Source organism: Cherax quadricarinatus, unplaced genomic scaffold, assembly GCF_038502225.1.
Source record: "Cherax quadricarinatus isolate ZL_2023a unplaced genomic scaffold, ASM3850222v1 Contig378, whole genome shotgun sequence".
NCBI classification, from domain to species: Eukaryota; Metazoa; Arthropoda; class Malacostraca; order Decapoda; family Parastacidae; genus Cherax; species Cherax quadricarinatus.
In genome coordinates this window covers 26,885-171,063 of record NW_027195404.1, presented here as the reverse complement: position 1 = coordinate 171,063, position 144,179 = coordinate 26,885, and the positions used below count along the sequence as shown (strand labels likewise).

At 40.5% G+C, this 144,179-nt stretch overlaps 1 protein-coding gene and 1 long non-coding RNA gene across 2 annotated transcripts in view; one reads left to right on the top strand and one right to left on the bottom strand.

Moving 5' to 3' along the window:
• LOC138851345 (uncharacterized) overlaps window positions 1-14,273 on the top strand; it is a 22,943-nt gene extending 8,670 nt beyond the window's left edge. Inside the window, exons 3-4 of the long non-coding RNA XR_011391167.1 lie at window positions 11,321-12,084; window positions 12,914-14,273. This is a non-coding gene — a long non-coding RNA (uncharacterized lncRNA). The remainder of the gene's footprint in view (window positions 1-11,320; window positions 12,085-12,913) is intronic.
• Window positions 14,274-41,941: 27,668 nt separating this feature from the next.
• On the bottom strand, window positions 41,942-128,889 carry LOC138851344 (uncharacterized). The gene is made up of 3 exons (XM_070080383.1): window positions 128,672-128,889; window positions 89,039-89,163; window positions 41,942-42,230 (listed from the first exon to the last, which is right to left on the bottom strand). Exons 1-3 carry the CDS (start codon window positions 128,744-128,746, stop codon window positions 42,170-42,172), a joined length of 261 nt encoding a protein of 86 aa, XP_069936484.1. The 5' UTR covers window positions 128,747-128,889; the 3' UTR covers window positions 41,942-42,169.
• Between the last annotated feature and the right edge of the window lie 15,290 nt (window positions 128,890-144,179).

The following is a 144,179-nucleotide window of genomic DNA, read 5'->3' as shown; positions in this document are numbered from 1 at the left end:
CTAATATGAACAACATCGTTGTGAACAACACTAACATGAACAACACTAACATGAACAACACCGTTGTGAACAACACTAACATGAACAACATTGTTGTGAATAACACTGACATGAACAACACCGTTGTGAACAACACTAATATGAACAACATCGTTGTGAACAACACTAACATGAACAACATTGTTGTGAACAGCACTAACATGAACAACATTGTTGTGAACAGCACTGACATGAACAACATTGTTGTGAACAACACTAACATGAACAACACCGTTGTGAACAACACTAACATGGACAACACCGTTGTGAACAACACTAATATGAACAACATCGTTGTGAACAACACTAACATGAACAACACCGTTGTGAACAACACTAACATGAACAACACCGTTGTGAACAACACTAACATGAACAACACCGTTGTGAACAACACTAACATGAACAACATTGTTGTGAACAGCACTAACATGAACAACATTGTTGTGAATAACACTGACATGAACAATGCTGTCGTGAACCAGGTACTAAGGGTGCAGTAGGGTACCCGTCGTTATATAAGTACCTTGGTTCATTGACCAGTCACAGGCCAACTTGCTAAAACTAAAGCAACTTAGTTCACTTGTGGTACACATCTTTTGTCACCGTGTAATACACTTACTATTCAACCTCTGTAAATAGTATACATAAGTGTATATATCTTGTAATATCTAGCAAATATCTGGTGAAAGAAATACAAGTTGTTACGCTCCAAGTTTTATTTCAAGCCAGAAAGTTAACTTCTGGTTATGGCATAACAATTATGGTCAGAGTTTGGGGAGTAAATAATACGGTTCAATAAATCTTATTTTTATAGGTAGAAGGTTGGTAGATATTACAACCCAGGATTCCAAATGGCCTGTTACCCCGGGTGTAATGGGAGCAAATAAACACAGTAGAAAAAGTTTAGACTTATATTATCCTTCACCAATTTAGAACAGCAATATGTACACTATGTACAGTGATAAGTATAGTGCACTCCACGGTAAGCAAAGCAGAAATAGAAGCCACAAGATAGCAGACCGTGCTTCAACCAGCTCTAGAATGGGAATGACAAGGGCAGACAGGAGAGCGGTACCCACATAACCTCTGCGATTGCCAAAACCATCTTCTTATTGGCTAGAACCTGGTCACTAGTTGAACGACGGGGCCCCATCATCAACTCTTAGCAACCTGGTTCGCTGGTTGGGGGAGATAGCCTGTAAATGAGGGTGTGTACATGCGCCGAATAAAGGTTACGTACTCTTTGCATGCCACACCCCCACCCCGAGAAGGCTCAGGATTAGGCTGCCACCTCCCAGTGGTAACCGTGCCGCCATGGCACAAAATAATGGGACCGCCTTTCCTCTCCACCATCCAACTCTTAGATAGAGCTCAGCTTTTCTTGTGACCAAAAGCTAAACCCTAAACTTAGAGTGAGACAGCAGTCTGACAGGCTAGCATAGGTCCAAGATACAGGCGGACGGTAGCCCGCATCCCCTCACTAAAAAAAAACCCCCACACCAGGGGATAAAAAAAAGAGCATGAAAAGGGGTTACCACAAATAACATCCTAACCTAAATAAAATATTATACTCTAGATAAAGAGTCTGCCAACATATTTTCTTTGCCAGCAATATATTTAATGGACAGATTATAGGGTTGCAGCCTTAGCGTCCAGCGCATAAGCCTTGTGTTGTGGTTCTTCATGGCTTGGAGATATACTAGAGGATTGTGATCACTGTAGACTGTGACCACCTGCGATGTCTGGCTCACATAAACATCGAAATGCTCCAAAGCCAGTACCAGCGCGAGGGCTTCTTTTTCAATGGTAGAGTAAGCCCTCTGATGTGGCTGGAACTTGGCTGAAAAGTATGATACAGGCTGCAACTCGTTGTTCCCGATTTGTAATAGTACTGCCCCAACCCCAGACTCACAAGCATCAACCTGTAATGAAAAAGGTTTGGAGAAGTCTGGAGACAAGAGAATGGGTGCAGTGCACAATAGTCTTTTTGCTTTATTAAAAGCAGTGTTACAGTCTGAGGTCCAATTAAAGGGAACTTTTTGACTGGTAAGAGAGGTAAGAGGGGCTACAATATCTGAGAAATTCTTACAGAATCTTCTGTAAAATCCTATCATGCCTAGGAAACGTTGAAGAGATTTCCTATCATGAGGAACTGGATAATCTTTAATAGAAAGAACTTTAGCAAGTTTAGGTGCAACTTTACCACTACCTACTTCATGGCCTAGAAAAGTGACAGTGGCCTGGCCAAAGGAAGATTTAGATAAATTAACTGTTAAATGGGAACTCTTAAAGGTCTCAAACAGAGCCTTAAGTCTAAGTAGGTGTTGATCCCAAGTATCAGACACCACAACAATATCATCTAGGTACGCTGCCGTGCCTTCAAGTCCTTTAATAGCCTGATGGATAAGTTTCTGGAATGAAGAGGGGGAATTTTTCATTCCGAAGGGTGTAACTGTGTATTGATAATGTCCTCCTGGAATTACGAAGGCAGAGATTTCCTTCGCCTTATCTGTCAAAGGTACCTGATAGTAGCCTTTAAGGAGATCTAATTTGGACACAAAAGTCGCCTTACCCACAAAGTCAATTACGTCATCCAGACGAGGAAGAGGGTAAGCATCTGTAATTGTGACCTCATTCACCTTACGGTAGTCTGTACACATACGAAACCCTCCATCAGCCTTCACAAGGATGCACGGTGAAGCCCATGGACTAGACGACTCCTCCACTAAACCATGCTTTAACAAAAAATCTACTTCCTGCTGAAGTAGCCTTTGCTTTTCAGGATTAGCTCTGTAGGGGGAGAGTTTAATTGGTTTAGAGTTACCCACATCTACATCATGGTAACCTAACGTACATTTTTTCGGCACATCCCAAACAATATTAGGATATGACTGTAGAAGCTCAGTTAAATTTGTTGCTTGCGTTTCAGATAATCTCTCCATTAAAGGGCTAGGATCCTTGAGGAGGACAGAATTTGAAAGTTTAATATTAATTTCAGAGATAGAGTGCAAAGAGTCAGAGTCGTCCTCAGAGGTAGAGGACAGAGTCATTACTGGGACTTTATCTGGTGTATGGAAATACTTTAACTGATTAATGTGGTAAGTTTTAGATTTTGAGGTCTTATCAATGGGAGCTACCACATAATTTACATCAGATAATCTACTTACAATCTGCATAGGTCCCGTAAATCTAGCTTTCAAGGTGTGGCCAGGTATAGGTTCCTGCACCAACACCTTGTCTCCTGGATGGAAGGAGCGGAATTGTGCACTTCTGTCATACCTCTGTTTCATCTTGCTTTGAGCTGTCTTTAGGTTAGCCTTGGCTAACTGACGTGCCACCTGCAACCTTGAAGACGGATTGTAGAGTGTTGAACTAACGTCTTCTCCCATCCATCCTTCTTTGAGCACCCGAAGAGGACCTCGTACATTGTGCCCAAAGATCAGCTCAAAAGGACTATACCCTGTAGACTCTTGCACCGTTTCTCGTACTGAGAACAGCAACAAAGGTAGTGATTCATCCCAGTCTGTAGGGAAGTGCATGCAAAAACTTCTCATCATTGTTTTTAATGTCTGGTGGAATCTTTCCAAGGCGCCTTGGGACTGAGGATGATAGGCAGTGGATAAGTTGTGGATTATCCCTAACCTAGTTCATACTTCCCTAAATGCTTTGGCAGTGAAGTTAGTACCTTGATCACCTTGAATAGTTTTAGGAATGCCAAAACAAGAAATGAATTTTGTTAAAGCTTTGAGAATAGCTTTAGTATTAATACTACGCATGGGAATTGCTTCAGGGTATCTGGTTACTTTATCCATAATCGTAAATAAATACTGATTTCCAGATTTTGACCTAGGTAGTGGACCTACACAATCTATAATTAAATCTGCGAAAGGTTCTCCATTAGCAGGTATAGGTTGGAGAGGTGCAGGTTTAATGGAATGTCCAGGTTTTCCAACTTGCTGACATTCTCGGCAACACCTAATATGATTCTTCACATCTTTCTTTAATTTTGGCCAATAAAATTCTTTTGTGATTCTATACAAGGTTTTTGTAATTCCTAAGTGACCTCCTAATGACGTATTATGAGCTATATTTAATATTTGAGGTCTATACTTTGTTGGAACCACTAACCTATTAAACAATTGCCGGCCCTCTATCTCCTTACCAGTCTCAGTGCAGATCAAATAATTGTTTTTAACTTCATACTTGACCGGATGACCCAAAGAGGATTTACCCATGGCTGCCTCAAAAGCGAATTTTAAAGAAGGGTCCTTTCGTTGTTCCTCCCGGAAGGACAGTCCCTCGGGCATGGAAACAGAGACATCTGGCAATCCTGCAACCTGGGAATAGGAAGGCTTGATCGGGGTCTGTTCACTTGATTTACGAGGCTCCGGCCGGTGTGCCTCGTAAAACAACGTGGCTATTCCGAGATCGGAGTCGTCCAAGGATAGGTCAACGTTCTCTCCAGACAACCCTTGGGATGTTGCCCGAGTTATGGCCAACACCGGAGAAGAATTAATCATTATAGGTTCAGAACACGAACTAACAGTAGTAATGTTATTACCCAGTAATAACACTGCATCTTTCATGGGGAATCCTTTTGAGACACCTACAGTCAAGTACCCAGTGTAATATTTGCACTGTACATAAATTTTATGCAAAGGAACAGAATATATAGCTCCTCCAAATGCTTCCAATAAAACAGAGGAATTCAAAGAAGTATTCTCTGAAAGGGGTAATATTCCCTCTCTTACAAGTGAGCAATATGCTCCAGTATCTCTAAAGGTCTTTACCTTAGTTGTTTCTGAGTTTTCCTGAAGGGAAATAAGACTTTTGCAATAATAAGGGGCCATACCTTTTTCTACTTCTCTAGGGGACATGTTACTAGGGATATTAGAGATTTTCCCAATGGGTTGGGGTTTATGGGGGCAGTTGGAACTGATGTGACCTACTTTATTGCACCTGAAGCAGACGACAGGCTTGCCCTTTACTCCCTGTTGACGTTGCAAATGGCGTCGTTCTGGCTGGTGTCTCTCTGGATACTGTTGTCGAGATGCACCATGAGTAGTTTGCCTCTCCGCAGGTGGACCATATGTTGAGAAGCGTGGCTCACCAGGTGACTTGGTTGGCTGACGTAGACGTTCTCCCTCCGGCTGGCACTTCATTCTCCAAGGTTGACGATCTCTGCTGATGCCAGGCTGTTGAAAAGAGAGACGGGACCGCTCGGACAAGGAGCGGTTAGTTTCGAAGGTATCAGCCAACCTGGCTGCCTCCAATGCAGTGGTTAAGTCACGATCCTGCAGAAAGACTCGAACCCCTGGTCCCACAGACTCCAGCAGGTTATCAATCAGAATAAGCTGCACCAGCTCCTCAAAGGTAGAGACACCACTTGCTTTATACCAGCTGGTAAAAGCTTTGGTTTGCTGTCTCACAAAGTCGACTAGGGATTGACCAAGCTGTCGTCTGCCCAATTTGAAACTCTTGCGGTATTTTGCTGGGATACACGTATATGCTCCCAACACTGTGGTCTTCACTACTCGATAATCAGAAAATTCAACGTCATTTAATACTGACGTGAATTCTTGTGCCTTACCCAATAATGCTGTATGAACCAACGATGCCCAATGCTGTTCCGGCCACCTCAAGGCTCGAGCCTGATTTTCGAAGCTTTCGAAAAATTGCTCTGGTTCGGCCTCATTGAAGCGGGGAACAAACTGTACTGCTTTCCGTAAACTAAAATTATTTACAGAATGCGAAAACTGCCTCCTTTCTCTTTCCCTATAAAATTCTTCCCTTGCGAATGCTCTCTGTTCCCTAGTTTGCTCAAGATTGATTTTTGCCAGCTCAAGTGCCAACGACGCTGATTCACCCTGAGACAACCCAGCTGCACTATACTGACCATTTTGCTCCGTAGGTGTATCATCTTCCTCCTGCGAGAACATAGCTTTTGCCCTAGCTCCCGTAGAGGGAGGAGTCTGATGTGCCATCTCTTCTTCTATAAGTTTGTCAGCAATCAGTGAACGCAGTTGCGCAGCTGTGAGAGTGCGTTTGTATGTAATGCCAATGGAACGAGCAATTTGCCAACGCTGTAGGGACAATTTAGGTAGGTTATGCAAAGTATATGCCGACACCAGACGTCTGACTCGTCTAGGTGGCATAAGTTATTCGCTATGCACAGTACGATTGCAGAATACCCCAACGTAACACGTTAATTTGCAGAACACGCTTAGCTATGCACAGTACGATTGCAGAATACGCATACAAGCAAAGCTGACTGCAAAATTCTCCACACCGAACAGGCTAGTAACAACTGACACGCAAAATTTGTAAAGCAATGCCAGACAGCAAGCTGCACAATGTTCCTGCTACGAGCTTCACCCTAAGCTCAACCGTTTCTCTAAGTCCAGCTCAACTCTCGGACAGGCTACCCATATTACAACCCAGGATTCCAAATGGCCTGTTACCCAGGGTGTAATGGGAGCAAATAAACACAGTAGAAAAAGTTTAGAGTTATATTATCCTTCACCAATTTATAACAGCAATATGTACACTATGTACAGTGATAAGTATAGTGCACTCCACGGTAAGCAAAGCAGAAATAGAAGCCACAAGATAGCAGACCGTGCTTCAACCAGCTCTAGAATGGGAATGACAAGGGCAGACAGGAGAGCGGTACCCACATAACCTCTGCGATTGCCAAAACCATCTTCTTATTGGCTAGAACCTGGTCACTAGTTGAACGACGGGGCCCCATCATCAACTCTTAGCAACCTGGTTCGCTGGTTGGGGGAGATAGCCTGTAAATGAGGGTGTGTACATGCGCTGAATAAAGGTTACGTACTCTTTGCATGCCACAGTAGACAGCAACCACCCAGGGAGGTACTACCGTCCTGTGGTAGTAGGTTGGTAGACAGCAACCACCCAGGGAGGTACTACCGTCCTGTGGTAGTAGGTTGGTAGACAGCAACCACCCAGGGAGGTACTACCGTCCTGTGGTAGTAGGTTGGTAGACAGCAACCACCCAGGGAGGTACTACCGTCCTGTGGTAGTAGGTTGGTAGACAGCAACCACCCAGGGAGGTACTACCGTCCTGTGGTAGTAGGTTGGTAGACAGCAACCACCCAGGGAGGTACTACCGTCCTGTGGTAGTAGGTTGGTAGACAGCAACCACCCAGGGAGGTACTACCGTCCTGTGGTAGTAGGTTGGTAGACAGCAACCACCCAGGGAGGTACTACCGTCCTGTGGCAGTAGGTTGGTAGACAGCAACCACCCAGGGAGGTACTACCGTCCTGTGGCAGTAGGTTGGTAGACAGCAACCACCCAGGGAGGTACTACCGTCCTGTGGTAGTAGGTTGGTAGACAGCAACCACCCAGGGAGGTACCACCGTCCTGTGGTAGTAAGTTGGTAGACAACAACCACCCAGGGAGGAACTACCGTCCTGTGGTAGTAGGTTGGTAGACAGCAACCACCCAGGGAGGTACTACCGTCCTGTGGTAATAGGTTGGTAGACAGCAACCGCCCAGGGAGGTACTACCGTCCTGTGGTAGTAGGTTGGTAGACAGCAACCGCCCAGGGAGGTACTACCGTCCTGTGGTAGTAGGTTGGAGACAGCAACCGCCCAGGGAGGTACTACCGTCCTGTGGTAGTAGGTTGGGAGACAGCAACCACCCAGGGAGGTACTACCGTCCTGTGGTAGTAGGTTGGTAGACAGCAACCACCCAGGGAGGTACTACCGTCCTGTGGTAGTAGGTTGGTAGACAGCAACCACCCAGGGAGGTACTACCGTCCTGTGGTAGTAGGTTGGTAGACAGCAACCACCCAGGGAGGTACTACCGTCCTGTGGTAGTAGGTTGGTAGACAGCAACCGCCCAGGGAGGTACTACCGTCCTGTGGTAGTAGGTTGGTAGACAGCAACCACCCAGGGAGGTACTACCGTCCTGTGGTAGTAGGTTGGTAGACAGAAACCGCCCAGGGAGGTACTACCGTCCTGTGGTAGTAGGTTGGTAGACAGCAACCACCCAGGGAGGTACTACCGTCCTGTGGTAGTAGGTTGGTAGACAGCAACCACCCAGGGAGGTACTACCGTCCTGTGGTAGTAGGTTGGTAGACAGCAACCACCCAGGGAGGTACTACCGTCCTGTGGTAGTAGGTTGGCATACAGCAACCACCCAGGGAGGTACTACCGTCCTGTGGTAGTAGGTTGGTAGACAGCAACCGCCCAGGGAGGTACTACCGTCCTGTGGTAGTAGGTTGGTAGACAGCAACCACCCAGGGAGGTACTACCGTCCTGTGGTAGTAGGTTGGTAGACAGCAACCGCCCAGGGAGGTACTACCGTCCTGTGGTAGTAGGTTCGTAGACAGCAACCACCCAGGGAGGTACTACCGTCCTGTGGTAGTAGGTTGGTAGACAGCAACCACCCAGGGAGGTACTACCGTCCTGTGGTAGTAGGTTGGTAGACAGCAACCACCCAGGGAGGTACTACCGTCCTGTGGCAGTAGGTTGGTAGACAGCAACCACCCAGGGAGGTACTACCGTCCTGTGGCAGTAGGGTGGTAGACAGCAACCGCCCAGGGAGGTACTACCGTCCTGTGGTAGTAGGTTGGTAGACAGCAACCACCCAGGGAGGTACTACCGTCCTGTGGTAGTAGGTTGGTAGACAGCAACCACCCAGGGAGGTACTACCGTCCTGTGGTAGTAGGATGGTAGACAGCAACCACCCAGGGAGGTACTACCGTCCTGTGGTAGTAGGTTGGTAGACAGCAACCACCCAGGGAGGTACTACCGTCCTGTGGTAGTAGGTTGGTAGACAGCAACCACCCAGGGAGGTACTACCGTCCTGTGGCAGTAGGTTGGTAGACAGCAACCACCCAGGGAGGTACTACCGTCCTGTGGTAGTAGATTGGTAGACAGCAACCACCCAGGGAGGTACTACCGTCCTGTGGTAGTAGGTTGGTAGACAGTAACCGCCCAGGGAGGTACTATCGTTCTGTTGTAGTAGGTTGGTAGACAGCAACCACCCAGGGAGGTACTACCGTCCTGCCAAGTGAGTGTAAAACGAAAGCCTGTAATTGTTTTACATGATGGTAGGATTGCTGGTGTCTTTTTTCTGTCTCATAAACATGCAAGATTTCAGGTACATCTTGCTGCTACTTCTTACACTTAGGTCACACTACACATACACGTACAATCATATATATACACACCCCTCTGGGTTTTCTTCTCTTTTCTTTCTAGTAACCCCTTCTGTTCAAATTACTAAATTTAAAAAGAAAAATTTTCGTTTTTCTTTTTGGGCCACCCTGCCTTGGTGGGATACGGCCGGTTTGTTGAAAAAAAATCTTATTTTAATGAAGTATCTATATATATCATACAACTTAAGGCAAATATACGAATATGTCGCATATTACCTAAGATCACTTATGTTTGTTCTATATTATCAGAGTAATATATAAGCCTTAAAATACATAGTTAGGAAGAGACCATGGATATAACATATGTACAGAGATTACGTCAGAGTATAATATATAATTTCCAATTTGGGATCAGTCAGATGCCCTACCAGAAGAGACATAGTCAAGAAACAATTCCATCAACAAAAACCCAACCCACAAACAACCTCATATACCACCATCACCAAGCTTCAGGCAGACTCCACCAAGATCCTACAAGCCACGCAAGCAGCCTCCAACACTCCTCTGCCAGCTCCTGCTGGTGATTCCACCAAAATCCTTTACTGCATCATGTATGCCCATGTACAGAATGCAGGTGAGCCTGGCTCCTTTAATACCACATCAACGAACTCTTCAAGCTCAACAACATGCCAAGTTTCACATTTCCCACGTCACCACCTTCCACCGAGATTCTCCAATCCACGGCAAATGCCACCAACATTGTTGTCCCACCACTACCAGACACCGAGTCGGCCCAATCAGAGATCTGTGAGACCTCAGAAGAACCCACTAACAAGAATCAACCAGAAACCTGAAACCTCAGAAGGACCCACCCACGAGAACTCAACACCACCTGCCTCTACTCCAACTGCTACAGACCCACCAGAAACCCCGACTCATCCAGCCCGCACTCCAACCACCACGTTCTACACCACGAAACAATACAGCAATGCTATGCCCAGCTCAGAACTTAGACAACGACTCCTAGACAACACCGCAAAGTACACCTGCCTCGGAAACCCACCTCTAACCCTACAAGACATCGTCAACGCCCTCAATGACGAAAGGTACATCCACCTCAAAGTGAAGGTACAACACCTCTCAAGAACAAAATTCAACGCAGTCATCAACGGCTCCCACTGCAGCACAGTATAAATCATCACCTACCAAAGTCCCCCAGCACTTTGCTATTTAGCTAAAGCTGGGGTGTGGCTCCAAAACAACCCTGTTTTCCTGGACACCACCAGCCATCTCCTGCCGGGCTCCTGAGCACCAGCCCTACTCTGTCACTGCTGCCACCAGCACATCTCGCTCCAACACAACCTCCTGCAGTACCTCTGCACATCACGCCCCAGAGTGGACGGGCCACTCACCTCTGCAACCCCACCTCCTACTCCACCCTCCCAACCTCTTCCATTTTTCCAGCCCTCCCCTCCCTCTTCCTTCCCATCCTCACCAACCCTCAGGTCAGAGAACTTCAGTTTATTTTAACATAAACCAAGACAAGATAACCGACCACTGTCAGTTTACCAGAGAGGAGCAGCTGTGTTGATTCCTTGGCTGATAGTTTCTCACTGCTCCTCCCTCAACCTTGAGCGTACAGATCAGGTGGGTCACGTGACGTGACTTACCAACACTTAGTACAGCATTTGAACAAAATGAGAAAGGGGGAGGGGGAGCGAGAGGGGGAGGGGGAGCGAGAGGGGGAGGGGGAGCGAGTATAACCATCGAACACCACACATTAACCTTACACCGGTACACAGACTGATTGGTACTTGACTATACCTTTAACTTAACTTATCGTGGCCACACAACATAGATAATAATAAGCCTTAATAATACAAGGACATTCATTTCCAATTTAGCTATTAAAGGGAACGACCACAATGTAATATTAAAGAAAAGGTAACAATAGTAGAGGCGTAACACAAGTCATATACTATTGTCGAGTTTGTTTGCTCCATTTTGAAACCCATTACCACCAGGTCACAGGCCACACTATATCTGTGTTTGTAAAAGAAAGTCACATAGCAAGGTCACAGCAGTCACACAGCAAACAGGTCACATAGCAAGCAGGTCACACAAGGTTCTTTCCCATTCTCTTTCAGTGTGTTCAACACCTGATAACAAAACACTGACCTACAATAAACATCAGTGGCAGCTATGTGGGGACTTAAAGTTGCTGCTATATTGCTTGGACTGCAGCGAGGCTACACTAAGTATGTATTGCTGTTTTCTGTGTGAATGGGATATCCGGAGGAGAACTTCTCATTACATCAAGAAGGACTGGCCACTCTGACACTCACTGGAACCTGGAACAAAAAATGTTCGGTGTTCTCCACTTGAATACTCAAGCAGGATATTGTTACCACCATTACATGTTAAGGCTATGGACAAAACGTGACAGTATTTAAGAACTTTGGTGGTAACTCCTGGAGGCTAAAGGACAGAAAATTCTATGGGGGCGAATTTGTTGGTTCACAGATTAGCGAGCTTCTTAGAGACGAGGAGTTGGACTATCGTAGTCGGTGAGAAGAAAAATGTGTGGAATACCTTATGGTTAGCAGCAACCAATTTTCTCGGATATAAAAAAAATTGACAACTACAGAGAGCAATGTGTGTTTAAAGCTGCACTTTTTTCCATTCTCACCTAGGATTTTTATACGGTTAACTGCAGAGCAGTCAGTGATGAACATGAACGTTTCCAGCAGGACATCTCAGTCATAGAAGAACGCTACCAAGGGAAAATGGATTCCATCAGTTTTGTCAATAATAGGAAATACTCCAGAAGATGTGTTCACTATAACAGCTGACGTGCTTATTGTGTTCCCTAGAATAGATGACATGGATGCAGTTGTCCTCCGTGGAGCAGGTGATTTACAATATATTCTGCTTACTATAGCAGGTAACCTACATCTTGTTTTTACTATAGCAGGTAACATGCATCTTGTTATTTTAGCAGGTAACATGCATCTTGTTATTATAGCAGGTAACATGCATCTTGTTATTATAGCAGGTAACATGCATCTTGTTATTATAGCAGGTAACATGCATCTTGTTATTATAGCAGGTAACATGCATCTTGTTATTATAGCAGGTAACATGCATCTTGTTATTATAGCAGGTAACATGCATCTTGTTATTATAGCAGGTAACATGCATCTTGTTATTATAGCAGGTAACATGCATCTTGTTATTATAGCAGGTAACATGCATAGTTTTAATTATAGCAGGTAACATGCATCTTGTTATTATAGCAGGTAACATGCATCTTGTTATTATAGCAGGTAACATGCATAGTTTTTATTATAGCAGGTAACATGCATCTTGTTATTATAGCAGGTAACATGCATAGTTTTTATTATAGCAGGTAACATGCATCTTGTTATTATAGCAGGTAACATGCATCTTGTTATTATAGCAGGTAACATGCATCTTGTTATTATAGCAGGTAACATGCATAGTTTTTATTATAGCAGGTAACATGCATCTTGTTATTATAGCAGGTAACATGCATAGTTTTTATTATAGCAGGTAACATGCATCTTGTTATTATAGCAGGTAACATGCATCTTGTTATTATAGCAGGTAACATACATCTTGTTATTATAGCAGGTAACATGCATCTTGTTATTATAGCAGGTAACATGCCTTTTGTGTTCACTATGGCGAGTGAAATACTGTTATATTCACTTCAACAGGGGATGTAATGTGTTCATCTGGACAACTGAAGTGCAGGTGGTCTAGATTAAGGCGCTGCCTTGATGACTGATGAAACAATATTGGAAAAAGCTGTTAGAGAAAAGTGGGCTCAAAATAATAACTGGTAAACAAATTGAATTTCTGTCTACAACATCCTGTAATTATCTGTCAGGTTATTATAAGAGATTCTTGAATAAAGAAATAGATAAAGATAGATCATTTACCAAGACTATCAGAAAACCTTTGCTAGTGCTATCAGAGATATAAAGAACACTGGGTTATATGCAGTAATACCAGAGATATATATGTTAGGCCTATACATAGTAACACTAGACATGTAAACATCACAATATTATGATACTTAGTAAAATTAGAAAAGCAAATATATGGTAATATCAAGGATACAAAGATAACGCTGTTATGTATAGCAATATCAAAGTTACTAATGTTATTCTTAAACATAATAACACCGGGGATATTACGAATACAATGTTTGACATAACATCTGAAACATGCAAAAATAAGTAAGTTACACATAGAAACATACGAAGATCACAATTTTATATGAATGAAAATGCAGAATAAATCAAATAAGAACATAAAAAAGTAGGACATTTAAATAGACAAATTAAAAAACAACTGGCTTCACCATGGTGGTCCAGGTAGAGGAGTTCTTCTCTTCTGGCTGGACTATGTTTCTAGTCTTCCCGGGCGGATGTATTTACTGGGCGCAGATTTCTGTGTGTCCTTCCCGGTAATTACATCCATTTGTATATACTGATATTTAAACACTTGTGTTGTAATATCATATATGGTCAGTGCTTCATGGTGTTGCTACATTTGAAGAGTTAAGTTCCTCTCTGAGGTAATGTTGTGTTTGGGGTTCACACCTCTCAACGTCCACCTCAAATGATGGAGTTTAATTCCATTTCTTCCCCTTTTATTGCATAATATTTTGATAAATTACTGGTAGTATAGAACATATTGTCAAGTAGTTCAAACAATGACTGATCGAACCTTTGTGACATTTAAACTTTATTCTTTAGTAAATTATGCTTTGCATTGCCATTTTTCATAATCATAGCTGTTTGACCCTTGTAGGTTTAGCGCTTTTTTTTATTATAATAATTTCATACTCATAATGAGAGAGCACAGTATTATTGAGGCCTGATGTGTTGTAATTCGTTATTCAACATTCACTTTTCTGAATCACTTAAGAACACTTATACATGTCCATTTATAAGTAATTGATCTCAGTAACTAACTTGTTTTTCTCAGAGTTTATTAAAGTCTGTTATTTACACAAACTTTCTTGTCTCCACTTACATGTGCCAGACAACATTCACCTTAAATATCAACGAATAAAAGACTCGAAATAGATTTAGTGTCTTAGTAAGTTTAATCCATGTATGATCTATTGTTACCTCCACTCCTGTTCGATTCATTCATTGTATCATGAATGATGTATTATTCCCTGCACTCTTGTTACTACAATACCTGTATACTACCTTCTCTCACTTCCTGTCATAATAAACTGAAATATCGTAATTAGTGATTACCGGAAAGTTGAAGATAACGCAATGTTACATGGGTTCCCCGACATTTGACCGAACGGACAAACATCACGGCATTCATCACAATGTTTAAAATAACAAACAAAATTAAAAAGGCCATAAAACAAACGTAATTCAACCTAACCTACCCTGACCTACTCTAACCGAACCTAATTATCCTTTCGGCCAATTGTCCTCTTAAATGTCTGTGAGCCAAGTGTCCATCGGACATCTTCCCAGCCAGAGTTACATCTTACCTGGACAACAGTGACTGGCAGGACAACACCACCTGTGTCACCGTGTCACCAATATCTTATCCGAATGATAATGACAGGGAGTACAATTGTCATCTGAATGATAGTGACAGACTACAGTGTCACCTGTGTGATAGTGACAGGGAGAGCAGTGTCGCCTAAATGATAGTGACAGGGAGTACAATGTGACCTGAATGACAGTGACAGAGTACAGTGTCACCTGAATAACAAAATATAGCACTCCATGAATTACTGAAGACAAGGTAAGTTGTAAGTAAAGACATATTTATATGTACGTTTCACTATACATTGATCCCAATGTTGAATAAAAATATTGGACAAATTAAGAAGTTCGGTGCAGTATTGTACTTGATAATAGACAGGGGTACAATGGTGTCCTTTTTCTTTCACTTCTGGTAAGTGACCCGCTACAACCTGATAATACCGAGGCAACAAGTCTAAGGTGACGTTCCAGGTACCTGTCTTCTACCAGGTAAACAACCACAGCTGGTGTACAGTGACCTACATCCTGCGTCTTAGCTTGTCTATTATTTTCCTCAAACCGAATAAGAGGAAACTGAATAAGATAAGATAAGATTTCGTTCGGATTTTTAACCCCGGAGGGTTATTTTTAACCCCGGAGTGACTGAGAGAGAGGCAAACAACATCATTAAACCTAATTTTGAGTAGTACTAAAGCCTTCAAAATTACCCGTATCCGTAGGTCAGTACCTTAAGAAGCTTAGGAGCTGTAGCTCAACACTCTTAACAGTCTCTAGTGCTTAAGCCCAATTAATTACGTTTACTCTACGTATATAATATGAAAACAAAGATTCAAATTATTAAAAACCAGTGTTTAGATCAAATTAAATTTTATATAATAATCACTGTTAGTTAAGTCATATTACATTAGAAATAATATATATTGTCCTCTTCGCTTCCGGGCTGAGTGGACGTGCTGCGCAGGCGCTCCCGATTCAGTTGATTTTCTGCGCAGTTTACCTGTTTTGAGCAATCAAAATGGCGGACAGACATGGACGCATGGTGAATACTGTCTGTGTGGAATTAGTACGTGGGGCCCTAAGCAGTTCTACCATGCAGGTGCTACTCCGTACGATTATTCGTGATGTGTATGGGATACCCAATGAAGAGCTTTATGGTGTGGCTGTTAACGGAGTTACGAGGATTTTCATCAAATTTATAAATGCTGGGTATTACTCAAGCATAGTTGACAAGTACCACGAGAAGAGGATAGCCGTGAATGCAGCAGTGGAGGTATGTCTACATGATGTATCCAGCTATGTGACATACGTAAAGGTCAGGAATGTGCCCTTTGAAGCTACAGAGTATGATGTGGTTGCGGTCTTCCGTCGTTATGGCAAGATTCATGCGGCGGAATTGGGAGTGTGGAAGGAAGGGGCTTATGTGGGACTGCCCGAGGGATCCTTCAATCTGAAGATGACATTACGGCAATCAGTTCCCTCGTATGTTTTACTGGAAGAGTTCCGAACGCAGGTCTACGTATACTATGCAGGACAGAGGCGGACTTGTAGGCTGTGCGGATCATTTGACCATATGACAGCCCAATGCCATAGGAAACCAGGACGGAGGGAACAGATGCCAACACCGGTGGATCAGCAGTTGGGTCCTGTGGTGCAGGAGACAGATGCGGCCGAAAGGCAGGCATCGTGCAGTTGGAGTGAGGAAGTGGATAAAGCAGAGGCGGAGACGGACTCATGTGCTATGTTACCTGTGGGGACGGGGCCTGAGCAGACGACGACGACGAACGATGACGGTGAGCCTGTAATGCAACAGGATGGAATGTTGGATGAGGTTTTGAATACCTTCCTGAGTGAGGTGGAGGGGAGTCTGGATGATGAGCAGCGTGGACGCTCATTGGAGGAGACTACAGTCTCATCGGGACGTGGGAAGACCGTGTGCAATGAGGGGAAGAAGCACACGGTAGTGGCTGAGGTGCACAGAGCGTGCATGGAAGAGGAGGTTACATGTGGAGACGGAGGTTCACGCAAGAGAACAGCTGGGACGTCTGATATGGATGACGTCTTAACGCCAGGGCAGAGACCTGGGAAGACGTCTTGGAAGCCCAGGTTGGATCTCCAGGAGAGTGGGTGTAGCGGTACTTAAGTACTGAAAGGTTCAAAGGATAAGGGGGGGTTGGGGGACTGGACAGACAAGGTGACAAACGGGAATCTAGTCAGCAGCCAGGTCACGCGGGTGCCATTCCAAGGCGGCGGGGCAAGCCGCCTTTACTGTCATAATTCAAGGTTGTAACGATCAATGTTAATGGCCTGAGAGCCGAGGTTAAAAGAGTATGGGTGGAATGGTTTTTAAAGAGATTTAATGTAGATATATGTTTCATTCAGGAGCACAATTATAAGTTTGGTTGTGAGTTGTCTTTGAAAGGATATAAGTTGTATGTGAGTGGCTCTTTGAGGTTAAAAGGTGGGGTTGCTGTGGCTGTAAAGGAAACCAGTCCATTGCATATTTTGGGGTGGGAGGAGGGGGGGAGGGTCGTGAGGGTGGAGGGGGAGTGGGGTGCAACGAGGGTTTGTTTTATAGGAGTGTATATGCCGGCAGATGGCAACGCACGAGTCAAGGAGAACTTTGTGAGGGAATTTTTGATGTACTATTTAAGGGGTTTACCTTTAGTCACTGTAATAGGGGGAGATTGGAATTGTGTTATTAGGGGAGGGATGTGGAACCGAGGGGGGCGGGGTGTATGTTGGGCTTGTTACGTAATGTGTTTGGAGACGTGGGGGTTTTGGATGTTGTGGGGAGGGGGGGTTGGCAGGTTGAGTATACGTTTGTCAGACGGGATTATGCTGCAAGATTAGATAGGATCTATGCAACGGAAGCTGTACGTGTGTTGGGAGTCAGGACTTTTGATGTGGGGTTTTCTGATCATAGGGCAGTTATAGCAGATCTTGATTGGGAAGGTATGGTTAGGATACAATCAGGTTTTTGGAAATTAAATGCAAGACTCGTGAGGAGTGAGGAGGTGAGTATGGCTTTTGGGGAATGGTGGAAAACTTTTTCGGATTCTAGAGAGGTAGAGTCGTGTGTCTTAGAATGGTGGGAAAGGCATGCTAAGCCGGATATAGCAGGTTTCTATAAGAGGAAGGGAAGGGAAGAGGCAGGGTGGAGGTATGGGTTGCAAAATTATTTTGAATATCAGCTAAATGGGTGTTATGAGGAAGGGGGGGGAGCGCGGCAGTATGGAAACATGGTGCAACTCAAGGACAGGTTGGCTGAGTTACATAATGGTAGATTTGATGCAGTACGTGTAAGGGCGGGAATGGAGGCTGTGCTGTGGGGTGATAAACCTTCGGGAAGTGTTTTGCGAGGTTTTAGGGTAAGGCAGAAGGATTCGACTATTTTAAACTTGGAGGTAAGTGAGGATATGGGTGGTTATCACAAGGGACAGGTACTGAATACTACAGAAGGCATGAGCAATTATGCTGATTTCTGGTTCCAAAAGAAGTGGGGGAAGGGGGAGGAGGGCGATGCTATTGAGGAGGTGTGGGGGGGAGAGGTTTAGGGTCATGTGGAGAGGAGGGCATGGGGATGGGAGGTGAGATTAGCATGGGGGAAGTTGAGGAGGCTGTGTTCAACATGAGTACTGGCAAGGCGCCGGGTATAGATGGGATATCAAATGATTTTTATAGAATTCAATGGGAGCACATTAAGCACTGTCTGGTGAGGGTCATGAATTGTATGCGACGGGAGGGACAGTTAGGACAGACTCAGCGAACGGGTGTAGTCGTATTAGTACGCAAAAAGCAAGAGGGAAGAGTATTGAGTGAGTACAGAGCTATTTCGCTAATGTGTGCCGACTACAAGATTTTCGCGAAGATACTGGGCAATAGGATGAAGAAGGTGTTAGGTGGGGTTATTCATAAGGGGCAGATGGGTATTCCGGGTAGAAGCATGAGAGATGGGCATGGCCGCATTAGGGATTTTTTGGAGGGTTGCAGCGGGGGAGGGCTTTTGGGCATTGATTGGGAAAATGCATATGACTGTGTGAATAGAAACTTTCTGAGGGCTAGTTTGTTGCATCTCGGTTTTGGCATGGGAGTGGTGAGGTGGGTTGATACAATGTATTCATCTGCAATGGTGAGAGTACAAATTAATGGCAGGTTGGGAAGGCCTGTAAGGATGGAGAGGGGTTTGAGACAGGGGTGTCCCCTGTCTCAAATATTGTTTGCGTGTATGCAGCATCCTTTTTATGGGCTCGTTGAGTGGAGGGGGATTTTAAATGGGGAGAAGGATGGGTGTATAGATGTGGTGGGGTATGTGGATGATACCACTGTTCTGATGGCAGGAGTGGAGGGATTGCGTACGGTGGAAAGTGTGTTGGAGCTTTTCGGGAGGGCGTCTGGCATGCGGGTGAACAGAGCAAAATCAAGTTTGCTGGAGGTGGGTGCCTGGGTGGGGAGGGGGCTTGGGGTTGGAGTTTGGGTGGGAAGTAGTGGCTAGGCTAAAAATTTGTGGAGTTATATACATGACAGATGCGCGAGAGGCTAGGCAGGTGAATTCGGAGGTGGTGGTGGAGAAGGCAGTAAAAAGGTTAAGGAGTTTACGGGCGGGGGATGTCACCTTACAACAGCAGGCGATAATTGTAAATTCATTAGTTTATAGTAAAGTATGGAGTATGGCTGTGGTGTATCCACTGCGGACTACAGACGTACATGAGATTCAGAGGAGGGCATTACGTTATGTTTGGGGTTTCGGGAGGGCATGGCTAAGTAAGGAGGTGGTGATGTCGAATATACGCAGTGGAGGAGTAGGCCTTTTAGCGTTAGGGCCGAGAGTAAAGGCTTTATATGTGAAACAGAGGTTCGTTAGGGAGGGGGGGGGAAAGAGGGGTTAGAGTGGGGAAAGTGATGAAGGATGTGAGGAGATTGTGGAGCGGAAAAGAATTAATTGAAGGTATTGAGGGTATTGTTATTGATTAGGGAGGTGGAAAAACTTAGGGTGGGGCGTTTGGTGACGATGAGCAGAAGGCCGGAAATCATACAGGGGGTATCGGTTTATCCCTTGTATGATTGGGGTATGATATGGAATGACTTTCGAAAGCTTAAGTTAATGCCGAGAGTACGGGAGTTTGTATATAGGTTTATAATGGGGATATTAGCATCGAAAGCTGTTTTGTGTTCAATGGGATTGGTGAGGGAACAGACCTGCGATCACTGTGGAGAACAGGAAACAGCTTTTCATGCGGTTTATTTCTGTGAAGAGTTGAGGGAGGTAAGGGTGTGGTTAGCGAAGGTTTTTCGGTTGATGGGTGGGGGTAATGTAGGGACCCTGCGAGCCTTAACATTAGAAGTACGCGGGGTCTCCAGAGAAGTGAAAAGGGCGATTATGTATGTAGTGGTGGATTTTCTGTATATTTCCTGGGGGATGAGGGACACGGGAGGAGAAAGAATTAGGATTAGGGAAATTGCGGCGGGCATATATAGAACGGTTTGCAGAAACAAACTTATTTACGGGGGACAGTGGAGGACACGTTTTCCGGAGACCTACTGCAAACTTACGGTCAATGGCCTCACTCAGTTGGCGAGCTAGTTATAAGTAACGGACTGGTTTCCTTTATAAGCGGGTTGACATTAGTTTTTTTGGAGGGAGAGTGTATGAGGTACAGGACTTGAGAAGGAATGTGAGGGTCGGGAAGGTATGTACTGAGTGGTGCTGTGTTGACATGTAAGTTTTGTGTGCAAGATTTTGATTAGCCCAAGATTTGTATAAAACAGGTCCTTGAGATTAAAAGAGAGTTATAGAAGTCACTGTCCATGTTAGTCTACCAGTTGTTGCAAAGATAACTTTTCTGGTATGTATTTTCGCAGTTTTTTATTGTAATTTTGAAGGGAATTTCTTTCCTCTTAGATGGGATTGATATTTGTTTTTACATAATTTGTTTTCCATAACTTTTGTAATGTTATTAAGTTTCGTTGCTGATGCAACGTATGCTGTAAACATCTTGCAGTTGTTGATGCTTTATATGCTTATGTAATTTTGTGTAATGCTTATTTTTGTTATAGAGAAACGTTTTCGGATAATTATCAGACTTTGTTCTTAAGTTAAATCTCATAATCAGTTGCATGTATATATAAAGTTACAAAAATTTATGTTTGATCACTGCTGTGATCAATACGTGTATGAATGATGTGGGTGTATTTATAGATGAGTTTTCATGGGGGGTCCCCCCCCCTTCCAACAGTTTTGTGTGTATGTGTCAGATATATTATCATTTTGTATAATGTGTGTCAGAGCATGGTGTGCATGTATTTTGCGTGTTTCATAATTATTTCTCTTGCACTTGTGATATAATTCTTCGTAATCTCGTCCAGATCCTGTATTATTGTGGTATTTAATATTTTATACTACCTTGTAATTTATGATGTTATATAGTCCAAGTATAAGGATACATGTTATGTAGTCCAAGTATAAGGATACATGTTATGTAGTCCAAGTATAAGGATACATGTTATATAGTCCAAGTATAAGGATACATGTTATGTAGTCCAAGTATAAGGATACATGTTATGTAGTCCAAGTATAAGGATACATGTTATGTAGTCCAAGTATAAGGATACATGTTACGTAGTCCAAGTATAAGGATACATGTCATGTAGTCCAAGTATAAGGATACATGTTATGTAGTGCAAGTATAAGGATACATGTTATGTAGTCCAAGTATAAGGATACATGTTACGTAGTCCAAGTATAAGGATACATGTTATGTAGTGCAAGTATAAGGATACATGTTATGTAGTCCAAGTATAAGGATACATGTTATGTAGTCCAAGTATAAGGATACATGTTACGTAGTCCAAGTATAAGGATACATGTTATGTAGTCCAAGTATAAGGATACATGTTACGTAGTCCAAGTATAAGGATACATGTTACGTAGTCCAAGTATAAGGATACATGTTACGTAGTCCAAGTATAAGGATACATGTTATGTAGTCCAAGTATAAGGATACATGTTACGTAGTCCAAGTATAAGGATACATGTTATGTAGTCCAAGTATAAGGATACATGTTACGTAGTCCAAGTATAAGGATACATGTTACGTAGTCCAAGTATAAGGATACATGTTACGTAGTGCAAGTATAAGGATACATGTTATGTAGTCCAAGTATAAGGATACATGTTACGTAGTGCAAGTATAAGGATACATGTTACGTAGTCCAAGTATAAGGATACATGTTACGTAGTCCAAGTATAAGGATACATGTTACGTAGTGCAAGTATAAGGATACATGTTATGTAGTGCAAGTATAAGGATACATGTTATGTAGTCCAAGTATAAGGATACATGTTACGTAGTGCAAGTATAAGGATACATGTTACGTAGTGCAAGTATAAGGATACATGTTATGTAGTCCAAGTATAAGGATACATGTTATGTAGTCCAAGTATAAGGATACATGTTACGTAGTCCAAGTATAAGGATACATGTTACGTAGTCCAAGTATAAGGATACATGTTACGTAGTCCAAGTATAAGGATACATGTTATGTAGTCCAAGTATAAGGATACATGTTACGTAGTGCAAGTATAAGGATACATGTTATGTAGTGCAAGTATAAGGATACATGTTATGTAGTCCAAGTATAAGGATACATGTTACGTAGTGCAAGTATAAGGATACATGTTACGTAGTCCAAGTATAAGGATACATGTTATGTAGTCCAAGTATAAGGATACATGTTACGTAGTCCAAGTATAAGGATACATGTTACGTAGTCCAAGTATAAGGATACATGTTACGTAGTCCAAGTATAAGGATACATGTTACGTAGTCCAAGTATAAGGATACATGTTACGTAGTCCAAGTATAAGGATACATGTTATGTAGTCCAAGTATAAGGATACATGTTATGTAGTCCAAGTATAAGGATACATGTTACGTAGTCCAAGTATAAGGATACATGTTACGTAGTCCAAGTATAAGGATACATGTTACGTAGTCCAAGTATAAGGATACATGTTACGTAGTCCAAGTATAAGGATACATGTTACGTAGTCCAAGTATAAGGATACATGTTACGTAGTCCAAGTATAAGGATACATGTTTGATGATATTTCATTTCTTTATGTATTAATGTTTAAGGCTTTAATTTTTGTTATAATGTTATACGTATTGTTGTATGCTTTTATGTATTTCATCATGTATGGTTTAGGGAAATACTAGTTGGCTTAGGTGTAAATATCGGATATGTGCTGCAGCGTACTTTATAAGGTGTATTAACATGACTTAAGAAATCGTAATGACACGATTGCAGATAAACCATACCCCCGGCCGGGATTGAGCCACGCTAGCTGGAGATTCGTCTGTAAAAACTTGCATTTGTGGTCACAGAGGTGCCTGTGCTAACCTTCCTATGGTGTAGAAATATACCTAGTTGGATGAATCTTGTGGCTAGCTGGTCTAGTGGCTAGCGCGACGGGCTGGAGTTTTGAGACTCTCTGACCGCGGGTTCAATCCCGGCCGGGGGTATGGTTTAAGGTGTATTATGTTCATGTATTATGTTTTGTATACCTGTTTAAAGAAGGATGGATTTTTATATATTTAATATGTTGTTATATGACGTTTTAAATAAAATATAAAAAAAAAAACTTCAGATATATCCAGCTGTCTCTCTCACACCACGCTCAGATGGAGTCATTGACATAGGCAGATGGTGGCAGCTGGTGTTAGTATGCACATGAATGGTATGAGATACCGACAAGATGAAGAATTTGAATAAATGGCTAACAAAACCGAAACGTTTATAAATGAGACATTCTTGCAACATTTCGGTATCTGTATTCTGGAAAGGTTTTGCCTTTAAAGTGGCTTCTTCAGTCCAATGCAGAAACAGGTAGAATAAGTTTAGGAGTTTGAGGTAATCAGTCCCTCAACCTTGAGTTGTCTTCAGTCCATCAGTTTTGTCAAGATTTACCCTGGGTTACTGAAGGTGGTATATATCTCTTCAGGTGAAAGTTAAGACACTTGTGCAACATCTGGATATCATTATTGTAGACGTTTCGCCATCCAGTAGCTTTATCAATACAGATTCTAGGACATAATTAGAAGATAGTAGAACTATATACAAAAGATGAGGTAATCAGTCCCTCAGCCTTGGAGTTAGTGTTCACAGCATCGTGGTGGTGGAGAATCTGGAGCAAAGGCAAGAAGACTGGCGGTTATGTAGGCGTCTGTGGATAAGGACGTGTAGCAGACGAGGGCATAGTTACTGCTACACGTCCCTACCCACTGACGTCTATATAACCGCCAGTCTTCTTGTCTTTGCTCCATATTCTCCACCACCACGATGCTGTGAACACTAACTCCAAGGCTGAGGGACTGATTACCTCATCTTTTGTATATAGTTCTACTGTCTTCTAATTATGTCCTAGAATCTGTATTGATAAAGTCACTGTATGGCGAAACGTCTACAATAATGATATCCAGGTGTTGCACAAGTGTCTTAACTTTCATATTGTCGGTATTTTATACCTTTCTTTTGTAGATGAATGGTTCGTAGATGAATGGTTCGTAGATGAATGGTTCGTAGATGAATGGTTCGTAATGAATGGTTCGTAGATGAATGGTTTCTTTGACATGTCTTCACGTAATATCTCTCTCACTCACTTGCTTGAACTGTAATCACGAACAAAAACATTAACAAAAACAAGAGGTAAATACAAGGCGTATAGAGTTGCATTGAATGAAGTTTTCTGTTATATACATCACAAGGCCCAGGAGCTGTAACTCAACACAGTAATAGGAGTGAATATTAAAATGATACACATCCTTCTCGACACATTCATAAGAACCAGGAGTTGTATTTTAAAACACTGGAGAGAACAAAATAATGCGGACCAACATCTTTAATACGAAGATTGAGAAACTTATGCAACATATAGGAATCTTTATTGAAGAAACGTTTCGCCACACAGTGACTTCTACAAGATTGATGGACTGAACACATCGACTCCAGATTGAGGGACTGATTACCTCAGAATCCTCCTCTCCCTACACCCTTCTGATTTATACTGGACTGATGAAGCCACTGTGTGGCGAAACGTTTCTTCAATAAAGATTCCCATATGTTGCATAAGTATCTCAATCTTTAACTTGTCAGTTTTAAACCATTTATCACGTCTTTAATACGCTTCTAAAGATTGTTGTCTTTCGTGAAAATTCTCAGTTATGGGCTGATGCGCAATGCAAACTCAGGAGCCATAGTTCATTACCCTCAAAATGCTTATGAATTATAATTTAGCACCAGTATGAGCCATAGGAGCTGGAGATCAAAGTGAAAAAAAAAACACTTAAAATTTGAGAGCTATCCAATAAACCATTGTGGTGGCATCTAGTTTCAGAAAGGACGTAGGTAAGTACTGGTTTTATAGATTTAGAAAGAACGTAGATAAGCTCTAGTTTTATAGATTTAGAAAGAACGTAGGTAAGTATTGGTTTTATAGATTTAAAAATGACGAAGGTAAGTACTGGTTTTATAGATTTAGAAATAAGGAAGGTAAGTACTGGTTTTATAGATTTAGAAATAAGGAAGGTAAGTACTGGTTTTATAGATTTAGAAATAAGGAAGGTAAGTACTGGTTTTATAGATTTAGAAATAAGGAAGGTAAGTACTGGTTTTATAGATTTAGAAAGGAGGAAGGTAAGTACTGGTTTTCAAGGAGAGGTGTCGATGCGTGAAACAATCTGCCGAGTAGGATAATAGAGATTAAAACCTCTGAAGTAACTTTAAAATGAGATTAAACACCTATGAGCGAAGATGCTGGGTTTGATTAGTACCTGAGGTACTGAAATAAACTCTTGGATAGTTTTGGAAAAGGATGGAGAAATACACTTCTGGTTACCAACCTCAACAGAACACTTGACCATAACACAAGGCACAGATCACTCTTTGATATTCCTCGTGTGCATCTCACATTATGTAAAAACTTAATTCACATAAAAGGCCCAAAAATCTGGATTCATTACCTGTGAATATAAAAGAAATACTGTCTGTTTATCAGTTCAAAACTCTTCTTAAAAACCACTTACTCAACCACAACACCCCTCAAGGAAGGTTCCTTGATGTTGGTGAGGGGCTCTTGATTTAGGGAATTGAATCTGTGCTCCAGTTCCCCGAATTAAGCCTGAATGCCTTCCACATCCCCCCCCCCTCCAGGCGCTGTATAATCCACCGGGTTTAGCGCTTCTCCCTTGATTATAATAATAATAATAATCAACCACAACTAAAATACTGAATAACTGTTTCTCATAAATTATAACCTGTGACCCTATCAAACTATGTTTTTTTTTAAATACGTTACCTAATATAATACTCCATTCTCTTGAGTGCTCAGTAACTACACCATTCTCTTGAGTGCTCAGTAACTACACCATTCTCTCGAGTGCTCAGTAACTACACCATTCTCTTGAGTGCTCAGTAACTACACCATTCTCTTGAGTGCTCAGTAACTACACCATTCTCTCGAGTGCTCACTAACTCATCTAATGACCAAGTGACCTGTTTCTCTACTACAAATCATTGATTTTACTCGATCTGATTCGATTATATTATACATTGTTGTGTTACAAATTATATTATACATTGTTGTGTTACAAATTATATTATACATTGTTGTGTTACAAATTATATTATACATTGTTGTGTTACAAATTATATTATACATTGTTGTGTTACAAATTATATTATACATTGTTGTGTTACAAATTGGTATAACTTTAATGCTTCTTATTTGAAATACTCTTTTGTACTTCATGTAATTTGTTTACTGAAATTTTTACCACTGAATATATCATTGCTTAGTTTATCTTAAGTTAATTTTAAGCTGCCCATAATGCCCTGCATACAAGGGGCTTTGGCATGTACACCCAGTCATTATATTTCTTTGTACAAGTATGTATCATGTCCAAATAAAAGATAAAATAAAATAAATAAGGAGCTGCCTTGTATGGGCCTGTAGGCCTACTGCAGTGTTCCTCCAGTCTTATATTCTTATAGCTAAGAAGTCCAGAAACTAAAACTCAATAATTTCAACAAACAAGTGAGTGGCGACACATCCTCCTCAAGCATATTCTGTAATATGAGATAGACTTCATGAAGTATATTAAATATATATATGGCGTTATATTTCACCATATTAAAACTAATAAAAGTCAACACTTTGAACAGTCATGTTGAAAATGGTATAAAATACCAACAAGTTAATGATTAAAACACATGTCCAACAGATAAATCAGACACATGTACAACACTTGGTTATCTTTATCTTCCTCAATAAAGATACTCAAGTGTTGTACATGTGTCTTAATCAACTGTCAACAAACACAGAGCTGGAGGTTCATCCACTCGATAATAATTTTTGAGAGTATTAGCAGACCTTGATGCTGGAGTTGAGACTCTTTAAACACGTTATTACTGGGCCATAAAACTAACTCTTCTCTCTTAAGACTTTCAAAGGCTTAACATAGTAATTCATTAAAGACATAACTTTTTACAAGAGGCTGACTCAAGAAATCGTAATGACACGATTGCAAACAAACCATACCCCCGGCCGGGATTGAACCCGCGGTCATAGAGTTTTGATACTCTATGACCGCGGGTTCAATCCCAGCCGGGGGTATGGTTTACAATAGGATGCTGGCACAACCTGGCCAAGTACCAAGATACCAGATAAACAGAAGACTATAAGAAATAAAGGTTTTCAAGGGGTATTACAGTTGCTGTCGTGTAGCACAAACCAGTAAACTGTTTCTTTAACAACACAAATGTACAATACCGTGGCAGGAACAATACGAAAATAACCCGCATATACGAGAAAGAAACTTTATAACGACTCGGGCCAGTGTTACGACTTTGTTATCGTAACTTAAAATGTTCCTGGCTCCTAAAGGCTGCTCACACTGCTGTCTCGGGGTTATAAAATTACACTGAAATACAGAGCAAACCTTGGGCCAGCATGTACTCATATATTAATATTAATTATTATTAGGAAGGAATGACAAGAACTCGCCTATACAAAAATATATCTATATTAATAGTAACTTATATACAACTTATAACTACTACAAAAAACCACCACACTACAGTTCACATCGCTGTATAGCCCTTGTGGCTTAGCGCTTCTTTTTGATTATAATAATAATAATACAGTTCACATTATCTCACTGACACACTGCTACTAATGAGTTAATAAAAATGAACATTTATGAACAGGGACCCCTCAAGGAAGGTTCCTTGATGTTGGTGAGGGGCTCTTGATTTAGGGAATTGGATCTGTGCTCCAGTTCCCCGAATTAAGCCTGAATGCCTTCCACATCCCCCCCCCAGGCGCTGTATAATCCTCCGGGTTTAGCGCTTCCCCCTTGATTATAATAATAATATGAACAGGGAGGCTCCATCACATACCCCGGTCTTCACTTCTGCCTGGTAGACTAATTACCAGCAGGCAAATTACCATACAGTACTCTCGCACAAACAGGCCTCTGCATACTAGGGCCTTACAAATAAACATTGGAGCACTTAAACACAAACACCTATGGTATACACTAAAAAAATTACCAAAATTACCTACTCAAACTACAGCCCGAACATGATGACTTCACCCCCGTCACCACCCGACTCGTACTGAACTAAACACACCTCTCATCTGCTCCTGTCATGGCCACTGACAGGACTGACTCACAGGAATAAAATGCGTTCACTTTCAGGGAGTAATACACGTCTTTTTTCAGTATACTAAACAGTAAATGACATATATGGAGCGTTATTTTATATAAATATTTTCTTACAGTACTTTGTAAGAGTCAGTATGACTAGTTCTTGGTCCAAGTTGGTCCGAAACGTCGTCATGAAGTTTCTCTCTCGTATGTGCGGCTTATTTGTGTACTGTTCGTTGTAGGTTAGTTCATCGAACTTAGTCTTAAATAAATAATATATGTCGTGCCGAATAGGTAAAACTTTCGATTTTGGCATAAATAGCCACGCTCTTCTTGCCGAATAAGGCAAACGAAAATTTGTGTGTGCAGTAATTTCGCAAAAATCATTTTGAACCTAACGAAAAAATATATTCCATTTTGCTTGTTTATCATTAAATTGCTGTTAACTTATCTAAAATATATTTAGTTGGATTAGGCGGTTGTTATAATAAGGTTAGGTAAGTTTCCTAAGGTTCTTTTGGTACAAAATTATTAATTTTTACATTAACATAAAATGAAAAAAATAGTCTTTAAACGTATAAAAGAAATTTTAGGAAGGACTTAATTTTAAATGAATTCTTGCTAATTGACCAGTTTTACCAATTCGGTACGACATTATACATTATATATATATATATATATATATATATATATATATATATATATATATATATATATATATATATATATATATATATATATATATATATATATATATATATATATATATATATATATATACACAACATGGAGACAAGAAGTCGGAAGCTTAATTGTTCTGTATATTTCTATTTTGGTGTTCCGTGAAGCTTACTGATGTGGAAGGTGATGTAACAACACAATCAACACACTGATGTGGAAGGTGATGTAACAACACAATCAACACACTGATGTGGAAGGTGATGTAACAACACAATCAACACACTGATGTGGAAGGTGTTGTAACAACACAATCAACACACTGATGTGGAAGGTGATGTAACAACACAATCAACACACTGATGTGGAAGGTGTTGTAACAACACACGCAACAAAACACTCTCCTGAACTGGGAAAAATAACTGTTAGCCATTATCCCTAACGTCGTGGTAACTTTCTCTTGTGTGTGAGTTATTTATGTATTGTTTCAGTCACCGTATTGTGCCTTCATGTTCTTTCTTGACAGGGAACTTTGATACTTAATTTTCACTAAACTGGTGAATTTTTCTTTATACAATACATAAATGTTTACAAAAATCTGTAACAAACAGTTGGTCACAGTCTGAGCACTGTCCTGGTCACAGTCTGAGCACTGTCCTGGTCACAGTCTGAGCACTGTCCTGGTCACAGTCTGAGCACTGTCCTGGTCACAGTCTGAGCACTGTCCTGGTCACAGTCTGAGCACTGTCCTGGTCACAGTCTGAGCACTGTCCTGGTCACAGTCTGAGCACTGTCCTGGTCACAGTCTGAGCACTGTCCTGGTCACAGTCTGAGCACTGTCCTGGTCACAGTCTGAGCACTGTCCTGGTCACAGTCTGAGCACTGTCCACCAAACCAAACAACCAGATTTTACCAAACTCGCCACATTTTTCTTTCTGATGAGAGATGTACTTTATGACGTCATCACGTAACGACGACATCACGTAAACTGTGACACTGATTTATTAACAAATCTGTAAAAGGAAGATTCCTTGCTTGTATGGGCTGGACCTGTCAAGAGTAAGACCACCACCAGTCGATCCCACAATCTGGCTACGGATCTTCCTCGTATATTTATATGTTAATTATTAAAAAGCCTTCCAAGTTCTGAGGTTAAATTTATAAGGAAAAATATAAAATATTTCTGCAATTAAATTTCATTTGTTTAACAAGCTCCCCTCAAGGAAGGTTCCTTGATGTTGGTGAGGGGCTCTTGATTTAGGGAATTGGATCTGTGCTCCAGTTCCCCGAATTAAGCCTGAATGCCTTCCACATCCCCCCCCCCAGGCGCTGTATAATCCTCCGGGTTTAGCGCTTCCCCCTTCATTATAATAATAATAATAATGTTTAACAAGCTCTGTATCACCTTGAACCTTTGTGTGTGAGCCTTTAAACAGTCGTTCTTTCTATTACTATTTGGGAATTATTATAAAGACATCACAGGATATATGCAGGTTATCATGCTGGGAAGGGATACCTACATTCTAGCTACCTCTGCAACTGTTTGGAGTTGTGATTTTCAAAATGGACGGTACCTTCCCCTGGGGGAGGTGGAAAGATCGAAGGGGTGTTGAGGAAAAACAGGGCGGTTGGGGGGCGGCAGGGTGGCATCAGAACCAAGGGAGCGTTTGATTTACAAAATCTGTGTGACTAAATCTATGTTACGAACACTTAAGTGGCTTCATCAGTTTCTTGAAAATAGATGTACTTGGTGTGTTTAGTAGAGTGAGACTTCGTGGATCTAAGACTGTTTCAAGTCTGATGTTGAGAAGGTGATGTTGAGAAGGTGATGTTGAGAAGGTGATGTTCCTGCACCAAGTACATCCATCTCATTAAAACTGTGAAGACAATGTAGTTACAGATGAGATGTAAATTTACCTTTTCATTATTGCTAATTAAATTGGTTTACTATGTCCATTTTTAATTATGGAATAAATACATTTGTTTACAGTGTTAGATCCCCTCAAGGAAGGTTCCTTGATGTTGGTGAGGGGCTCTTGATTTAGGGAATTGGATCTGTGCTCGTTCCCCGAATTAAGCCTGAATGCCTTCCACATCCCCCCCCCCCCAGGCGCTGTGTAATCTTCCGGGTTTAGCGCTTCCCCCTTGATTATAATAATACAGTGTTAGATTAGTTATTGTTTTGAATTCGCAATAAAACTAATACCAAGAAAGAGGTGTGTTCTTATGAAACCATACCACGGGTGGGGATTGAACCCGCAGTCAGAGAGTCTCAAAACTCCAGACCGTCGCATTAGCCACTGGACCAGCTAGCCACAATAAGATTCGTCCAACTAGGTATATTTCTACACCATAGGAAGGTTAGCATATGCTTTGAGGGGACTTGATCTAGAGTTCGTCACGGTCACGCTAGCTGGAGATCCGTCTGTAAAAACTTGCATTTGTGGTCACAGTGGTGCCTATGCTAACCTTCCTATGGTGTAGAAATATACCTAGTTGGACGAATCTTATTGTGGCTAGCTGGTCCAGTGGCTAACGCTACGGTCTAGAGTTTTGAGACTCTCTGATCGCGGGTTCTATCCCCGCCCGTGGTATGGTTTCATAAGAACACACCTCTTTCTTGGTATTAGTTTTATTGCGAATTCAAAACAATAACTAATCTAACACTGTAAACAAATGTATTTATTCCATAATTAAAAATGGAGTTTCGAGACTCTCTGACCGCGGGTTCTATACCCGCCCGTGGTATGGTTTGTTTGCAATCGTGTCATTACGATTTCGTGAGTCAATGTGTTCTTATGTTTTGGGGAGGAGGCTAGGGATGTGGCCTGGGAAGCAAGGGGTCAGCAACCTGAGTAAGTTTGGGGGACCACTCTTCTAGAGAGATGAAAGAAAGTTAGAATTCGGGAAAGGTCTCTTCCCACCCTACACATCTTACTGTCACATTAACAAGGATGCCACACACACAAAGATGATATATAGAAAGATATCTCCACATATTCCAAACATTCCAGCAATGTAATCGACTTGAAAAATTTAATATTTTTATTCATTTACTCATTTGTACTGACAAACATTCATGAATATTTAATACGAAGAGCTGATTACTGATTACTAACACTATTGCTGTTATCATTATTACTAATAACCATCATTACTACTATCATTACTACTAGTACTACCATTATCATTACTATAACTAACATTATGACTACTATTATCATTACTATTATTATTACTATTATCACTATTATCATTACAAAAGTTATCATTATTACTAGTACAGTTATCATTACTACTACTATTATCATTACTACTACCATTATTATCATTACTACTACCATTATTATCATTACTACTACCATTATTATCATTACTACTACCATTATTATCATTACTACTACTACTATCATCGCTATTATTATCATTACTGCTACTACTATTATTACTACTACAACTATTATCATTACTACTTCAATTACTATTATCGATACTACTACCATTAACATTACTACTATTATTATCAATACTACTATTATCATTACTATTACTATTATCATTGCTACTAATATTATTACTATTATCATTATTATTAACTACTACTATCATTACTATTATTAACTGCTACTACTATTATTATTACTATTATTAAGTTTGACTACCGCCCACAGGATGGGTATGGGGTGCATAATAAACATATTAAACTATAACTACTATTATTAACTACTACTATTATTATTATTACTAATATTATTACTATTACTATCATTAGAACATAGTAATTATATAATATTGACTGACACTGACACATCACAGTACATAACAACATAACACAGTATCTCAGTAAGACAGACATACTGACCAGTGTTAGGTAAGACACATATGCAACAGTTAGGTATCTTTATTTCGAAACGTTTCGCCTACACAGTAGGCTTCTTCAGTCGAGTACAGAAAAGTTGATAGAAGCAGAAGATACTTGAAGACGATGTAATCAGTCCATCACCCTTAAAGTTTTGAGGTGGTCAGTCCCTCAGTCTGGAGAAGAGCATTGTTCCGTTGTCTGAAACAATATGAAGTTGAAGTGACAGGATGGAGCTTTATATAGTGCCAGGAGGTGAGACGTAGGTTGCTTTGGGAGGGCAGGTCCCTCTCAAACCCAGCCGTTCTCACAAGTAGAGGTTGTCGAAGTTGATGGTCTGTACCAAGATACCCTTGTGTTGCAGTGTCTGACAGAATGAACATTAAAATGGTATAAAATACCGACAGATTGTTAGGTAAGGGTGATGGACTGATTACATCGTCTTCAAGTATCTTCTGCTTCTATCAACTTTTCTGTACTCGACTGAAGAAGCCTACTGTGTAGGCGAAACGTTTCGAAATAAAGATACCTAACTGTTGCATATGTGTCTTACCTAACAATCTGTCGGTATTTTATACCATTTTAATGTTCATTCTGTCAGACACTGCAACACAAGGGTATCTTGGTACAGACCATCAACTTCGACAACCTCTACTTGTGAGAACGGCTGGGTTTGAGAGGGACCTGCCCTCCCAAAGCAACCTACGTCTCACCTCCTGGCACTATATAAAGCTCCATCCTGTCACTTCAACTTCATATTGTTTCAGACAACAGAACAATGCTCTTCTCCAGACTGAGGGACTGACCACCTCAAAACTTTAAGGGTGATGGACTGATTACATCGTCTTCAAGTATCTTCTGCTTCTATCAACTTTTCTGTACTCGACTGAAGAAGCCTACTGTGTAGGCGAAACGTTTCGAAATAAAGATACCTAACTGTTGCATATGTGTCTTACCTAACAATCTGTCGGTATTTTATACCATTTTAATGTTCATACTGACCAGTGTGCTGGAACAACAATAATTATTTTTAAGAAGGTATTGAATATCCCCAGCTGCTAGTTTTATTTTCATCCATTAACGTTTATGTTTGTGTGTGTGTGTGTGTGTGTGTGTGTGTGTGTGTGTGTGTGTGTGTGTGTGTGTGTGTGTGTGTGTGTGTGTGTGTGTGTATTTGTGATTACGTAATGTAAATGGCGATGGGTATCTTTTATACGTCGGAGTGTGTGTGTGAGAGGGTGAATACGCATGCTGCGTTGGCGGAAATGCGTAAATGAGTGTAAAAATAAGTTTGCGTGAAAGTAAGTAAATTTACTTAGGTACAGGAACACGTAATTACAGTTTAACAAATTATCTAAGATTATAAAATGTGTAAATTACCCAGGATAACCCAAAAAACGTCACACAAAGTGATTTATTTCCACTGAACGCTCGCGCTTGTAACCTACTGAGAGTCTAGCAAATTCATAAGACAAATAACTAATTAATAGATAAAGTTCAACAATTATTACAGTTCTAGTGGAGATCTGTAATAATCCAAACGCAATAGAACATTCACAAGCACTTCAACTGCTAATTGAGTTCTAAAAAAATATATATTTAATGTAAAGGAATTGTATAACATAAATAGAACTTCCAAAATTTCACTGAGTGGCCAGGCCTTGGTGGCCGAACTGGACGGTAGCTTGGCTGCGTCTGGCTGACTTACGGTCTAGACTGTCTTGGTCGATGTAATTACAGGGAGCAGATTTCTGTGTGTCCCCTCCTGTAATTCCACCCACCTGGACAGTCTCTACCGTAGACCAGCTAGACAACGCCTCGTTCTCATCTGGCTAGATCACTGAGGGTGGCTGAGCTGACTTCGGGATACATAACCTGGGGAAGGCTGAGACTGGAAGATATCCTAAGGGAAGTGAGGAAGGGGAGACATCCGGGGGCCCACGGATGGATTCCTGGACACATGGACCTGGGAAAGGCGAGGATACCTTGGGGAAGTGGGGAAGGGAGAATATCTGAGGCGGACAGATGGACTCCTGGACACATGGACCTGGGAAAAAGGAGGATACTGGTTGTTGAGGTAGACCTTGGGGAAGTGGGGAAGGGAGAATATCTGAGGCGGGGACAGATGGACTCCTGGACACATGGACCTGGGAAAAAGGAGGATACTGGTTGTTGAGGTAGACCTTGGGGAAGTGGGGAAGGGCAGTGGAAAACGTTCAAGCAGTGAAGGAACAGTGCGCTGTGAAGAAAGGAGTTGCGCAGATGGAGTAGAGGAGAGAGAAGGAGCGGAGGGTGGATCAGTGTCCATTGATGGTTTGGTCTCTGCAATATATTCAGAGATTGCTTCAAGTGTTTCAGAATTCAGAGACGTCGTATGGGAGACAATATTGGAAATGGTTGGGGGGAGGATGAGTAAAGATTGGAACTGTAATGGACTGTACCAAGGTAGGGGGGGGGGCGAAAGGGTGGAGGGAACTGGAGACGCATGGAAGGGGACAGAAGAGGCAGAAACCTGGGAGGTGGCAGAAGAGGAAGAAACTTGGGAGGGAACAGGGGAGGAAGGTACAGTACGAGGAGGAGGGTGAACCTCTACACTTGTAACAGAGCCAGTGAGAGGGGGAGAACCAGGTACAGAGACAGGGAAGGGAAAATGAGGAGGTGGAAGATGGGTAGGAGGTGTTAACGGACCTTTTTTTGACTTTTGAGAAGTAGAGGGACGATTGGGAGGAGGTGTCATATGAGATCTCGTCGCTACTGAGGCTTGTGAGAGAGAACACGAAGAAGCAAGATCAGACTGAGACGTTGAAGTAGGGACGTCTGAGCCGAGGACAGCAAAAGAATTAGCTACAGGAGTGACTATGGGAGAGGTAACCACAGAGGTGGGTGCAGAAGATGGGATACCAGAAGTGGGGGGATGTTTTGAAGCACGGGAATAAGAAACACGAGGTAGTCTCCCTTGGAGGCGGAGATGAGAAACTGCCATGGCATAAGGGAGACCTTCTGTCTCTTTGAGGTAATGGATTTCCCGCTCGTTTAAGTAGACTTGACAACGGCGAGAGTACGAAGGGTGAACCTCATGACAATTAAGGCAAGAGGGAGGTCGATTGCAAGACGTATTAGAATGGTCATCGGCACCACAGACTGGGCATTCGGCGATAGATCTGCAATATTTCGCTGGATGGCCAAATCGCCAGCAATTTCTACACTGTTGTGGTGTAGGGATCACCTTTTGAACTTGTAACCGATGTCCTGCTACATAAACTGAGGATGGGAGTTCACGGCTGTCAAAAGTTAAACGAGCCACATTGCTAGGGTATAGTCTCCGCCCACGGGCAGGAAGAACGTAAGTGTCTACCTTGAGGAGTGGGAGATCTTGGAGTTCCAGCTGTTCAAGAATGTCAGTGCCACATGTCTGGAAATTTTGTTGAACTATGGTATGGGGCAGAATGACGGTACCACTACAAAAATTGAGGGAATGATGCTTTTCAATAGTTACAGGAACAGTATCGATATGGGAAAGACGAGAAAGCTCATGAGCCTGGGTAGCATTCTGTACGGTGACGATGCACATACCACTCTTAAGAGCATGAAAAGAAATATCTTTACCAACATGGCGTAGGAGTGCCTTGCCAATACTGTGGTCAGAAAGATAGGCAGTAGAGGAAGTCGGTCGTAAAGTGAAGAATTTAGTCCATTGTGCAGTCTGAAACTGAGCGTGGAAAGTAGTGAAGGACGTGTCGATCTTTTCTGAGAAGAACGAGAAGGTGGAGAAGTATCATCAGCAGGTAATTGTCGTTGTCGTTTAGGCGTGGGACCAGAGTTGGTCTGACGTGGAATGGGCCGGCGATTCGAAAATTGCCGCATCGTAGAGGGAGAGGCCGGAAGCATAGTCAGAGGAGAGTGAAGGTCAGATAAATCGAAGGAGTCAGTCGAGGCCTCAGTACCTGAAGCGGGTGAGGAAACAGCACCGGCAAGAGGTACAGAGGCATGAGGAGTGTCCGAAGAGTGGTCCAAAGATGAGGCAGGGTCAGAAAGGGGTGCGGTATCAAGAAGGGGCCCGGGGGTAGCAGATTCATGGACTAGGGCTGCCATGGTTAGGTTACTTCTTTCTTTTTGTTTTTAAGAAAAAAAAGAAAGAAGAAAAGAAAATAAAAATAAAAAAGAATAAAAAAAGGGGGGACTGGGGAGGGATAGTTCCTAGGAGGAATGAAAGGGCCAGAAATCTCCCTCCGCGCCCAAGAGGACCTCAGCACCGCAAGTAACGCAGATGCAGCATGGAACCCGTGCCATACCCTACCCATCATGCCAGTAAACCGGCAATCCGGGATAGCAACCTCACATCTGCCGAGCTACCTCGGTGGACAAAAGAGAGGGCAGCCAGAAATCCGCCACAAAGCATACCTCCTTCGGCCACCACCCCCGGAATCCGAAAGGTGGCTTCCAGAGATACACCCATCGCCCGAGAGACACCCAAAGCCACCCTCTGGGATACCGGAGAGGGATCAGGACATCCCCAGGCAATCCAGATTCCACGGCAAACTACGCCACTGCCAAGAACCTCAACGGAATGGGATGGACCCCGGTACCCTTTCCCCTACCTAGGAACTAGCGTGCCTGTGGGGGAAAAAAAAAAACAAAGGTCAAAAAGGAAGGGCAAAAGGGAGGGGTGGGGAGGAGGAGGAGGAAAGGAAAAAGGGGAGGATGGGGAGGATGGGATAGGGAATGGGGGATTGGGGGGTAATTAGGTTCGGTCTGAGGAAGTAGACCGACAGGTCTAATTCCTCAGACCAAGAGCCTCTTCACCACACCAAGGAGCCCCCCTTGAAGAGGAGTTTTAACGTAGCTAATGTTTTCACCCTGCAAATAGATGGGTGAGGGATGTCGTTTGCTTGTTAATATCTTTGTTTTAGAGGAAGATATTATGAGGCCTAGTCGATTACAAATTGCTTGAACTTCAGTAAGAATGGAGCTCATCTTCTTATGCCCTGTTGTATGTATTATGATGTCATCAGCATAGCTTATAGCTATATGTTTAGGTGAGGCAGGTAGAGCATTTAGGAGAGCATTAATAAGAATATTAAATAGCATGGGTGTGGAAAATTAAATTTATCTGGATGTAACTCATAAGATACATACCAGTAAATGGTAACAAAGATAATTATTCTTTATCAAGGTTACAGAGACAAGTAGGAATTTTAGGACACCTAGGTCACAAAAAATGTCCTCCTTCGATACCTACGATAATCTATCTCTCGACAAGTCACTCTGGACCTATATTAATTTCAAATGAAATATACATCACCGGGAATTCTGGTAAAAACATTAATATAAATATGTGGACTGTATCTTAAATTTAAAATTAAAGGAGAATTTATAATAATAAGACTCGCCAATTAGTCTCGAGATTACGGTGTGTCATATGAACCTCCTGCCTAAATTTGTGAAGAAAATACTGGCCAGAATTTCAACACAAAATAGACACGACTTAGCTGGGGTTCTGAAGCTGCCCTGTCCATCTGCTTAATGCTCACATTATGCAGGACTGCAAATCCAACAATTTCGGTTTCTATTTGAGAGGTTTTAAGCCCAATATAACTCCTAGAGTGAGGAAAATTTATGCACATTTCACTAATGTGCCTGTGCCACATTCAAAACAATGGCATCTCTCCCCTGCTCGTCAGCGCAGGAGCAGAGCTTCCCTGTCGGTTCTCTTCTTTAAAATACACTTTAGAGAAATAGTAATGTATTAATCAGGTATATTTACATTATAAAAAATATACAGCATAATTTTGGGAAATTATTTTCCACACTGCGGCCGGGCGGAGGTTGTTGCTAAACGAAACAAATTACTCCTTCCTTTAGGAGACGATTCCAGCCAGTTCTGGCTTGAGTGGCTGTTCTCCTAGTAGGTCTTACTACAATTTCATCTTCCTGCATCACTTGGTCAGTGTTACCTTCAATATCACTCATGTCACTTTCCCTTAGATTTTCATTTATGTTTGATTGAATACCATTTAATTCCAAGGGAATCAATTTATTAATTGTGCGTAAACTTTCCTGGCCATGACACAACACCTTGACATTCCGGGCAACACCTTGTGCATCTGGGTACAATGTCAATACTTTGCCCAGAGGCCACAATGTTCGATGTTGTTCAGTATCAATTAACACAATGCCACCTGGTTGAATGTTCTGTCGATTTACTGCCTCTGTCACACCATGAAAGTGTTCACGTATTGTGTAAGAAGATATTCCTTATGCCACACATTAGACCAATGATCAATTACTTTATTTAACATTTTACATTTATCACACAACACTGCTGCATCATTGTAATCTTCTTCACTTTCTTCAGGATTATTTCTGTAGACAGGGGCAGCTTGGAATTTCCTTCCACATATTAGGTAAGGTGTTAATACGTCATTATCAGGTGTATCACTCATGTACAAGAGAGGCCTGTTATTTATCCGATTCTCCGCCTCCACCAACACCGCACAAAATTCCTCCAAATTAATTCTCTTCTGGTGTAGCACTTTATGGAGACACCTCTTCACTGTGCCTATCAGTCTTTCATACAGCCTCCCCTGCCAAGGGGCTCTAGGAGTAATAAATTTCCAGGTACACCCTCGTTGGGTTAACAGAGATTGAACATCGTTACTATTATTTAATTCTATCAAGTGTTGAGCACCAACTACAAAATTATTGGCATTCAAAATCATCAATCTCGGACAGGATCTGCTAGCTGCAAATTTTTGAAACAGCTGTATAAACTGTTCTGCAGACAAGTCCTGAGCCACTTCTAAAGGAACTGCCCTAGTAGCAGTACAAGTGAACAAGCATACATACACTTTCAGTGGAACACCATCTGAAGTACCTGTTAAAATGATTGGACCACTATAGTCTACACCTGTTACATCAAATGATTTCACTAATTGTACATGCTCCTTTGGCAGTGGTGGAGGACCTGGGTACATATAGGATCTGGCATCCACAAGGCGACATCTTACACAAAATTTAATCACCCTTTTTACACTTTGCCGTCCTTGTGGAATCCAGAAAGTTTCCCTAATACAATTTAAGGTATCTTGTACCCCACCATGTATCACATTTTTATGGGCATTTAAAACAATTAAATTTGTTACATGATGAGTTTTGGGCAGTAAGATAGGGTGTTTAGCATAATCACCCAATTCAGCATTTTGTAACCTACCTCTGCACCTAATTACATTGTTCTCTAAATACAGCCCCAATTTCTGTATTGTGGAACCTTTCACAATTTTTCTTTCCATCATCAATTTAATCTCATTTCCATAGATTTCTTCTTGTATCCTCTGTATCCAATATTCAAGATGTGAAAACTTATATGAGATATTCATCTTGTTTAGAAATTTAAACACCAACTTAGTTACATTGACTAGTTTGGGTAAAGAATACCTATTTAAATCAATTGCTAAGGAAGGACAAACTATTGGAGCGGTGGTCACAGTAATTTCAACAGGAGCAATATACGCCTTTTGTACAGGCCAATTAGCTATATTTACCAACCAGCTCGGTCCTTCAAACCATGATACAGCATTTACAAATTTAACACAAGGTAAATCTCAAGACAAGAAATCAGCTGGATTCTCTCCACCAGGTATATGATTAAATGTTAACATATGCTGACCCAAACTATTATACTTCTCTTGCATCTGATTAATTTCAATGACTCTGGTTAGTACGTACACAATTTTACTGTTTCCATTACAAATCCATTGTAAGGATACCTCATTATCAGACCAAATTACAGTGTCGCTAATATTTATCTCCTGCAACTTATTTCTTATATAATTAGCTAATTTGACACCTACATAAATGGCTGTTAATTCCAACTGAGGTAAGGTACGTGATTTAATTGGGGACACTTTAGCCTTAGACATAACAAGAGAAATAACACTATTACATTAAAGGTAAGCAACTGCTCCATATGCCAATTTTGAAGCATCACAAAAAATGTGGAGTATATTTTTCCCATCTGGATTGGCCACCTGGCGTGGGAACTCCAACATTGGATTTTTTTCATAATCACCAATTAATGCATCCCACCTGTTAATGAATTCCTCAGCTAGAGTTTCATCCCAAGCACATTTAAGCTTCCATCCTTCTTGTATTAATAATTTCCCTCTTATAGTAAGGGGTGACACTAAGCCTAGTGGGTCAAAACATTTGGAAACTTCAGCAAGCAAAACTCTCTTGGGTGGGCCACCATAAGCGTGTCAGCGTGCCTCGTTGTGCTCCGGGTTTTCTCGTGTTTTCACGGTCGCTCTTACGTGCTAGAACTTTAATTTGTGTCATCAATCCTATACGATACATCCCTCTAGCGCCTGGAACCAATCTTGGGCGGAAAACATTATATACTGAGCCAAAAAGGAGAATTAGTGTGCACTACCTAGCAGAGTTTACTGCCAGAGGGGAATCAGGCCTGTGTCCCGTGTGAAAAAAATAATAATAATTGAACTTTTCGTGTCAGAGGAAAGAAAGTCTCCCTGATAACATTGAGTATACATAGTGTATAGTGTATACTACAGTGGCTCCCTAGTACATTGATGATAAAGGCTAAAGTGTAATTTGAAAACAGGTGAATTTGTAAATGAAGTGATAAGCCTATAGAGGCAGGTGCCAGAAGTCGCCAGAAACTTACCACAGGTCAGCTGTTTTTAATAATCTTCCTGACTTGCTAGTGTACTCGCATATAATCTAGTGATACCAGTGAATAGCAGAATACAGTGTTGTAGTAGCAACTAACCAGTATTATAATGGTACTTAGTGGAGTGGAGTGACTTTCATTAGTTTCTTTTTCTTGAAATACCAGACGTATACTGTGAATTTCATATAACCTGTAGTTACCAGCTGTCAGTGGAACGCCTTCCAACTGAACAAAAGAAATTAATGGAAAAATAAATAAAGAAATAACTTAGGAAAAAATGAGAAAAATGATTTTTGAGAATTTTACTTAAAATTTAAATAAATAAAAGAAAATGGCCTTCAGTTCTTTTAGTTGGGCAGGAGTAGGTATGGCCCTGGATAGTTCCTCTGATGTTATTTATGTAGGTTATCCTGGGCAGATGGTAATCCGATGTTCTGGAATCTCCTACCACTTGGATGGAGCACAAGTAGAATAGGTAAGGGCCGGTAGTAGTAGAATAATGTTAATAAGTATTATTAACATACGTCTTGCCCCTTTATCTGGCGTCTATCCTGGAAGACCACGCCAGGAACAGAGCTGGTAAATAAGAGAAAATAAAACTGGTTACCCATAGTCATGATAATATAACATTTAAGAAAGAAAAAGAATGATAAATGCCAAAATCATTACTGGTAACCAGCAAACACTAGAAAAAGAACAAATAGTAATACTCCTGGTAGATCACCCTACCTGATTAGGAGAAGAGTGGAGGTGAAGTGACTCTCCAAACTTCAATCCACATCAGGTAAGGTAAATATTACCAGGAGTAGAAACTTTAACAAATCGGACACCAGGAACTAGTTTTGCCCCAGCCCACCAGAGAGGGGGGGGGGGTGTGCGCGCGCAACGTAACTCGCTAATGGTTCCTGGTTGCCCGAACAACCTTAACCCCACTTACACCTTTTCCCTCACACCAGCGGTCACAATATACAAAACGAGAAGCAATTATTACTACAGAAAAAGCGTCCTTCCTCCAAAATTTCCACCAGTCAACTATAGTGATAATATAGCATTTATTGTGGTGGAGACAAAAAAAAACTAGAAAAGCTAGATACAGCGATTGATAAACAAGGGTTGAGGTCGACCGTTCGTCATTGTAGGAGTTGCCAGCAGTCACCGGTTTCTTCAACACGCAAGTTATACTTTTGTATCAATCAAATCACATATTACTCGGGTAGATAATTTCCAGTAGATCCTTCATGTGTTAGCTCAAATCACCGACCAGTATGTTTTAAATAAGTGACCCATTGATCAGATCAGATCGACTGGTCCGAACCCTTGACTGGTCCGAACCCTTGACTGGTTTCAAACGGTTTCGTTGGACAATAAAGCAGACTGTAAACGGATGGGGTTGTAGGCGCCCTTATAAACACAAACATTAAATATAAATCAGGAACGTGCACGGTAAGCTGTCCAATATACAAAAACAGTTAGAAACAGAAATACAAATAGCTAGAGCTTCATTTAAGGAGGTTATTAATAGAATATTCAAGAGGTTGCTAGTAGAATTGCAGTAAATCAACCATTCAAATCATTATGAAGCTGTGTGTAGTCTGTGGTCAGTCAAACAAACGGGCTTCCACATAGATAAATTGTCATTTTTGTGGAAATTGGTGTCATGCCCCTTGTGCAGATATCCAAGAACTAGCTACAAGCAGTGTTAAAACAGGGAAGTGTTTTTGAGTATGCCCAAATGAGATAAATCTGTGGACTAAAATCACAAGGGAATTAAAAGAGGACAACATCAAAGCTGCTTTCATAGAAAACCTGGAAGCTTTCTACAACAGATGGGAACATAAAAAGTCTGGGCTGAATGGTACTGCCCTTGATACTGGCCATGTAGTCAGAAACTGTAAGGCTGGAGGCGATGTCCTGGTAGTCAGTAAATGTGGGGCTGATACTGCTGTCCTGGGAGACAGTAATGGTGAAGCTGGAGGTGCTGTCCTGGGAGACAGTAATGGTGAAGCTGGAGGTGCTGTCCTGGGAGACAGTAATGGTGAATCTGGAGGTGCTGTCCTGGGAGACAGTAATGGTGAAGCTGGAGATGCTGTCCTGGGAGACAGTAATGGTGAAGCTGGAGATTTTGTCCAGGTAGTCGGGAATTATACGCAGGAAGGAATACATATAAATGACCTCATAGGGGACAGGAGCCATAGTAGGGAAACAAGTGTAGTCAAAGATAAGATAAAACCAATATTGCAAACTAGAAATACCGCAGGAAATAGCAAACAAGAGGACTCCACTAGCAATAGTGAGGATATATTACCAAAAACAACTGGTGGGAGCTCCATTGTTGGTGCTAGGGAGGATAGAAGTAAGACAGGGAAACATGCACCAACAGGGAATACAGTCACAGAAACCCAAGGCAAACGGAAACCAAGCCTGTGCACATACTATGCACTTGGTATCTGCTGGCATGGGAAATCTGGAAAAACAGATGGGACGTGCAACTATGACCACCCTAGAAAATGCCATGCCCATATGACAACAGGAAAATGCAAACTCCCTTCCTGTAAGCTTTTTCACCCTGAACTGTGTACCTCTTCAGTACAGGAAAGACTGTGCTATAACTTAAATTGCCAGGCATACCATCTAAAGGGGACAAAAAGATACAAAACATCCAGGCCATGGGAAAACCTGGGTAGCCACAGCCACTCAAGAGGGAGAGGTTTTTTAGTGCCAGGAAGGAAAAAAAACTGGCAGGAAATGGCAGAAATCGTACACCAAATCCAGTCATTCCTGGAGTGGAACCACAGTCGATGGCCTCCACTCCAAACCAACAAATACAGATACTAATGCTGGAAAAAAAATCCCCCCCCCCCAGTACCAACAATACCACCAGTCCGATAACATTCTTCTTTGCAAATATACAGGGTCTAAAGCCAACAACAAACAACAAAATACCTTTCATCCGTGGACTGCTTGCAGAGGCAAAGGCAATGTTCGCGGCTTTCACTGAGACCCACATAAAGGATCACTTGGACAACGAAATATGGATCCCAGGTTACAACCTATACAGATGTGACAGAGTGAACAGGCAAAAGGAGGGGGTTGGCCTGTACATTGCAGAGTCACTTGTTTGCACAGAACTGCTTAATGCCTCAAATGATGTAGTGGAAGTTTTAGCAGTAAAGGTCGAGAACCAAAACCTAGTCATTATGGTAGTCTACAAGCCTCCGGATGCAACATCCCAGCAATTCCAGGAACAGCTGTTAAAAATTGACCAGTCTGGAAAATCTTCCAGCTCCTGCACCCAACATCTTGCTCCTGGGGGATTTAACTTAAGGCACTTAAAATGGAGGAATATAGCAAATAATATTGTTGCAGTAATAACACCAGGAGGCAGCTCTGATGAAAACTCACACTCACACGAGCTTTTAAATCTCTGCACAAAATTCAATTTAAACCAGCACATAATAGAGCCTACTAGACTGGAGAATACACTAGATTTCATCTTCACTAACAATGATGATCTGATAAGAAATGTCACCATATCAAAAACAATATACTCAGATCACAACATAATTGAGGTTCAGACATGTATGCAAGGAGCCCCAGACCGACATAATGAGACTAGTCACGAGGGAGCATTCACCAAATTCAACTTCAATAACAAAAACATAAAGTGGGACCAAGTAAACCAAGTCCTAACCGATATAAGCTGGGAAGATATACTAAGCAACACAGACCCCAACTTATGCCTAGAACAGATTAACTCGGTGGCACTCGATGTATGCACAAGGCTTATTCCTCTAAGAAAAAGGAGGAGTAGATGTAAAATAGAAAGAGACAGGCGCTCCCTTTACAGGCGACGGAAAAGAATAACAGAGCGGCTAAAAGAGGTCAATATATCTGAAATGCGTAGGGAGACACTGGTCAGAGAAATAGCAAGCATCGAACTTAAGCTAAAAGAATCCTTTAGGAGTCAGGAATCGCGGGAAGAACTAAAAGCCATAAATGAAATTGAAAGAAACCCAAAGTATTTCTTCTCCTATGCCAAATCAAAATCGAGAACAACGTCCAGTATTGGGCCCCTACTTAAACAAGATGGGTCCTACACAGATGACAGCGATGACAGCAAGGAAATGAGTGAGCTACTCAAGTCCCAATATGACTCAGTTTTTAGCAAGCCGCTAACCAGACTGAGAGTCGAAGATCAAAATGAATTTTTTTATGAGAGAGCCACAAAATTTGATTAACACAAGCCTATCCGATGTTACCCTGACGCCAAATGACTTCGAACAGGCGATAAATGACATGCCCATGCACTCTGCCCCAGGGCCAGACTCGTGGAACTCTGTGTTCATCAAGAACTGCAAGAAGCCCCTATCACGAGCCTTTTCTATCCTATGGAGAGGGAGCATGGACACGGGGGTCGTCCCACAGTTACTAAAAACAACAGACATAGCCCCACTCCACAAAGGGGGCTGTAAAGTAACAGCAAAGAACTACAGACCAATAGCACTAACATCCCATATCATAAAAATCTTTGAAAGGGTCCTAAGAAGCAAGATCACCACCCATCTAGAAACCCATCAGTTACACAACCCAGGGCAACATGGGTTTAGAACAGGTCGCTCCTGTCTGTCTCAACTATTGGATCACTACGACAAGGTCCTAAATGCACTAGAAGACAAAAAGAATGCAGATGTAATATATACAGACTTTGCAAAAGCCTTCGACAAGTGTGACCATGGTGTAATAGCGCACAAAATGCGTGCTAAAGGAATAACAGGAAAAGTCGGTCGACGGATCTATAATTTCCTCACTAACAGAACACAGAGAGTAGTCGCCAACAGAGTAAAGTCCGAGGCAGCTACGGAGAAAAGCTCTGTTCCACAAGGCACAGTACTCGCTCCCATCTTGTTCCTCATCCTCATATCCGACATAGACAAGGATGTCAGCCACAGCACCGTGTCTTCCTTTGCAGATGACACCCGAATCTGCATGACAGTGTCTTCCATTGCAGACACTGCAAGGCTCCAGGCAGACATCAACCAAATCTTTCAGTGGGCTGCAGAAAACAATATGAAGTTCAACGATGAGAAATTTCAATTACTCAGATATGGTAAACATGAGGAAATTAAATCTTCATCAGAGTACAAAACAAATTCTGGCCACAAAATAGAGCGAAACACCAACGTCGAAGACCTGGGAGTGATTATGTCAGAGGATCTCACCTTCAAGGACCATAACATTGTATCAATTGCATCTGCTAGAAAAATGACAGGATGGATAATGAGAACCTTCAAAACTAGGGAGGCCAAGCCCATGATGACACTCTTCAGGTCACTTGTTCTATCTAGGCTGGAATATTGCTGCACACTAACGGCACCTTTCAAGGCAGGTGAAGTTGCCGACCTAGAAAATGTACAGAGAACTTTCACGGCGCGCATAACGGAGATAAAACACCTCAATTACTGGGAGCGCTTGAGGTTCCTAAACCTGTATTCCCTGGAATGCAGGAGGGAGAGATACATGATTATATACACCTGGAAAATCCTAGAGGGACTAGTACCGAACTTGCACACGAAAATCACTCACTACGAAAGCAAAAGACTTGGCAGACGATGCACCATCCCCCCAATGAAAAGCAGGGGTGTCACTAGCATGTTAAGAGACCATACAATAAGTGTCAGGGGCCCGAGACTGTTCAACTGCCTCCCAGCACACATAAGGGGGATTACCAACAGACCCCTGGCAGTCTTCAAGCTGGCACTGGACAAGCACCTAAAGTCAGTTCCTGATCAGCCGGGCTGTGGCTCGTAAGTTGGTTTGCGTGCAGCCAGCAGCAACAGCCTGGTTGATCAGGCTCTGATCCACCAGGAGGCCTGGTCACAGACCGGGCCGCGGGGGCGTTGACCCCTGGAACTCTCTCCAGGTAACCTCCAGGTTAATTTATTGGGCATACTGTAATTATTAGGTTTTAACATTGACAAATCTCTCTCAGTATCCCAAGTTAATCCCAATACATTACTACATTCTGGTACTTCATCTCCAGGGTAATCTTTACTTATTTTGTCCTTTAATTTGGACGAATTACTATTCCATTCCCTCAGAGGCATATTTGCATTTTGCATTATTTTATTAGCATCTCCATAAGTCATTAACGGTTCCTCTTCAGTTGATGTCACACCCAGGAAATTGTCCACATAAAATTGTTTGCTCATTACTTTACTCAATTTACTACCCGTACGTTTAAGGTGTGCATTTATCATTGCTTGAAGTAGGAACGGACTGGATGTAGCACCAAATAATATGCTCCTAAAGCAAAAGGTTTTCGGAAGGCTAAGTGGGTCACTAGGATTCTCAGGCCATAAGAAGCGGGTACAATCCCGGTCAGCCTCTTGTAAACCCACTCTTAGGAAAGCTTTACTTATGTCAGCCATAAAGGCATAATTCTTCACCCTGAAATTTAATGAGATATCTCCTAATTTTTATGTCAACAACAGACCTGTCATCAAACAGTCATTTAAACTAGGTACATTTTTGTTACTCCTGGCACTACAATCAAACACAATCCTCAGAAGAGTGGTCTTAGAATCCTTCTTCACTCCGTGATGTGGCAAATAGTGAACACAAATTTTGGCTTGCTCAGGAGGTACCTCTTCTATAAATTTATTAATTAATTGTTCATAAATTATATCATTATAGGCAGTCAACAATTCTGGTGTCTTACTCAGTTTGCAGAGCTGAGCCTTTAATTGTTCATATGCCATTCTGTAATTAGTGGGCAATTCTAGATGGTTCAGTCTCCATGGAAGTCGTACCCAGTATTGTCCAGATTCAAATTTTACATCTCTCAGGTAAAAGAATCGTCTGGACTTTCTTCATTTACATTTATTCCAATGCTGTCTAATTACCACAATTTATGTACTGGCTCAACACCATCCTTTATGGAAGAATTATACTGGGGTACGATTTCATGAGTAAGACACACAGTTATAGTATTTATAGTTTCCTCTAGTCATGTATTATTATTACGAGGAATCCTACCATACATTACATGGCCTCCTGCAGTCTTTAAAAGGGTGGTACCACATTTCTTTACCATACCCTTTACAAAGGAGGCATAATAGTCACTACCTATCAAAATATTAATTGGGCCTACAGAATCATCATTTACACCAGAAGGTGCTAAATTTACATTATGTGAAAGTCTTTCTGTAGCTTTACTAAGCCCTACTGTAGATGTTTTCTCTGGGAGTCTATCTACAATTACTGCATTAACACGTTTTTTCTCATAGCCCAAACTGACAGTTACATAAACAGTGTCATTCAAATAAGCCCTTTTATCTGAGAGAAAACCAGATAATTTTAGAGTTGTAGGATCTCCCATCTGTACTTTCATCCCATTAACACATTTACATTTTATGAAAGTACGCTGTGATCCCTGATCAAATAATGCAGTTACATTTTTTTATTTATGGCTTTTATCATCAATTTTTACCTGTAGCACAGGTATGGCTTCTTCAGCAAAACCATCATTATTAACATTAGCAGCAATTTTTTACATTAGCCACTGTTGTGTCAGGATTGTCAACTTTATCATTATCAACATTATCATATAGACCCTTACACATGACTATATGGTGTCTTCCTTTGTGGCACTGATAACAGTTATTTAATTTGGCATGACAATCCTTTACATTGTGATTACCTAGACATCTGATACATCTGTCAAGTTCTTCCAATCTTTCAACTTTATCATTCCATGAATTGTATGCATTGCAATTATTAGAAAAATGAGTGCCCTTGCAGAAAAGACAATCTCTCTTTTCTTTGATTGGTTTCTTATTAACTGGGCTACTCTTAGGAGGGTACTTATTCTTTTTACCTTGTGGAGAATCATTATTTCTGATTCCTACTACTTGATATGTACCTATGCAACTCTTTTTAGGAAATGAATTTTGATTATTAACATTGGGATAATTTTTCCCCTTGTAAAACTTGACTGATACCTCAGAGTTATTATGTGTTACATCTTTAAAATGAGTTGGTAGGCTGGTCTGCAACTGAACAATTAATTCTTGCAGACCTAGTCTTATTTCCTCCAGACCAAAATAACCTTTGTGATACTTAGTAAGTAGGTAAGTAAGTAAGTTTATTCAGGTATACACAAATACAGTTACATAGAATTATCATACATAGCAGCATATGTGTAGAGAACCTAGGATAACCCAAAAAAGTCAGACAGAGTGACTTATTTCCATTGGGGTCCTTTTACCTTATTATTATAATATAAAGGTTATAATATTTTCTTATTATTCTATAATGAAGATAACATCTTATTATCATACTAAAAAGACTATCTACTACACGAGGGTCATTAAGACTATCTACAATACGAGGGTCATTACTAGGAATAAGGTAAAATTTACACGTATGTTAGATAAAAAATAGAAAATCATTCCCCTCCCTTTCTGTAGCTACATTCATCAGACACCTTTTGGCACTCTTCTTGAACTGGTTCATGCTATGACTAGCTTTGACATGTGCGGGTAGTCTGTTCCATTCCTTTATTGCTGTACAATAAAAGGTGTTTGACGCCTGGCCAATGACTGTGGGTACTACAAAGTTGTGCTCTCTCCCCCTAGTACTATGATTGCTTTGGTTCCCAACCTTGACAAAATTGACAGCAAGATATTCTGGACACTGTTTGTGAGCAATTTTATAAACATGATTTAGCTTCAGTTGTTTTACTCTGTCTTCAACATTCAGCATATCCAACTGCTGTAATTCATCCTGGCCTACATGTTCTCTTGGTCCCAGCCCCAGGATGAATCTTACGATTTTGTTCTGGGTGATTTGCAGTCTATCTTTCAGTTTTCTTGTCAAGGCAGAGTACCAAGAAAAGCAAGCATAATCCATATGGCATTGTATAAGGGCTAGACATAGGGTCCTGCGAGCCTCAGTAGGTAGACACTGTGCTTGTCTATACAGGAACTTCAGTCTGGCATTCGCTTTCTTTACTACACTGTTCCCTATCAATTCTCCTGACATGCATGGGTCAAAGGGGATTCCCAAATATTTTACTGATGAAACCAAAGTGATGGGCTCCCCATTACATTGAACATTAAAGTTATTTACCCTTCTCAGTTTATGTTTCGTGCCAAAGAGAATGGCTTCAGTTTTCCCTAGGTGTAATGATAGTTTGTTGTCTACTAACCATTTGCTGCAGGACTCCAGTTCCAGTGTTAAAACATTAGCAATATCTTGTGGGTCTTTACCTGACACTAACAGAGCACTGTCATCTGCATACAGTAGGAGTTTGCACTTGACACTGATAGGCATATCATTGACATAACATAAGAATAATAAGGGACCCAGAATACTACGTTGGGGAACTCCACATGTTATCGGCAGGGGTTCTGATTCTGTTTTGACTATTTGTCTCCTGTTGCTAAGGTAGGACTTAAACCAGTCTACAGAACCTATACCGATAGCTTGAAGTTTATTACATAATATATTGTGGTTGACAGTATCGAAGGCCTTTTGCAGGCCTAAGGTTACCATACCTATGAGGTTCCCCTTTGACATTTCAGTTCTCAGGTAATCCATCAGATTAATAAGGGAGGTGTCGGTTGAGTAGGATCTTCTAAAGCCCGATTGATAGCTATGGAGAATGTTGTTGTCATTAAGGTACTTAACTACTTGAGAATACACCACCCTCTCTAGAATTTTAGATATTATACTGAGTATATTAACAGGCCTATAGTTGCTTACATCAGACCTACTATTTTTCTTGAAGATAGGAGTAACTCTGGCCTCCTTGAACCCCTCCGGTACGGTATTAGTGGTGATTGATAGATTTATTATGTGAGCAATAGGGATTGACAGTTCAGAAGCACCATCTTTTAGGAACTTAGACGGGATGTTATCAGGGCCTGTGCTCTTAGTTGGGTTTAACCTGCTTAGTTCTTTTTGAATAAAGTCATGAGATACACTTACTAGTTGACAACTGTTTGGGGTTACCCCTTTATTGGTATAGTATGTTTGAAACTTATCAGAGTCTGTGTTAAAGGTATTTGATGCAGCTGGTAGTTTACTTACTAGTGTTGATGCAACAGATGTGTAGTATGAATTAAAGCAATTTGCCACCTTAGATGTTTCATGGCATACCTCATTATCGATAGTGAGTACTATGTTAGACCTATCTACTGGCTTATGGCTATACCCCAATGTTTTAGTTGTTGCCAGAGCTTTCTGGGGTTATGCTTATACTCTTCAATTTTTGAGCAGTAGTGCTTTGCCTTTGCTCCTTTTATAAGTCTCTGTGCTCTGCTCCTCACCCTTTGGAATTCATTTTAGTGCCAGGAATGTCTGCATTGTTTATTCTGGACCTTATTTTGAAACTGGCATCTGTTGAAATTTGTGTGAAATCGGCCAAATCGCCAATTTCTGACCACTTTATTGGGTAGTTGAAATAAGTGAATGGGCAGTTTCTTGTACTCAGTTGACAGACTAGAAGTAAATAAGTTTATTCAGGTATACACAAATACAGTTACATAGATTATCATACATAGCAGTGTATGTATAGAGAACCTGGGATAACCCAGAAAAGTCAGACAAAGTGACTTATTTCCAGTACCTGGCATGGGCTTGCCATATATGATTTTTGGTAAATATTTTTTTTTCTCGGTTGTTTGTTGGGCTATCTCATTGAAACTTGGGCAATGTATGATGGAAAGATGCTTCTTAATGTACAACAAAAAATAAAAAATTTGGATGATAAATAAGGGAGTTCACTTCTCAGCCATTAGCAGCCTCTTTGCAGTATATTTTCGTATGGTTTTTATGGTTGTATTCTCATTTGATAGAATGGAAGATATATTACAGAAATAGACATGATTTTGATTGCTTTCATGACGAAAATTATTATTATAATCAAAAAGAAGCGCTAAGCCACAAGGACTATACAGCGCTGCAGGGCAGGAAGGAAGTGAGGGCATCAGGTGGCAAAAGGGAGATGGATGAGCAACAGGTTACGGATAACAGCGGGGCAGTGGATGGTGAAAGGGTAAAGGGCAGCAAGAGACTGAACCAGAAAGGGCTGAGGGGAGTGCGAAAAGTATCATCAGAGTTTGTGGAGTAAATCGGTCGTTGTCAAGAAGTCAATGAGAGAGTCAGGATTAAAGGAGGGTCCATCAGCAAGAAGGGAAGGTAAAGAGAGAGTAGTAGAACGAAGACGACGTTGGAGGTAAATTCTGCGTGCTCGTTGATAGAGAGGGCAGTCTAACAGAATGTGGCTAATCGATACTGGAACTTGACACTGCTCACAGAGAGGAACAGGGTGCCTCTCCATGAGATACCCATGAGTAAGACGAGTGTGGCCAATGCGAAGGCGGGAGAGAGTGGTCTCCCAACTTCGGCACTGATGACAAGAAGACGGCCAGTAACCTATGCTCGGTTTAACAGAATGAAGTTTGTTACCGAGCAGAGTTGACCAACGTTGTTGCCAACGGGTGCGAAGGTGGGTAGCTATTGCAGCAAAATAGTCCAGAAATGGAACACCTCGATAGGAAATTGGTAGGTCATATACTGCTGACCGCGCAGCAGTGTCTGCCTGTTCATTGCCCTGTACGTCGACATGACCAGGGACCCAACAAAAAACAATATCTTTATGTTTGGTAGAGATACGGCGTAGCCAAAGTTGGATACGGAGAACTAGGGGATGAGATGTATCAAATTTTCGTATAGCCTGTAGAGCACTAAGGGAGTCTGAGACTACTACAAATGATGACACAGGCATAGATGCAATACGAATAAGTGCTGCAAGAATGGCATACAGTTCAGCAGTAAAAATGCTAGCTGAAGATAGTAAATGCCCTCGTACGACGCTGTCCGGAAACACTGCTGCGAATCCGACGCCGTCTGAAGACTTAGAGCCATCTGTGTACACAGCGGTGGCATGAGAATGGGAGTGGAAGTGATCAAGAAAAAGAGAGCGGGAAGCCACCGTAGGCAGTTGAGCTTTCGAGCAAGGGAGTGAGAAAGAACAGACCCGAACAGCTGGAACTTCCCAGGGGGGCAGGGAAAAGTGAGATGCTACATGAACATATAAAGGTGGTAACTGAAGGGAAGACAAGAGTGAATGTAGGCGAAGAGAAAAGGGACGGAGCAAACAGGGGCGGCGAACGAATAAAGAATGTCTACTAATATCGGTGACCATTCTATAAATGGAAGGATTGTGTAGATCGTGAGAGCGTACATAGTAACGAAGGCAATGGGCATCACGGCGATCAGACAAGGATGGAACATTTGCTTCTGTATAGAGGCTCTCAACAGGGGAAGAGCGAAAAGCACCAAGGCACAAACGTAAGCCTTGGTGATGGATAGAGTTAAGGCTAGAGAGAGTAGCAGGAGAGGCCGCGGAATAAATCTGGTCACCATAATCGAGTTTCGATAAAACGAGGGCTGAATGTAGGCGAAGCAGAGTTCGACGATCAGCTCCCCAGGAAAGATGAGCAAGGGTTTTAAGAAGGTTTAGCCGGCTGTGACAAGTTGCCTTCAGAGAGGTAATGTGAGGTTTCCAGGTTAACCGACGGTCAAAGAGAAGGCCTAGAAACCTGACTGTATCACGTTCGGGGATACGGGAGCCATAGAGATACAAAGGATGATCGGAGATAACAGAGCGTCTAGTGAAAGTAATTTGGTGAGTTTTGGTACTTGAAAATTTAAACCCATGTGTGGTGGCCCAAGTGGAAACACGGTCGACCGCATGCTGGAGAGAAACTGCAATAAGGTGACAGTCAGCGCCTGCACAAGCAATAGCGAAGTCATCAACATAGAGTGATGACCAAATATTGGGTGGAAGAACAGAGGCCAAATCATTTATAGCAAGGAGAAAAAGTGTTGTGCTTAGAACACATCCCTGAGGGACACCTTCAGCTTGGACGAAGTCCGGGGAAAGAACATTATTGACTCGAACACGGAAATGTCTGTCAGTTAAAAAGTTCTTAAGGAAGGATGGTAGATTGCCTCGGAGGCCTAAGGAATGGGCCTGGGCCAAAATATTATACCTCCAAGTTGTGTCATATGCCTTCTCAAGGTCAAAAAATATGGCAATAACTGAGTGATTATTCGCAAAGGCATTACGAACATACGTATCCAAGCGTAGTAAGGGGTCTATGGTAGAACGACCCTTACGAAAGCCATATTGACTAGCGGAGAGACTGTTGTGAGTCTCTAAATACCACATTAAACGTCGATTTACGAGGCGTTCCATCACTTTGCAAACTGCACTTGTAAGAGCGATGGGGCGATAGTGGGAGGCATCATGTCCTGTAGTACCCGGTTTGCGGAAAGGGAGAACAATGGCAGATTTCCACAGCTGGGGAAGAACTCCTTGTGCCCAAATAAGATTGAAGAGGTGTAAGAGGACTACAAGGGCTGACCGATGTAAATGTTGTAACATACGAATATGAATGTCATCAGGCCCAGCTGCCGATGATCGGCAAGCTGAGAGCGTTGCCTCCAGTTCTTGAAGTGTAAAAGGCACATTATACTGTTCTTCTCCGAGAGAAGAAAAGTCCAAGGGTACTAACTCTCTGGCAGACTTTGAGGAAAGAAACGAGGGGCATAGATGGAGCCCTCGGGAAATACGGACCAGATGTGTGCCAAGTTCAATGGCAACGTCGAGAGGGTTTGCTATATCAACACCAGTGACCCGTAGAACAGGAGCCGGGTCAGGAGAGTATTTACCACTCAATTTCCTCACTTTTTTCCACACTGCACTCATAGAAGAAGCAGAGGTGATGGTGGAAACATAGTCTCGCCAACAAGTGCGTTTAGCTTCACGGATGACACGGGGAGCGATCGCACGCTTCTGCTTAAAATCAACAAGTCTCTCAGCGGTTCTATTGTACCGGTACCTGCCCCATGCAGCACGTTTCAAACGTACTGCACGAGCACAAGCAGGAGACCACCAAGGCACGCACTTCTGAGAATGCCTGCCTGAGGTTTGGGGTATAGAATGAGAAGCTGCGGTATAAACTGATGTCGAGAAGATGTGTAGGAGCTCATCAATGGAGGATGAAGAAGGAACCTCACTAAAAGCAGTGAGGTGTGAGTAAAGATCCCAATTTGCCCGATCAAATTGCCAGCGAGGGCTACGGGAAGGTGGTGAATAGGAAGGAGAAGTAAGAATGATCGGAAAATGATCGCTGTCATGTAAGTCTGGTAGAACAGACCAGGTGAAGTCTAGTGCAGTGGAGGAAGAGCAGACTGATAGATCGATGCAAGAGAGAGTATGAGTACGAGGATCAAAATGGGTGGGAGTACCCGTATTTAAAACATGGAGGGGGTGAGAGGCAAGAAAAGCCTCCAACTGAATGCCACGTGAGTCACAATGAGACCCCCCCAGAGGAAATGGTGGGCATTAAAATCACCAAGTAACAGAAGTGGTGGTGGTAAGGATGAAACAAGAAAGGCAAAGTCTGGGATAGAAAATGCTCGAGAAGGAGAGAGATATAAAGAACATATTGTAAACCACTTATTCAAGTGGATACGGGCTGCAGTGTAATGCAGCGAGGTATGGACAAATAGTTGACAGTACGGAATATCATTGCGTAGAAGAAGGGCACTTTCATTAAAGGTCCCATCTGAGAAAGGATCCGAAGAATACAATAAATTATAGCCTGAGATAGGTTGGAAAACAGCCGAGTGTAATTTTGGTTCTTGTAAGCAAGCACCAACAGGGGAAAACCTGGAAAGCAACATCTGAAGCTCACCCCGATTACCCCTGAGGCCGCGGATATTCCACTGTAAATAGGCCATGATTGGCGATGAAGAAAATATCAGGAATCTGTAGGTAAAGGCACCTACGGACTAGAGGGGTTAGAAAAGTCAACGTGTGGTGGCATTGGAAGATGTTCAAGTAGCGAAGGAACGGAGCGTTGCGAAGAATGGGGTTGTGAAGATGGAGGAGAGGGAAGAGAAGGAACAGGAAGTGAATCAGTGTCCATTGAAGGTTTAGTCTCTGCAATATATTCTGAAATGGCTTCAAGTGTTTCTGAATTCAAAGATGTATGGGAAACCATATTGGAGATAGGAGGAGGAGGGTGAGTAAAGATTGGGACAGTAATGGACTGTACCAAAGTAGAGGGGGAGGGAAAAGTGTAAGGGACTGGAGATGAAGTGTGGGGGGGGACAGAAGAGGTAGAAACCTGGGAGGTGACAGAAGAGGGAGAAACTTGGGAGGGGACGGGGGTGGAAGGCATAGTACGAGGAGGAGGGTGAATCTCCACACTTGTAATAGAGCCAGAGAGAGGGGAAGAACTAGGTACAGAGACTGGAAAGGTAACGTGTGGAGGTGGAAGAAGGGAAGGAAGGGGGAAAGAAGATTTGAGCAATGTGGATTTTTTGGACTTCTGAGTAGAGGGGCGATTGGTATTAGGTGTCGTACGAGGTCTTGTCGATACTGGGGCTTGTGAGGAAGGACGCGAAGATGTGAGAACAGACTGAGTTGTAGTCGGGACGTCAGAGCCAAGGACAGCAAAAGGATTAGATGCCGTAGTGGCTATGGGAGGGGTAACAACAGAGGAGGCTGCAGAAGATGGGACCCCAGAAGTGGGGGGACGTTTGGAAACACGAGAATAAGAAACACGGGGTAGTCTCCCTTGGAGGCGGAGATGAGTAACTGCCATAGCATAAGGGAGACCTTCTGCCTCTTTGAGGCAACGGATTTCACGTTCATTTAAGTAGACCTGGCAACGGCGGGAGTACGAAGGGTGAGCTTCATTACAATTAAGGCAAGATGGAGGTTGACTGCAAGATGTATTAGAATGGTTGTCGGCACCACAGACTGGGCATTCGGCCATAGATCTGCAATATTTCGCTGGGTGACCAAAACGCCAGCAATTTCTACATTGTTGCGGTGTAGGTATCACCTTTCGAACTTGTAACCGATGTCCCGCGACATATACAGAGGACGGGAGTTCTCGGCTGTCAAAAGTTAAACGAGCCACATTGCAAGGGTAACGTCTCCGCCCCCGGGCAGGAAGGACATAAGTGTCTACTTTGAGGATTGGGAGATCCTGGAGTTCCAGCTGTTCAAAAATATCATTGCCACATGACTGGAAATTCTGTTGGACTATGGTATGGGGCAGAATGACAGTACCACTACAAGAATTGAGAGAAAGATGTTTTTCAATAGTGATAGGAGTAGTATCGATATTCGAAAGGAGAGAAAGATCATGAGCTTGGGTAGCATTCTGGACAGTGACGATGCGTGTACCGCTCTTGAGAGCGTGAAATGAAATATCTCTGCCAACATGACGCAGGAGCGCTTTGGCAATACTATGGTCAGAAAGGTAGGCAGAAGAAGAAGTTGGTCTTAAAGTAAAGAATTTAGTCCATTGTGTGGTCCGAAACTGAGCGTGGAGAGGGAGTGCTTGACGTGTCGGTCGTTTCCGAGTAGAATGGGAAGGTAACGACGGAGCATCATCAGGAGATTGACGTTGGCGTTTAGGAGTAGGACCGGAGTTGGTCCGGCAGGAAATGGGTGGGCGATTCGAAAATTGCCGTACCGTAGAGGGAGAAGCCGGAAGCATAGTCAAAGGAGAGCGGAGTTCAGACAAATCGAAGGAGTCAGTCGAAGCCCCGGTACCTGAAGCGGGTGAGGAAACAGCACCAGCAAGAGGTACAGGGGCATCAGGAGTGTCCGAAGAGTGGTCTAAACACAAGGCAGGGTCAGAATGGGGTGCGGTATCAAGAAGGGGCCCGGGGGTAGTGGTTTCATGGACTAGGGCTGCCATGGTTAGGTTACTCCTTTGCTTTTTGTTTTTAAGAAAAAAAAAGAAAGAAGAAAAGAAAATAAAAATAAAAAAAAGAATAAAAAAAGGGGGGAGCGGGGAGGAATAGTTCCCAGGAGGAATGAAAGGGCCGGAAATCCCCCTCCGCGCCCAAGAGGACTCGACACCGCTAGTAGCGCAGATGCAGCATGGAACCCGTGCCATACCCTACCCTTCATGCCAGTAAACCAGCAATCTGGGATAGCAACCTCACATCTGCCGAGCTACCTCGGTGGACAAAAGAGAGGGCGGCCGGATATCCGCCACAAAGCATACCTCCTTCAGCCACCACCCCCGGAATCCGAAAGGTGGCTTCCAGAGATACACCCGTCGCCCAAAAGACACCCAAAGCCACTCCGGGATACCGGAGAGGGATCGGGACATCCCTAGGCAATCCAGATTCCACGGCAAACTACGCCACCGCCAAGAAACCTCAACGGAATGGGATGGACCCCGGTGTCCTTTCCCCTACCTAGGAACTAGCGCGCCTGTGGGAGAAATCACGAAGGCTAAAAAGAGGAAGGGCAAAAGGGAGGGGTGAGGAGGAGGAGGAGGAATGGAAAAAGGGGAGGATGGGGAGGATGGGATAGGGGAGGGGAGAATGGGGGGTAATTAGGTTCGGTCTGAGGAAGAAGACCGACAGGGCTAATTCCTCAGACCAAGAGCCTCTTCACCACGCCAAGGAGCCCCCCTTGAAGAGGTCATGACGAAAAGCACCTTGAAATTGAGCTCAAAGTAGCGGAAATGTTCGATTTTTGCCGATGTTCAATGAACTGTGTAAGTCAAGTTGGTTAATTTTATTAAGTGTATTCTAACCTAACCACTCTGTAATTAGGCAAACTCAGTAATCCGGCACACTACAGGTCCCAATGATGCCGAATTTCTGATGGAGCACCTGTACCACAATGACAAGGTTTAGGTTCTCGATCTTTACTGCCAAAACTTCAACTACATCATTTGAGATGTTTAGTAGTTCTGTGCAAATGAGCAACTCTAACATATAGGCCAACCCCTCCGCCCCCCCTTGTTGCCTGTTTAGTCTGTCGCATCGGAACAGGTTGTAACCTGGGATCCATATTTCGTTGTCATAATGATCCTTTATGTGGTCTCTGTGAATGCTGCAAACATTGCATATGACTCCATGAGCAGTCCCTTGATGTGAGGAATTTTGTTGTTTTTTGACAGCTTTAGACCCTGTATGTTTGCAAAGACAAATGTCATATTGGTGGAATTTAGGGGGGTTTCATTTACTGGCTCTAATATCTGTTGTTCTGGGGTAGAGGCCAATGTCCGTGCCTCTGCTCCAGAAGTATTTTCAGGTGGTGTAGGACTATTGTCATTTCTTGCCAGTCTTTTTTCCTTTCTAGCCCTAAAAAACCTCTGTCCCTGGAGAGGTTGAGGTTCCTCTCTTTTGTTTCCCATAGTTTGGCTGGTCTGTGTCTTCTAGTCCCCTTGAGATGATATGCCTGGCAGTGTGCATTGTAGCATTTTCTTTCATGGATTGATGAGTGACACATTTCTGGGTGAAATAAGTTGCAAGAAAGGAAGTTGCACTCTCTTGTTGTCATGTGGGTGCAGCATTTTTTGGGATGGTCAAAGGTGCATGTCCCACCTGTTTTACCAGATATACCGTGCGTGCAGATACCCAAGGCATAGTATTTACATAGATTGTACTTCTGTTTGCTAGGATTTATTGTAGCTGCATTCACTGCTGGAGCATTTACTTTTCCTGTTTCCTCAATATCTTTTACCCCTGTATGGACATCAGTGCTTCCACCAGGTTTTGCTGGTAGTGTGTCGACACTATTACCTGAGGCCTCATCCCATTTTGATCCATCTCCAGAAGTATCTCTATTTTGAACCTCTGTGGACTGAATAAGGTTGTCTTCAGTGTCCTCCAGGACACCACTAGTACTCTCACGAGCTCTATCTTCTAATACTTCACTAGGACCCTCTGGAGCACTTTCCTCCAGGACAACACTAGCACCCTCAGCACTGTCTTCCAGGACAGCACTAGCACCCTCAGGAGCAGGGCCGGATTAAGAAGTCTCCGGGCCCTAGGCTAGGATACTCAGATTGGCGGGGCCCCTTTGAGTTACGGGTAAGCGAAGCGACCCCTTCCAGCTTGGGGGGGGGGGGTCGGTGTGAGCCTGTTGAAGGTCTAATTAAATACATTCTGGCTATTTAGATTAAATTTAATAGGGAAAGTACATCAAGACAACCAAAACCATTTACCAACAGCCATTATAACTATCTTGTTAAATCATGCATTTTAAAGAGAATAAACTCAAGACAGCATAGTATTACTAGATTAGGCTATTAAAGTAGTGACATCATGTACCTATTATATTCAGCATAACCACTACAGCACTATTATTCCCTTTATAAATCACTGACCATTATTGTTATCATTGCATCATGCATAAGACTATCAAATCATATAAACTACAGAAAATTGGAGAGGATTCTCCCATACTCACCCATTAGCGGGAAAACACAGCTGTTCTGATGTAAACAAAGGCGTGTTGAGTGTTGCCATCTATGGTTAGGTTTATTTATTTTTATTTTATTTTATTTCATTATTTATTTTTGTTTTGATTAATTTTTAAAAATCAATTTTACTCTCCAAACACTTGAACTTTTTAGGTAGGGACACCTTTGCACTTGCACCATGTGCGCAGTCTTGGATGAGCCCCTGAACCCCTTGGACCGCGGGGCCCCCAAATGCGCGGGGCCCTAGGCAAATGCCTAGTTTGCCTATGCGGTAATCCGGCCCTGCTCAGGAGCACTTTCCTCCAGGACAACACTAGCACCCTCAGCACTGTCCTCCAGGACAGCACTAGCCTCCTCAGGAGCACTCTCCAAGACAGCCCTGTCCCCACCATCCATCTTTTTTACCCAGCTGTCATACCATGCTGACATGTCTTTCAAGAAGGACGTTTTATTGGTGTTCTTGTCTTTTAATATAGATGTCATTTCCTCATACAGGTGTATCTCGTTTGGGCAAACCCAAAAACATCTCTGTGAGTTTATGTCAAGTGTGGTCACTAGTTTAAAATCCCTGCATATACTGTGGGACCACTGACCACACAGATGGCAAGCAATCCAGGCCTGTCGTCATCCTTTGCCCTTTCTGCAGACTACACAGATCTTCATGGTAGTGGTCCTCTTACAATACTGGACAACTCTCTTAGCTAGATAGTATATAATTCCCCAATGCCCCTTTAATTTTTTTTAACATTTCTTCTGATTTGGCTTTAATTCCAATGAAACCGTCTAAGTCCACCCAAATCCGGTTTTATTTCTACAAAAAGCGTTTGAATTCTCCTGAATCCACGAACTGGAAGAATCCAGTCACTGTATATCTTTTTTTCTAATAATTACCTTAACAGTAGATCTGTCTATCTGTATTGTAACTATTTGTTGTATTTAAATTTTTGTACAGTTCTTCCAGTTTGGCTTTATTTCCAACAGAACCGTTTTAATCCGCCTGAATCCAGCGAATCCGGAAGAATCTGGCTAGTGGATCACTGTATATCTTTTTCCTAATAAGCATCTTAACAGTAGACCTGTCTATATGTATTGTAACTATTTGTTGCAGTTTGTGTTTGAGTGTTTGATAGGGTGCGTAGAGCCCCGTCAGTTAGTGAAACCAGTCAGAGGATACATTGGTATCAACGAATCTGTTTGAATCCGGTCGTTGGATGAATCCGGGCAGATTCGGATTAGGCTCACTGGGTGATATTTGACTAGCTCGTGAAAAGGATTACTGGAATAAAATTAAACAGAGTGATATATGTTCAGTTTGATAACAATGGCACACTGACTGTAAATGGTGTGTTGGGCCGCTCAGACGCGTTCGGGACGAATGACTATTACCGTGCTAAATGGCGATCACTGAGCTAATATTTTGATGAAAAAAGTTACAATTTCTGAATGTTACGAAATCCGATGACTACAAAATCTGGTGGTCCACTGTACTGGTCAGAGAGCCCGTCATATGTCCAGGTCGTTGGTAAACGAGTATGTCGCTAAGTGAGGAGATGCTGTATATACAATGTTTAGAGTCTGATTCCCGTATTATTTATTTGTTCAACTGGATATTGAAACTGGGTCTTCATCTTTAATTTGTGTTGCTATTTATTTTTTTTCTTCCTCTGGGGAGATATTTTGAAAAGCAGAGGCTTTCAGCTTCATAAAAAATTGATGATTCTCTACCAGATCTTGTCGGCCAATTTTTTTCATTCTGAAAAGATAAATGATGTTCATGTGTCAGTTAAAAAATGATAATTGGTACCATATTCAGCTTACACAGTGAGTGTCCATAGTTCAGTCTCCAGTATGGGTGGAAACACTGGAGGCATGTTTCTGTAAGACACCTGCTGTCCCTGTTCACCTAGCAGTATCTACCTGGGTGTTAGTTGACTGGTGTGGGTCACATCCTAGGCACAAAATTAACCTAAACTGCCCGAAATGCTCTGCATAACCAGGGGCTTTCTATATAGTATGCCACTAATGTCAGCTAGGACTGTAGAGTTGTATCATGTACTTGTAGAAACAAAGATTATTATTATTATTTTTAATGAGGCAGCTGGTGTAGGAAGATTATAACAAAAAATAAGTGCTAAACCCACAAGGGTCATACAGCGCTGAGGTGTCGGTGTAATGTTTACAAACATGGAATAACTGAAGTATTGTCAACGGTATGGGTAAACTCCAGGTATCCGTACTGACCAGGGCTCTTTCCCAATTGTATAATACTTACAATACGATTATCCTGGTCAGCTCTAATATCCTCATCACCTAGGATTACAAGGAAAACTGTCCAGAACATCAAAGACTTTATCCACTTTCTACAACTCATTGAAGGATCTTGCAAGATACCACCAAGTCATTCACTGTTTGCTTTAGTCACTATAATTTCTTTTTCTTTTTCAATTTTGATTCAGTTAGCTTAACTAAACTTCATACTTTCCTATTTATTTAAATAAACTTACCTTTTTGTCACGTATATCCTTTTCTGATTATTAACTGTATTTACATATTTTTCTAGATTTTTTCATAAAGCAGGGAACTCATATATCAACAACATTCTGGGTTCCATTCTTCACATGGCACTTGGAATATAATAGTTGGGTGTACATGTTCACTTTATGCATGTATAAACTAACCCCCCCTTCCCCTGACATTTCTTTGGTAGAGATTGGTTGGGGTGAGGAAGGCACCTAGCTGCTCATGCATACGTGGAGGTTACCTGTAGCTGCTTCCAGGGGTCACTGCCACTTCAGTCTGGTCCCAGACCAGACCTCCTGGTTGCTGGCCTGACTGATCAAGCTGTTGGTGCCAGCCACCCACGGTCCAATGCATGCACCACAACCCAGTTGATCAGGAACTATTTTGAGGAATCTGTGTGGGACCTCAACCAACACATTCCCTCATACACTCACCACTACACTACATACTCACCCTTTCCTACACCCTACTTACCACCCCTACATATATGTATTGTACTGTACTGTACTGTAGCTCACTTCAGTTTAATTAACCCTTTCAGGGTTCGTCCCATATATGTACAGCTTGAGAGCCAGTGATGGTCCCGTATTTATACGCCAAAATTCTAGCACCTTCAAATCTGGTGGAAGAAAGCTGGTAGGCCTACAATCATTGCAACCAATCATTGCCAATCATTGCAACACTTTAACAAATCCATCGAATCCTCTACCTTCCCTACAGTTCTCAAAATAGCGAGGGTCACCCCGATACATAAAGAAGTAGATCAAACAGACTTGAATAACTATAGGCCAATATCCAACTACACCCTCTCTCTAAAATCTTCGAAAAATTAATTCATCGGCAAATCTATTCCTACCTCATCTCCCACAACATACTCAACCCCCTGTCAGTTTGCGTTCAGGCCTAATAAAAATAGGAATGAAGCTATTATACACATGCTAGAACAAATATACACTGCACTCGAGAAAAAAGAAGTCCCATTGGGATCGTCATTGATTTATGTAAAGCTTTTGATACAGTTGACCATGATTTGCTGCACATAAAATTATCATACTATGGTATAAGAGGGCACTCCCTCAACTACCTAAAGTCATACCTCAGCAACAGAAGCCAATATGTGTACACAAATGGAGCAAACTCTTCCACACAGCCAATTACAGTTGGTGTCCCACAGGGAAGTGTCCTTGGCCCTCTTCTCTTTCTCATTTACATAAATGACCTACCAAATGCATCACAACTACTCAAACCCACACTATTTGCAGATGACACTACATATGCCTTCTCTCACCCAGCCCAGTCATGCTAGCCAATACTGTAAATACCGAATTACAGAAAATACAGTGGACCCTCGACCAACGTCTAACGCTAAATCCAACTAGTGATACATTTTAACGCAAAAATTTTGCCTCGACTAGCGCTAAAAAACTCGACCAACACGGTTCATTCCGCTGAGACGCGTCTACTTGTGGCCAGTGTTTACAAGTCAGCCAGCCACTGCGGTCCCATCCAAACATACAATCAGAACATTTCATATTATCACAGCGTTTTTAGTGATTGCATCTGCAAAATAAGTCATCATGAGCCCCAAGAAAGCTTCTAGTGCCAACCCTACAGCAAAAAGGGTGAGAATTACTATGGATATGAAGAAAGGGATCATTGCTGATATGAAAGTGGAGTGCGTGTCTCCGAGCTGGCCAGGTTGTACACAAAACCCCAATCAACCATCGCTACTATTGTAGCCAAGAAAACTGCAATCAAGGAAGCTGTTCTTGCCAAAGGTGCAACTATGTTTTCAAAACTGAGATCACAAGTGATAGAAGATGTTGAGAGACTGTTATTGGTGTGGATAAATGAAAAACAGATAGCAGGAGATAGCATCTCTCAAGCGATCATATGTGAAAAGGCTAGGAAGTTGCATGAGGATTTAATTAGAAAAATGCCAGCAACTAGTGGTGATGTGAGTGAATTTAAGGCCAGCAAAGGTTGGTTTGAGAGATTTAAGAATCGTAGTGTCATACATAGTGTGATAAGGCATGGTGAGGCTGCCAGTTTGAACCAAAAAAGCAGCTGAAAAATATGTGCAGGAATTCAAGGAGTACATAGACACTGAATAATTGAAACCTGAACAAGTGTTTAATTGTGACACTGACAATGTTGTGAAACACTTTAGGAAAGTCATAAAGAAACGGGAGGTACAGGCCTCTATGGACAGATATGTTGTGCGACAGAGGTCCAGTGACTCTCAAGCTGGTCCTAGTGGCATTAAAAGAAGAAGGGAAGTAACCCCGGAAAAGGACTTGACACCTCAAGTCCTAATGGAAGGGGAGTCCCCTTCTAAACACTAACACCATCCACAGTCTCCCCTCCTCCCATCCCATCAATCACCACCAGATCTTCAATAAAGGTAAGTGTCATGTAATTGTACATGTCTTCTTCAGTTTGTGTGTATTAAAATTAATATTTCATGTGGTAAAATTGTTTTTTTTTCAATACTTTTGGGTGTCTTGCACGGATTAATTTGATTTCCATTATTTCTTATGGGGAAAATTAACTTGACTAACGATAATTTCAATTAACGATGAGCTCTCAGGAACGGATTAATATCGTTGGTCGAGGGTCCACTGTATCTACCTGGATGGTGATTAACATACTTACTCTCAATATTGACAAAACCTACTTCATTCAGTTTGGAAACAAAACTACAGAGATTCCTCTTGCCTGGAGTTTACCTGGAGAGAGTTCCGGGGGTTAATGCCCCTGCGGCCACCAGGCCTCATGGTGGATCAGAGCCTGATAGACCAGACTGTTACTGCTGGATGCACACAATCCAACGTACGAGCCACAGCCCGGCTGGTCTGATACTGACTTTAGGTGCTTGTCCAGTGCCTGCTTGAAAACAGCCAGGGGTCTATTGGTAATCCCCCTTATGTATGCTGGGAGGCAGTTGAACAGTCTCGGGCCCTTGACACTTATTGTATTGTCTCTTAACGTGCTAGTGACATCCCTGCTTTTCATTGGGGGGATGTTACATCGTCTGCAGAGTCTTTTGCTTTTGTTGTGAGTGATTTTCGTGTGCAAGTTCGGTACTAGTCCCTCTAGGATTTTCCAGGTGTATTTTTTATTTTTATTAGCACACTGGCCGATTCCCACCAAGACAGGGTGGCCCGAAAAAGAAAAACTTTCACCATCGTTCACTCCATCATTGTCTTGCCAGAAGGGTGCTTTACACTACAGTTTTTAAACTAACATTAACCCTTTCAGGGTCCAAGGCCAAAATCTGAAGTGGTGCCCCAGTGTCCAAGAATTTTCAAAAAAAAAATTTTTTTATTTTTTTCTTATGAAATGGTAGAGAATCTTTTTGTGAATGTAATAAAACAAAAAGTACGAAATTTGATGGGAAATTGACGAAATTATGCTCTCGTGAATTTTGATGTGTCAGCGATATTTACGAATCGGCGATTTTGCCGACTTTGACTCCCATTTTAGGCCAATTACATTATTCCAGTCGACCAAATTCTTAGCTATTTCACTAGGATTACTTCTATTCTATCGATTGAGCACAAGAAATCGCCAAGTCAACTGTTTCAACTACAAAATAAAGTGACCGGAAATTGGTAATTTGGCCAATTTAACACAAAGTTCAAAATATTCCAATTTCAAAATAAGATCCAGAATAAACAATGTAGGTATTCCTGGAACTAAACTAACATTTCCTCTGTTCATTAGTTACGTTTTGAGGCTTTACAAATAAATTCCATTTTGATTTTTTATTCACATAATGAATTTTTATTCACACCAAAAAATAGAAGATTTACTGTTATGCAATATTGTAATAATTGTATAAATATCATCACCACATTTATGAATGTATATTAGACCCACCAGCTGGCGTGTATTACATGTGTGAGGTCGTTTGTTTACTCTTGAACATCGGCAAAAATTTAACATTTCCGCCACTTTGAGCTCAGTTTCAAGCCATTTCCAGTGCTAAAACCAATCAAAATTATCTCTATTTCTGTAATATGTCTTCCATTCTATCAAATGAGACCAAGAAATCACAAATACAACTATAAAAAACATACGAAAAAACACTGCAAAGTCGCTGTTTTAATCGAAAATCACGGTCTCAGTTTTTTTCCTCTCATTATACACAGTGTGCTGCAGGATTTGTTTTATGTGGTGCACACATACCACATAGATGTATTCTCTCATATCTAGGCCCAAATTTACCACTCACAGTTTATCAGAGTGAGCTGAGCTCATGACGTAGATCTACGGTTTGGACACTGAACGTAAAGCCGTAGATCTACGGGACAGACCCTGAAAGGGTTAACACCCCTCCTTCACAGTGCAGGCACTGTACTTCCCATCTCCAGGACTCAAGTCCGGCCTGTCGGTTTCCCTGAATCCCTTCATAAATGTTACTTTGCTCACATTCCAACAGCACATCAAGTATTAAAAACAATTTGTCTCCATTCACTCCTATCAAACATGCTCACGCATGCCCACTGGAAGTCCAAGCCCCTCGCACACAAAACCTCCTTTACCCCCTCCCTCCAACCTTTCCTAGGCCGACCCCTACCCCGCCTTCCTTCCACTACAGATTGATACACTCTTGAAGTCATTCTGTTTCGCTCCATTCTCTCTACATGTCCAAACCACCTCAACAACCCTTCCTCAGCCCTCTGGCTAACAGTTTTGGCAATCCCGCACCTCCTAACTTTCAAACTACGAATTCTCTGCATTGTATTCGCACCACACAATGCCCTCAGACATGACATCTCCATTGCCTCCAGCCTTCTCCTTGCTGCAACATTCATCACCCATGCTTCACACCCATATAAGAGCATTGGTAAAACTATACTCTCATATATTCCCCTCTTTGCCTCCAAGGACAAAGTTCTTTGTCACCACAGACTCCTAAGTACACCACTCACCCTTTTCCCCTCATCAATTCTATGATTCACCTCATCTTTCATAGACCCATCCGCTGACACGTCCACTCCCAAATATCTGAATACATTCACCTCCTCCATACTCTCTCCCTCCAATCTGATATCCAATCTTTCATCACCTAATCTTTTTGTTATCCACATAACCATACTCTTTCCTGTATTCACTTTTAATTTTCTTCTTTTACATACCCTACCAAATTCATCCACCAACCTCTGCAACTTCTCCTCAGAATCTCCCAAGAGCACAGTGTCATCAGCAAAGAGCAACTGTGACAACTCCCACTTTATGTGTGATTCTTTATCTTTTAACTCAATGCCTCTTGCCAAGACCCTCGCATTTACTTCTCATACAACCGCATCTATAAATATATTAAACAACCACGGTGACATCACACATCCTTGTCTAAGGCCTACTTTTACTGGGAAATAATCTCCCTCTTTCCTACATACTCTAACTTGAGCCTCACTATCCTCATAAAAACTCTTCACTGCTTTCAGTAACCTACCTCCTATACCATACATCTGCAACATCTGCCACATTGCCCCCCTATCCACCCTGTCATATGCCTTTTCCAAGTCCATAAATGCCACAAAAACCTCTTTAGCCTTATCTAAATACTGTTCACTTATATGTTTCACTGTAAACACCTGGTCCACACACCCCCTACCTTTCCTAAAGCCTCCTTGTTCATCTGCTATCCTAGTCTCCGTCTTACTCTTAATTCTTTCAATAATAACTCTGTAAAGTAAAACGACACAAGTGCAACTAATGAGACATTTATTGTGGCAACGTTTCGCTCTCCAGGAGCTTTATCAAGCCATTACAAACAATACATGGACACAGAGGGTATATAAAGGCTCAGAGTGAGGACCATCAGCCCCGCTCATCTTAAACACTCAGGTGGCCTTCTCAACCGCATCCGTAACCTCTCCATCCGTAACAAGAAACTAAGTAGTTTGGATGTGACTTCCCTCTTCACAAAAGTACCTACCAAAAAAGCCATCGAGGTTCTACGACGTAAAGTCAATCAGGACCTTAATCTTCCTCTACCTCCCGGAGATTTTGTTGACTTAATTGAACTCTGTGTTAATTTCAACTGTTTTTCTTTTTCTTTCAATAACAAGCTCTACAAACAAACCTACGGCATGGGAATGGGGTCCCCCATAAGTGCCGTCCTAGCCAACTTATACATGGAACACCTAGAGTCCGAACACTTCGCCAACATCATCCCTTCAAGCGTCCCTTGGTTACGTTACGTGGACGATGTCCTCGTAATAACTCCAAAACGTTTTGATGTACGGGATCTTCAGGCAAGGCTCAACGCAGTTGAACCGGCGATCCAGTTTACACTAGAAGAAGAGTCCAATGACAAGCTACCTTTCCTCGACATCCTCATTCACAAAGTAGACAACAACCTAATATTTCAAGTTTATCGGAAACCTACCAATAAAAATGATCTCACACACTTCTATTCCAGTCAAGATACCAAGACCAAAAGAGGCATCATCATCGGGTTTTTCCTAAGAGCATACCGAATTTGTAGTCCTGAGTTTCTTGACGAGGAGTGTACATACATTCACCAAACATTCACAGAGTTACATTTTCCTTCTTTTTTCATCAAAGACTGCAAGAAAAGAGCTCTTCAGATCATAAATTCTCCACGCATCAACACCACTCTCAGCAAAGTTATAATTCTTCCCAACAGTCAGGTTGCACTGAACGTCTCAAAAGTACTTTCACATCATCACAAGATTGTGATGATGGTTTTCCTCGAATACAAGCAGCTATATCTCCAGCTTTAGGCAGAATTAATGGAAGCAAGAAGAGAAATTAATTCAATGACTGAAGGGTATGTCACCGATGATTGGATCAATGAATGGATGCTAGTCGGAACTGAAGGGATGAAGATGAATATGAAGAAGGTCCAGGAGGCTGCAACTCTTTTTTCCTTGTTATCAGACAAATGTGAATCGACCATCCATGATCTTCCAACAAAGATAATTGTTAACGACACAATGAAGCCAGCCAATGAAGACATCCCAGCAAAGACCATCTTTACTAACACTGTCGAGAACATCAAGCCCATCACCAGTTGAGGTAAGAACATACAGATTAAGTTCGTAGATAGGGCTTTTTGTCTTAGGGATAGGAAGAGGAGGCAGAGGGAGTGTTTTCCTGGGATTGGGAAGAAGGATATTGTTAGCCATCTGGACGACATCATGAGAGGTAATGGGAGCAATGTAGGAGTGAGGACCTGATTAACAGGTATAGGTCAGCAATAGGCATAATTAGGAAGAAGGGTGGGAATCCTGTCATATGTGGTAGCATTTTGCCAAGGAGAAGAGTTGGAAATGAATGGTTGTCCAGGGCAATTAGCATCAACTGCTGGCTGGACAAACACTAAGGAAAATGCAGTAACATTCATTGACAACTGGGACCTCTTCTATGGCAGAAATGACATGTATGCCAAGGATGGGGTTCGCTTATCTAGGTTTGGGGTGGGGGCACTGGACACTGCAGTGGAGGCAGCTGTTAGGGCTTTAAACTAGACATAGTTGGTGGTATGGGCTTTAGGAGGAAAACAGTGGAGTCCCAGTGTAGTAATATTGTGAGTTTCAGGGGAACTAGTACCAGGCAGAATGAGGTGGGTATTGGAAGCCAGTGGCATTAAGTGACAAGGACAGTAATAGGTATAGTGGAAAAACAGAAATGAGCAAGAAGGGTAAAGGGAGAAGAGGGTCTTTAAACTTATGTTACACTGATAGTTATAGTGCTAGGAATAAGTTGAAATTAGTTGCAAGTGCAGGAAACATTGATGTATTTGCGATAGTTGAGACGTGGTTTAATACGAAAAATCGGGACATGCCTGCTGAAGTCTCATTCAGGGTTTTAAATTGTTCCAAGTAAATAGAAGTATTATGAAGGAGGGTGGGGTGGCACTGTATCTCTGAGATTACTTGAACTGTTGCAAAAAACGAGTATAAAGTTTGAAATAACACATACAGTGTCTGTCTGGATAGAATTTTCAGAGGGGCATGAAAAATTTATTTTAGGAGTGATACACTGTCCCCGAAACTAAAATAGGGACCAGGGGAGGCTACTTTGGGAGAAAATTATTAATGCCACAAGGCATGATAATGTAATTCTAGAGGACATTAACTTTAGACAGACTGATTGGAATTTCTTGACTGGGAATTTAGAATCGAATGACTTCTTAGAAGTAGTTCAGGATTGTTTTTTGAAGCAGTTTATGACAGACTCTACAAGGGGAAATATCCTGCTTGACCTGGTTCTGGCAAACAAGGAAACCCTTATTAATAATTTAGAAATTACAGAGGAACCTGGCACAAGCAACCACAAATCAATTACCTTGAGCACTGAATGAAAGTATGATAGTAGGGATAACTCAGTAATGTTGCCAGATTTTTGCTTAACAGATTACAATGGGCTAGAGAACACTTATCATCTGTGGACTGGGGTAACAAAGAAAGCTATCCAAACAGCTTTCTAAACACTATACATGCTGCCCAAAAAACATTTATCCCGTATAAAGAAATTAGATCGAATAGAAATGATCAAAAAATGAAAGAATAATAGGCTCAAATATCTCTTAGGGCAGAAGAAAGGAATTTATAGGTGCATCAAAAGAGGTGAGAGACATCTTATGAATCAGTACATTGACATTAAGAGGGACATTAGAAAGCAAAATGGGACTGCAAAATTAAAATTGCTAGGGATTCAAAAACTAACCCAAAAGCATTTTTCCAGGTTTATAGAACAAAAGCTCGAGAAAAGATAGGTCCCCTTAAAAATAGCTCTGGGCATCTTACTGACAAGGAGAATTAAATGTGCTCAATTTTTAATAATTATTTTCTCTCAGTTTTCACTCAGGAACACTAATAATTAGGTTTTATAGTGGGCCTGAAGAAGATGAATTATGTAATATCACAGCCACTATCGAAATGGTTATCAAAGAGATAGACTGATTGAAGCAAAATAAATCCCCAGGACCTGATGAACTTTTTTCAAGGGCTCTTAAGGTGTGCAAGATGGAACATTGTGAACCACTGACTAATATTTTTAATATATCTCTTCAAACAGGTGTAGTGTCTGATATGTGGAAGATGGCCAATGTAATTCCTATTTTTAAAGCAGGAGACAAGTCGTTACCCTCAAATTACTGCCCAACAAGCCCGACCTCAAATGTAGGCAAATTACTAGTCAATTATAGCTTATATCATAAGAAGCCATCTTGATAAGTATAATTTGATTAATGATACTCAGCATGGATTCACGAGGGGCCGTTCCTGCCTAATTTATTAACCTTATTCAGTAAAGCTTTTGAGGTAGTTGATCACGATAAAGAATTCGATTTCGTTTATTTAGATTTTAGTAAGGCTTTTGATAGAGGACTGCACCAGAAACTGTTAACCCGTTAACTGTCCAAACGTAGATCTACATTCTCTCACCCAGACTCCGAACATTTTGAAAAAAAAAATCTTTTTTTTTCATAGAAATAAAGAGTGCATTTTTCTATGCCATAGAATTTTTTTTTTTTAGGGTCAGTACTTACCGAGATATATGTAAGCCCACGAAGTTGGCACTTGACGATCACCTGACAGCAACAAGGAGTGCTGCTGCTTGCAGAAATTCTAAATATTTATCATTTTTTTTTTCCATTTGGTTTTAATTTTCTTAGGTTTTATGGTACGATAATTATGTTTTATAGTAATTCTTTTGATTTCATGGCCAACTGTTGTTTATACAGAAATATATAATATTATAATCATACTATTAGAAACTCACATGTACACATTGATAGGTGATTTTGCACACCTGGCTGAATCACATTCTATTATCTACAACTATATACAGTGCACAAGTATTTACATGTCCAACTTATGTTTCTAGTACTCCATGATTGTATGATACTCCATAAAGCATGGATTCATACAGAGTGCCACCCAACATGGGTGACACACAAATCATGTGTCCTTCCACTGTTGGGGTCATTTTGTGGTGGTAGCACACACAACACACTTTTCTGTGAATGCTTTTTCTTTGGGGTAGGTGGTACTGGTATCAGGTAGTGACAGTTAGGGATGATTTGGTCTGGCACTTTCCCCACTGGGTGTGGTTGTGGTTGGGGGACATGTCGCTGCTGAGGGGCAGGCACAGGTGTGATACCATACGTTTTTGCTATCTGTTTTATGACATTCTGGGAGAATTCTGCAAAACGTTGTCGTTTTCCAGTCTTTACTTTGTACATATTGAATGCATTGAGCACTGCAATGTCTACAAGGTGGAAAAACACTTTTATATACCACTTGCTACTCCTACATACACAGTCAATGAACCCTATCATCATGTCACACTTGTCGACTAGTCGCATATTGTTTGTATAGCAGACGACAACAGCTAGCTTGACAATATGCTCATTGGTGCCCTGGTTCACTTTGTCTGTTTGCACCATCTTATTTCTGTGGATGGTTGACAGCAATGTCATGTCCCGTTTGTCATGCCATGTCAGTGACATGATGTCATTGGCATGAAACGCTTGCGCTGCTCCGTCAGCACTGCCTCCACTGAACCTTGGCATAAATTTTCTATTTCTTCTCACTGTTCCACATATATCAGATTTGTTCACACGTAGGAAATCAGCGAGCATACATCTTGTATACCAGTTGTCTGTGTACAATGTATGACCCTTGCCCAAACTCAGTCATAAGTCAGATGGAACCTGTAATGGAAATAGAATCCGTTCCAGACACCCAAAAGTATTAAACAAAATAATTTTTTTTACATGAAATATACATTTCCCTACACAAAAACGAATAGGATATGCAAAATAAACAATAATTAAATGCCACTTGCCTTTATTGTGGAGTTGTTGATGAGTGATGTGCCAGCAGCAGGGGAGATTGAGGTCTTTTACTGTTTGGAAGGGGAATCCCCTTCCATAAAGACTTCAGGTATGTGTACTAAGTCCTTTGGTGGGGTTACCTCCCTTTTTGTTTTTTTAATGCCACTAGGACTAGCTTGAGAGTCACTGGACCCCTGTCACACAAAATATCTGTCCAGAGAGCTCTGCTTCTCACGTGCCCTTAGGATTTCCCTAAAATGGGACACAAGAGTGTCATTGTACATGTTGCCAATACAGCTTGCAACAGCTGTGACAGCATAAAATTCATCCATAAATGATTGCACCTTTGTAAACATTGTACACATTTCCCTAATCCTTGATGAAGTCATCTTCCTCCATCTCTCTTCCTCCTGCTCTGAAGTACATTCCTGAGATGTGATCTGTTGCTGTTGCACCTGAAGCTCTTGCAGGTCTACAGTCGTTAGTTCTTCCTTGTCATTCTGCACCAACTCTTCCACATCCTTGCCACAAACCTCCTACCCCAAGGACTTCCCCAATGACACAATGGATTCCACTACTGGCATAGGTGCCTGAGGGTTAGCCCCAAACCCTTCAAAATCCCTCTCTTGTACACATTGTGGTCACAGATTCCTCCAAGCAGAGTTCAAAGTCCTGGTAGTCACTCCCTCCCAAGCATTACCTATAAGGTTTATGCAACTGAGGATATTGAAGTGATCTTTCCAAAACTCTCTTAGGGTCAACTGAGTGTCTGAGGTCACTTCAAAGCACTTTTGAAACACTGCTTTGGTGTAGAGTTTTTTGAAGTTTGAAATGACCTGCTGGTCCATGGGCTGGGGGGAGAGTTGTATTAGGAAGCAAAAACTTCACTTTCACGAAGCTAAACTCCCCTGCAATTTGCTCTTGCAAGTCGTGAGGATGAGCAGGAGCATTGTCCATTACCAGGAGGCACTGAGTGACAATTTCTTTTCCTGGAGGTAATTTTTCACAGTGGGGCCAAACACACCATAAAACCTGTCCAAGAAAAATACCCTAGTGACCCATGCCTTACTGTTTGATCTCCACAGCACACACAAATTACCCTTGATGATATTGTTTTCCTGAACACACTGGGAGTTTCCAATAAAGGCTTCACTTTGCAATCACCAGTAGCATTACTACACAACATTAATGTCAGCCTGTCTTTCACAGGCTTATGTCTTGGGAGTGCCTTTTCCTCCTGAGTAATGTAGGTCCTGTTTGGCATTTTCTTCCAAAACAGGCCTGTTTAGTCACAATTAAACACTTGTTCAGGTTTTAAGTTTTCAGTGTCTATGTATTCCTTAAAGCCCTTCACGTATTATTCAGCCGCTTTTAGTCTGAACTGACAGCCTCACCATGCCTTACCACACTGTGAATGCCACTATGATTCTTAAATCTCTCGATCAGCCTTTGCTGGCCTTAAATTCATCAATATCATCACTATTTTGAGGCATTTTCTTAACGAGATCATCATGCAACTTCCTTGCCCTTTCACACTGTCTCCTGATAATTGTTTATCGTTTATCCATACCAACAACAGTCTCTCTACCTCTTCAATTATTTGCAGTCTCCGTTTTGAAAACATACTCACACCTTTCGCAACAACAGCTTCCTTGACTGCCTTTCTGTTTGCCAAGATAATAGTGATGGTTGAATGGGGTTTGTTGTATAGCCTTTCCAACTCAGACATATGCACTCCACTTTCGTATTTTTCAATGACCTCTTTCTCCATTTCCATCGTAATTCTCACCCTTTTTACTAGAGGCTTGGCACTAGAAGCTTTCTTGCGGCCCATGGTGGCTTATTTACCAGTTACAAGCACTAAAAACACTGAAATCATAGAAAATATATCGCAGGTACACTTGGAATTGACCACAACGGTTTGTAAACAATGGCGCACTGAGTCTTGGAGTGGCTAGGCCAACTCCAGCCACATGGGTACATTCGGGACGAACGTGTCCATGCGCCCGTTGGTAGAACCATTTTTTTATGCCAAAGAGCGCCGTTAAACAAATTTGGCGTTACTTGATGCCGCCATTGGTCGGGGGTCCACTGTACAGTGGACCCCCAGTTCCCGATGCTATCGGTATCTGATAAATCCGGTAGCCGATGCATTTGATAAAAAAAAATTTGCCTCGCTTCCCGATACAAAACCCTGTATGCGATACGATGCGTATGAGACGTGTCCATGTGTGGCCTGAACTGCCCCGTGTGTACCAGTGTTTACAAGCCAGCAAGTGTGCGTGCATCTAAGGATACATTCGGTACATTCCATATTATCCATATTATCACTGTTTTTGGTGCTTGCTTCTGCAAAATAAGCCACCATGGGCCCCAAGAAAGCTTCTAGTGTCATCCTTGTGGTAAAAAGGGTGAGAATTAGTATGGAAATTAAGAAAGATTTTGAAGGGTTTGGGGCTAACCCTGAGAAGCCTATGCCAGTTGTGGACTCCATTGTGCCTACTTCAAAAATTAAGGAAATGTGTGCAAAGTGAGTTGAACTGCAAAACCTTTATGGATGAAAATCACCCTAACACAGCTATTGCAAGCCGTGCTGGTGACTATTACAATGACAATGTTATGGCCCATTTTAGACAAATCTTAAAGGAATGGCAACAGAGGTCCAGTGACTCTCAAGCTGGTCCCAGTGGCATTAAAAGAAGAAGGGAAGTAACCCCAGAAAAGGACTTGACACCTTAAGTCCTAATGGAAGGGAATTCCCCTTCTAAACACTAAGACCATCCACACTCTCCCCTCCTCCCATCCCATCAATAATCACCAGATCTTCAATAAAGGTAAGTGTCATGTAACTGTGCATGTCTTCTTCAGTTTGTGTGTATTAAAATTAATATTTCATGTGGTAAAAAAATTTTTTTTTCATACTTTTGGGTGTCTTCCATGGATTAATTTGATTTCCATTATTTCTTATGGGGAAAATTGATTCGCTTTCCAATAATTTTGGTTTACGATGAGCTCTCAGGAACGGATTAATATCTTGAACCGGGGGTCCACTGTATTTATTTCTCACTGTTCTCTGTATGTAAAACTATAGTCATTCTCTATAAAATGTATTTTTTGGTTGGTGCAATTATTTAATAAATGTATGGAAGAGGGTAAGGTACCTAGGGATTGGCAGAGAGCATGCATAGTTCCTTTGTATAAAGGCAAAGGGGATAAAAGAGAGTGCAAAAATTATAGGGGGATAAGTCTGTTGAGTGTACCTGGTAAAGTGTATGGTAGAGTTATAATTGAAAGAATTAAGAGTAAGACGGAGAATAGGATAGCAGATGAACAAGGAGGCTTTAGGAAAGGTAGGGGGTGTGTGGACCAGGTGTTTACAGTGAAACATATAAGTGAACAGTATTTAGATAAGGCTAAAGAGGTCTTTGTGGCATTTATGGATTTGGAAAAGGCGTATGACAGGGTGGAGAGGGGGGCAATGTGGCAGATGTTGCAAGTGTATGGTGTAGGAGGTAGGTTACTGAAAGCAGTGAAGAGTTTTTACGAGGATAGTGAGGCTCAAGTTAGAGTATGTAGGAAAGAGGGAAATTTTTTCCCAGTAAAAGTAGGCCTTAGACAAGGATGTGTGATGTCACCGTGGTTGTTTAATATATTTATAGATGGGGTTGTAAGAGAAGTAAATGCGAGGGTCTTGGCAAGAGGCGTGGAGTTAAAAGATAAAGAATCACACACAAAGTGGGAGTTGTCACAGCTGCTCTTTGCTGATGACACTGTGCTCTTGGGAGATTCTGAAGAGAAGTTGCAGAGATTGGTGGATGAATTTGGTAGGGTGTGCAAAAGAAGAAAATTAAAGGTGAATACAGGAAAGAGTAAGGTTATGAGGATAACAAAAAGATTAGGTGATGAAAGATTGAATATCAGATTGGAGGGAGAGAGTATGGAGGAGGTGAACGTATTCAGATATTTGGGAGTGGACGTGTCAGCGGATGGGTCTATGAAAGATGAGGTGAATCATAGAATTGATGAGGGAAAAAGAGTGAGTGGTGCACTTAGGAGTCTGTGGAGACAAAGAACTTTGTCCTTGGAGGCAAAGAGGGGAATGTATGAGAGTATAGTTTTACCAACGCTCTTATATGGGTGTGAAGCGTGGGTGATGAATGTTGCAGCGAGGAGAAGGCTGGAGGCAGTGGAGATGTCATGTCTGAGGGCAATGTGTGGTGTGAATATAATGCAGAGAATTCGTAGTTTGGAAGTTAGGAGGAGGTGCGGGATTACCAAAACTGTTGTCCAGAGGGCTGAGGAAGGGTTGTTGAGGTGGTTCGGACATGTAGAGAGAATGGAGCGAAACAGAATGACTTCAAGAGTGTATCAGTCTGTAGTGGAAGGAAGGCGGGGTAGGGGTCGGCCTAGGAAGGGTTGGAGGGAGGGGGTAAAGGAGGTTTTGTGTGCGAGGGGCTTGGACTTCCAGCAGGCATGCGTGAGCGTGTTTGATAGGAGTGAATGGAGACAAATGGTTTTTAATACTTGACGTGCTGTTGGAGTGTGAGCAAAGTAACATTTATGAAGGGATTCAGGGAAACCGGCAGGCCGGACTTGAGTCCTGGAGATGGGAAGTACAGTGCCTGCACTCTGAAGGAGGGGTGTTAATGTTGCAGTTTAAAAACTGTAGTGTAAAGCACCCTTCTGGCAAGACAGTGATGGAGTGAATGATGGTGAAAGTTTTTCTTTTTCGGGCCACCCTGCCTTGGTGGGAATCGGCCGGTGTGATAATAAAATAAAATAAAATAACAGGTCCGCCATCACAAATCCGGCAATCAGTTATTCGGTTCCTTCAGTTATTCAGCACTAATTTTGGCTAGCATAATTTCAAATTTCCAGGGTTGCCACACCAACCTGCTGGTATTGTTTGGTGGTGCTACTTGCTGCATAAGTCATTCCAATTTCTTTTTCTCTATTTATTGTTTTAACCTGCTTACTTTTAGCCCTAGCCATGGTTCCAATGAATAAAAGAAATGTTTCTCATTATGTAAAGCACCTACACAGTACATTATCCATTAAAGATAAGGTGGCTTTGAAGCCACTGTCGGTTGCCATGAGCTCAGTCTCATGAAGCAGGAGAATATGCTTTATTATTACGCTAATATCAACAGAGTGACTTCAAGAGTGTATCAGTCTGTAGTGGAAGGAAGGCGGGGTAGGGGTCGGCCTAGGAAAGGTTGGAGGGAGGGGGTAAAGGAGGTTTTGTGTGCGAGGGGCTTGGACTTCCAGCAGGCATGCATGAGCATGTTTGATAGGAGTGAATGGAGACAAATGGTCTCTAATACTTGACGTGCTGTTGGAGTGTGAGCAAAGTAACATTCATGAAGGGGCTCAGGGAAACCGGCAGGCCGGACTTGAGTCCTGGAGATGGGAAGTACAGTGCCTGCACTCTGAAGGAGGGGTGTTAATGTTGCAGTTTAAAAACTGTAGTGCAAAGCACCCTTCTGGCAAGACAGTGATGGAGTGAATGATGGTGAAAGTTTTTCTTTTTCGGGCCACCCTGCCTTGGTGGGAATCGGCCAGTGTGATAATAAAAATAAAAAAATCAACACTACAGCTTATTTGCCTATCACAATTGATCTAATATGACATAATAAACAATATAAATAACATAAAACATGTTAAATACTCCAGAATGAATAATATTTGTAATAACACCGAGCAGTTCGACGGAGGTATGAAGAGGATATTGTTATGCAGGGTTCTGCATGACATCGTAATGTACATATAGTGGAGAAGTGTGTCATAATAGTATGAATATTATAATTGTAAAAAATAATTTTACAATTCATAATGTGCATTTGGGGGTACTGTAAAGTACTCTAACTGTAATTATAAAAAAAATCCTGCTAGGGATTTATTTTCCAAGGGTGTTTGGGTACGCGGAGTAAGCGTGGCTTGGGGCAGTCACATGGGGTCAGCATGGTGTGGAGGCTGGCATCGGAGATGCTGTGTATTTAAGCTAAGTTTGTAGTTGTGTACTCCTTTTGTTTAGCTAACCCAAGCCATAGGCTCTTCTATGGCTTACCTGTATGCCCACCTAGGCTCTGACATGGTCAGGGTGCTGTGGGATGAGTGAGGACATAAGAAATGGGATTGGTAGTGGAGTTGTGACGGCCTGGCGCTGACTAGGCCTAGTGGTTATGGTGGCTGGACCTCCAGCCAGCTGTTTCTTGTGTACCCTCATTTGGGCATTTAGGATTAAGGTGTCTCTAGAGTGTGTATATAGTGTTATGTTGAATAAATATATTTTCCTAACTGGGATTTTTGCCTAACCCTCTGTTAACCAACCCACTGAAGTAACACACACTGGTTTAGCGCTTTCTGTTTTGACTGGGATAGCCCTGGGTGGCCTGTTTATGCTTGAGATGTGTGTAACTTTTACCTTTGCCCTTAGACAAGGCTCAAGCCCCCAGCTATCCCACATTTCTGCGTAATAATATGGTATACAAATACCATTCTCATATCCCTGTCTTGGTGGTTTATATTAGAGAAAATGGAGTGTAGCACAGGGCTAACTGTGATATACACTCGTACTGCACCATAAACCTAAAACAAAAAAGTTATTTTCTCTATATAGATTATCACACATAGCAGCGTATGTGTAGAGAGCCTAGGATAACCCCAAAAAAGTCAACGTGGCTTATTTTTAGCACCTGGCCTGGGTTAGCCACATATGATTTTTGGTAAATATTCGATTCCCAGCCAGGATAGAAACATTAGGCGTGTTTCTTTACACCTGTCGTCTGTGTTTACACATCAGTAAATGTGTACCTGGGTGTTAGCTGACTAGTGTGGGTTATATCCTGGGACATAGACCTAATTTGCTTGAAATACTCAGCATAACAAGCGGCTTTCTATACAGTAGTATGTCACTGATGTCACCTAGGCCTGTATACCTTGTACATGTACGTGTAGTAAATAAAGATATTATTATTATTATTATTATTATTATTATTATTATTATTAAGCTGTTGTATTCTGAGCGCCTCTGCAAAAGCAGTGATGGTGTGTGAGTGTGGTGAAAGTGTTGAATGATGATGAAAGTATTTTCTTTTTGGGGATTTTCTTTCTTTTTTTTGGGTCACCCTGCCTCGGTGGGAGACGACCGACTTGTTGAAAAAAAAGAAAAAAAAAAAAAAATTAGTATTATTATATTTATTATATTATTTTCTCAGTTGTTTGTTGGGTTATCTTATTCAAACTTGGGCAATGTATGATGGAAAGATACTTCTTCACATACACCAAAAATGAAAGAAATCAGACTATAAATAGCGGAGTTCACTTCTCAGCCATTAGCAGTCGCTTAGCGGTATATTTTTGTATGGTTGTTACGGTTATATTCTCATTTTTTCAGTCTCATTTGATAGAATGAAAGATATATTACAGAAATAGATATGATTTTGATTGCTTTTATAATAAAAAGTACCTTGAAATTGCACTCACAGTAGCGAAAATGTTCTATTCTTTAGCGAAGCTCAAGAGTAAACAAATGACATCACCGTCCAATACCTGTCCGCCTGCTAATACAATACATAGTCAAGAATGGCTTGACATTATTTATACAATTATTACAATAATGCAGCAGTCTGCATAACAGTAAATCTTCTATTTTTTAGTGAATAAAAATTCCAAATGAAAAGAAAGAGTAATATAAGAGGGGCCTGTAGCTGTGACTAATGAACAGAGAAAATGTTATTTTAGTGCCAGGAATGTCTGCATTGTTTATTCTGGATCCTGTTTTGAAATTGGCATCTGTTGAAATTTGTGTGAAATCGGCCAAATTGCCAATTTCTGACCACTTTATTGGGTAGTTGAAATAAGTGAATGGGCGGTTTCTTGTACTCAGTTGACAGACTAGAAGTAAATAAGTTTATTCAGGTATACACAAATACAGTTACATAGATTATCATACATAGCAGTGTATGTATAGAGAACCTAGGATAATCCAGAAAAGTCAGACAAAGTGACTTATTTCCAGTACCTGGCCTGGGCTTGCCATATATGATTTTTTGGTAAATATTTTTTTTTCTCGGTTGTTTGTTGGGCTATCTCATTGCAACTTGGACAATGTATGATGGAAAGATGCTTCTTAATGTACAACAAAAATAAAAAAGATGGACGATAAATAAGGGAGTTAACTTCTCAGCCATTAGCCGCCTCTTTGCAGTATATTTTCGTATGGTTTTTATGGTTGTATTCTCATTTTTTTGGACTCATTTGATAGAATGGAAGATATATTACAGAAATAGACATGATTTTGATTGCTTTCACGACGAAAAGTACCTTGAAATTGAGCTCAAAGTAGCGGAAATGTTCGATTTTTGCCGATGTTCAATGAACTGTGTAAGTCAAGTTGGTTAATTTTATTAAGTGTATTCTAACCTAACCACTCTGTAATTAGGCAAACTCAGTAATCCGGCACACTACAGGCCCCAATGATGCCGGATTTTGTGATGGAGGACCTGTACTTTTATGTGGCTGGAATGGATTAATTGAATTTATATTATTTCTTATGGGAAATATTGCTTCAGTTTTCATCGAATTCGGTTTTCGTCAGACTTTCTGGAACAAGTTAATGACAAAAACCGAGGTTTTTGATAAATATGAGGTTCTGAAGCTCGGGAGTGTCCATAATCCTAGCACTTATCAATTAAATTATGTAGAACTTAGCCATACAGATTGCAAACAGGATTTGGGGGTTACGGTACACAGCAACCTTAAACCAAGACAGCAGTGCGTACGTATGCGTAATTAGGCAAATTGATTACTGGGATTTATATCAAGAAGTGTAAGCAAAAGAAGTCCAGCAGTTTTACTACAGCTTTATACATCATTAGTAAGGCCTCACCTAGATTACGCAGCTCAGTTCTGGTCTCCACATTGCAGAATGGATATAAATTCGTTAGAAAACATTCAGCATAGAATGACTAAATTAATACATAGCATTAGAAATCTTCCGTATGAAGAAAGATTGAAGTCCCTTAAATTACATTCACTTGTAAGATCAGGAATGAGGGGAGTCATGATTGAAGTGTATAACTGGAAGATGGATATTAACCCTTTGAGGGTTTTGGTCGTACTAGTACGTCTTACGCGTAGGGGTTTTTGACGTACTAGTACGCATAAATTCTAGCGGCCTCAAATCTCGCAGGAAAAGGCTGATAAGCCTAGATGTGAGAGAATGGGTCTGTGTGGTGGGTGTGCGCAGTAGGAAAAAAATCTGGGACCCAGTGGTGCATTGTGGGAATGCCATCATAGTACACAATTTCCACCGTGCCCTGCGGTAAGAAGTTCCTCACTCCTCGGCGAATTGGGACACTTTTGTTCCCCAGTGACAGTTCTAATACAGATGGAAGTGACAGTGAAGATGAGTTTCAAGGTTCTGGTGAGGTTTTGACCGAAACTAATGACCATAATATGAGTAATAGTGAGGAAAACCCAGACAACCCACAGCCTTCCACCTCTGGTGCTGGGCCGTCGTTCAGTTGTACCAGAATCAAAGAGGAAACTCCTATTTTCCAAAATCCCAGACTCAGATGTGAGCATTGGTGATGATAATGATAGTGATTATGAACTACAAGCTCTTCAAACTTGTTCCAAGAATGGAGGAGGAGGAGGAGGCAGAGGAGGAGGAGGCAGAGGAGGAGGAGGAGGCAAGAGGAGGAGGAGGCAAGAGGAGGAGGAGGCAAGAGGAGGCAGAGGAGGAGGAGGAGGAGGAGGAGGAGGAGGAGGAGGAGGAAGAAGAAGAAGAGGAGGAGGAGGAGGAGGAAGAGGAGGAGGAGGAGGAGGAGGAGGAGGAGGAAGAGGAGGAGGAAGAAGAAGAATACGTTATGATAACAATAATACATAATAATAATACATAATAATAATAATACATAATAATAATAATACATAATAATAATAATAGGTAATAATAATAATATGTAATAATAAAAATAGGTAGTAGGTTGGTAGACAGCAACCACCCAGGGAAGTACTACCGTCCTGCCAGATGACTGTGAAACAGAAACCTGTAACTGTTTTACATGATGGTAGGATTGCTGGTTTTCTTTTTCTGTCTCATAAACACGCTAAGATAACAGGGATATCTTGCTACTCCTACTTACACTTTGGTCACACTTCACAGACACGCACATGCATATATATATATACATACATCTAGGTTTTTCTCCTTTTTCTAAATAGCTCTTGTTCTTTTTTATTTCTTCTATTGTCCATGGGGAAGTGGAAAAGAATCTTTCCTCCGTAAGCCATGCGTGTCGTATGAGGCGACTAAAATGCCGGGAGCAATGGGCTAGTAACCCCTTCTCCTGTATACATTTACTAAAAAAGAGAAGAAGAAAAACTTTATAAAACTGGGTTGCTTAAATGTGCGTGGATGTAGTGCGGATGACAAGAAACAGATGATTGCTGATGTTATGAATGAAAAGAAGTTGGATGTCCTGGCCCTAAGCGAAACAAAGCTGAAGGGGGTAGGAGAGTTTCAGTGGGGGGAAATAAATGGGATTAAATCTGGAGTATCTGAGAGAGTTAGAGCAAAGGAAGGGGTAGCAGTAATGTTAAATGATCAGTTATGGAAGGAGAAAAGAGAATATGAATGTATAAATTCAAGAATTATGTGGATTAAAGTAAAGGTTGGATGCGAGAAGTGGGTCATAATAAGCGTGTATGCACCTGGAGAAGAGAGGAATGCAGAGGAGAGAGAGAGATTTTGGGAGATGTTAAGTGAATGTATAGGAGCCTTTGAACCAAATGAGAGAGTAATTGTGGTAGGGGACCTGAATGCTAAAGTAGGAGAAACTTTTAGAGAGGGTGTGGTAGGTAAGTTTGGGGTGCCAGGTGTAAATGATAATGGGAGCCCTTTGATTGAACTTTGTATAGAAAGGGGTTTAGTTATAGGTAATACATATTTTAAGAAAAAGAGGATAAATAAGTATACACGATATGATGTAGGGCGAAATGACAGTAGTTTGTTGGATTATGTATTGGTAGATAAAAGACTGTTGAGTAGACTTCAGGATGTACATGTTTATAGAGGGGCCACAGATATATCAGATCACTTTCTAGTTGTAGCAAGAGGCATGGAGTTAAAAGATAAAGAATCACACACAAAGTGGGAGTTGTCACAGCTGCTCTTTGCTGATGACACTGTGCTCTTGGGAGATTCTGAAGAGAAGTTGCAGAGATTGGTGGATGAATTTGGTAGGGTGTGCAAAAGAAGAAAATTAAAGGTGAATACAGGAAAGAGTAAGGTTATGAGGATAACAAAAAGATTAGGTGATGAAAGATTGAATATCAGATTGGAGGGAGAGAGTATGGAGGAGATGAACGTATTCAGATATTTGGGAGTGGACGTGTCAGCGGATGGGTCTATGAAAGATGAGGTGAATCATAGAATTGATGAGGGAAAAAGAGTGAGTGGTGCACTTAGGAGTCTGTGGAGACAAAGAACTTTGTCCTTGGAGGCAAAGAGGGGAATGTATGAGAGTATAGTTTTACCAACGCTCTTATATGGGTGTGAAGCGTGGGTGATGAATGTTGCAGCGAGGAGAAGGCTGGAGGCAGTGGAGATGTCATGTCTGAGGGCAATGTGTGGTGTGAATATAATGCAGAGAATTCGTAGTTTGGAAGTTAGGAGGAGGTGCGGGATTACCAAAACTGTTGTCCAGAGGGCTGAGGAAGGGTTGTTGAGGTGGTTCGGACATGTAGAGAGAATGGAGCGAAACAGAATGACTTCAAGAGTGTATCAGTCTGTAGTGGAAGGAAGGCGGGGTAGGGGTCGGCCTAGGAAGGGTTGGAGGGAGGGGGTAAAGGAGGTTTTGTGTGCGAGGGGCTTGGACTTCCAGCAGGCATGCGTGAGCGTGTTTGATAGGAGTGAATGGAGACAAATGGTTTTTAATACTTGACGTGCTGTTGGAGTGTGAGCAAAGTAACATTTATGAAGGGATTCAGGGAAACCGGCAGGCCGGACTTGAGTCCTGGAGATGGGAAGTACAGTGCCTGCACTCTGAAGGAGGGGTGTTAATGTTGCAGTTTAAAAACTGTAGTGTAAAGCACCCTTCTGGCAAGACAGTGATGGAGTGAATGATGGTGAAAGTTTTTCTTTTTCGGGCCACCCTGCCTTGGTGGGAATCGGCCAGTGTGATAATAAAAAATAATAAATAATATAATAAATAATAAATGTTCACCCATGACAGTAACAAGATAAGGGGAGATAACATCTGATAAGTGCTGACGTTTGATGAGGGTAAATGAGGGTAGAGCTGATGCCAAAAGATGAGATGAACATCGCCCTCCCTTTGTTTTTGCTGGTATACTAACATTTCTGTCTGTCTATTTGCCTGTCTGTCAAGCTCCCTGTCTATCCATCTAGCTCTCTGTCTCAGAGAGCCACAAGACTGCGTCATCACTTTTACTCACATCTTCAAGCAGAGTATAGCACTTTGTCTGGGTTTCTTGGGTTATCCTAGGTAATTTATACTATGTATACTTGTATTTATGTGTACCTGTGAGACAGAGATAGACAGACAGATAGAATGAGGGAGAAAGATAATTAGATAGAATGGAGGAGGGGAAGCAGCATCCGACCCCATTGTTTTGACAGGCCGGAGGGGGAAAGAGTAATGAGCCAATATGTCACTTTGACAGCTGCCGACTCCTTGTAATTTACACTATGGACGAGGAGGAGAAGGAGAAGGAGGAAGAAGAGGAGGAGGAGGAAGAGGAATAAGAGGAAGAGGAGGAGGAAGAGGAATAGTAGGAGGAAGATTAGGGGGAAGAGGAGGAAGAGGAAGAAGAGGGGGAGGAGGAAGAGTAGGAGGAAGAGGAAGAAGAGGAGGAGGAGGAAGAGGAGGAGGAGGAAGAGGAAGAGTAGGAGGAAGAGGAAGAGTAGGAAGAGGAAGAGTATGAGGAAGAGTAGGGGGAAGAGGAGGAAGAGTAGGGGGAAGAGGAGGAAGAGGAAGAAGAGGAGGAGGAGGGTGGAACACTAGTACTCTGGTACTGGTACACTAACATTTCTGTCTGTCTATTTGTCTGTCTGTCAAGCTCCCTGTCTATCTGTCTATCCATCTAGCTCTCTGTCTCAGAGAGCCACAAGACTGTGTCATCACTTTTACTCACATCTTCAAGCAGAGTATAGCACTTTGTCTGGATTTCTTGGGTTATCCTAGGTAATTTATACTATGTATACTTGTATTTATGTGTACCTGTGAGACAGAGATAGACAGAGAGAGAGAGAGAGAGAGAGACAGATTGAAAGAGATAGAATGAGGGAGAAAGATAAAACACCATTGTGTATGACACCATGTTTCAGAGTTCCACAAGCTGCAGAACTAATAGGAATATGTTCAGTGACTGTATATTGGTATATATATTATAGAACAATAATAATAAACAATGTTTTGTATTGTTTGTTTTTGTAAACAAGTTTTGTAAACAATATATTGATAATTATGTTTGTGTGCTTATTGTGTTGTATACAACGAGTGTATATATGTACATTGCACCTTACTTTGGTCTCATAGGCCACATAAGTTATGTGAAAAAATAAAATAGTGAAAAAAACAACAAACCTTCAAATACAAGTAAATCAAAGTTTACCGGGTGAGCGGCAGTCGCCGCTGTTGCCATACGTGGCTCATTTTCTGCAAACTTCATGCATCCATATCTCCGTAAGTATTGATGGTAAAATTTTTTTGTTTATCCTATAATGTTTAGAAAAAAAAACTCTATTTTTTCATAAGAAAAAATAAATTTTTTTTTTTTTTGAAATTTGGCCGACCCTGAGAACGAGTTTCGGAGAGGGCCTGTCGACCCTCAAAGGGTTAACAAAAGGGATATAAATAAGGTTTTGAGGATATTCCTCCAAGAGAGAACCCACAATAATGGGTTCAAATAAGACAAGTTTAGATTTAGAAAGGATATAAGAAAGTACTGGTTTGGAAATATTCTAATTGACGAGTCTAATGATCTGCCTAGTAGGGTTATGGATTTGAGTGGGATTTGCACGTGAGTAAACAGAATAGAATGGGTAGCGTTTATTCTGTTAGTGGGTTGGATTTGTAAAGAACCTGCGTAGTATGGGCCAACAGGCCTACTGTAGTGTTCCTCGTTTCTTATGTTCATATGCTCTTATGGAAAATCCTGATACGGGTCTGTGTTATAAGACAATCCTACTCAGCCCTATGCTTGAGGTGAGGTAAAAAAGTTACCACTTTAGTGCTGACACTTGGAGTATTTATGGCTGGTACAGCATCATAGACATGACCCAGGTTCAGAGTACATCTCTCCTTATGAAAAAAGACTAAATCTAAAACGAAATTTTAAATCAAATAACCCACACATGGGAAAATGAAGTTTATGATGACTTATGTGTGTATATCAAACTCAATATTTCGAACAGCCAGAGTGAGTGCATAAACTATACATAAAGAAATGCTCTATTTATTCCTTACAAGATTTACAACATACTCTTAATATATATCACATAAACATCAACTAGACCTTTGATCCATTCCAGATACATTATTATGAAACATTCTAATCTATGAAAGTAAATCAGAGAAGAAATTATTATTCTAGAACTGGTTCAGGTCATATAATTTTCAACATTACAATTTTTATATCCCAAGTGAGAAAAAAAAATATGCTTCCACAACAACATTGTTAATGTTACTCACTTTTTCTCCCATTGTGAGATCTCGTGACAATACTGTTTTTCGTATTTCTTCGCTAGAGTCCGAAACACATCTTTCTCTTCCTCTGGTAACATGTTCCATTTAATAGCTGCATCATACATGAAATCCTAGAAGTATAGAGTTTTAATATAATAATATATAAGAGCAAAGACAATGTTAAGGGAGCGCTAGGGCAAATTTCCGCGCGCGCTCAACCAAAAATCGAAAAATTATGGAAATTGAGTTATATATACCAAAAAATAGCTTAACTCTTTGGCAACACAATGGTACCAGAATGAATGTTCTATGACGTTTCTAAAAGAAATTATAGTCATTTATATCAGGTATGGTGACGGCGATGTGGGTAGCGTGTCTGCTCACGGCCCATATATTTTTTGGAATTTTTTCCTTGTTTTTTATCGCTTTTTCTTGCATTATTCTTTCTAATATAATAACTGGCTATTTGGCATCATAAAACAGTAGGTGGAGCTTATCCGTAGACTTAGAGACAACCAGGAACCATCTGGGAACACTCGGCTCCAGAGATTGCCAGGAGAAATCACTTCATTATTACGCTTATATCAGCTTATATATCAACTCTACGGCTTATTTATCTATCAGAATTGATCTAATATGATATAATAGACACTATAAATAACATACAAACATGTTATATACTCTAGACTGAATAAAATAGGCCATAATATGGCGAGAGATTATCGGGAATATTTCGATATTAATGAGTTACTCCTCTCCATGTCGTATTCTTTGGTCTTGTAATAGAAAATGGTGTTTTGAAGAGGATAACTACACTAGAACATCAGTTTACTAAGAAATACACCCAAACAAATGCGATTTTCGCGATTTTTTTTTTTTTGAGACGGGGGGCCGGCCGGCACTCCAGGCCGATATCTTGCAAGTAACTTATTTACCTAAAGTCCATAATTCTTCCTTTATTACTTAATTAAATGGAATAATATTCACAGAAATTGTAGAATAATGATTTCTCTATTTTCCCCCATTTCATTTTTGGAAATATTCCAAATACTTTCGGAGTTATGTGGGAGTAAAGGGCAGATTTTTTTGCAACTTCGAGGAACTAACAAACTTTATTTTTTTTGTGAAATAAAGATAAGTTATTTAGAGGAAAGATTCTGAGGTAAATTAGTATAAGCATTGTTTTCTCGGCACCAAGTGTCAAAACAACCTTACGTAGTCCCATATAAGAATAAATTTGGGCACAAGGGCATTTTCAGTAAATCAGTCTTTTCTCAGTTGTTGTTTGAGGTATATTTTTGATAAATATTTTCAAGAAAGAGTGAAAACACTTTGTCTTGTGCACCAAAACTGGAGGAAATCGGACAGTAAACAAAAGAGTTACAAAATTTGCCCTAGCGCTCAATAAGACACAGTATAGAGAACAAGCTTTTATTAAGATGTTGTGCTCAGAGTAGAGCTTTATAAATTTTATGCAAGTTATACCCAGAGTGAAATATTGTCCCAAAGTATATTGTTCTGTATAGTGTGTCTTCATAGCCATACCTGCTGGGATTTTGTTTATATCTCTGGGACAAGTCTTGTACAATTACTGCACAAGCTAAGCTGCTGTTTGTTTTAGTATACTCCCATCCTAAGGTAGCTCATAATTTACAAGCAACTCAGATTACATTAGGTAAGTAAGCAACCTGTACAATACTTGTCTTACAGTATAATATACAGTAAAACTTCAATATAATGAACCCCTATGTAATGAATTTCAGATATAATGGACAAAATAATTTACTAGACAAATATTTGAGGACTAAGCCTGCTGCATCAGGATTTTGTTAGAAGTAGTGTATGTGTCCAATGGACCACATCCATTGCAGCAGGGTAATTCCATGTCAAGTGGACCAGGGCTCCCACCTCATCATCACAGATTTTGATGAAACTTGGAATGCTAGATCCAAACTAACTTTGATAAAGTTTCAGAAAATTTCCCTCTTTAATTTAAAAAAAAAATCAAAATATTTCGAGCACTGTGCGAGTGAACGTAGATTTATGTTTGGACAGTTTAAGAGTTAACACCATGTCCCGACTGAAATTTCGGCAATTTCAAATCACAGTATCTCACTCAATCACAATAAATGAAACTTTGCTATCTTACACAATTTCTTACACATAATCCAGTTGAACTATTATGGATTCACATTTTTTTGAAACTGACATATTGATTGAGCCTTAAAGTGGGGCAAATATATCAATGCATCAAAAAAAAAAATGTCAAAGTTTAGCCTTCCCTGGCTTGTGTAATAATAAACAGATCACCATGAAATTTTGTTTACCATTTTGTGACATAACCTTGTTACAAATATATAATTTCAACTTGGGAAAATGCTCCATTCTTCTTAAATTTAAATTTTCACATTTTTTTAAAGTAGAAAATAGGGTATTTTCAATGAGCTTTTGCAAAGAAGGGAGTCATCTTGTAATATTTTCAAACTGTGTCCATTAGAAAGAGCATGTTTTAACCCTTTGAGGGTCGACAGGCCCTCTCCAAAACTCGTTCTCAGGGTCGGCCAAATTTAAAAAAAAAAAAATTATTTTCTCTTATGAAAAGATAGAGAATCTTTTCCCGATCATAAAGACACCAAAAGTTTGAAATTTGATAGAAAACTTACGGAATTATGCTCTCGCAAAGTTAGCGGTCTCGGCGATGTTTACGCATCGGCGATTTTGCCCACTTTGAGCCCCATTTTCGGCCAATTTCACTGTACTAGTCGACAAAAAACATGAATATTTCGCTAGAACTCCATTTTTTCTATCGAATGGATGCAAGAAACCACTCATTTATGAAATTCAACTATCCAGTACAGTGGTCAGAATTTAGCAATTTTGCCAATTTCACACAAATTTCAAAAGATGCCAATTTCGGAATAGGGTCCAGAATAAACAAGAAAGACATTCCTGGCACTAAAATGACATTTCCTCTAGTCATTAGTCATGTCTCAAGTCCCCTCTTATATTCTTTTGCTTCACACTTTGAATTTTTATTTTCACAAAAAATATAAGATTTACTGTTATGCAGACTACTGCATTAGTGTAAAAAATGGTATAAATATTATTGGTGCACTTGTAAAAGAATATTAGACTCACCAGTTGACGTGTATTGCACGCTTGGCACGATTTGTTTACTTTTGAAGTTTGGTAAAAATCGAACATTTCTGCTACTTTGAGCTCAATTTCAAGGCACCTTTCTTTGTAAAACCAGTCAAAATCATCTCAATTTCTGTAATATGTCTTCCATTCTATAAAATGAGACCAAGAAAACTAGAATACAACAATAAATACCATACGAAAATACACTGCAAAGTCGCTGATTTATTCAAAAAAAATGGTCAAAGTTTTTTTTTTCTCATTATGCACTGTGTGCTGCAGGATTTTTTTTAGACTGTGCACACTGACCACATAGACCCATTCTTTCATATGAAGGCCTACCAGCTTTCTCCCACTAGATTTGAGGCCGCTAGAATTTATGAGTACTAGTACGTCAAAAACCCCTACGCGTAAAACGTACTAGTACGACGAAAACCCTCAAAGGGTTAAACAATCTAAAAAAGTTGCTTTACTTTTTCATCACACTCACATAATGTCCAAAAAATAAGGGTCAGAGTTCAACATATTACATGCTGATAAACAAAATTCTTGTAACACGTGTCATTATTCATCTTCTAAAAGAATAAGTTCTATGTTTTTAGGTAAATTAATTAGACTCTCCTCACTTACCGACTGAGTTCCATTTCTAAGACCACGTTAGTATACGAATTTGTCACTAATCGAGGAATCACCCCTTACTCATACTTCGAAAAGTCACCACCCAAAATTAAAACATTCAGCTTTATGTTTGCTGTGAAAATCCTTTCAATCCATTCAATATTAACCCTTCGGGGGTTGGCAGGACCTCTCAGAGACTTGTTCTCAGGGTTGGCCAAATTTAAAAAAAAAAAAAAAAGTTTTTTCTTATGAAAAGATAGAGAATCTTTTCCTGATTATAATGACACCAAAAGTATGAAATTTGATGGAAAACTTACGGAATTATGCTCTCGCGAAGTTAGCGGTCTCAATGATGCTTACGCATCAGCGATTTTGCCCACTTTGAGCACTATTTTCGGCCAATTACAGTGTACTAGTCGACAAAAATCATAACTATTTTGCTAGAAGTCCATTTTTTCTATCGAATGAGTACAAGAAACCACCCATTTACCAATTTCAACTCTCCAATAAAGTGGTCACACTTTAGCAATTTTGCCAATTTCACACAAATTTCAAAAGATGCCAATTTCCGAATAGGGTCCAGAATAAACAAGAAAGACATTCCTGGCACTAAAATAACAAGTTCTCTGTTCGTTAGTCACATCCCCAGGCCCCTCTTATATTTCTTTGGCTTTCCACTTTGAATTTTTATTCTAACAAAAAAAAAATAAGATTTACTGTTATGCAGACTATTGCATTAGTGTAGAAATGGTATAAATAATATCAGCGCCCTTGTGAAAGAATATTAGACTCACCAACTGATGTGTATTTGACGCTTGGCATGATGTGTTTACTTTTGAACTTCGGTAAAAATCAAACATTTCTGCTACTTTGAGCTCAATTTCAAGGTACTTTTCATTGTAAAACCAGTCAAAATCATCTCAATTTCTGTAATATGTCTTCCATTCTATAAAATGAGACCAAGAAAACTAGAATGCAACAATAAATACCATACAAAAATGCAGTGCAAAGTCGCTGTTTTAATCCAAAAACACAAAGTTTTTTTTTCTCATTACGCACTGTGTGCTGCAGGATTTTTTTTATACTGCGCACACTGACCACATAGACCCATTCTTACATATGTAGGCCTACCAGCTTTCTCTCACTAGATTTGAGGTTGCTAGAATTTAGGCGTACTAGTACGTCAAAAACCCTGGGTCGTAAGACGTACTAGTACGTCCGAAACCCTCAAAGGGTTAATGGTGATACAACATGATATAAGTCAATAACTTACGTCCAAGATATTTCAGGAAATGCACACGTAGCTGATTACTTTGGAAAAAGAAATTCAAGAAAATATCACTTTTTTCAGTCTTTGCATTGGCGCATAATGCATAACGTTTTCTCTAATGATCGCAGTTACTTTTTTGCACTTCTATTTTGTATTATTGGGTGCACAATAAAGTACAAATTTATAGACAAAATACGTAGTCTCACAGACTGATTGATACTTAGACCCATCACTAACCATTATACCACGAACTTCTTTTGTACTTCTTCCATTTTCCTCTTCCAAGTGCTGAGGGGTGCACAATAAAGCTAGTGTGCTGAGTGGCTGAAGGAAGGAGAATGAGATGCTTGATGTTGAGATGCTGCGCTGCCCGTTTCCACGATCCAATTTCTCGTACAGCATACAATAGTAGTAAAGTTCGACTTACGACCATTTCGACTTACAACCGCTTTCTCGGAATCGAACTCGGTCGTAAATCGGATGGTAGGTATGTGTGTGTGTATATATATATATATATATATATATATATATATATATATATATATATATATATATATATATATAATATACATATATATATACAGTGGACCCCCGTTTAACGATATTTTTTCATTCCAGAAGTATGTTCAGGTGCCATTACTGACCGAATTTGTTCACATAAGGAATATTGTGAAGTAGATTAGTCCATTTCAGACCCCCAAACATACACGTACAAACGCACTTACATAATTGGTCGCATTGCGAGGTGATCGTTAAGCGGGGGTCCACTGTATATAAATGTATATGTATATATATATATATATATATATATATATATATATATATATATATATATATATATATATATATATATATATATATATATATATATATATATATTTTTTTTTTTTTTTTTTATTATCACACTGGCCGATTCCCACCAAGGCAGGGTGGCCTGAAAAAGAAAAACTTTCACCATCATTCACTCCATCACTGTCTTGCCAGAAGGGTGCTTTACACTACAGTTTTTAAACTGCAACAATAACACCCCTCCTTCAAAATGCAGGCACTGTACTTCCCATCTCCAGGACTCAAGTCCGGCCTGCCGGTTTCCCTGAACCCCTTCATAAATGTTACTTTGCTCACACTCCAACAGCTCATCAAGTATTAAAAACCATTTGTCTCCATTCACTCTCAAACACGCTCACGCATGCCTGCTGGAAGTCCAAGCCCCTCGCACACAAAACCTTCTTTACCCCCCCTCCAACCTTTCCTAGGCCAACCCCTACCCCACCTTCCTTCCACTACAGACTGATACACTCTTGAAGTCATTCTGTTTCGCTCCATTCTCTCTACATGTCCGAACCACCTCAACAACCCTTCCTCAGCCCTCTGGACAACAGTTTTGGTAATCCCGCACCTCCTCCTAACTTCCAAACTACGAATTCTCTGCATTATATTCACACCACACATTGCCCTCAGACATAACATCTCCACTGCCTCCAGCCTTATCCTCGCTGCAACATTCATCACCCATGCTTCACACCCATATAAGAGCGTTGGTAAAACTATACTCTCATACATTCCCCTCTTTGCCTCCAAGGACAAAGTTCTTTGCCTCCACAGACTCCTAAATGCACCACTCACCCTTTGCCCCTCATCAATTCTATGATTCACCTCATCTTTCATAGACCCATCCGCTGACACGTCCACTCCCAAATATCTGAATACATTCACCTCCTCCATACTCTCTCCCTCCAATCTGATATCCAATCTTTCATCACATAATCTTTTTGTTATCCTCATAACCTTACTCTTTCCTGTATTCACTTTTAATTTTCTTCTCTTGCATATCCTACCAAATTCATCCACCAATCTCTGCAACTTCTCTTCAGAATCTCCCAAGAGCACAGTGTCATCAGCAAAGAGCAACTGTGACAACTCCCACTTCATGTGTGATTCTTTATCTTTTAACTCCACGCCTCTTGCCAAGACCCTCACATTTACTTCTCTTACAACCCCATCTATAAATATATTAAACAACCACGGTGACATCACACATCCTTGTCTAAGGCCTACTTTTACTGGGAAATAATTTCCCTCTTTCCTACATACTCTAACTTGAGCCTCACTATCCTCGTAAAAACTCTTCACTGCTTTCAGTAACCTACCTCCTATACCATACACCTGCAACATCTGCCACATTGCCCACCTATCCACCCTGTCGTATGCCTTTTCCAAATCCATTAATGCCACAAAGACCTCTTTAGCCTTATCTAAATACTGTTCACTTATATGTTTCACTGTAAACACCTGGTCCACACACCCCCTACCTTTCCTAAAGCCTCCTTGTTCATCTGCTATCCTATTCTCCATCTTACTCTTAATTCTTTCAATAATAACTCTACCATACACTTTACCAGGTATACTCAACAGACTTATCCCCCTATAATTTTTGCACTCTCTTTTGTCCCCTTTGCCTTTATACAAAGGAACTATGCATGCTCTCTGCCAATCCCTTGGTACCTTACCCTCATGCATACATTTATTAAATAATTGCACCAACCATTCCAAAACTATATCTCCACCTACTTTTAACATTTCTATCTTTATCTCATCAATCCTAGCTGCCTTACCCCCTTTCATTTTACCTGCTGCCTTACCCCCTTTCATTTTACCTGCTGCCTTACCCCCTTTCATTTTACCTGCTGCCTTACCCCCTTTCATTTTACCTACTGCTTCATGAACTTCTCCCACACTCACAACTGGCTCTTCCTCACTCCTACAAGATGTTATTCCTCCTTGCCCTATACACGAAATCACAGCTTCCCTATCTTCATCAACATTTAATAATTCCTCAAAATATTCCCTCCATCTTCCCAATACCTCTAACTCTCCATTTAATAACTCTCCTCTCCTATTTTTAACTGACAAATCCATTTGTTCTCTAGGCTTCCTTAACTTGTTAATCTCACTCCAAAACTTTTTCTTATTTTCAACAAAATTTGTTGATAACATCTCACCCACTCTCTCATTTGCTCTTTTTTTACATTGCTTCACCACTCTCTTAACCTCTCTCTTTTTCTCCATATACTCTTCCCTCCTTGCATCACTTCTACTTTGTAAAAACTTCTCATATGCTAACTTTTTCTCCCTTACTACTCTCTTTACATCCTCATTCCACCAATCGCTCCCCCTCCCTCCCGCACCCACTTTCCTGTAACCACAAACTTCTGCTGAACACTCTAACATTACATTTTTAAACCTACCCCATACCTCTTTGACCCCATTGCCTATGCTCTCATTAGCCCATCTATCCTCCAATAGCTGTTTATATCTTACCCTAACTGCCTCCTCTTTTAGTTTATAAACCTTCACCTCTCTCTTCCCTGATGCTTCTATTCTCCTTGTATCCCATCTACCATTTACTCTCAGTGTAGCTACAACTAGAAAGTGATCTGATATATCTGTGGCCCCTCTATAAACATGTACATCCTGAAGTCTACTCAACAGTCTTTTATCTACCAATACATAATCCAACAAACTACTGTCATTTTGCCCTACATTATATCTTGTATACTAATTTATCCTCTTTTTCTTAAAATATGTATTACCTATAACTAAACCCCTTTCTATACAAAGTTCAATCAAAGGGCTCCCATTATCATTTACACCTGGCACCCCAAACTTACCTACCACACCCTCTCTAAAAGTTTCTTCTACTTTAGCATTCAGGTCCCCTACCAGAATTACTCTCTCACTTGGTTCAAAGGCTCCTATACATTCACTTAACATCTCCCAAAATCTCTCTCTCTCCTCTACATTCCTCTCTTCTCCAAGTGCATACACGCTTATTATGACCCACTTTTCGCATCCAACCTTTACTTTAATCCGCATAATTCTTGAATTTGCACATTCATATTCTCTTTTCTCCTTCCATAACTGATCCTTCAACAGTACTGCTGCCCCTTCCTTTGCTCTAACTCTCTCAGATACTCCAGATTTAATCCCATTTATTTCCCCCCACCGAAACTCCCCTACCCCCTTCAGCTTTGTTTTGCTTAGGGCCAGGACATCCAACTACTTTTCATTCATAACATCAGCAATCATCTGTTTCTTGTCATCCGCACAACATCCACGCACATTCAAGCATCCCAGTTTTATAAAGTTTTTCTTCTTCTCTTTTTTAGTAAATGTCTACAGGAGAAGGGGTTACTAGCCCATTGCTCCCGGCATTTTAGTCGCCTCATACAACACTCATGGCTTACGGAGGAAAGATTCTTTTCCACTTCCCCATGGTCAATAGAAGAAATAAGGAAGAACAAGAGCTATTTAGAAAAAGGAGAAAAACCTAGATGTATGTATATATATATATATGCATGTGCATGTCTGTGAAGTGTGACCAAAGTGTAAGTAGGAGTAGCAAGATATCCCTGTTATCTAGCGTGTTTATGAGACAGAAAATGAAAACCAGCAATCCTACCATCATGCAAAACAGTTACAGGTTTCTGTTTCACAGTCATCTGGCAGGACGGTAGTACTTCCCAGGGTGGTTGCTGTCTACCAACCTACTACAATATATATATATATATATATATATATATATATATATATATATATATATATATATATATATATATATATACATAGAGAATATGAATGTGTAAATTCAAGAATTATGTGGATTAAAGTAAAGGTTGGATGCGAGAAGTGGGTCATAATAAGCGTGTATGCACCTGGAGAAGAGAGGAATGCAGAGGAGAGAGAGAGATTTTGGGAGATGTTAAGTGAATGTATAGGAGCCTTTGAACCAAGTGAGAGAGTAATTGTGGTAGGGGACCTGAATGCTAAAGTAGGAGAAACTTTTAGAGAGGGTGTGGTAGGTAAGTTTGGGGTGCCAGGTGTAAATGATAATGGGAGCCCTTTGATTGAACTTTGTATAGAAAGGGGTTTAGTTATAGGTAATACATATTTTAAGAAAAAGAGGATAAATAAGTATACAAGATATGATGTAGGGAGAAATGACAGTAGTTTGTTGGATTATGTATTGGTAGATAAAAGACTGTTGAGTAGACTTAAGGATGTACATGTTTATAGAGGGGCCACAGATATATCAGATCACTTTCTAGTTGTAGCTACACTGAGAGTAAAAGGTAGATGGGATACAAGGAGAATAGAAGCATCAGGGAAGAGAGAGGTGAAGGTTTATAAACTAAAAGAGGAGGCAGTTAGGGTAAGATATAAACAGCTATTGGAGGATAGATGGGCTAATGAGAGCATAGGCAATGGGGTCGAAGAGGTATGGGGTAGGTTTAAAAATGTAGTGTTAGAGTGTTCAGCAGAAGTTTGTGGTTACAGGAAAGTGGGTGCAGGAGGGAAGAGGAGCGATTGGTGGAATGATGATGTAAAGAGAGTAGTAAGGGAGAAAAAGTTAGCATATGAGAAGTTTTTACAAAGTAGAAGTGATGCAAGGAGGGAAGAGTATATGGAGAAAAAGAGAGAGGTTAAGAGAGTGGTGAAGCAATGTAAAAAGAGAGCAAATGAGAGAGTGGGTGAGATGTTATCAACAAATTTTGTTGAAAATAAGAAAAAGTTTTGGAGTGAGATTAACAAGTTAAGAAAGCCTAGAGAACAAATGGATTTGTCAGTTAAAAATAGGAGAGGAGAGTTATTAAATAGAGAGTTAGAGGTATTGGGAAGATGGAGGGAATATTTTGAGGAATTGTTAAATGTTGATGAAGATAGGGAAGCTGTGATTTCGTGTATAGGGCAAGGAGGAATAACATCTTGTAGGAGTGAGGAAGAGCCAGTTGTGAGTGTGGGGGAAGTTCGTGAGGCAGTAGGTAAAATGAAAGGGGGTAAGGCAGCTGGGATTGATGGGATAAAGATAGAAATGTTAAAAGCATGTGGGGATATGGTTTTGGAGTGGTTGTGTGGTGACGTGTACTTAGCTCAGTGGTGACGTGTACTTAGCTCAGTGGTGACGTGTACTTAGCTCTGTGAAGACCTGTTTGTGAGCTCTTGAGTGGTGACCTGTACTTTGAGTGCTGACCTGTACTTAACTCTGTGAAGAAGTGTCTTGTTTGCTCCCGTGGACTGAACCAAGATGCCCTCCATCGAGCAACTTTACCAGCAACTTAAGGAAGAATTGAGGGCAGCGAAGATGGAGATACGGCGACTGACCGAAGAAAACAAGAGGATTCGTAGTAGTCCTCCTGTTTCGAGTCCTCAGGTCAAGAAGGGATCGTGGTCAGTGGCTGGACAGCAGGGGACGACGAAGTTGACGATCAAGAAGACGAATGGAAAGCCAGAAACGATGAAGAAGAAAGAGACTGCTGTGGAAACTCCCGTGGAAACCTCCAACGCATTCTCGGTGCTACCCGACGAATGTGAGTCTACTGCTGGGATCGTCACGACGAACGACAACAAGGAAGGTAAGAATATTGTTGTTGTTGGGGATAGCCAGGTTAGATACATGGATAGGGCATTCTGCGTGAAGGACAGGAGTAGGAGACAACGGGTATGCTTTCCTGGGGCTGGGATGGAGGACATTGTTAGCCGGCTTGACAACATCATGAACGGTAATGGGATCAATCCTATTATTTGCCTCAGTGCTGGAGGCAATGATGTTGGCAAGCGTAGAAGTGAGGATTTAGTTAGAAAGTTCAGGACAGCTATAGACATGATTAGGAAGAAGGGGGGGCGCCCTGTTATATGTGGCATTTTGCCAAGAAGAGGTGTTGGTAATGAATGGTTGTCCAGAGCAATTGGTATTAATTGTTGGCTGGATAAACACTGTAAGGATAATGCAGTACCATTCATTGACAACTGGGACAACTTCTATGGCCTAAATGACATGTATGCCAGGGATGGGGTTCACTTATCCAGGGCAGGTGTGGGTTTTCTTGCTAACTCAGTTGAGGGGGTTGTTAGGACTTTAAACTAGGATTAGTTAGAGGTATGGGTTTTTGCAGGAAAACTGTGAAGTCGCAGGGTAGTAATATGAGTACTAGGAGAACTAGTAATAGGCAAAATGAGGTGGATATTGGAAAGCCAGTGGCACTAATTGACAAGGACAGTAATAGGTTTAGTGGAATAATAGAAAAAAGCAGGAAGGGTAAAGAGAGAGGAGGGTCATTAAAAGTTTATTACACAAATAGTCGCAGTGCTAGGAATAAGATGGGCGAGTTGAGACTAGTTGCTAGTGCAGGTGACATAGATGTATTTGCCATTACTGAGACGTGGTTTAATTCAAAAAGTCGGGACATGCCTGCAGAATGTCACATTCAGGGTTTTAAATTGTTCCAAGTAGATAGAAGTATCGGGAAGGGGGGTGGGGTGGCATTGTATGTCCGAGATCGCTTGAACTGTTGCATAAAAACGGGTATTAAGTCTGAAGTAACACATACAGAGTCTGTTTGGATAGAATTTTCAGAGGGGCATGAAAAATTAATTTTAGGTGTGATATACCGTCCCCCAAACTTAGATAGGGACCAAGGGAGACTACTATGGGAGGAAATTGTTAGGGCCACAAGGCACGATAATGTAGTAATTCTAGGAGACTTTAACTTTAGTCATATTGATTGGAATTTCTTGACTGGGAATTTAGAATCATACGATTTCTTAGAAGTAGTTCAGGATTGTTTTTTGAAGCAGTTTGTGACAGAACCTACAAGGGGAAATAACCTGCTTGACTTAGTTCTGGCAAACAATGAATCCCTTGTTAATAATTTAGAAGTTTCAGAGGAACTGGGTGCTAGCGACCACAAATCAATTACATTTAGAATTGAATGGAAGTATGATAGTAGGGATAACTCAGTAACAGTCCCAGATTTTCGCTTAGCAGATTACGATGGGCTTAGAGAACACTTATCATCTGTTGACTGGGGTAACGAAGAGAGCTATCAATATGACAGTTTTCTGAACACAATACATGCTGCTCAAAGAACGTTTATCCCTTATAAGGAAATTAGATCAAATAGAAATGACCCAAAATGGATGAATAATAGGCTGAAATATCTACTAGGGCATAAGAAAGGAATTTATAGGCGTATCAAAAGAGGCGAGGGTCATCTTATGAATCAGTATATTGACATTAAGAGGGACATTAAAAAGGGGATAAGAAAAGCTAAAAGGGACTATGAAATTAAAGTTGCTAGGGATTCTAAAACTAATCCAAAAAGTTTTTTCCAGGTATATAGAACAAAAGTCAGAGATAAGATAGGTCCCCTTAAAAATAACTATGGGCATCTTACTGACAAAGAGAATGAAATGTGCTCGATTTTAAATAATTATTTTCTCTCGGTTTTTACACAGGAAGACACTAATAATATTCCGGTAATTAATTTTTATAGTGGATCAGAAGAAGATAAATTATGTAACATCATAGTCACTAGTGAAATGGTTGTGAAGCAGATAGACCGACTGAAGCAAAATAAGTCGCCGGGTCCTGATGAGGTTTTTTCAAGGGTTCTTAAGGAATGCAAAATGGAAGTCTGTGAACCATTAACTAATATTTTTAATTTATCTCTTCAAACAGGTGTAGTGTCTGATATGTGGAAGATGGCTAATGTAATTCCTATTTTTAAAACAGGGGACAAGTCGTTACCGTCAAATTACCGCCCAATAAGCCTGACCTCAATTGTAGGCAAGTTGCTAGAGTCAATTATAGCTGAGATTATAAGAAGCCATCTCGATAAGCATAGCTTGATTAATGATACTCAGCATGGATTCACAAGAGGCCGGTCTTGTCTAACTAATTTATTAACTTTCTTCAGTAAAGCTTTTGAGGCTGTTGACCACGATAAAGAATTTGATATTGTTTACTTAGATTTTAGTAAGGCATTTGATAGAGTTCCGCACCAAAGACTGTTGAAGAAAGTAGCAGCTCATGGCATTGGGGGAAGGGTGCTCTCGTGGATCGAGTCATGGCTCACAGACAGGAAGCAGAGAGTGTCCATAAATGGGGTTAAATCCGAGTGGGGATCAGTAACAAGTGGCGTTCCACAGGGATCAGTCTTGGGCCCGTTGTTGTTTATAATATATATCAATGATCTTGATGAAGGAATTGCTAGTGATATGAGCAAATTCGCCGATGACACGAAGATAGGTAGGATAATTGATTCAAACGTAGATGTTAGGGAACTTCAGGAGGATTTAGACAAACTCTACTCTTGGTCAGAAAAGTGGCAGATGCAGTTCAATGTAGATAAATGCAAGGTTCTGAAGCTCAGGAGTGCCCATAACCCTAGCACTTATAAGTTAAATAATGTAGAACTTAGCCATACAGATTGCGAAAAGGACTTGGGGGTTATGGTAAGCAGCAACCTTAAACCAAGACAGCAATGCCTAAGCGTACGTAATAAGGCAAATAGATTACTGGGATTTATATCAAGAAGTGTAAGCAACAGAAGTCCAGAGGTCATACTGCAGCTTTATACATCATTAGTAAGGCCTCACCTAGATTATGCAGCTCAATTCTGGTCTCCATATTACAGAATGGACATAAATTCGTTAGAAAACATTCAGCGTAGGATGACTAAATTAATACATAGCATTAGAAATCTTCCTTATGAAGAAAGATTGAAGACTCTTAAGTTACATTCACTTGTTAGACGAAGAATGAGGGGAGACCTGATCGAAGTGTATAAGTGGAAGATAGGTATTAATAAAGGGGATATTAACAAGGTCTTGAGGATATCTCTCCAAGAGAGAACCCGCAGTAATGGATTTAAATTAGATAAGTTTAGATTTAGAAAGGACATAGGAAAGTATTGGTTTGGAAATAGGGTAGTTGATGAGTGGAACAGTCTACCTAGTTGGGTTATTGAGGCTAGGACTTTGGGTAGTTTCAAATTTAGGTTGGATAAGTACATGAGTGGGAGGGGTTGGATTTGAGTGGGACTTGCACATCGGAGCTTGTTTCTTGGGTGGCATTGAAAATTGGGTTGGGCAAATGTTTTGTTAGTGGGATGAATTGTAAAGGACCTGCCTAGTATGGGCCAACAGGCCTTCTGCAGTGTTCCTCCTTTCTTATGTTCTTATGTTCTTATAAAGGCAAGAGTTTTTACGAGGATAGTGAGGCTCAAGTTAGAGTATGTAGGAAAGAGGGAAATTTTTTCCAAGTAAAAGTAGGCCTTAGACAAGGATGTGTGATGTCACCGTGGTTGTTTAATATATTTATAGATGGGGTTGTAAGAGAAGTAAATGCGAGGGTCTTGGCAAGAGGCATGGAGTTAAAAGATAAAGAATCACACACAAAGTGGGAGTTGTCACAGCTGCTCTTTGCTGATGACACTGTGCTCTTGGGAGATTCTGAGGAGAAGTTGCAGAGATTGGTGGATGAATTTGGTAGGGTGTGCAAAAGAAGAAAATTAAAGGTGAATACAGGAAAGAGTAAGGTTATGAGGATAACAAAAAGATTAGGTGATGAAAGATTGGATATCAGATTGGAGGGAGAGAGTATGGAGGAGGTGAACGTATTCAGATATTTGGGAGTGGACGTGTCAGCGGATGGGTCTATGAAAGATGAGGTGAATCATAGAATTGATGAGGGAAAAAGAGTGAGTGGTGCACTTAGGAGTCTGTGGAGACAAAGAACTTTGTCCTTGGAGGCAAAGAGGGGAATGTATGAGGGTATAGTTTTACCAACGCTCTTATATGGGTGTGAAGCGTGGGTGATGAATGTTGCAGCGAGGAGAAGGCTGGAGGCAGTGGAGATGTCATGTCTGAGGGCAATGTGTGGTGTGAATATAATGCAGAGAATTCGTAGTTTGGAAGTTAGGAGGAGGTGCGGGATTACCAAAACTGTTGTCCAGAGGGCTGAGGAAGGGTTGTTGAGGTGGTTCGGACATGTAGAGAGAATGGAGCGAAACAGAATGACTTCAAGAGTGTATCAGTCTGTAGTGGAAGGAAGGCGGGGTAGGGGTCGGCCTAGGAAACGTTGGAGGGAGGGGGTAAAGGAGGTTTTGTGTGCGAGGGGCTTGGACTTCCAGCAGGCATGCGTGAGCGTGTTTGATAGGAGTGAATGGAGACAAATGGTTTTTAATACTTGACGTGCTGTTGGAGTGTGAGAAAAGTAACATTTATGAAGGGATTCAGGGAAACCGGCAGGCCGGACTTGAGTCCTGGAGATGGGAAGTACAGTGCCTGCACTCTGAAGGAGGGGTGTTAATGTTGCAGTTTAAAAACTGTAGTGTAAAGCACCCTTCTGGCAAGACAGTGATGGAGTGAATGATGGTGAAAGTTTTTCTTTTTCGGGCCACCCTGCCTTGGTGGGAATCGGCCAGTGTGATAATAAAAAAAAAAATATATATATACAGTGGACCCCCGCATAACGATCACCTCTCAATGCGACCAATTATGTAAGTGTATTTATGTAAGTGCGTTTGTACGTGTATGTTTGGGGGTCTGAAATGGACTAATCTACTTCTCAATATTTCTTATGGGAACAAATTCGGTCAGTACTGGCACCTGATCATACTTCTGGAATGAAAAAATATCGTTAACCGGGGGTCCACTGTACATATATAATATATATATATATATATATATATATATATATATATATATATATATATATATATATATATATATATATATATATATATATATATACAGTGGACCCCCGGTTAACGAACTTTTTTCATTCCAGTAGTATGTTCAGGTGCCAGTACTGACCGAATTTTTTCCCATAAGGAATATTGTGAAGTAGATTAGTCCATTTCAGACCCCCAAACATACACGTACAAACGCACTTACATAAATACACTTACATAATTGGTCGCATTTGGAGGTGATCGTTCAGCGGGGGTCCACTGTATATATGTCGTGCCGAATATGTAAAACTGGTCAATTAACAAGAACTCATTTAAAATTAAGTCCTTTTTGAAATTTTCTCTTATACGTTTAAAGATATATTTTTTTCATTACTGTTAATGTAATTTTTTTTAATTTTGCACCAAAAGGAACTTAGAAAACTTACCTAACCTTATTATAACAAGAGCAATTTATTTTAGCCTAACCCAACTAAATATACTTTAGATTTGTTTACAATAATTTAATACTAAACAAACTCTGTGAAATATATTTTTTTCGTTATGTTCAGAATGATTTTGGCGAAATTATTGCATACACAAATTTTCACTTGTCCTATATGGCAAGATGAGCGTTGCTATTTAAGCCAAGATAGCAAGTTCTGCCTATTCGGCACGACATATGTATATATATATATATATATATATTTTTTTTTTTTTTTTTTTTTTTTTTCAACAAGTCGGCCGTCTCCCACCGAGGCAGGGTGACCCAAAAAAGAAAGAAAATCCCCAAAAAGAAAATACTTTCATCATCATTCAACACTTTCACCACACTCGCACATTATCACTGTTTTTGCAGAGGTGCTCAGAATACAACAGTCTAGAAGCATACACATATAAAGATACACAACATATCCCTCCAAACTGCCAATATCCCAAACCCCTCCTTTAAAGTGCAGGCATTGTACTTCCCATTTCCAGGACTCAAGTCCGACTATATGAAAATAACCGGTTTCCCTGAATCCCTTCACTAAATATTACCCTGCTCACACTCCAACAGATCGTCAGGTCCCAAGTACCATTCGTCTCCATTCACTCCTATCTAACACGCTCACGCACGCTTGCTGGAAGTCCAAGCCCCTTACCCACAAAACCTCCTTTACCCCCTCTCTCCAACCCTTTCGAGGACGACCCCTACCCCGCCTTCCTTCCCCTATAGATTTATATGCTTTCCATGTCATTCTACTTTGATCCATTCTCTCTAAATGACCAAACCACCTCAACAACCCCTCTTCTGCCCTCTGACTAATACTTTTATTAACTCCACACCTTCACCTAATTTCCACACTCCGAATTTTCTGCATAATATTTACACCACACATTGCCCTTAAACAGGACATCTCCACTGCCTCCAACCGTCTCCTCGCTGCTGCATTTACCACCCAAGCTTCACACCCATATAAGAGTGTTGGTACTACTATACTTTCATACATTCCCTTCTTTGCCTCCATAGATAACGTTTTTTGACTCCACATATACCTCAACGCACCACTCACCTTTTTTCCCTCATCAATTCTATGATTAACCTCATCCTTCATAAATCCATCCGCCGACACATCAACTCCCAAGTATCTGAAAACATTCACTTCTTCCATACTCCTCCTCCCCAATTTGATATCCAATTTTTCTTTATCTAAATCATTTGACACCCTCATCACCTTACTCTTTTCTATGTTCACTTTCAACTTTCTACCTTTACACACATTCCCAAACTCATCCACTAACCTTTGCAATTTTTCTTTAGAATCTCCCATAAGCACAGTATCATCAGCAAAAAGTAACTGTGTCAATTCCCATTTTGAATTTGATTCCCCATAATTTAATCCCACCCCTCTCCCAAACACCCTAGCATTTACTTCCTTAACAACCCCATCTATAAATATATTAAACAACCATGGTGACATTACACATCCCTGTCTAAGACCTACTTTTACCGGGAAGTATTCTCCCTCTCTTCTACACACCCTAACCTGAGCCTCACTATCCTCATAAAAACTCTTTACAGCATTTAATAACTTACCACCTATTCCATATACTTGCAACATCTGCCACATTGCTCCTCTATCCACTCTATCATATGCCTTTTCTAAATCCATAAATGCAATAAAAACTTCCCTATCTTTATCTAAATACTGTTCACATATATGCTTCAATGTAAACACCTGATCTACACATCCCCTACCCACTCTAAAACCTCCTTGCTCATCCGCAATCCTACATTCTGTCTTACCTCTAATTCTTTCAATTATAACCCTACCGTACACTTTTCCTGGTATACTCAGTAAGCTTATTCCTCTATAATTTTTACAGTCTCTTTTGTCCCCTTTCCCTTTATATAAAGGGACTATACATGCTCTCTGCCAATCCCTAGGTACCTTCCCCTCTTTCATACATTTATTAAACAAAAGTACCAACCACTCCAACACTATATCCCCCCCTGCTTTTAACATTTCTGTCATGATCCCATCAGTTCCAGCTGCTTTACCCCCTTTCATTTTACGTAATGCCTCACGTACCTCCCCCACACTTACATTTTGCTCTTCTTCACTCCTAAAAGATGGTATACCTCCCTGACCAGTGCATGAAATTACTGCCTCTGTTTCTTCCTTAACATTTAAAAGTTCCTCAAAATATTCTCGCCATCTACCCAATACCTCCATCTCCCCATCTACTAACTCCCCTACTCTGTTTTTAACTGACAAATCCATATTTTCCCTAGGCTTTCTTAACTTGTTTAACTCACTCCAAAATTTTTTCTTATTTTCATTAAAATTTCTTGACAGTGCCTCTCCCACTCTATCATCTGCTCTCCTTTTGCACTCTCTCACCACTCTCCTTACCTTTCTTTTACTCTCCATATACTCTGCTCTTCTTATATATATATATATATACAGTGGACCCCCGCATAGCGAACTTAATCCGTGCAAGAGGGCTGGTCGTTATGCGAAATGTTCGCTATGCGAATTAATTTTCCCCATAAGAAATAATGGAAATAAAATTAATCCGTGCAAGACACCCAAAAGTATGAAAAAATTTTTTTTTTAACACAAAAAAATGTTAATTTTAGTACACACAAACTGAAAAAGGCATGCACAATTACATGACACTTACTTTTATTGAAGATCTGGTGATGATTGATGGGATGGGAGGAGGGGAGAGAGAGTGTTAGTGTTTAGAAGGGGAATCCCCTTCCATTAGGACTTGAGGTAGCAAGTCCTTTTCTGGGGTTACTTCCCTTCTTCTTTTAATGCCACTAGGACCAGCTTCAGAGTCACTGGACTTCTTTCGCACAACATATCTGTCCATAGTGGCCTGTACCTCTCGTTCCTTTATGATTTGTCTAAAGTGGTTCACAACAGTGTCATTGTAACAGTCACCAGCACGGCTTGCAATAGCTGTGTGAGGGTGATTTTCATCAAAAAAGGTTTGCACTTCAAGCCATTTTGCACACATTTCCTTAATCTTTGAAGTAGGCAATTCCTTCAATTTCTCTCTCCCCTCCTTTGAACCAGTTTTCCCAGGTCTGGCCTCTTGCTCTTGAAGTTGATCTATCAGCTCATCAGTGGTTAGTTCTTCATTGTCCTCCTCCACCAACTCTTCCACATCCTCCCCACTAACCTCCAACCCCAAGGACTTCCCCAATTCCACAATTGATTCCTCAACTGGTATACTACTCCTCTCAGGGTTAGCCTCAAACCCTTCAAAATCCCTTTTGTCTACACATTCTGGCCACAGTTTCTTCCAAGCAGAGTTCAAGGTTCTCTTAGTCACTCCCTCCCAAGCCTTACCTATAAGGTTTACACAATTGAGGATATTAAAGTGATCCTTCCAAAACTCTTTTAGAGTCAATCGAGTGTCTGTGGTCACTTCAAAGCACTTTTGAAACAGAGCTTTTGTGTACAGTTTCTTGAAGTTGGAAATGACCTGCTGGTCCATGGGCTGCAGGAGAGGAGTGGTATTAGGAGGCAAAAACTTCACCTTAATGAAGCTCATGTCCCCATAAAGTCGCTCTGCCACGTCTGTAGGATGACCAGGGGCATTGTCTAACACCAGGAGGCACTTAAGGTCTAATTTCTTTTCAGTTAGGTAATCTTTCACATTGGGGGCAAATGCATGGTGTAACCAGTTATAGAAAAATTCCCTAGTGACCCATGCCTTACTGTTTGCCCTCCACAGCACACACAAATTATCCTTGAGGACATTCTTTTGCCTGAACGCTCTGGGAGTTTCAGAGTGATACACTAATAAAGGCTTAACTTTGCAATCACCACTAGCATTGGCACACATCAACAAAGTAAGCCTGTCTTTCATAGGCTTATGTCCTGGGAGTGCCTTTTCCTCCTGAGTAATGTAGGTCCTGCTTGGCATTTTCTTCCAGAACAGGCCTGTTTCATCACAATTAAACACTTGTTCAAGTTCCAGTCCTTCAGTTTCTATGTACTCCTTGAATTCATGCACATATTTTTCCGCCGCTTTGTGGTCCGAACTGGCAGCCTCACCATGCCGTATCACACTATGGATGCCACTACGCTTCTTAAATCTCTCAAACCAACCTTTGCTGGCCTTAAATTCACTCACATCATCACTAGTTGCAGGCATTTTTTTAATTAAATCGTCATGCAACTTCCTAGCCTTTTCACATATGATCGCTTGAGAGACGCTATCTCCTGCTAGCTGTTTTTCATTTATCCACACCAATAAGAGTCTCTCAACATCTTCCATCACTTGCGATCTTTGTTTCGAAAACACAGTTAAACCTTTGGCAACAACAGCTTCCTTGATTGCCGTTTTCTTGCCCACAATAGAAGCGATGGTTGATTTTGGTTTCTTGTACAACCTGACCAGGTCGGTGATACGTACTCCACTTTCATACTTATCAATGATCTCTTTCTTCATTTCAATGGGTATTCTTACCCTTTGAGGTGTAGGGTTGGCACTAGAAGCTTTCTTGGGGCCCATGGTCACTTATTTTCCACAAACAGCACCGAAAACACTGTAATAATACGAAATATTCCGAGTGTATGCTTGAATGTTACCGCGGAGGCTGGCTGGTAAACAATGGGACGGGCGGCACATGTGAGGCTGGCTGAGGGCGCACATTGGACGCGTCTCGGACGAAGGTCGCTGAGCGGGTTTTTGTCCACTATGCGGGGCAAAATTTTAGCGAACAAAGCGTTCGCTATGCGGATTGTTCGCTATGCAAGGCGTTCGCTATGCGGGGGTCCACTGTATATATACTGTACAGTGGTCCCCCGCTTTTCGTAGTTCCCGGCAATCGTAAAATTCAGCAATCATAGGGGTATTTTCGTATAAACATGGACTCGCTTTTCATAGGTTAACTCGCGAGTCGTAGTTCATCCGGGACGCGTACACATGGCGTGGGCCAGGGCGGCAGCCAGTCTGGCATTGTTTACCAGTGAGCGAAGGTCCCCTTGCATGTTCCAGCGAAATATTTCATAATATTCCATTTATTTTAGTGCTTGCAAGTACTAAATAAGCTACCATGGCTCCAAAGAAAGCTCCTAGTGCCAAGCCTGTGGTAAAGAAGGTGAGAAATACGATTGAATTTAAGAAAACCATCATTGAACAATATGAAAGTGGTACAAGTGTGGCTGAACTGTCCAGGATGTATAAGAAACCCTACACAACCTTATGTTCCATAGTGGCCAAGAAAAATGAAATAAAGGATGCTGTTGTTGCAAAGGGAGTAACTATGCTGACAAAAATGAGATCACCAGTACTGGAAGAGGTTGAGAAGTTATTATTGGTGTGGATAAATGAGAAACAATTAGCAGGAGATACTCTTATGACTTCGTTTATTTGTGAAAAGGCTAGGCAGTTGCGTGAAGATTTGCTAAAGAAATTGCCTGCAAATAGTGGTGAAGTGAGTGGATTTAAGGCCAGCAAAGGCTGGTTTGAGAGATTTAAGAACCGTACTGGCATACAGTGTGGTAAGGCGTGGTGAGGCTGCCAGTTCGGACCACAAGGCGGCTGAAAAATATGTGCATGAATTCCAGGAGTACATAAACAGTGAAGGACTGAAACCTGAACAAGTGTTCAATTGTGACGAAACAGGCCTCTTTTGGAAGAAAATGCCAAAGAGGACCTTCATTACACAAGAGGAAAAGGCAATGCCAGGACATAAGCCTATGAAAGACAGGCTGACGCTAATGTTCTGCGCTAATGCTAGTGGGAATTTCAAAGTGAAGCCATTACTAGTGTAACATTCTGAAAATCCCAGAGTGTTCAGGAAAAACAATGTTATGAAGAGTAAATTGTGTGTGTTTTGGAAATCTAATAGTAAGGCATGAGTCACGAGGGAAATTTTCGTCGAGTGGTTCAATGAAGTGTTTGGCCCTAGTGTGAGGGAGTATCTCCTGGAAAAGAAATTGGATCTCAAGTGCGTGCTAGTAATGGACAATGCACCTGCTCATCCTCCAAACTTGGATGACCTAATTTTCGAGGAGTTTGGGTTCATCACAGTAAAGTTCTTAACCCCGGATACCACTCCTCTCCTCCAACCCATGGACCAGCAGGTTATTGCAAACTTTAAAAAACTCTACACAAAAGCAATGTTTCACAGGTGCTTGACTGTTACCACAGACACTCACTTGACCCTAAGGGAATTTTGGAGAGAACACTTCAGCATCCTCCACTGCATAACCCTTATAGGTATGGCTTGGGAGGGAGTGACTACCAGGACTTTGAACTCTGCCTGGAGAAAATTGTGGCCAGATTGTGTCGACAAGAGGGATTTTGAAGGATTTGGGACTGACCCTATTGAGCCTATGTCTGTTGTAAAATCAATTGTGGCACTGGGGAGTTCCATGGGGTTGGATGTGAGTTTGGAGGATGTGGAAGAATTGGTGGAAGACCACAATGAAGAGCTCACCACTGAGGAGCTGCAAGAGCTTCAGCAGGAAGAGCAACACATCGCAGCTCAGAATCTTGCTGCAGAGGTGGAGGAAGAAAGATGGAAGAAGGTGCCTTCTTCAGAAATTAAAGAGATTTTTACTATGTGGGGTAAGATGGAAAGGTTTATGGAGAAACATCACCTTAACAAGGTTGTTGCAAGCCAGGTTGGCAACATGTACAGTGACAAGTCTTGGACCATTTCAGGGAAGTGTTAAAGAGATGCCAGAAATAGAGCTCTCTCCACAGTTATTTTGTGAGACAGGACTCCAGTGACTCTCAAGGTGGTCCTAGTGGGATTAAGAAACAGAGAAGAGAAGCAACCCCAGAAAAGCAAATGGTACCTGAGGTGTTGATGGAAGGGGATTCCCCTTCCAAACTATAAACAATCCACTCTCTCTCCTCCTCCAGTCTCCCATACACTAAGAAGAATCTCCAATAAAGGTAAGTGTTATGCTGTTAATGTTTCATTCATCATTTCCCATTGTATTGTTTATGTACTACATGTATATTTCATGTAAAAAATTTTTTTGTTTTAATACTTCTGGGTGTCAGGAACGGATTAATTGTATTTACATTACTTCTTATGGGGAAAATTGATTCGTAAATCGTAAATTTCGTTTATAGTAACGGCTCCAGGAACGGATTAATTACGAACCACGAGGGACCACTGTGTGTATATATATATATATATATATATATATATATATATATATATATATAGTCCTGAGTTCATAGATGAGGAAATATCCAAAATTTATGAAATAGGTAATGATTTAAAATACCCAAGAAATGTAATTGATAAATCTTTTAAAGTTGCTAGGAACACTTTTTATAATCCAAAAAAAGGGCAACCAGCCTTATTCAACTAAAAATATGTTGGTTCTCCCTTACCATGAAAACTTGGTTGATATGCCTTCTCTTCTTAAGACTTTTAATATTAAAGTTGTATTCAAAAATCTTGATACAGTAAAAAAACTTTTGATTAAGAATTCCCCCCAAAATGCTGATGGATGTGTCTATAAGATTCCTTGTAAAATTTGCGATAAAGTTTATTACGGTCAAACTGGTAAAAATCTCGAACTAAGATTAAAACAACATAAATATAGCATTAGAACTGGACAAGATTCCAATGCTCTATTTATTCATGTAAGAGATTTTAACCATCCAATTGATTTTCAAAAAGTTGAGAAAGTAGTATCAAGCAAGTCCATGGTCGACAGGAATATAATTGAATCTTGTTTCATAAAAAGCAGTTTTGACAATAATATGAATATTTCCTTTGGTTTATATAAATTAGATCCATTTATAATTAATAGAATTTGGGTAGAATTTAATAATACACTGGACAAATAAATAGCTTGGGGGTGAGTTTTGCAAAGGACCTGTCCAAGTTGGCTCGCCGCGCGTCACGTGTTTAACCGTTGTGGGATCTGATAGTGAGGTGCTGGCCGACCCCTTATATAGCTTCCTTGGATGCTTCACTTTCATAGTTCCTTGATAATGTGAGTAGTCACGAAAGAGCTTGGAATTTCTCTATTCTTTCAGAGTGGTTGTTTTGCATATATATACGCATATATATATATATATATATATATATATATATATATATATATATACGTATATATATATATGTATATATATACTCATATATATATATATGTATATATATACTCATATATATATATATATGTATATATATACTCATATATATATATATATATATATATATATATATGTATATATATATATATAGGTAGTAGGTTGGTAGACAGCAACCACCCAGGGAAGTACTACCGTCCTGCCAGATGACTGTGAAACAAAAACCTGTAACTGTTTTGCATGATGGTAGGATTGCTGGTTTCTTTTTCTGTCTCATAAACACGCTAAGATAACAGAGATATCTTGCTACTCCTACTTACACTTTGGTCACACTTCACAGACACGCACATGCATATATATACATGTATATACATACATCTAGGTTTTTCTCCTTTTTCTAAATAGCTCTTGTTCTTTTTTATTTCTTCTATTGTCCATGGGGAAGTGGAAAAGAATCTTTCCTCCATAAGCCATGCGTGTCGTATGAGGCGACTAAAATGCCGGGAGCAATGGGCTAGTAACCCCTTCTCCTGTATACAATTACTAAAAAAGAGAAGAAGAAAAACTTTATAAAACTGGGTTGCTTAAATGTGCGTGGATGTAGTGCGGATGACAAGAAACAGATGATTGCTGATGTTATGAATGAAAAGAAGTTGGATGTCCTGGCCCTAAGCGAAACAAAACTGAAGGGGGTAGGAGAGTTTCAGTGGGGGGAAATAAATGGGATTAAATCTGGAGTATCTGAGAGAGTTAGAGCAAAGGAAGGGGTAGCAGTAATGTTAAATGATCAGTTATGGAAGGAGAAAAGAGAATATGAATGTGTAAATTCAAGAATTATGTGGATTAAAGTAAAGGTTGGATGCGAGAAGTGGGTCATAATAAGCGTGTATGCACCTGGAGAAGAGAGGAATGCAGAGGAGAGAGAGAGATTTTGGGAGATGTTAAGTGAATGTATAGGAGCCTTTGAACCAAGTGAGAGAGTAATTGTGGTAGGGGACTTGAATGCTAAAGTAGGAGAAACTTTTAGAGAGGGTGTGGTAGGTAAGTTTGGGGTGCCAGGTGTAAATGATAATGGGAGCCCTTTGATTGAACTTTGTATAGAAAGGGGTTTAGTTATAGGTAATACATATTTTAAGAAAAAGAGGATAAATAAGTATACACGATATGATGTAGGGCGAAATGACAGTAGTTTGTTGGATTATGTATTGGTAGATAAAAGACTGTTGAGTAGACTTCAGGATGTACATGTTTATAGAGGGGCCACAGATATATCAGATCACTTTCTAGTTGTAGCTACACTGAGAGTAAAAGGTAGATGGGATACAAGGAGAATAGAAGCATCAGGGAAGAGAGAGGTGAAGGTTTATAAACTAAAAGAGGAGGCAGTTAGGGTAAGATATAAACAGCTATTGGAGGATAGATGGGCTAATGAGAGCATAGGCAATGGGGTCGAAGAGGTATGGGGTAGGTTTAAAAATGTAGTGTTAGAGTGTTCAGCAGAAGTTTGTGGTTACAGGAAAGTGGGTGCAGGAGGGAAGAGGAGCGATTGGTGGAATGATGATGTAAAGAGAGTAGTAAGGGAGAAAAAGTTAGCATATGAGAAGTTTTTACAAAGTAGAAGTGATGCAAGGAGGGAAGAGTATATGGAGAAAAAGAGAGAAGTTAAGAGAGTGGTGAAGCAATGTAAAAAGAGAGCAAATGAGAGAGTGGGTGAGATGTTATCAACAAATTTTGTTGAAAATAAGAAAAAGTTTTGGAGTGAGATTAACAAGTTAAGAAAGCCTAGAGAACAAATGGATTTGTCAGTTAAAAATAGGAGAGGAGAGTTATTAAATGGAGAGTTAGAGGTATTGGGAAGATGGAAGGAATATTTTGAGGAATTGTTAAATGTTGATGAAGATAGGGAAGCTGTGATTTCGTGTATAGGGCAAGGAGGAATAACATCTTGTAGGAGTGAGGAAGAGCCAGTTGTGAGTGTGGGGGAAGTTCGTGAGGCAGTAGGTAAAATGAAAGGGGGTAAGGCAGCCGGGATTGATGGGATAAAGATAGAAATGTTAAAAGCAGGTGGGGATATAGTTTTGGAGTGGTTGGTGCAATTATTTAATAAATGTATGGAAGAGGGTAAGGTACCTAGGGATTGGCAGAGAGCATGCATAGTTCCTTTGTATAAAGGCAAAGGGGATAAAAGAGAGTGCAAAAATTATAGGGGGATAAGTCTGTTGAGTGTACCTGGTAAAGTGTATGGTAGAGTTATAATTGAAAGAATTAAGAGTAAGACGGAGAATAGGATAGCAGATGAACAAGGAGGCTTTAGGAAAGGTAGGGGGTGTGTGGACCAGGTGTTTACAGTGAAACATATAAGTGAACAGTATTTAGATAAGGCTAAAGAGGTCTTTGTGGCATTTATGGATTTGGAAAAGGCGTATGACAGGGTGGATAGGGGGGCAATGTGGCAGATGTTGCAAGTGTATGGTGTAGGAGGTAGGTTACTGAAAGCAGTGAAGAGTTTTTACGAGGATAGTGAGGCTCAAGTTAGAGTATGTAGGAAAGAGGGAAATTTTTTCCCAGTAAAAGTAGGCCTTAGACAAGGATGTGTGATGTCACCGTGGTTGTTTAATATATTTATAGATGGGGTTGTAAGAGAAGTAAATGCGAGGGTCTTGGCAAGAGGCGTGGAGTTAAAAGATAAAGAATCACACACAAAGTGGGAGTTGTCACAGCTGCTCTTTGCTGATGACACTGTGCTCTTGGGAGATTCTGAAGAGAAGTTGCAGAGATTGGTGGATGAATTTGGTAGGGTGTGCAAAAGAAGAAAATTAAAGGTGAATACAGGAAAGAGTAAGGTTATGAGGATAACAAAAAGATTAGGTGATGAAAGATTGAATATAAGATTGGAGGGAGAGAGTATGGAGGAGGTGAACGTATTCAGATATTTGGGAGTGGACGTGTCAGCGGATGGGTCTATGAAAGATGAGGTGAATCATAGAATTGATGAGGGAAAAAGAGTGAGTGGTGCACTTAGGAGTCTGTGGAGACAAAGAACTTTGTCCTTGGAGGCAAAGAGGGGAATGTATGAGAGTATAGTTTTACCAACGCTCTTATATGGGTGTGAAGCGTGGGTGATGAATGTTGCAGCAAGGAGAAGGCTGGAGGCAGTGGAGATGTCATGTCTGAGGGCAATGTGTGGTGTGAATATAATGCAGAGAATTCGTAGTTTGGAAGTTAGGAGGAGGTGCGGGATTACCAAAACTGTTGTCCAGAGGGCTGAGGAAGGGTTGTTGAGGTGGTTCGGACATGTAGAGAGAATGGAGCGAAACAGAATGACTTCAAGAGTGTATCAGTCTGTAGTGGAAGGAAGGCGGGGTAGGGGTCGGCCTTGGAAGGGTTGGAGGGAGGGGGTAAAGGAGGTTTTGTGTGCGAGGGGCTTGGACTTCCAGCAGGCATGCGTGAGCGTGTTTGATAGGAGTGAATGGAGACAAATGGTTTTTAATACTTGACGTGCTGTTGGAGTGTGAGCAAAGTAACATTTATGAAGGGATTCAGGGAAACCGGCAGGCCGGACTTGAGTCCTGGAGATGGGAAGTACAGTGCCTGCACTCTGAAGGAGGGGTGTTAATGTTGCAGTTTAAAAACTGTAGTGTAAAGCACCCTTCTGGCAAGACAGTGATGGAGTGAATGATGGTGAAAGTTTTTCTTTTTCGGGCCACCCTGCCTTGGTGGGAATCGGCCGGTGTGATAATAAAAAAAAATATCTATATATATATATATATATATATATATGTATGTATATATATATATATATATATATATATATATGTATGTATATATATATATATATATATATATATATGCAAAACAACCACTCTGAAAGAATAGAGAAATTCCAAGCGCTTTCGTGACTACTCACATTATCACAGTTCCTTGATAATGTGAGTAGTCATGAAAGCGCTTGGAATTTCTCTATTCTTTCAGAGTGGTTGTTTTGCATATTTTGAAATCACCTGTTTACTGTGATCTTATTGCATATACAGTGGACCCCCGGTTAACGATATTTTTTCACTCCAGAAGTATGTTCAGGTGCCAGTACTGACCGAATTTGTTCCCATAAGGAATATTGTGAAGTAGATTAGTCCATTTCAGACCCCCAAACATACACGTACAAACGCACTTACATAAATGCACTTACATAATTGGTCGCATTCGGAGGTGATCGTTATGCGGGGGTCCACTGTATATATATATTATATATATATATATACATGTATATATATATATATATATATTTATATATATATATATATATTTATATATATATATATATATATATATACATTGGAGCCCCGGTTCATGATATTAATCCGTTCCTGAGAGCTCATCGTAAACCAAAATTATCGGAAAGCGAATCAATTTTCCCCGTAAGAAATAATGGAAATCAAATTAATCCGTGCAAGACACCCAAAAGTATGAAAAAAAAAACTTTTACCACACAAAATATTAAGTTTAATGCAATATAATAATTACAATAACAGTAATAAAAATAGAATAAACACAATAGAATAATTGACACTTACCTTTAATGAAGATCTGGTGATGATTGATGGGATGGGAGGAGGGAAGAGTGTCGAAGTTTTTAATGTTTAGAAGGGGAATCCCCCTCCATTAGGACTTGAGGTACCAAGTCCTTTTCTGGGGTTACTTCCCTTCTTCTTTTAATGCCACTAGGACCAGCTTGAGTCACTGGACCTTTGTCGCACAACAAATCTGTCCATAGAGCTCTGTACCTCCCATTCCTTAACCCTTTGAGGGTTTTGGTCGTACTAGTACGTCTTACGCGTAGGGGTTTTTGACGTACTAGTACGCATAAATTCTAGCGGCCACAAATCTCGCACGAAAAGGCTGGTAGGCCTAGGTGTGAGAGAATGGGTCTGCGTGGTCGGTGTGCGTGGTAGAAAGAAAATCTGGGACCCAGTGGTGCATTGTGGGAATGCCCTCTTAGTAAACAATGTCCACCATGCCTCGCGGTAAGAAGGTCCTCACTCCTCGGCGAATTGGGACACTTTTGTTCCCCAGTGACAGTTCTAATACTGATGGAAGTGCCAGTGAAGATGAGTTTCGTGGTTTTAGTGAGGTTTTGACCGAAACTAATGACCATAATATCGGTAATAGTGAGGAAAACCCAGACGACCCTCAGCCTTCCACCTCAATAACCCCTCCTCAGCCCTCTGGATAATAATTTTGGTAATCCCACACCTTCTGCTAATTTCCAAACTACGAATTCTCTGCATTATATTCACACCACACATTGCCCTCAGACATGACATCTCCACTGCCTCCAGCTTTCTCCTCGTTGCAACATTCATCGCCCATGCTTCACACCCATACAAGACTGTTGGTACAACTGTACTCTCATACATTCCCCTTTTTGCTTCCAAGGACAAAGTTCTTAGTCTCCACAGACTCCTAAGTGCACCGCTCATCCTTTTCCCCTAATCAATTCTGTGATTCACCTCATCCTTCATAGACCCATTTGCTGACACGTCCACTCCTAAATATCTGAATACATTCACCTCCTCCATACTCTCTCCCTCCAATCTGATATCCAGTCTTTCGTCACCTAATCTTTATGTTATCCTCATAACCTTACTCCTTCCTATATTCACTTTTAATTTTCTTCTCTTACATACCCTACCAAATTCATCCACCAGCCTCTGTAACTTCTCTTCAGAATTTCCCAAAAGCACCATATCGTCAGCATAGAGCAACTGTGACAACTCCCACTTTGTGTTTGATTCTTTATATTTTAACTCCACACCTCTTGCCAAGACCCTAGCATTCACTTCTCTTACAACCCCATCTATAAATATATTGAGCAACCACGGTGACAGCACACATCCTTGTCTAAGGCCTACTTTTACTGGGAAATAATCTCCCTCTCTTCTACATACTGTAACATGAGCCTCACTATCCTAGTAAAAACTCTTAACTGCATTCAGTAACCTACCTCCTACACCATACACCTGCAACATCTGTGACATTGCCCCCCTATCCACCCTGTCATAAGCCTTTTCTAAATCGATAAATGCCACAAAAACCTCTTTACCCTTATCTAAATACTGTTCACCTATATGTTTCACTGTAAACACTTGGTCTACACACCCCCTACCTTTCCTAAAAGCCTCCTTGTTCATCTGCTATCCTATTCTCTGTCTTACTCTTAATTCAGAGACCATACTATGCATGGTCTCTGCCAATCCCTAGGTACCTTACCCTCTTCCATACATTTATTAAATAATAGCACCAACCACTCCAAAACTATATCCCCTCCTGTTTTTAACATTTCTATCTTTATCCATTCAATCCCATCTGCCTTACCCCCTTTCATTCAACCCACTGCCTCAAGAACTTCCCCCACACTCACAACTGGCTCATCCTCACTCCTACAAGATGTTATTCCTTCTTGCCCTATACACAAAATCACAGCTTCCCTATCTTCATCAACATTTAACAATTCCTGAAAATATTCCCTCCATTTTCCCGATACCTCTAACTCTTCATTTAATAACTCTCCTCTCCTATTTTTAACTGTCAAATCTACTTGTTCCCCAGGCTTCCTCAATGTATTAATCTCACTCCAAAACTTTTTCTTATTTTCAACAAAATTTGTTGATAACATCTCACCCACTCTCTCATTTTACATTGCTTCACCACTCTCTTAACTTCTCTCTTTTTCTCCATATTCTCTTCCCTCCTTGCATCACTTCTACTTTGTAAAAACCTCTCATTATATATTATATATACTCCATCTATTATACTTATGTATACCTGTACCTAAATAAACTTACACACTGTGCTGGCATGCAGGTACACACTAAAATCACTAAGAGTGTCTTATATCTTGAGATGCCATATTAGTAATGATAATAATAATCACTAAGTCTCATTAAATGTCGTATATTATGTTAATATACACATTTTCATTAATACATCTATGATATTTTTTTCAAAATTATATAATAAACATGATACATAGCATATAAAGATGATAAATACACCCCACAGTAGAATAAATAAACATAAATATGAGATGTTTGGAGGGAAATGTTGTGTATCTTTATATGTGTATGCTTCTAAACTGTTGCATTCTGAGCACCTCTGCAAAAACAGTGATAATGTGTGAGTGTGGTGAAAGTGTTGAATGATGATTTAAGTATTTTCTTTTTGGGGATTTTCTTTCTTTTTTTTTTTGGGTCACCCTGCCTCGGAGGGAGACGGCCGACTTGTTGAAAAAAAAAAAAAATGAGATGTGGTAGCCAGATGACTTGTATGAGTGACACCATATTAGTAATGATAATGATAATACTCAATAATAATCACCCAGTCTCATTAAATGTTGTATACGTATTACGTTAATATACACATTTTCATTAATCCATCTATGATATTTTTTCAAAATTATATAATAAACATGATATGTAACATATAAAATGATAAATACATGCCACAGTAGAATAAATAAACATAAATATGAGATGTCATAGCCAGACGACTTGTATGAGTAATGGTAAGAATAATGTTTTCTCTAGTCCGACATAAGAGAAAATGTCTTACTGGGGGTAACTGTAGAAAATTATTAGTTTCGTATGCCTTCACTCAGAGCATCATTTCTTCTAAAAATGGTGTTACAGTGGAACGTCATTTAGCACAGTAGTTACGTTCCTGAAAATGCCGTGTAGGTAAAAATCGTGTTAGATGAACTGAAGAACTTATGGGAAAATAGGGTTACGTTCCTGAGAGCCCCCAAAATGCCAAACAACTTTTTTTAGGCCTCCATATCTTACAAAAATAAAAGTCAATATGTAGTTGTAGTTCATTGTTGTGATGTATTATGTTGCTTTTGCTGATTAAGATTATAAATGTAACAAAAATAATAGTATTTGTGGATGATTGTGAAGAGAGGGGAGAGTTATGGTGTTGCCCTACTGGGCTGAGGTGGATGGTAGAGGTTCTGGTACTGAAGTTGATGGTTGTACTGGAGTGTCTAACTTTAAGTCATTCAGTCAGTCAAGTCACTCAGTAAGTCCATCAAGTCATTCAGTAAGTCAGTCAAATCATTCAGTAAGTCAGTCAAGTCACCCAGTAAGTCATTCAGTCAGTCAAGTCACTCAGTAAGTCAGTCATGTCATTCAATAGGTCAGTCAAGTCACTCATAAGTCATTCAGTAAGTCCATGAAGCCACTCAGTAACTCAATCAAGTCACTCAGTAAGTCAGTCAAATCACTCAGTAAGTTAGTCAAGTTACTCAGTAAGTCAGTCAGTTCAGTCAGTCAGCCATTCAGCATGTCAATCATTCAGTAAGTCAGTCATTCAGCCAATCAGTCACACAAACTCATGTTTACCTCTTTTTCTGTGTACAAAGTAACAACTTCATTATGGCTACAGGTTATCTCTTGTCTAATATCTTTGTTTCTTTGTTAATTCTAAAACTTGAGTACTTACACCTCTTCGTGCCACTTTCAGCACCACTGGTATTGCTACTGGGTGTCATGATTGCTTGGCAGATACAAGATATAGTAACTAAAATATCATAACACAATTCACAAACACAGCTGCCTTGTAGCAGAGAAAGACTGGACACGTATGAATTATGAATGCTGGAATGGTTGGGTGGCATCAGGTAGTGGCAGGGAAAGGCGGGAGGGCTCCCTGGCTGCTCCACAACAAGGCAGCCGCTTGAGCAAAAGAAATTTTTTTTTTCTTTCCCACAAACTGAACTGTGTTAAATTAATTATACGACGTGTTACATAAAATTGAGCCACAATTCTTCAATCATGCAATACCCAAATCATGCCAAATAAACTCGTGCAAAATGATGGTCTACTGTACATGAGAATGGGAGTGTTCCTCTTTATTTATTCTACGGTATCAATGTAGAGACAACTTGTACACAATGTAACTTGTACACAAACCAGACGTGTTTGCCTGGTTTGTTTACAAAACTTGTGTTCGCCTGGTTTGTTTACATAACTCCGTACCTGTCCTCTTTCATATACTCATTCTCTCTCTCTCTCTCTCTCATTTATTCATTTTATCTCATTTACTCACCTCTGACCCCACATTAAGACTACAAATATTTTAAGGCAAATAATGAGTGAACTGTATATGCATTTTATTGCTCTGGGATGCTTAAATGTCATGAGTAGGGTGGCCTGGTATGGTAGTCTGGCTGGCTACTATACATGCAACACCTGATTTCTTACAATAAATACTACTCATCTCACCCTAGATTAAGACTACAAATATTTTAAGGTAAGTAATGAGTGTACTATATGTGTATTTTACTTTTTTATTGTTTTTTAATGCCAAGTTCTAATGCTAACTTAATATGTGTTAGTGTAAACCTGTTATCTAGTATTTCTATGCATTTATAAGTGGAAAAAAGGGTGTTCCACTTTACGGTGATTTCCGCTTTACTGCGGTAGCCTGGAACCTAACCTGCCATATAAGTGGGGCTCTACTCTACTTGTAAATAAGGTTGTCACAAAATAATAAATGATACGTCACAGGGCTATCTTTATTATTACACAAGCCAGAGAAAGGTAAACTTGGACATTTCTTTGATCCATTGATATTTTTGCCCTACTTTGAGCTATGAATAACATTGATTGGCAAAATGGGCTTGAAACATATACAGATATGAATGAATGTATAAATAATTTTCTAAAAAAAGCCCAATGCCTCTACAACAGACATTGCCCCAGAAAAGCTAAACAGATCACAGCAAAGAGACTGAATAATCCCTGGCATCCTCAAATCTATTAACACAAAGCACAAATATGAAAAACAGTATAGAATGGGTCAAATAACTAGAGAACAGTCGAGAAATTACTCGTCAGCACTTACCAGCCTGATAAGAAGGTCAAAAAAATTGTATTATGAAAATAGATTACATAACATCAAAGGTGATATGAAAAAAACCTGGAAAACTCTATCTGAAATTCTTGGAACCAAAAAGTTATCCAAAAACAAAGCAATCAAACTAACAAAATCAGATGAACCCCTACTCACTCCAACCGAAACATAAACAGACTTAATGTTTTCTTCTCCACCATAGGAAAAAATTTAGCAAACAAAATACCAAGCACAAACACCCGTCCATCAGACTACCTCATAGGAACCTACCCAAATACGTACGCTATTCCTAGCTCCAACCAACCCCACTGAAGTTATGCTCATCATAAACACCCTTAAAAACAAGGCAGGAGACAGAAAACAACTTGCCTGCTTTTATGTACAAAAACGCTTCTCCAGTATTGTCACCAATTATTGCAACGCTCTTTAACAAATCCATTGAATCATCTACCTTCCCAACAATCCTCAAAATAGCGAGGGTCACTCCGATCCATAAAGGAGGTGACCAAGCTGACTTGAATAACTATAGACAAATATCTAACTTACCACTGTTCTCTAAAATCTTTGAAAAATTAATTCATAGATGGATCTATTCCTACCTCGTTTCACACAACATATTAAACCCTTGTCAGTTTGGATTCAGAAATAATAAAAGCACAAATGACGCTATCATACACATGCTAAAACTAATATATACCGCACTTGAAAAGAAAGAAGTCCCGCTGGGCATTTTCGTTGATTTACGAAAAGCTTTCGATACAGTCGACCACGAACTACTGTACTCCAAATTAATGCACTATGGTATCAGAGGCCACTCCCTCAACTACCTAAAGTCATACCTTAGTAACAGAACTCAATATATGTAAATAACAAAAAAAGGCACAATACCGTGACTGGAACGATACACAAATAACCCGCACATGAAAGAGAGAAGCTTACGACGACGTTTCGGTCCGACTTGGACCAGTGACACAGTCACTTTGTCAATGGTCCAAGTCAGACCGAAACGTCGGCGTAAGCTTCTCTCTTTTATGTGCGGGTTATTTGTGTACAGAACTCAATATGTGTATGCAAATGATGCAAACTCCTCCGCCCAACCAATCACAGTAGGAGTCCCACAAGGAAGCGTCCTTGGACCACTCCTCTTTCTCATCTACATCAATGATCTACCAAATCCATCACAGCTACTCAAACCCATATTATTTGCAGATGACACTACATGTGTATTTTCCCACCCAAATACAGTCATACTAGCAAACACAGTCAATGCTGAATTACAGAAAATATCTGCCTGGATGATGACTAACAAACTTACCTTGAACACTGATAAAACCTATTTCATTCAGTTTGGAAAGAAAGTTGCAAATGATCCAATTAACATTACGCTAAATGGATCATCAGTCACAAGACTCAGAGGGAAAATTCCTAGGTATCCACCTTAACAGTAGCCTTAAGTTCCAGACACACATACAACAAATCACCAAGAAAATCTCCAAGACTATCAAACTATCAGACTATCATACTATCAAAGATAAGGTACTACGTTCCACAATCAGCTCTCCTGGCACTGTACCATTCACTCATATACCCTTATCTTACATATGGAATTTGTGCATGGGGATCAACAACATCCAATCACCTAAAACCCCTAATAACCCAGCAAAAGGCAGCAGTAAGAATGATAACAATTCCCACTCCTGCCAGCATACTCCACCAATTTTCAAAAGTCTGAATCTACTTACCATTAACAGCATCCATACTTATTAATGTGCCTACTACATACACAGAACAATACACGCAAATATAAACCCTCCACTCAAACTTCTCCTCACCAACCTAAACAGGACACATGACCACAACACAAGACACAGATCTCTTTTTGATATACCTCGTGTCCATATCACACTGTGTAAAAACTCTATGCACATAAAGGGCCCCAAAATATGGAATTCATTACCAGAAGATATTAAAGTAACCCAGTCTGAAAATCAATTTAAGACACTTCTCAAAAGCCACTTAATCACCCTAGACTAAATGCTAAATACTCAGTATACATTTACTCACCTATGTACTCCCACATCATAACTGAAACAATCACATTGAACCTTTTATCCATTGTTGGCAGGAATATTACTGAATCATTGTTTTTCACAAAAGCATTTTAGAATATAAATATGTATATCTTTGTATTATACAAATTTTGATTCATTTATAATTAATATTCTACTGTACAACTATGAAATAATTACTTTCCTACTGTACAACTATGATATACTATTTCTTAGTATTAAGTAGAATGTAAGCCAATAATGTTAAGTTGGCCCATAATGCCAAGGCATAATAGAGGTTCTCTTTGCATTGCATCCCACTATTGTATATACACAATCTCAATGTACTGTTTGCAAAGACATTAAATAAATAAATAAGTAAATAAATAAATCAGCATGCCAATTTAAAAAAAAAAATGTAAATTCATATTAGTTTTATTGGATGAAGCATAAGAAGCTGTGTATGACAATAACGTTTCATTTTGGTAGAAAGAGTGAGAAATTACTTTGATTCAAAATTGCCGAAATTTCATAGGGTTAAGGTACATGGCCATGGCATGGTGTCAAACAAAGGGTTCTATCACAGCAACCATTTCACTGATAAATCTAAAACTTTACCAAAGTTAGTTTCAGACATGTAAGATTCAGCACACCAAGTTTCATCAAAATCCATGACGGTGAGGTGGGGCAATTTTCTAAAATCAGACCATTTTACATGGAATGTCTCAGCAGGCACATCAAAATAATGAATTTTCTTTTAAAATGACATTCCCTCCCCACTGGTCCATTAGAGATTGCATTGAATTAAGTCAACCCTCACCCGAGTCAGTGTGTTCAGTTCATCAGTCTTGATGGACTGACTACATTGACTCCAGGCTGATTACTGCAAACTCCTCCTCATCTTCCATCAATCTTCTCTGTATTGGACTGAAGAAGCCATTAGCTGGAGAAATGTTTCCAGAATAAAGACTCCCAAATGATGCACAAATGTCTCGATTATCAAGTACAAGTGTGGTAACCTGTCTCCCTTGCTTCACTTCTCCTGACATGCACATCAACTGAAGAACAGCTGCAGCACATGCAAGGCTGGCAGATTTAACCCTTTGACTGTCGAAGGGCCAAATCCTGAAGTTGCTTCTGGTGTCGCAAAATATTCGAAAAAAAAAAAAATTATTTTTTCTTATGAAATGATAGAGAATCTTTTCCCGATTGTAAAGACACCAAAAAAACGAAATTTGATGGAGAACTGACGGAATTACGCTCTCGCGAAGTTAGCGACTTCGGCGATATTTAAAAATCGGCAATTTCGCCCACTTTGAGCCCTATTTTCGGCTAATTCCGTTATTCCAGTCAACCAAACTCATAACTATTTCTTCAGAACTCTATTTTTTCTATCGATTGAGTACAAGAAACTGCCCATTTACCGATTTCAACTACCCAATAACATGGTCAGAAATTTGCAATTTGGCCAATTTCACGAAAATTAAAAAATACGACAATTTCAAAATAAGGTCCAGAATGAACAATGCAGACATTCCTGGCTCTAAAATAACATTTTCTTTGTTCATCAGTCATGTCTCCAGGTCCCTGTGATATTACTCTTGCTTTTTATTTTGAAATTTTATTCAAACAAAAAATAGAAGATTTACTGTTATGCAGACTACTGCAATACTGTAATAATTGTAAAAATTACATCAACCCATTCATGACTGCGTATTAGAATGGCTATTTGGACATTTATTGGACAATGACATCATTTGTTCACTTTTGAACATCTGCAAAAATCAAACATTTCCTGTACTTTGTGCTCCATTTCCAGGTTCTTTTTATAGTAAAATTAATCAAAATCACCTCCATTTCTATAATATAGTTTCCATTCTATCAAATGAGACCAAGAAAACGAGAATACAACCACAAATACTATACGAAAATAGACCACAAAGTCGGCATTTTAATTAAAAAAAACGGTCGGAGTTTTTTTTTTCTCATTATGCACTGCGTGCTCCAGGATTTTTTTTTATGTGGTGCACACTGACCACACAGACCCATTCTCTCACATGTGGGCCTACTAGCTTTCTCCTGCCTGATTTGAAGCCGCTAGAATTTATGAGTATATATACGTCAAACACGGTACCTCGCAAACGTATATATACGGCCACGACAGTCAAAGGGTTAATGGTAGCTTTCAGGACCTCAACAAGAAGACATTGATGACCCCATATACAGCATACACAGTGTATAACTGCCATTGTCTTACGACTGATAAAAGTTATAGTGGTTTTTGTCTTAAAGGAAATGGGACTTTGAAAATGAAGACTATAAAACAGAAGAAGGGGAGAGAGATCCCTGAGACCTTAGAAATATTTATCATAATAATTCTCATGATAACATTTAACTATCAAATGATGAGGAGAAGCTCTGAACCTGTAAGAGTGAGCATGACAGAGATGCAATCAGGTATCAGCCAAGGTGTGGGAGTGTATCTATCATCCCATAAACTCTAACCAACGAAAAAATATCATCCACCGTGAAACAAAAATTGCATATACAACAAAATGTAATAGTGTACCTTTAATTTAAGTTCTCCTTGGTCTAAGCTCTTAATGAAGATGGTAAAAGCATTACCAGGTACCTTGGGCTTCATTAAATCAATGTCAGCATGTACTGTTTTCTTCGTTACCAGATATTCTGCATATTTCCTGGTCTTCACATTGCTCTTCTTCTTGAAGCTCGTGACCACTTTTTTTTTCTCATTTTCAGAAATTAAATTTAGATATATTTCATACCTGCAAAAAACAAAAAATGCATGAACATGAAGGGAGAGAAAAACCAGCAAACCCTTTATAGTTCAGGTTACCTGTGAAGCTACCTCTTGCGTGCATCACCTTACAGTGAAGATAATTGATGTGTAAATATGTACTCATATACAAGGCACTGTTGATGGTTAAGGTGAACTTAACAGTGTAACTATTATAGGAAACATATTTCCATACTGAAATGTCTAGATGAATAAACTGTTAAAGTATAAACATTAAACATGTTATATATAGGTTGCAATTTTTTTTACTTTGTTATTTAATATGACGAACACCTACCATCCGACTTATGACCTGCTCGACATACGTCCACTCGACTTACGGCCGTGCATCTGGCAGCTGGGCTGGGCCGGCTGATGCACACCACTGTACAATATTTGACAATACTCGCGGGGGCAATGCGTCATGCAGGCAGCATCAGTTTGAGTAACCCTGCCCTATCAGCAGCATCATACTGTATTAACTGTACTAACTGGACAGTAAATTTCACCATGGCCCTTAAGATGAAGTCTGAATCTTGCACCGGAGATTGTGGCAAGAAAGGCTCTTACTCTCAAACTCTCTATTTGTTTTCACTGTTGCACATAAACCTGTTTGTATCTGCCTGCCTGTATATCTGTGTATCTCTATGTGTCTGTTTATCTGTCTGTCTACCTGTGTCTGTCTTTGTCTACCTGTGTGTGTCTTTCTGTCTACCTGTGTGTCTGTTTACTTGTGTGTCTGTCTTTATGTCTACCTGTGTATGTCTTTCTGTCTACCTGTGTGTGTCTTTCTGTCTACCTGTATGTCTGTCTTTCTGTCTACCTGTGTGTGTGTCTCTGTCTACCTGTGTCTGTCTTTCTGTCTACTTGTGTCTGTCTTTCTGTCTGCTTGTCTGTCTCAGAGCCAATCATTAAGAGTGCAATTGGTCTTGATGATGCCATATTAATAATGATAACACAATAATAATCACTGAGGTGCATTAAATGTGTATAAAACATTGATATAGACATTTTGCTTAATCCATCTATGATTTCTTTTTCAAAATTATATAATAAACATGCTACATAACATATAAACATATAAATTAACAAATATGAGATTTTTTCTGGTCGGCTTGACAGAGTGAACAGAAACCATCCGTGTCCGGGCTGGTAACAACAACAACAACAACAACAACAACAACGTTTGTTTACATAACTCACCAACCTTCTACACTCTTTTTTATTTATTTATTTATTTATTTCCAATTTGTGCACACATACAGAGGTACAAAAAAATACAGATAAGAGCAGTATGCCAAAGCCACTTATACTATGCATAGCATTACGGGCTGGCTTAAAATTAACTTAAGATTAACTAAGCAATGATTATTATTATTATTATAATCAAAAAGAAGCGCTAAGCCACAAGGACTATACAGCGCTGCTACTAAGCAATGATGAAATCAGTGATAAAACATTAATGTAAACAGATAACTATAAAGCACAAGTGAGTATTACAAAGACAGGTCATATGGTTGCATTCAGTTAGGTAGTGATTCTGTTAGGTAGTGTATTTAAAAAATAATAAAGTTAGATTGGGTTTTAGGTTTAACATTTATGTGATATAATTGTGAGAAACATTTAAGATATACAATTTATAATGTTCAGTTATTCAGTATTTATTTGGTTTTGGGTGAGTAAGTAATCTTTGAGAAGAGACTTGAATTTATAAACAGGTTGTGTTTCTTTTATATTTACAGGTAATGAATTCCAGATTTTAGGGCCTTTTATGTGCATTGAGTTTTTGCATAGTGTGAGATGGACACGAGGAACATCAAAGAGTGATCTGTGCCTTGTGTTATGGTCATGTGTTCTGTTGAGGTTGGCAAGGAGATGTTTGAGGGGAGGGTTAATATCAGAGTTAAGTGTTCTATGTATGTAATAGGTGCAGTAATAAGTATGGATGTTTTGTATGGTGAGTAGGTTTAGTGTATTGAATATTGGTGGAGTGTGCTGCCTGTAGTGAGAATTTGTTATCATTCTAACTGCAGCCTTTTGTTGGGTAATTAGTGGTCTGAGATGGTTAATTGTTGTTGAGCCCCATGCACAAATTCCATAGGTGAGATAGGGGTAAATAAGAGAGTGATATAGGGCCAGGAGGGCTGACTGTGGAACATAGTACCGTATCTTCGATAGTATGCCTACAGTCTTGGAAATTTTCTTAGAAATTTGATGTATATGTGTATGAAATTTGAGTCTATTATCAAGGTGGATTCCTAAGAATTTTCCCTCTGTTAGTTTTGTGATAGGTGATCCATTTATCATTATGTTAAGAGGGACATCTGTAGCTCTGTTACCAAACTGAATGAAGTAGGTTTTGTCAATGTTTAGTGTAAGTTTGTTAGTCCTCATCCAGGTAGATATTTTCTGTAATTCAGTATTTACAGTATTGGCTAGCGTGACTGGGCTCGGGTGAGAGAAGACGTATGTAGTGTCATCTGCAAATAGTGTGGGTTTGAGTAATTGCGAAGCATTTGGAAGGTCATTTATGTATAGGAGAAAGAGAAGAGGGCCAAGGACACTTCCCTGTGGGACACCAACTGTAATTGGTTGTGCAGAAGAGTTTGCCCCATTTGCGTACACATATTGGCTTCTGTTGCTGAGGTAAGACTTGAGGTAGTTGAGGGAGTGCCCTCTTATACCATAGTGTGACAATTTTACGTGGAGCAAGTCATGGTCAACTGTATCAAAAGGGTTAATCTTGTTTACTCACCTCTCACTCTACATTAAGACTACAGATATTTTAAGGTAAGTAATGAGTGGACATGATTATTATATTATAGTTTAATAATAATAATATTATTAATATTAGTACATATGTAATATTGTAATAATAATAGTAATAATATGATGTTCCTCGTGTCCATCTCACACTATGCAAAAACTCAATGCACATAAAAGGCCCTAAAATCTGGAATTCATTACCTGTGAATATAAAAGAAACACTGTTTATAAATTCAAGTCTCTTCTCAAAAATCACATATTCACCCACAAATAAATAAATACTGAATAATTAATTGTATCTCATAAATTGTATCTCATAAATGTTTCTCATTATTGTATCTCATAAATGTCTAACCTGTGACCCAATCAAACATTATTTTTTAATTACATTACCTAACAGAATACTCCATTCTACTGAATGCACAGCAACACAGTAAATGACCATATGACCCATCTTTGTAATACTCATTTGTGCTAAATTGTTATCTGTTTACAATAATGTTTTTACCACTGAATATATCATTGCTTAGTTAATCTTAAGTTAATTTTAAGCCTGCCCATAATGCTCTGCATACAAGGGGCTTTGGCATGTTGCACTGTAATAACTGTATTCCTTTGTACTTCACTGTATCATGTTCAAATAAATAAATAAATAAATATTAATATTATTATTAATTTAAGGCACTGGAGCACAGATCCACTGTATAGCACTTTGTCTGGATTTTTTTGGGTTATCCTAGGTAATTTACACTATGTACGATAACTTCACTTACGTGTACCTGTGAGAGAGAGAGAGAGAGAGACAGCCACATTCAGTTAGCCAACCACCCACCCAGCCACCCGGCCACCCACCCACCCACCCAGCCAGCCAGCCAGCCAGCTACGTATTACACATGCTCCAGAGTTGTTTCTCTTTACTTAGGGTATAGGTTATACTACATTCTGGCAGGATGACACTACCAGTGGTATTCTCCCATTCCACTGTGTCGACAATACATAAAGATAGCAGTAACATATGATACTGTATGCGATGTAAAATTTACAATACAGTTCACTACCATGTATACATTATATACAGTACATAAATAAAGTGGACCCTCGCATACCGTTGGCATCACATTTAGGCTCAAATTTACCACTCACAGCTTATCAGTGTGAGCTGAGCTCATGGAGCAGATCTACAGTTTGGACCCTCAACATAAAGCCGTAGATCTATGGCACGGACCCTGAAAGGGTTAAACCCAACAACAACACTTACACCATTTACTCCTCTCATACATTATGACATATTTTATTCATTCTAGAGTATATATCATGATTCTGTGTTATTAATATTGTTTATAATGTCATATTAGAGGAATTGTGACAAATGAATTAGCTGTAGAGATATCAGCATCATATTGAAGCATAAAAAACTTGCCTTCCACTTGCCTCCTATGTGTCTGTCATACACCAACAAGTCAAGTCAAGTCAAATCAATAAAGGTACGTGTGATGTTAAATGTTAATTTATCCATTTTATTAGTGCTTTATATTTATTTGTCATTGTTTTCTGTATGTATATTTATATTTAATCTTTAAAAAAAATATTTTTTGTTAATACTTTTGGCTGTCTGAAATGGATTAATTGGATTTTATTATTTCTTATGGGGAAAATTAATTTGACTAACGGCTAATTCGACTAAAGGAACAGATTAAAGCCATTGGTTGAGGGTCCACTGTATAAACCTAATTACAGGTGACTGTTGATTAACACTGTAGTACGTTCGTGAAAATTGCGTCCAAGACGAAATTGCAAATAACAAACTCAAAAGCTTACAGAAAATACAGTGGTCCCCTGGTTCGAGAAGTCACCGGTAACCGATAAATCCGGTATCCGAAGCGTTACATCGCAAAAAATTTGCCCCGGTTCCCGTAACAAAAACCTGGTATGCGATACGATTCGTACGAGACGTGTCCACATGTGGCCTGAACTGCCACGTGTGTGCCAGTGTTTACAAGCCAGCCAGTGTGCGCGCATCTAAGGATACATTCGGTACATTCCATATTATCCATATTATCACCGTTTCTGGTGCTTGTTTCTGCAAAATAAGTCACCATGGGCCCCAAGAAAGCTTCTAGTAACAACCCTTCGAGACCAAGGGTGCTAATGAATATTGAAATGAAGAAAGAGAAAATTGCAAAGTATGAAAGTGGAGTGCGTGTGTCGGACCTGGCCAAGTTGCATAGTAAATCCCAATCAACCATCTCTACTATAGTGAGCAGGAAAACGGCAATCAAGGAAGCTGTTCTTGCCAAAGGTGCAACTGTGATTACAAAACAGCGATCGCAAGTGTTAGAAAATGTTGAGAGACTGTTACCGGTGTGGATAAATGAAAAACAGATAGCTGGAGATAGCATCTCTCAAGCAATCATTTGTGAAAAGGCTAGGCAGTTGCATGAGGATTTAATTAGAAAAATGCCTGTAACTAGTGGTGATGTAAGTGAATTTAAGGCCAGGAAAGGTTGGTTTGAAAGATTTAAGAATCGTAGTGGCATACATAGTGTGATTAGGCATGGTGAGGCTGCCAGTTCAGACCACAAAGCAACTGAAAAATATGTGCATGAATTCAAGGAGTACATAGAGGCTGAAGGATTGAAACCTGAACAAGTGTTTAATTGTGATGAAACAGGCCTGTTTTGGAAGAAATTGCCAAGCAGGACCTACATTACTCAGGAGGAAAAGGCACTCCCAGGACATAAGCCTATGAAAGACAGGCTTGCTCTTCTCATGTGTGCCAATGCTAGTGGTGATTGCAAAGTGAAGCCTTTATTAGTGTATCACTTTGAAACTCCCAGAGCGTTCAGGCAAAAGAATATCCTCAAGGCTAATTTGTGTGTGCTATAGAGGGCAAACACTAAGGCATGGGTCACTAGGGACTTTTTCTATGACTGGTTACACCAAGCATTTGCCCCCACTGTGAAAAATTACCTAATTAAAAAGAAATTAGACCTTAAGTGCCTCGTGGTGTTAGACAATGCCCCTGGTCATCCTACAGATTTGGCAGAGCGACTTTGTGGGGACATGAGCTTCATTAAGGTCAAGTTTTTGCCTAATAATACCACTCCTCTCCTGCAGCCCATGGACCAGCAGGTCATTTCCATCTTCAAGAAACTGTACACAAAAGCTATGTTTGAAAGGTGCTTTGAAGTGACCACAGATACTCTATTGACTCTAAAGGAGTTTTGGAAGGATCACTTTAATATCCTCAATTGTGTAAAGCTTATAGATAAGGCTTGGGAGGGAGTGATTAAGAGGACCTTGAACTCTGCTGGCCAGAATGTGTAGACAAAGGGGATTTTGAAAAGTTTGAGGAATCCATTGTGGCATTGGGAAAGTCCTTGGGGTTGGAGGTTAGTGGGGAGGATGTGGAAGAGTTGGTGGAGGAGGACAATGACAAACTAACCACTGATGAGCTGCTAGATCATCTTCAACAGCAAGAGGCCAGACCTGAGGAAACTGCTTCGGAGGAGGGGATGGAGAAAGCGAGGAAGTTGCCTACTTCAAAGATTAAGGAAATGTGTGCAAAGTTACTTGAAGTGCAAACCTTTTTTGATGAAAATCACCCTAACACAGCTACTGCAAGCCGTGTTGGCAACCTGTACACTGACAATGTTGTGAACCACTTTAGGAAAGTCATAAAGGAACGAGAGGTACAGGTCTCTATGGACAGATATGTTGTGCTACAGAAGTCCAGTGACTCTCAAGCTGGTCCTAGTGGCATTAAAAGAAGAAGGGAAGTAATACCGGAAAAGGACTTGCTACCTCAAGTCCTAATGGAGGGGGATTCCCCTTCTAAACATTAAAAACTTTGATACTCCCCCCTCCTCCCATCCCATCAATCATCACCAGATCTTCATTAAAGGTAAGTGTCAATTATTCTATTGTGTTTATTCTATTTTTATTATTGCTATTGTAATTATTCTATTGCATTAAACTTAATATTTCATGTGGTAAAATTTTTTTTTTCATACTTTTGGGTGTCTTGCACGGATTAATTTGATTTCCATTATTTCTTATGGGGAAAATTGATTCGCTTTCCGATAATTTTGCTTTACGATGAGCTCTCAGGAACGGATTAATGACGTGAACCGGGGCTCCACTGTACGTATATGGTTACGCTTGTCCGACCCCACAGAATGACAAAGAACTTCTTTTTAGGTCTCCAAATTGTAAAAAAATAAAAAATGGTAATGCAATTGTAATTCATTTTCATGATGTACAGGTCCTTAATGACAAATCCGGCAATTAGTTATTCAGTTCCTTCAGTTATTTGGCATAATTTCAAACTTCCAGGGTCACCACACCAACCTGCTGGTACTGTGATGCAGGGAAATATGCTTTATTATTACGCTAATACAGTGGACCCTCGACCAGCGATGGCATCGATTAACGATAAATCTGACTAGCAATACATTTTATCGCAAAAATTTTGCCTCGATTAGCGCTAAAAAACTCGACCAACACTATTCGTTCCGTCTGAGACGCGTCCACTTCTGGCCAGTGTTTACAAGCCAGCCAGCCACCGCGGTCACTTCCAAGCATACAATCGGAACATTTCCTATTATCACAGCCTTTTTAGTGATTGCACCTGCAAAATAAGTCACCATGGGCCCCAAGAAAGCTTCTAGTGCCAACCCTACAGCAAAAAGGGTCAGAATTACTATGGATATGAAGAGAGAGATCATTGCTAAGTATGAAAGTGGAGTGCATGTCTCTGAGCTGACCAGGCTGTACACAAAACCCCAATCAACCATCGCTACTATTGTGGCCAAGAAAACAGAAATCAAGGAAGCTGTTCTTGCCAAAGGTGCAACTATGTTTTCGAAACTGAGATCGCAAGTGATAGAAGATGTTGACAGACTGTTATTGGTATGGATAAACGAAAAACAGATAGCAGGAGATAGCATCTCTCAAGTGATCATATGTGAAAAGGCTAGGAAGTTGCATGACGATTTAGTTAGAAAAATGCCAGCAACTAGTGGTGATGTGAGTGAATTTAAGGCCAGCAAAGGTTGGTTTGAGAGATTTAAGAATCGTTGTGGCATACATAGTGTGATAAGGCATGGTGAGGCTGCCAGTTTGGACCAAAAAGCAGCTGAAAAATATGTGCAGGAATTCAAGGAGTACATAGACAGTGAAGGACTGAAACCTGAACAAGTGTTTAATGGTTACACTGACAATGTTGTGAAACACTTTAGGAATGTCATAAAGGAACGGGAAGTACAGGCCTCTATGTGCAACAGAGGTCCAGTGACTCTCAAGCTGGTCCTAGTGGCATTAAAAGAAGAAGGGAAGTAACCCCGAAAAAGGACTTGCCACCTCAAGTCCTAATGGAAGGGGATTCCCCTTCTAAATACTAAGACCATCAACACACTCCCCTCTTCCCATCCCATCAATCATCACCAGATCTTCAATAAAGGTAAGTGTCATGTAACTGTGCATGTCTTCTTCAGTTTGTGTGTATTAAAATTAATATTTCATGTGTTAAAAATTTTTTTTTTCAATACTTTTGGGTGTCTTGCATGGATTAATTTGATTTCCATTATTTCTTATGGGGAAAATTAACTTGACTAACGATTATTCTGACTAACGATGAGCTCTCAGGAACGGATTAATAGCGTTAGTCGAGGGTCCACTGTATCAACACTACAGCTTATTGCCTATCACAATTGATCTAATATGACATAATAAACAATATAAATAACATAAAACATGTTAAATACTCCAGAATGAATAATATTTGGCATAATACCGAGCAGTTCGACGGAGGTATGAAGAGGACATGGGATACAAGTACCATTCTCCTATCCCTCTCTTGGGGCTCATATTAGAGAAAACAGAGTGTAACACAGGGCTAACTGTGATATACACTCATACTGCACCATAAAACTGAAGAAAAAAAATATTTTCTCTACACAGATTACCACACAGCAGCATATGTATAGAGAACCTAGGATAACCCAAAAAAGTCAGACAATGTGGCTTATTTCTAGTACCTGGCTTGTAGCCATATATGATTTTTGATAAATATTCGATTCCCAGCCGGGGTAGAAACATTGGGCATGTTTCTTTACACCTGTTGTCTATGTTCGCCGATCAGTAAATGGGTACCTGGGTGTTAGTGGACTGGTGTGGGTGTTATCCTGGGACACTGGCCTAATTTGCCTGAAATGCTCAGCATAACAAGGGGCTTTCTGTATAGTAGTATGTCACTGATGTCAGCTAGGCCTGTATACCATGTTCATGTATGTGTAGTATTATTATTATTATTATTATTTTCTCAATTGTTTGTTGGGTTATCTTATTGAAACTTGGGCAGCGTATGATGGAAAGATACTTCTTAACATACACCAAAAATGAAAGAAATCAGACCATAAATAGCGGAGTTCAGTTCTCAGCCATTAGCGGCCGCTTAGCGGTATATTTTTGTATGGTTTTTATGGTTATATTCTCGTTTTTTCGGTCTCGTTTGATAGAATGAAAGATATATTACAGAAATAGATATGATTTTGATTGCTTTCATGATGAAAAGTACCTTGAAATTGTGCTCACAGTAGTGAAAACGTTCTATTCTTCAGCGAAGCTCAAGAGTAAACAAATGACGTCACCGTCTAATACCTGTTTGCCTGGGTTGAGATTATTTAAACATTTATTACAATAATGTAGCAGTCCACATAACAATAAATCTTCTATTTTTTTGTGAATAAAAATTCCAAATGGAAAGCAAGAGTAATATAAGAGGGGCCTGTAGCTGTGACTAATGAACAGAGAAAATGTTATTTAAGTGCCAGGAATGTCTGCATTGTTTATTCCTGACCCTATTTTGAAATTGGCATCTGTGAAAATTCTGACCACTATATTGGGTACTTGAAATAAGTGAATGGGCGGTTTCTTGTGCTCAGTCGACAGACTAGAAGTAAGTAAATAAGTAAGTTTATTCAGGTATACACAAATACAGTTACATAGATTATCATACATAGCAGTGTATGTATAGAGAACCTAGGATAACCCAAAAAAGTCAAAGTGACTTATTTCCAGTACCTGGCTTGGGCTTGCCATATATGATTTTTGGTAAATATTTTTTTTTCTCAGTTGTTTGTTGGGCTATCTCATTGCAACTTGGGCAATGTATGATGGAAAGATGCTTCTTAACGTACAACAAAAATAAAAAAGATGGACGATAAATAAGGGAGTTTACTTCTTAGCCATTAGCCGCCTCTTTGCGGTATATTTTCGCTTGGTTTTTATGGTTGTATTCTCGTTTTTTTTTGTCTCATTTGATAAAATGGAAAATATATTAGAGAAATAGACATGATTTTGATTGCTTTCATGACAAAAAGTACCTTGAAATTAGGCTCAAAGTAGCGGAAATGTTCGATTATTGCCGATGTTCAATGAACTTTGTGTAAGTCAAGTTGGTTAATTTTATTAAGTGTATTCTAACCTAACCACTCTGTAATCTGGCAAACTCAGTAATCCAGCACACTACAGGTCCCATAGATGCCGGATTTGTGATGGAAGACCTGTATTATGTTTAACCCTTTGAGGGTCGACAGGCCCTCTCCGAAACTCGTTCTCAGGGTCGGCCAAATTTAAAAAAAAAAAAAAAATATTTTCTCTTATGAAAAGATAGAGAATCTTTTCCCGATCATAAAGACACCAAAAGTTTGAAATTTGATAGAAAACTTACGGAATTATGCTCTCGCAAACTTAGCGGTCTCGGCGATGTTTACGCATCGGCGATTTTGCCCACTTTGAGCCCCATTTTCGGCCAATTTCACTGTACTAGTCGACAAAAAACATGAATATTTCGCTAGAACTCCATTTTTTCTATCGAATGGGTGCAAGAAACCACCCATTTATAAATTCAACTATCCAGTACAGTGGTCAGAATTTAGCAATTTTGCCAATTTCACACAAATTTCAAAAGATGCCAATTTCCGAATAGGGTCCAGAATAAACAAGAAAGACATTCCTGGCACTAAAATGACATTTCCTCTAGTCATTAGTCACGTCTCAAGGCCCATCTTATATTCTTTTGCTTTCCACTTTGAATTTTTATTCTCACAAAAAATATAAGATTTACTGTTATGCAGACTACTGCATTAGTGTAAAAAATGGTATAAATATTATTGGTGCACTTGTAAAAGAATATTAGACTCACCAGTTGACGTGTATTGCACGCTTGGCACGATTTGTTTACTTTTGAAGTTTGGTAAAAATCGAACATTTCTGCTACTTTGAGCTCAATTTCAAGGCACCTTTCATTGTAAAACCAGTCAAAATCATCTCAATTTCTGTAATATGTCTTCCATTCTATAAAATGAGACCAAGAAAACTAGAATACAACAATAAATACCATACGAAAATACACTGCAAAGTCGCTGATTTATTAAAAAAAATGGTCAAAGTTTTTTTTTTCTCATTATGCACTGTGTGCTGCAGGATTTTTTTTAGACTGTGCACACTGACCACATAGACCCATTCTTTCATATGAAGGCCTACCAGCTTTCTCCCACTAGATTTGAGGCCGCTAGAATTTATGAGTACTAGTACGTCAAAAACCCCTACGCGTAAAACGTACTAGTATGACCAAAACCCTCAAAGGGTTAATGCATTAAGGCTACTGATGAAACAAAATAATATTTCTTATAAACTGCGGTTGCTGGTACAGTGGAACCTCTACTTATGAGTGCACTGATGTTCAAAATTTTTCAAGATACGAGCAGTCACTCAGTCAATTTATTGCTTCCAGATGTGAGCAAAATTTCAAGATGTGAGCAGGCCTCAAGGGAGGTTGCTTGATGCTGGTGAGGGGATCTTATTCTTGATCTAGGTAATTGAATCTCTGTTGCTTGTTGGACTATCTTATTGAAACTTGGGCAGTGTATAATGGAAAGATGCTTCTTAACGTACACCAAAATTGAAAGAAATCGGACCATAAATAACGGAGTTCACTTCTCAGCCATTAGCCACCCCTCAGTGGTATGGTTGTACAGTAGTATTCTCATTTTTTTGGACTCATTTGATAGAATGGAAGCTATATTACAGAAACAGATATAAATTTGATTGGTTTCATGATGAAAAGTACCTTGAAATTGAGCTCAAAGTAGGCGAATGTTCGAGTCTTTGGCAATGTTCAACAAATGATGTCACAGTCCAATACTTGTCCTACTGGCCACTTCAATACGCAGTCATGAATGGGTTGACATTATTTATACAATTATTACAATACTGCAGTAGTCTGCATAACAGTAAATCTTCTATTTTTTGTGTGAATAAAAATTCAAAATGGTAAGCAAGAATAATATAATAACAATAATAATAATAATAATAATAATAATAATAATAATAATAATAAATAATAATATGGATAATTTTTATTATTAACACACTGGCTGATTCCCACCAAGGCAGGGTGGCCCAAAAAAGAAAAACTTTCACCATCATTCACTCCATCACTGTTTTGCCAGAAGGGTGCTTTAGACTACAGTTTTTAAACTGCAACATTAACACCCCTCCTTCAGAGTGCAGGCACTGTACTTCCCATCTCCAGGGCTCAAGTCTGGCCTGTCAGTTTCCCTGAATCCCTTCATGTTACTTTGCTCATATTCCAGCAGCACGTCAAGTATTAAAAACCATTTGTCTCCATTCACTCCTATCAAACACGCTCATGCATGCCCGCTGGAAGTCCAAGTCCCTCTCACACAAAACCTCCTTTACCCCCTCCCTCCAACCTTTCCTAGGCCGACCCCTACCCTGCCTTCCTTCCACTACAGACTGATACACTCTTGAAGTCATTCTGTTTCGCTCCATTCTTTCTACATGTCCGAACCACCTCAACAACCCTTCCTCAGCCCTCTGGACAACAGTTTTGGCAATCCCGCACCTCCTCCTAACTTCCAAACTATGAATTTTTTTATTTTTTATTATCACACTGGCCGATTCCCACCAAGGCAGGGTGGCCCGAAAAAGAAAAACTTTCACCATCATTCACTCCATCACTGTCTTGCCAGAAGGGTGCTTTACACTACAGTTTTTAAACTGCAACATTAACACCCCTCCTTCAGAGTGCAGGCACTGTACTTCCCATCTCCAGGACTCAAGTCCGGCCTGCCGGTTTCCCTGAATCCCTTCATAAATGTTACTTTGCTCACACTCCAACAGCACGTCAAGTATTAAAAACCATTTGTCTCCATTCACTCCTATCAAACACGCTCACGCATGCCTGCTGGAAGTCCAAGCCCCTCGCACACAAAACCTCCTTTACCCCCTCCCTCCAACCCTTCCTAGGCCGACCCCTACCCCGCCTTCCTTCCACTACAGACTGATACACTCTTGAAGTCATTCTGTTTCGCTCCATTCTCTCTACATGTCCGAACCACCTCAACAACCCTTCCTCAGCCCTCTGGATAACAGTTTTGGTAATCCCGCACCTCCTCCTAACTTCCAAACTACGAATTCTCTGCATTATATTCACACCACACATTGCCCTCAGACATGACATCTCCACTGCCTCCAGCCTTCTCCTCGCTGCAACATTCATCACCCACGCTTCACACCCATATAAGAGCGTTGGTAAAACTATACTCTCATACATTCCCCTCTTTGCCTCTAAGGACAAAGTTCTTTGTCTCCACAGACTCCTAAGTGCACCACTCACTCTTTTTCCCTCATCAATTCTATGATTCACCTCATCTTTCATAGACCCATCCGCTGACACGTCCACTCCCAAATATCTGAATACGTTCACATCCTCCATACTCTCTCCCTCCAATCTGATATTCAATCTTTCATCACCTAATCTTTTTGTTATCCTCATAACCTTACTCTTTCCTGTATTCCCCTTTAATTTTCTTCTTTTGCACACCCTACAAAATTCATCCACCAATCTCTGCAGCTTCTCTTCAGAATCTCCCAAAAGCACAGTGTCATCAGCAAAGAGCAGCTGTGACAACTCCCACTTTGTGTGTGATTCTTTATCTTTTAACTCCACGCCTCTTGCCAAGACCCTCGCATTTACTTCTCTTACAACCCCATCTATGAATATATTAAACAACCACGGTGACATCACACATCCTTGTCTAAGGCCTACTTTTACTGGGAAAAAATTTCCCTCTTTCCTACATACTCTAACTTGAGCCTCACTATCCTCGTAAAAACTCTTTACTGCTTTCAGTAACCTACCTCCTACACCATACACTTGCAACATCTGCCACATTGCCCCCCTATCCACCCTGTCATACGCCTTTTCCAAATCCATAAATGCCACAAAGACCTCTTTAGCCTTATCTAAATACTGTTCACTTATATGTTTCACTGTAAACACCTGGTCCACACACCCCCTACCTTTCCTAAAGCCTCCTTGTTCATCTGCTATCCTATTCTCCGTCTTACTCTTAATTCTTTCAATTATAACTCTACCATACACTTTACCATGTACACTCAACAGACTTATCCCCCTATAATTTTTGCACTCTCTTTTATCCCCTTTGCCTTTATACAAAGGAACTATGCATGCTCTCTGCCAATCACTAGGTACCTTACCCTCTTCCATACATTTATTAAATAATTGCACCAACCACTCCAAAACTATATCCCCACCTGCTTTTAACATTTCTATCTTTATCCCATCAATCCCGGCTGCCTTACCCCCTTTCATTTTACCTACTGCCTCACGAACTTCCCCCACACTCACAACTGGCTCTTCCTCACTCCTACAAGATGTTATTCCTCCTTGCCGTATACACGAAATCACAGCTTCCCTATCTTCATCAACATTTAACAATTCCTCAAAATATTCCCTCCTTCCCAATACCTCTAACTCTCCATTTAATAACTCTCCTCTCCTATTTTTAACTGACAAATCCATTTGTTCTCTAGGCTTTCTTAACTTGTTAATCTCACTCCAAAACTTTTTCTTATTTTCAACAAAATTTGTTGATAACATCTCACCCACTCTCTCATTTGCTCTCTTTTTACATTGCTTCACCACTCTCTTAACCTCTCTCTTTTTCTTCATATACTCTTCCCTCCTTGCATCACTTCTACTTTGTAAAAACTTCTCATATGCTAACTTTTTCTCCCTTACTACTCTCTTTACGTCATCATTCCACCAATCGCTCCTCTTCCCTCCTGCACCCACTTTCCTGTAACCACAAACTTCTGCTGAACACTCTAACACTACATTTTTAAACCTACCCCATACCTCTTCGACCCCATTGCCTATGCTCTCATTAGCCCATCTATCCTCCAATAGCTGTTTATATCTTACCCTAACTGCCTCCTCTTTTAGTTTATAAACCTTCACCTCTCTCTTCCCTGATGCTTCTATTCTCCTTGTATCCCATCTACCTTTTACTCTCAGTGTAGCTACAACTAGAAAGTGATCTGATATATCTGTGGCCCCTCTATAAACATGTACATCCTGAAGTCTACTCAACAGTCTTTTATCTACCAATACATAATCCAA

Excerpts from the sequence above, each read along its gene's own strand:
- LOC138851344 (XM_070080383.1), bottom strand. The coding sequence starts at position 128,746 with ATGAAGCCCAAGGTACCTGGTAATGCTTTTACCATCTTCATTAAGAGC. Across the intron at positions 89,164-128,671 it reads AAGGAGAACTTAAATTAAAG|GATTTCATGTATGATGCAGC; the intron begins GTACACTATTAC and ends CTATACTTCTAG. Across the intron at positions 42,231-89,038 it reads ATCTCACAATGGGAGAAAAA|CTCTGTTCCTGGCGTGGTCT; the intron begins GTGAGTAACATT and ends CTTATTTACCAG.